General features: G+C 36.5%; 2 protein-coding genes across 2 annotated transcripts; one reads left to right on the plus strand and one right to left on the minus strand.

The window, feature by feature from the left end:
• The first annotated feature begins 46,507 nt into the window (after positions 1-46,507).
• LOC123533140 (ABC-type oligopeptide transporter ABCB9-like) lies at positions 46,508-73,660 on the plus strand. Its single transcript, XM_053520461.1, has 8 exons — positions 46,508-46,792; positions 48,178-48,375; positions 48,701-48,829; positions 58,328-58,492; positions 58,798-58,971; positions 72,442-72,637; positions 72,983-73,089; positions 73,427-73,660. Exons 1-8 carry the CDS (start codon positions 46,508-46,510, stop codon positions 73,658-73,660), a joined length of 1,488 nt encoding a protein of 495 aa, XP_053376436.1.
• Positions 73,661-76,384: 2,724 nt separating this feature from the next.
• On the minus strand, positions 76,385-99,064 carry LOC123534812 (uncharacterized). The gene is made up of 3 exons (XM_045317242.2): positions 98,664-99,064; positions 84,305-84,499; positions 76,385-78,162 (listed from the first exon to the last, which is right to left on the minus strand). The coding sequence occupies exons 1-3, from the start codon at positions 99,043-99,045 to the stop codon at positions 77,588-77,590; spliced, it is 1,152 nt and encodes a 383-aa protein (XP_045173177.2). The 5' UTR covers positions 99,046-99,064; the 3' UTR covers positions 76,385-77,587.
• Between the last annotated feature and the right edge of the window lie 11,997 nt (positions 99,065-111,061).

Consider the following 111,061-nt stretch of genomic DNA (forward strand, 5'->3'; position numbering starts at 1 on the left):
CATAAGTGGACACTGAACATCAAGAAACATAACTCTATCCTGCTTTTTGCAAGAATGATGGCCCTTTTTAGACTTAGAAAATCATGGGTAGGACAATATTTCTATTACACAAAAAAAAAATCAGATGAGCGTCAGCACCCGCAAGGCGGTGCTCTTGTTAAAACGTGCAGTTTTCTCTCCAAAAATGAAACAGTTACACTCTTATTCTATCGTAACATGACAATGTTTACTTTATAATTTGTTCTAAAGAATATTTATGAATTGACAGATTAAATTGTGTGTTACACTGTACATATTCCGCAACATTCCTTGGAGGTATAGAATTGTAAAATAAAGAATATACTTTTTTTCAGCTGCTGATGCCAGCGAGGAGTGTTTGAAAAGCAACCGCAACAATTACTAGAAGTAGTCAAACACATAACTGCATGGTAATGACGTACGTTGGGACTGGACACAACAGTGATACACGGCGAAGGTAAGTGTCATTTGAGAAATATATTAATTATGCAGTTTCCACTCAGAAATGAAAACAATAAATATTGTGTTATTTAACATTATATCTTTCATAATAAGGCGGTATCATTCTAAATGACATTATAGCATATTCAAATCGCTCTTCCTCTCAAAGGGTAGCTCATTTTAAAATTCATAAAAAGTTGCTGTTGTTTTGTAGTTAATATAAGTCTCTATAGTTGTTTATGCTAAGGTTATAAGCCTAACAACATTTATCATTCTAGGAGTTAGCAATTTCTTGAACATTTTCATAAGATAACATAAGGAATTTCTAATAGTAATCACTTCATCCTATTTTTGATAGTTTTGACGTCACACCGACACAACTATAGATCATATGGCGATTTTCTGCTTTTCATGGTGTACAAGACCCCAGGTGCCCCTCTGGGCATTATTTAATCACGGACGGGCTCCTGGGTAGTAAAATTGACGTTTCGTAAGCCAGCTCCATGGCTTCCTTACATATGGAATTCTATGCCCAAAATGTGGTTGAAACCCATATCGATGAGGAGCGAGTGATTTGAAGACAACGACCTTAACAACTCTGCCACAGAGGCCCTCCAACTATTTCTTTATCCACCTTTCTGAAACAAATTCTTTCCTTGATTCTTTTTTTAAAACGTGATCTTTCTTTGATGTGAAAGAACTCTGAGGATGACGCAGTTCACGAGAAAAAATCCTTGATACGGAGTAGGTGAATCAAACAGTACCTGTTTACTTGTTGTGTATTGAATAATTAACGCAATATCGTAATGCTATTAAGTTTTAAAAGAAAGCAAAAAGTATCATTCCTACATGACTTACATACTTTCACTTTGTTTATTCTAGGGGTCAAGATGACTAAAACGCATATATAGATTGGTCTACGTTTGTTCTACAACCAGAAGTAGTTCATAGAAGATCGGACGTGCCATGTTTGATATGAATGGTCCATCCTTTTTGCCGAATTCCAAAAGCCAGTGGACAGTAAGATGAAAGAACTTACATAAGAAGGTAATAGATTAATGTTTTTTTGTTGTTTTTTTTAGCTCGACTATACGAAGTATGGAGAGCTATCCTACTCGACCCGTCGTCGGCGTCCTTCCGCGTTCGCAACTTGGCTAAAGTTTTGATGCACTTTCTCTTTATCTTTGTTATTACTTGATGGTTTGTTTCTTCCAACTTAGAATAGTTATTCCTCATCATCACCCACATCCTATGACACAAGGGTCAAAACTCTGGCACCAATATTTCATGAATTATCTCCCCTTTATACTTAGAATTTCAGGTTAATGTTTTGGTGCACTTTCACTTTATCACAGTTAACTTTATCTCAGTTATTAGCAAATGGATTTGATTCAGACTTAAGATAGTTGTTCCACATCATCACCCACATCATATGACACAAGATCCATAACACTGGCACCAATTATTCATAAATTATGCCCCCTTTTAACTTAGTATTTTATGTTAATTTTGATGCATTGTCACTGTATCTCTGTTATTTCAGAAGAGATTTGATTCAAACTTAAAATAATTGTTTATCATCATTACCTACATCATTTGACACATGTGCCATAACGGTGACACATGTATATTATGAGTTATCCCCCTTTTTACTTAAAATTTCAGGTTAAAGTTTTATTCACTTTCACTTTAGCTCTGTTATTACCAGAAAGATTTAATCCAAACTTTAAACAGTTATACCACATCATTTGACACAAGGGCAATAACCTAATTTTTTTAGCTCGACTATTCAAAGAATAGTAGAGCTATTGGACTCACCCATGCGTCGGCGTCGGCGTCGGCGTCCCGATTTGGTTAAGGTTTTGTATGTAAGCTGGTATCTCAGTAACCACTTGTGGGATTGGATTGAAACTTCACACACTTATTCACTGTGATAAACTGACCTACATTGCACAGGTTTCATAACTCTATTTTGCTTTTTTACAAAATTATGCCCCTTTTTCGACTTAGAAATTCTTGGTTAAGGTTTTGTATGTAAGCTGGTATCTCAGTAACCACTTGTGGGAATGGATTGAAACTTCACACACTTGTTCAGTGTGATAAACTGACCTATATTGCACAGGTTTCATAACTCTGTTTTGCTTTTTGACAAAATTATGCCCCCTTTTCGACTTAGAAATTCTTGGTTAAGGTTTTGTATGTAAGCTGGTATCTCAGTAACCACTTGTGGGAATGGATTGAAACGTCACACACTTGTTCACTTTGATAAACTGACCTACATTGCACAAGTTCCATAACTCTATTTTGCTTTTTTACAAAATTATGCCCCTTTTTCGACTTAGAAATTCTTGGTTAAGGTTTTGTATGTAAGCTGGTATCTCAGTATGGGAATGGATTGAAACTTCACACACTTGTTTACTGTCATGATCTGACATGCACTGTGTAGGTCCCATAACTACTTTGCATTTTTTTTTTCAACATTATGCCCCTTTTTCGACTTAGCAGTTTTTGGTTAAGTTTTTGTATGTAAGCTGGTATTTCAGTATCCACTTATGGGAAAGGATTGAAACTTCACACACTTGTTCACTTTATGGGCTGATAAGCTCTATGAAGGTTCCATAACCCTTTCTCCCATTTTTACAAAATTATGCCCCTTTTTTGACTTTTGTATTCATTCAATTGACAAGGCTGTTGGATAGTCGAGCGTTGCTGTCCTCCGACAGCTCTTGTTTTAATTATCCCCACTTTTGCTTACAATTTCAGGTTAAAGTTTTGATGCACTTTCACTTTATCTCTGTTATAACCAAATGGATTTCATTCAAACTTAGAACAGATGTACCACTTCATCACCCACATCATATGATACCAGGTCCATAAGCCTTGCTCCAATTTTTCATGAATTATGCCCCTTCTTACTTAGAATTTCTATTTAATTGTGGTGCACTTTCACTATATCTTTGTCATTACTTAATGAATTTGATTAAAATTTAAATTAGTTTTTCCAGATCATCATCATCAAATGACACAAGATCAGTAACCCTGGTGCAAATATTTTATGAGCTAAATCCCCTTTTTACTTAGAACTTCAGTTTAATTTTGAAGCCTTTTATATCTCTGTTGTTACTAAATGGATTTAATCATCACTCACATCAAACTAGTATAATACATGTTCGATAATGCTGGCACCAGTTTATTCTGAGTTATGCCCTCTTTTTAGTCTCCTACTGGCTGAAAACCAGTTTCTGGGACTATAGGAATGCACTTTTTCGTACGTCATTCCGTCCGTCCGCAATTTCGTGTCCGGTCCATAGGTCTGTTATCCATGAAGGGATTTTAATATTGTTTGGCACAAATGTTTCCCATGATGAGACGACGTGTCATGCGCAAGACCCTGACCCCTAGCTTCAAGGTCAATGTCACAATTGGAGGTCAAAGGTCAACAGGGCTTTTATCCCTTCGGTCCACAACTCTGCCATCCATGAAGGGATTTTAATATTACTTGCCACAAATGTACCTCATAATAAGACGATGTGTCATGCACAATTTTCAGACGCCTAGCTTAAAGGTCAAGGTCACAATTGGCAGTCAAGTGTTAACATGGCACGAGCAGGGTCTGTTTCGTGTCCGGTTCATAACTCTGTCATTCATAAAGGGATTTTAATATCACTTGGCACAAATGTTCCCCATGATGAGACGACGTGTCAAAGGTCAATGGGACATTTTTCCTGTCTGGTGTATAACTTTGTCATACAAAACAGGCTTTGAATATTACTTGGCACAAATATTCACCACTATGAGACAGAGTGTCATGCGCAAGAACCTGGTCCCTAAGTCGAAGGTCAAGGTCACACATAGAAGCCAAAGGACAGATACAAGAATGACTTTGTCTGGAATATTTCTTCTTCAGGCATGGAGGGATTTTGATGTAACTTGACATAAATGTTCACTACCATGAGACGGATTGTTGTGCGCAAGAACCAGGTCCCTAGGTCAAAGGTCAAGGTCACACTTAGAGGTAAAATGCCAAATTCAAGAATGACTTTTTTCCGGAGCAGATCGCATTGTGTCCAGCAATTTGTCTTCAGTCGTCGTACAACATAATTATGCACTTTTAGTTTTCAGTTGCTTTGTGGTTTTATAAAAATTAGACGGTTCATCTCTTGTTTTGCCAAATCCCTTACATACCCCAAAAGCCATGGCCATTTATTGTCAGATGTGATTACCGTATAGCTGCGGCTTCAATGTCAGTAAAAGTCACAATGAAACTATATCTATAAATCATCTATTTAAGGTAATGGTCTCGTAACGACAATCAACAGTTCCCTCGCGATTGTGTATCCTCAGTATTCGATTTTGGAATCCGTCTGCTACCAATAGAAAATCACAACCAGAAAATACTCAAATCGCATTCGGAGAATTCCGAAATCGCATACAGAGTATACCGAAATCGCATACAGAGTATACCGAAATCGCATTCGGAGTCTACCGAAATCGCATTCGGAGAATACCGAATTCGCATTCGGAGAATACCGAAATCGCATACGGAGTATACTGACATGGCATTCGGAGAATACTGTACCGAAATCGCATACGGAGTATAATGAAATTGCATTCGGAGAATACCGCAATCGCATATGGAGTTTACTGACATGGCATTCGGAGAATACCGAAATTGCATACGGAGTATACCGAAATCGCATACGGAGAATACCGAAATCGCATACGGAAAATGCCGAAATCGCATTCGGAGAATACCGAACTCGCATTCGGAAAATACCTAAATTGCATACGGAGAATACTGAACTCGCATACGGAGAATACCAAACTCGCATACGGAGAATACCAAACTTGCATACGGAGAATACCGAACTCGCATTCGGAGAATACCAAATTCGCATTCGGAAAATACCGAAATCGCATGCAGAGAATACTGAACTCGCATTCGGAGAATACCAAACTCGCATTCGAAAAATGCCGAAATCGCATGCGGAGAATACCGAACTCGCATTTGGAAAATACCAAACTTGCATATGGAGAATACCGAACTCGCATTCGGAAAATACCGGAATCGCATGCGGAGAATACCGAACTAGCATTCGGAAAATACCAAACTTGCATACGAAGAATACCGAACTCGCATTCGGAAAATACCGAACTCGCATATGGAGAATACGGAACTCGCATTCTGAGAATACCGAACTTGCATTCGGAGAATACCGAAATCGCATGAGGAGAATACCGAACTTGCATTCAGAAAATACCAAAATCACATTCGGAGAATACTGAACTCGCATTCGGAAAATACCGAACTTGCATACGGAGAATACCGAACTCGCATTCGGAAAATACCGGAATCGCATGCGGAGAATACCGAACTAGCATTAGGAAAATACCAAACTTGCATACGGAGAATACCGAAGTCGCATTTGGAAAATATCGAACTTGCATACGGAGAATACGGAACTCGTATTCAGAGAATGCCGAACTCGCATTCGGAAAATACCGAACTCGCATACGGAGAATACCTAACTCGCATTCGGAGAATACCGAACTCGCATTTGGAAAATACCGAACTTGCATTCGGAAAATACCGGAATCGCATGCGGAGAATACCAAACTATCATTCGGAAAATACCGAACTTGCATTCGGAAAATGCCGAACTCGCATACAGAGAATACTGAACTCGCATTCGGAGAATATCGAACTCGCATTCGGAGAATACCGAACTCGCATACGGAGAATACAGAAATCGCATGCGGAGAATACCGAATTCGCATTCGGAAAATACCAAACTCGCATATGGAGAATACCGAACTTGCATTTGGAGAATACCGAAATCGCATTAGGAGAATACTGAAATACCGAACTTGCATTTGGAGAATGCCGAACTCGCATTCCGAGAATACCAAAATTGTATAAGGAGAATACCGAACTCGCATACGAAGAATACTAAACTCTCATACGGAGAATACCAAACTCGCATTCGGAAAATACCGAAATCGCATGCGGAGAGTACCGAACTCGCATACAGAGAATACCGAACTCGCATACGGAGAATACCAAACTCACATTCGGAAAATACCGAAATCGCATGGGGAGAATACCGAACTCGCATACGGAGAATACCGAACTCGAATATGGAGAATACCAAACTCGCATTCGGAGAATACCAAACTCGCATTCGGAAAATACCGAAATCGCATGCGGAGAATACTGAACTCGCATTCGGAAAATACCAAACTCGCATACGAAGAATACCGAACTTGCATTTGGAGAATACCGAAATCGCATTCGGAGAATACCGAAATACCGAACTTGCATTTGGAGAATGCCGAACTCGCATTCCGAGAATACCAAAATCGTATAAGGAGAATATCGAAATACCGAACTCCCATATGGAGAATACTGAACAGGCATTTGGAGAATACCAAACTCGCATTCCGAGAATACCAAACTCGCATACAGAGAATACCGAACTTGCATTTGGAGAATACCGAAATCGCATTCGGAGAATACCGAAATACCGAACTTGCATTTGGAGAATGCCAAACTCGCATTTGTGAGAATACCAAAATGTATAAGGAGAATACCGAACTCGCATTCGGAGAATACCAAACTCGCATTCGGAAAATACCGAAATCGCATGCGGAGAATACCGAACTCACATTCGGAGAATACCGAACTCGCATACGGAGGATACTGAACTCGCATTCAGAGAATACCGAACTTGCATTTGGAGAATACCGAAATCGCATTCGGAGAATACCGAAATACCGAACTTGCATTTGGAGAATGCCGAACTCGCATTCCGAGAATACCAAAATCGTATAAGGAGAATATCAAAATCGCATACGGAGAATACCAAACTCGCATTCGGAGAATACGAATACGAACAGAATTTGCCGATTGTCATTACGGGTCAACTACCTAAAAGACATTGATTTCAAATTATATCTAACTGCGTTTAGAATAAGATCTCAAATCAAAATACCAATAAGCATGTTGATAATCTTTTTTAGCTCGACTATTCGAAGCTATCCTACTCACCACGGCGTCGGTGTCGACGTCACACCTTGGTTAAGTTTTTCGTACGAGTTCTCTTTTTGACAAAGTCTTTTGAGATAGAGCTTTGAAACTTTCAACATTTGTTTACCATCACCATGTCTAGTCGTAGGCAAGAGTACATAAGGATTTTGGTTGAATTATGGCCCCTTTTAACTAAGAAATCTTGGTTAAGTTTTTCGTACCAGTTCACCTTTTGTGTAAAGTGTTTGACATATGGCTTTGAAACTTTTATCTCTTGTTTATTAGTTTATTATAACAGTCTCTATCTGTAGGCAAGAGTACATAACTCTGTCAACTATTTTGACTGAATTATGGTCCTTTTTGGACTTGGAAATTGGTACAATTTGGTACATGTCCATGTTTTGTCAAAACTATTTGACATGTGACTTTGGAAGTTTGCACAATTGTTCATCATCATGATTTATATCAGTAGGCAAGAGTACATAACTCTGTCAACTATTTTGGCTGAATTATGGCCCTTTTTACTTGGAAATTGGTTCAGTTTTCGTACAAGTCCATGTTTGGTCAAAACTATTTGACTTGTGGCTTTGAAACTTTGAACACTTGTTTATCATCATGATTTCCATCTGTTGGCAAGAGTACATAACTCTGTCAATTATGTTATCTGAATTATGGCCCTTTTTGGACTTGGAATTGGTTTAGTTTTCAAAGTAGTCAACGTTTTGTCAAAGCTATTTGACATGTGGATTTGAAACTTTTAACACTTGTTTATCATCATGATTTCCATCTGTAGGCAAGAGTACATAACTCTGTCAACTATTTTGGCTAAATTGTTGCCCTTTTTGGACTTGGAAATCAGTGAAGTTTGTTGTACCAGTCTATATTATGCCTTACCTGTTTGTCATATGGCTTTGAAACTTTGACCACTTGTTTACCTTCATAGTCTATTTACCCAGGACAAGGACTTGAGCTCAGTTCTGGTCCTTTTCTGGACATAGAAATTAGTTAGGTTTCGCATTCCATTCGATATTTTGTCTATCAACTCTTTGATATATGGCTTTGACACTTTGAACACTTGCTTACCAACATGGTCACACATTGCATTTCAGTGCAAAACTTATCCAAATCCACAAATGCAGGTACATTGTTTGTCTTATCTGTTCCTTTTCTTTTGTCTGAAAATCTCAGGTAATATTTTGACCATATACTTCTATCAATGCTTCGAATAGTCGAGCGCGCTGTCAACAGACATCTCTTGTTTATAAGCCCGATTGGACGTATTATGCCATACCCCCCCCCCCCCCCCGGTGTCCGTCAGTCCGTTAGCATATGACATTATTTCGTGTGTATATTGCTCTGCATTGCGGTGCTCTTGTTTTTATTTGGCAGATCCCTTTTTTGTTCACTCACAATATTCTTTTTAATTACTTTCCTTTTTTGTTACTATACATAGCTTATTTTGTCACTTTATTATTGGCCGTAAGGAATAACCGAGACCACTTTTCTGTGGTTGGCCCTACATCCAATTTTTGGTGTATTTTGACATATCTGTACTTGGTAAGGTTTTTTTTGTGGACTTAGATTTTTTTTTAATTTCTTCCCTTTTGTTGTTCCTGTCCTTTGGGCTTCAACAGTCAAGTTCTTTAAATTTTGCTCCGATCCTCCTCTGATATAACCCTTTGGGCGTATATTGCTCCTCTTGGTGGAACTCTTGTTCTAAATAAAATAAGATGTGGAAAACTGTTTTTATCAGAGAATTTTCATTGAAAAAGAGTGGCACTAAGCTCACAAACAGATAATGTTTCTCTTTATTGTACTCCGTCTGACGTGCAGTAAGAAATCTTTTGAATTGCTAATATGATTTGTGTTTGAAAATGGCTTATGTTTATTCCATCGAGGTCAAAGACTCGGGAGGCATAAAGTGTTGGAACGGTCCGTCCGTCCGTCCGTCTGCCTATCGTAACACTTCCTTGTATACTCAACTCCACATACTGTGTTCATCCGATTGAAATGAAAGTTGGTATACATCATCAGCACAAAGCGGATAATAGGGTTATTATAACAGTATAGCTCGATCTGGGATGCTGTATTCGGCTGGTGTGGTTTTTTCCAGATCGGATCTCATGAGGCGCGCAAGCGCCGAATGTGATCCGACCTTGCAAAATCCACGAGGGCCGAATACAAAATCCAGATCTAGCTACAGTTTAATGACCCAATTATTTTAACCTCCACCTTTTTGTTTGTTGTTTTGTTATTGAACGAAATCTTCAATGTTTATCGGTATTAAAATGGAACTAATTGAAGTTGTTATGTGCGCTATTTATAGAACTGTGTCAGGTCATGCATATTAATGAAAGTAGTCAGTCAGTATAAGATACGGAAGGTACAATACGGAATTTAAAAGGTACAATACGAAATTTTCTTCTGCCTGTTCATATTTAATTGTGAAATACAAGCCGATGTTTTACAGAATTTACATAGATATATGAGCCGTGCCATGAGAAAACCAACACGGTGGCTTTGCGACCAGCATGGATCCAGAACAGCCTGCGCGGATGTTGGTTTTCTCATGGCACGGCTCATATAATAAAGGCACATATTGCCAGAACGTTAATGTCGGATAACTACTGTTGGAGTAATGACCTTTTCGACTTTTAAAATTCCACATACATCAGAACAGTGTGTACTGACCTCCTTCCACAGTTTCCTTCTAGTTGAAATAAAACTTTACATACAACATAAACATGAAGTGAACATGCGCACGTTATCGGAACTTTCTTTTCCACTCATTATATTTGGAGTTATGGCCCTTTTTGGACCTTAAACTATTACAGCTACACCAGAATATTGTGTACTCAACTCCTCCTGCAATTTCAATTCAATTGGAATGCAACATAGTATATCATTACATCAACATGCGCATATTGTCAGGACATCTATGTCCGTTTGTCGCTATTGGAGTTATTGCCCCTTATGCATAATCAACATCGAGAGGGCATGTTTCACTATTATGGAGACTTTCATGTCCGATTATTATACCCCCACAAAACGAAGTTGTGGTGGTGGTGGTGGTTGGAAGTTGGGGGGTGGGGGTGGGGATAATAACACATGAAAAGCTTGACAGATTTAAATAGTTTTGGTACACAGGTGTAACATTATAAAATACAGGTCAAGTTCGACTTTGAGGTCAGTAGGCCAAAGGTCAAGGCCACAGTGACCCAGAACAGTTAAACGGTTTCCGGATGATAACTTGAGGATGCTTGGGCCTAGGATCATAAATTTTGGTACACAAGTGTAACATTATAAAATACAGGTAATTTTAACTGAGGTCATCAGGTCAAAGGTCAAGGTCATAATGACCCGAATCAGTTAAACGGTTTCCGGATGATAACTTGAGAATGCTTGGGCCTAGGATCATAAAGTTTGGTACCCAGGTGTAACATCATAAAATAAAGGTCAAGTTTGACTTTGGGGTTAATAGGTCAAGGGTCAAGGTCACAATGACCCGGGACAGTTAAACGGTTTCCGGATGATAACTTAAGAACGCTTGGGCCTAGGATCATGACAGTTGATAGAGCGGTTGGTCATGACATGCAAATGATCCTTATTGATTTTCAGGTCAGTAAGTCAAAGGTCAACGTCACAGTGACTGACCTGGAACAGCGAAACCAATTCTGTACGATAACTAAGAACGCTTTGGCCTAGGATCATGAAAGTTGATAGGAAAGTTGGTCATGACCAGCAAATGACATCTACTGATTTTGAGTTTAGAAGGTCAAAGGTCAAGGTCAAAATGACCCGGAACAGTTAAATCGTTTCCTGACGATAAATTGAGAACGCTTGGGCCTAGGATCACGGAACTTGATAGGGAGGTTGATCATGACCAGCAGATGACCCCTATTGATTTTTAGATTCAGCTTTGACATTGGCTTACTTCTGTGACAAGGCCGTATTGTGGGGGTATAGTTCATCACTCCTGTGACAGGTCTACTTATTTCTGGAGTAACCGCACTGTTATAATTTATATCTTATTACTCTAGCATTTTTAGGGGATATATGTCATACAATGTTGACATCATTCCTGTTGAAAGTTAATATACACGCTATTACTGTCGTTTTACTCATTGTCTGTTGCGCATGTTAGAGCAAGCGACTATTCAAAGCCAGCAATGGCAAGATCTGATAGAGTCAATGCAAATGCTTTTACTTCGTTTAAGTCCATAATGCTTTAAATTTTTATCTTAAAAACAGAGTAAACAGCTTTCCAAATAGATGATATGCGTAATTACATGGTTAGAAAAAGCACTACTTTTACTGTCATAGTTAAAGCCGTAAAGGGAGGTAATAAAAACAAAAGAATCAATAAAACATTCTAGTATACTCTGCAATATTCTTATCTTTGACAAATGTGAAAGAAAACATCTATCAGACATAGGATTTAACAAGAAATTAATGTATCCGATGATCATAACGGAAAATTCGGCAGCCACATTTTATACAAAGGCATTATGTACGGTGTTCCGTTAGGGACAGCACTTGCTCCCTAGGAACGCGAGGCGCGAAGGTACGACGGTACGATGGCGAAGCGCGACAGTACGATCGCGAAGCGTGACAGTACGATGGTGACAACACGACAGTACGATGGCGAAGCGACAGTACGATGGTGACAGTCCGTTGTAATGTCGTGCTTCGCCATCGTTCTTTCGCGCTGAACCATCGTATTGTCGCGCTTCGCAATCGTGCTGTCGTGTTATCACCATCGTAGCCCGATTTAATTATATACGCGACGTATAGCCGATTCATTATATTAAGATATGTTGAAACATGGTTCTGCTGTATATTACCTCGATTCTAATACATGTATGTCTTTCGTGTAAGCAAGTGGGTGAAATAGGAAACACTATTTCATGGCGCATGCATGACGCATGATATAATAGTACGACGTGACGCCAACGTGTAATTGTGTTTAAAAAGTGTTAAAATAGGGCAAAGCTCACCGATTCGCCTTTTCACTGGGAAAGATTTCAAAATTGGAGAAACCAAATCACGTCTAAAATCCGCGAGGCAAAAATAACTCTGGCACCAATTTTTCATGAACTGTGCCCCCTTTTACTTAGAATTTAAGGTTAATTGTGATGCATTTTCACAATATCTCAGGTATTACGAAATGGGTTTGATTCAAACTTGAAGTAGTTGTTCCACATCACCACCCCATCATATGACACAAGGTGCATGACTTTTGACCAATATTTTATGAATTATGCCCCTTTTTGCTTAGAATTATACGTATATAGTGTTTTGATACACTTTATCTTTACTTCTCTTATTACTTAATATTTTTGACACATACTCAAGCTATTGTGCAATATCTTCATCCACCATTGGAGTAATTGGAGACACTCCAGTGACAGCTCCAGTTTCCTCAGATGTGCCCAGTTTCACTATCCAGCACCAAAATAGTCGAGCGCGCTGTCTCCTGTGACAGCTCTTGTTAATCGACTAAACGAAGTATGCGGAACGCTATCCTACTCGACTCGGTTGCGTCGGCGTCTTCGTCCAAATCTAAGTCATCATATGACAAAAGGGCCATAACTCTCGCACCAATATTTCATTAATTATGCCCCTTTTTACTTAGAATTTCAGATTAAAGTTTTGATACACTTTCATTCTATCTCTGTAAACACTGAATAGATTTGATTCAAACTTAAAACAGATGTTTCACATCAACACCTGCATCCTGTGACCCTATAGTTCTTGGTACTATTATATCAAGAATAGTCTCCCTTCGTTTTTAGCTCGACTCTTCGAAGAAAAAGTAGAGCTAATGCACTGGCCCCTGCGTCGGCGTTGGTTAAAGTTTTTAATAAACTTTAAAGTAAAGTATCTCTTTTACTATCAAAGCTATTGACTTGAAACTTAAAACAGGCATTTACTTTTCTAACATGGCTCGATTTGATTTACAGTTAAACAAAGAAGGAAATCAAGCTCTGAATATTCTGCGATAAACAACGGTTGACGCGCGGACCGGTAAAATGCATTATGACGTCAAATTGCCGCATGACGCCCGATACATTACTCCTCGGGTAAATGAAGTCCAGCATAATATTTATCAAAATATGTCAATGAGCATGTCAGAATGAAAACAATCAATGCTTTCTTGTGATTTATCGTTTAATCGTTCAGATGCTTCAGTAACGCCCTCGTGGTTCAATGATGCCTACTCATCTGAACTCTGAACCGTGGCAAATAAGAAGATAAACCTCTCGAAGTTAATTAAACTCTACACCAGGAGAAACAATCCCCATAACTCTGATTTGATTTCTCCTTTTTAACTTCCAGACCTTTTTTTGAAAGTTTTGGAAAAAGTCAAATATCCCTGTTACTATGAAAACTTTTGATTGGAATTTAATTAGTTATTTACTATCAAAGGTTTCACCAGGAGAAACGATCCCCATAACTTTGATTTGAATTTTGAGTTATGCTCCTTTTAACTTAGAATATTTTGGTTAAAGTTTTCGATAAAATCAAATATCTTTGTTCCTATAAAAGCTTTTAAGTTGAAATTTAAAATTGTTATTTACCATCAAAGTCTACACCATAAGAAACAATCCCCATAACTCTGATTTGAAATTTGACAGAGATATGCCCCTTTTCAACTTAGAATATTTTGGTTAAAGTTTTATAAAGATTTTACTGACAAAGCTCTAATTCAGAGTCAAGCACTGAGAAAAGTCGAGCGTGCTGTCTTACGGACAGCTCTTGTTCATTATATTTCAGGTTAAAATTTAGATGCAGTTTCATCCGTTTTCTGTTCTTACCTAATAGATTTAATCAAAACTTAAATTAGTTATTATATATTATTACACGACCCGATTTGTTTTCCTTAAGAAATAATTTATAGCAAAAGAGTGCTTTAACACTATTTATGCACGATGAGCGGTTATACGTCGGGCGTAATAATTGCACGAGGGCGCAGCCCAAGTGAAATTATTTGTACGACGTATTACCGCCCGAGTGCATAAATAGTGTTAAAACACTCTTTTACTATAAATTATTTCGATTCTAATATGCCCTTAATCTAAACAATAGATAAAATATAGAAGCTCTTTCTTGGTCGCAACGAAAACTTTGACGTCACCGCACGTTAACGTGACGTCATTCTAGTGTAAGAGTGTTTTAACAGAGACAGTCATATTAGAATATTAATTCTAACACGATCTGCAGCAATTGCTATATAAACTTATAGTTCAAACATCGTTTTTATCCAATGACAAGCGAGGGATTTTCAAAAAAGTAACCAACTTATTTTCATATTGTTTCATAACTGAAGAATCTGATCCACTTAATCATGAAGTAGTTCAAAATTAATGAGTATTCATTGTTCCGCCTATTATGGATTTCCCACATTCTAGGAGGCGGAGCAATTACCAAAGCAGGGACTGCATACAAGCAATGTGTCTATGTAGATCTAATAAACGGACCAAGTAGATAAATGAGCTGTGCCATGTGAAAACCAACATAGTGGGTTTGCGACCAGCATGGATCCAGATCAGCCTGCACATCCGCACAGCCTGGTCAGGATCCATGCTGTTCGCTTATTAACAGTTTCTCTAATTACAATAGGCTTTGAAAGCGAACAGCATCGATCCTGACCAGACGTCTGGCGCGGCTCAAATATTTTAATGCAAGCTGTACTTTCATAGATCAAGTTTCACCTTTCTGTATCTTTCACTACCTCTACTGGTCTAAAAATAAACCAGGGTGCACTTAAATTCTACTTTGTCTTGTTTTATTTATACATGTAGTTGCTTGACTTGTACTGTTACATCATTACGAGTTAAACCTGCATATTATATTTCCATTGAATAAGAATATAAGATCGTGTTCCACAAAGTACTCGATAAGACTGATGTATTTATGATATAAACTAAATTAAAATCAGCACTGGATCAACCGCTGTTTTGCTAAAGGTTGGCACTAAAATGACCTTGTATAAACTTGTAGTAAACATGTACTTCTCCACCATGAGTGAAGATAAGACTAGCCAATGAATTAACAGAAGGCGTGGTTAGTTTACTTCAGAGAGAGCTTTTTGCAGTTTTGACCTGAAATGGGGCGTTAAACTATAAGCCGGTTATAGATACACTTATTGAACTTCTAAATGCATTAAGTTTTGCCTTCACTACGCTACGCTCCGTTTCGGCAAACTTAATTGCATTAGAAGTTCAATAAATGATCTATAACCTATACATATAGCGAAATCGCCTATACATGAATCTACGATAAAATATGGTTGGCTGTTACATTTCACCCCCTATGAATGTGGCATAAGAGATTCTACTTCAGTTGAAACAGTTCCATTACATACGAATTGTTTCAGGGCCAAACGGTTGAAAACAGCATTTCAAAAACACAAATATGATAAAAAGTCATACTTACTTATGTGTAGGACCGTAAAACACGTTTTGATCTCTACAAGCGAATTCAATTAGCTTAATTAAGATTCAGCGGTGACGTCATAAATGTATGACATAAAGTATGCCGTCATAATGATGTGACGTCATATAAAGTTAAGCTCGTAACTTGTAACACAGGGTCAACTCGCCTAATCTGATGATTCTCTTCATAATTAGTTTGCGAGCTGTTAGATTACTAATTCATAAATACTTCTCAAAATTCTGATAAAAAGAAACAAATATCTATACGTTCAATTGGCTATGCAACTCTTTCTAACCATAGGGGGTAAATTGTAACAGCATATGTTCCGAATGACGTATTACGCTGAAAATGTAGTACTGTAAAATGCAAAGTATTTGCGTTGTTAGAATCGAAATAATAAATATGTTCCAATAATTTTATCAATTAATAAAACATGGGCAGTCGTTTGGATGCGAATAATTGAATCACTCGTGCTACTCACTCGTGATTTAATTATTACGCATCCAAACTCCTGCTTATATTTTATTAACTGATAAAATATAGGAACAGATTTATTATTTCTTAAATAAAGAAGGCTTAAAACTGTGTGTTATTTAACAAATAATCAAGGCCTTCGAGTGGTTTATCGTCTGATTTACCACGGTTCAGAGTTCAGATGCGTAGGAATTGAACCACGAGGGCGTTAGCCCGAGTGGTTAAATACTGAAGCATCTGAACGATGAACCGTGGTAAATTAGACGATAAATCACAAGAAGGCCTTGATTGTTTTCATTCTGACATGCTAATTGATATATTTTAATAAATATTATGCTGGGCTTCATTTACGCGAGGAGTAATGTATCGGACGTCATGCGGCAATTTCACGTCATAATTGACGTCATAATCTCTCGCGCGTCAACCGTTGTTTGTCGCAGAATATACAGAGCTTGATTTTCTTCTTTGTTTAACTGGAAATCAAATCGAGCCATGTTAGAATATCCAATAATTCATTCAAAATATTTCTGACGTCACAACTTTTACGTCATAGCATTAGACGGCATAGCGGCGCTTTGGAAAAGAAATCAATAGAAATCAGGCAAGTATTTGATGGATATCGTCAAGGACGTAGATAATAATCCCTGAAACGTGTTAGAATCGAAATAATATATCTCAAACAGTGATTTGCTTGTGAATAAAATCATTGTTTTGTCGTTTAGATGCGTATTATTAAGAATCTATATCACTCAGGCTGCCACCTCGTGATATAATTCCTTCGCATCTAAACTCTAAACAGTGATTTTATTCAACGACAAATCACTGCCTGGGATATATTATTTCTTAATCATTACAGACATCATATGACACAAGGTCTATAACTATGCCTCAGGTATAGCATGAATTATGCCACCGATTTTTGAGGGTACCCTTCTAGACCGTTTCAGTACTGAATTTTTAAAGTAGGCCACTGCTTGGTCATCTAGGACAGTCCTAGAATCAATTGCCAGGAAAATATCAGGGTTGAAAATATCACTTAAAATCCGGAATTTCACAATGGTGAGAAATGACCATTTCTAGGTCACACGTGTTTGACCGTTTCAGTACTTATTTTGTACGTAATTGCTTTGTCATCAAGGGCCACCCTAGCATGAATTGCAAACGAAATATCCAGGTTGCAAAAAATCAACCAAGTTTGGAATCACGCACAGGTCCTGACCTGAAGAGAAATGACGATTTTTAACTCGACTTTTCGAAGAAATAGTAGAGCTATTGCACTCGTCCCAGCGTCGGGGTCGGCGCCGGTGTAATGAAGTATTTCGACCCCCATAGAATAATGACCCCCCGGTCATTATTCTACAGAAAAAGTGACCCCCCGGTCATAATATTATGACCTCCAGATCATAGTACTATGACTCCCCCACGTGAAGTAAACTGAACCTCACGAAGAATATTGACTCCCATAAAAAAAAGACCCCCGGTCATTTGGTCAAATTTAGTGATAACTCATGTATCTAAGGCCTAATTGCTGCATTTTATGCCCCCACTCGGGGGAGGGGGGCATATAGATTTGCCCTTGTCCGTCCGTCCGTCCTTCCGTTTGACCATTAGCCCCAGATACCATCACTTGACACAGAAATCGGAGCACTCGCAACGGGAAAAGGGATTCTATTTCTAGACGCTGTATCTTGGTGTATACATTTTTTTTTCAGGAAAATAACAATTCACAATACGTTCACAAAACACACCAGTGTCCATAATCCATGCAAACTTCGGTACGAAGTAATTCTTCAGAAGAAAACTGCACAGGAAACTGCTAGCATAGAACTTAGTATTAATAGAAGTTGCAATACTTAGCAGTGGCAGTAAAGTACGGTAGCGGCAACAATAGAAAGTAGTAGTAGTAGTAGTAGTAGTGGCAGTGGTAGTGGCAGTTGCAGTAGTAGCAGCAGCAGCAGCAGCAGCAGCAGCAGCAGCAGAGGAATAAGTGACAGCAACAACAGCAGCAGAAGAAGAAGAGTTAGCTGTACAAGACGTATTAGTGGAAGCAGGTATAGTAGTATCAGTAGTAGCAGTTGTAGTAGTAGTAGTAGTAGAAGTAGTAGTAGAAGTAGTAGAAGAAGAAGAAGAAATACATGTAGTAATAGCAATAGAAGTAGCGGCACCAGTAGTAGTAGTACAATCAAAATGTTAACTATTGGCAATGGAGGGTATTAGAGTTGTAGATCTAGTAAAATTGTCCGTTAGGTTTGGTGGGGATCACTTTTTAATAGATATTATCGTCGAAAGTCTTTTTAGGAGCCGGTGTTTTACACGGAAAGAGTAACTTTTTTAAATAGAATAATGTCCGGGAATCGATATTGTATGAGAGTTCGAATGTAGTAATTTCGGCAGGGAGTAATTTACATGGAAGGAGTCACTTTTTCTATAGAATAATAACCGGGGTCGTTATTCTATGAGATTTGAAGGGAGTCATCTTTAGGGAGTCAGTATTTTACTTGGAGGGGTCAGTTTTTCTATAGAATAATGACCGGGGGTCGTTATTCTATAGAGTTTTCAAAGGGAGTCAGGTTTTTATAAGGGGAGTCAATATTTTACAGGAAAGGAGTCACATTTTCTATAGAATAATGACCGGGGGGTCGTTATTCTATGGGGGTCGAAATACTTCATTACACCGGCGTTGATTAAAGTTTTTGATAAAGTCAAATATCTCTGTTACTATCAAAGCTATTAATTTGAAACTTCAAGTAGTTATTTACTATCAAAGTTTACACCAGGAGAAACAATCCCCTGTTTGAATTTTGACAGAGTTATGCCCCCTTTTAACCTAGAATTGTATGGTTAAAGTTTTTGATGGTCAAATATCTCTGTTACTATCAAAGCTTTTGATTTGAGACTTAAAATATAGTTATTTACTATCAAAGTCTACAGCATGGGAAACAATCCCCATAACTTTGGTCCGACTTTTGACAGAGTTATGCCCCTTTTTAACATAGATTTTTTTTGTGTGTGAAAGTTTTTGATAAAGGCAAATATCTCTATTACTATGAAAGCTTTTGACTTGAAACTTAAAATTATTATTTACTATCAAAGTCTACACCATCAGAAACAGTCCCCGCATAACTCTGATTTGAATTATGTCAGAGTTATGCCCCTTTTTGACATAGATTCTTTTGGTTAAAGTTTTATAAAAGTTTTTACTGGCGAAGCTCTTAATTCAGAGTCAAGCACTGAGAAATGTCGAGCGCCCTGTCCTCCGAACAGCTCTTCTTTAAAGTAGGATAAGTCGATGCTTGGTCATCTACGACCATTTAAGCATCAGTTCCAAGTGAAATATCCATGTCGTCAAAATTAATCTTAATCCGGAATTTAGAAATTTCGCATAGATCCTGACCTACAGAAATGATGAGTACCATTCATGGCCGTTTCGGTACCAGTTGTTAGCTCACCATGAGCCACAGGCTCATAGTGAGCTTTAGTGACCGCTCGATATCCGTCGTCCGTCGTCAGTCGTGGACCGTGCGTCCGTCAGCAATTTCTAAAAATTCTTCTTCAAAACCACTGGGCAGATTTACATCAAACTTCACAGGAATTATTTTTTAAGTATCCCCGTTTCAAAATTGTTAAAAAATTGAATTTCAAACTGAACTCTGGTTGTCATGGCAAGCGAAAGGAAAAACTTAAAAAAAATCTTGTCTAAAACCGCAAGGCAGCCTAGATATTTGGCATGTGACAATTGTCTAATTGTCCTTTATGGATATTGTTATGCCCTTTGGGTGAAAAGAGGCCCCGCCCCGGGGTTCCAAAGTTTTACATAGACTGATCTAGGAAAAAACTTTAAAAATCTTCTAGTCTGAAGACACAAGACCTAGGCTTTGATATTTGGTATGTAGCATTGCCTAGTGGTCCTCTAACAAGATTGTTCAAATTATTACTCTGGGGTGAAAAGAGGCCACGCCCGGGGGTCCCAACTTTTACATATACTAATATAGAAAAAAACACTTTAAAAATCTTCTTGCCTGAAACTGCAAGGCATGGGCTTTTGATACTTGGTATTTTACATTGCCTAGAGGTCCTCTACCAAAATTATTGAAATTATGCCCCTTGGCCTGCTCTGGGGGTCCAAAGTTTTACATAGACTTATATAAACTTCAAAAATCTTCTCGTTTGAAAGTTCAAGGCCTATGCCTTTCATATTTGGTGTGCAGCATTGCCTAGTGGTTCTCTAACAACATTGTTCAAATTATGCCCCTGGGGTGAAAAGAGGCTCAGCCCCGGGGGTCACTTGCTATATGAGTTATATAGGAAAATACCTAAAACATTATCTGATCATATCCCCTACACTATTTGATTATAACTACCAGATGACCCAAAGTAGCGGTAACTTGACTTTGACCTTGACCTACTGACCTACTTTTTTTTTTTAAGATACAGTCTTGACATTTGGATGACATGTACAGGCACACCGATCTTAAAACATTCAGTGACCATGAATGTCACTTACTGAACTATTTACTTAATATTTTAACATTAGTTTGACATTTGAAACATGTAGGTCATATAACTCAGGTGAGAGATCCAGAATCGTCATGACCCTCTTGTTTAAATTAGGTCACTGCTTTGTCATCTAGGACAATCCTAGCATCAATTGTAAGCAAAATATCCGTTTCGCGAAAATTACCCAAAATTCGGAACTTAGCATAGGGTCTGGAAGGTAGAGAAATGATGACATTTGAGGGTACCGTTTCTGGCCGTTTCAGTACTAATTTTAAGCTCGACTGTTCGAAAAGTCGTCACATCTCTGTTAAAGTTTTGCATGCAAGTACACATGGATATCATTTAAAGGCATATAGCTTTAAAACTTTTTTTCGAGCGTTATTACTAACCCCACTAGGTTAAGTCCCATAACATTGACATGTGTTTTGGCCAAAGTATGCCCCTTTCTAGAAAATATAAAATCCTGGTTTTACATGCAAGTTACTTTCCCAAAAACAAATGTAGATATTGAATTGAAACCACTTGTGTCTTCGAGGCTTTAAAACTAGGTGATAGCATCAAGTCCCATAAGTCTGACATGCATTTTGGCAAAATTTTGTCCCCTCGATTTGACTTTAAAAATTCTGATTAAAGTATTGCGTGCATGTACATACAGCTATTACTTAAAGCATATAGCTCTTCTCTAGGTCAATTACCAACCTCACTAGATCAAGTCCCATAACTCTGACATGTATTTAGGGTAAATTTTTCCCCCTTTTGGACTTAGAAAATCCTGGTTAAGGTTTTGCATGCAAGTCACTTTCTCCAAAACTAATGCAGATATTTTATTGAAATATATGCCTCCGGGTTTATAAAACTAGGTGATGGCATCTAGTCCCAGAAGTCTGACGTGTATTTTGGCAAAATTGTGTCCCCTTTTGGACATAGAAAATCCTGATTAATGTTTTGCATGCAACTTACTATCTCCAAAACTAATACAGATATTAGTTTGAAACTTTATGTTTTAACATTTAGGATAATATTACTGCTTCTGGGACAACCATCGAATAGTCGAGCATTGAATATCTTAAGGACAGCTCTTGTTTAATAGGCCACTGCTTAGTCATCTAGGACCATCCTAACATGAATTGCAAGCAAAGTATCTGGGTCGCCAAATTCATCCAAATTCGGAACGTTCACGTAAGCCCGACCTAGAGATAAATGATGGTTTTAATTATGGTACCGTTCCTGGCCGTTTCAATTCTAATTTTTCAAAAGGCCGCTGCTTTGTCATCCAGGACAATCCTAGCATGAATTGCAAGCAAAGTTGTCAAAATACAATCGGAGGTTTGGGTAGCCAAAATCTGATCACCTAGTCTATTATCTTTTGAATCTTTTTCTTGTTTTGTTTTGTTTTGTTTTGTTTTCATTCTTCTTTCTCTTCCACATCCCTCTTGTATCCGGGTCGCAAAATCACCCAAAATCGGAATTTCGCAAAAGTTCCTTCCTGAAGAGAAACGATAATTTTTGAGATTACCGTTCCTGTCCATTTCGGTACTACCGTTTTAAAACAGGTCATTGCTCAATTGCAATCACAATATGCGGGTCGGCAACATGACCCTAAAACAGGCTTTTCACACAGGCCCGATCATGTGGAATATGAGGGTAATGTTCCAGGCCATTTCGATACTAATTTCGAGTTAGCTAGCGGAAGCGAAGACATAGTTGTCCAAATTGCTGTACGGTGTATGTGCTTGCGTGCGTGCGTGTTTTCATGCGACAGTGCGTGCGTGCATCCGTCCGTATTTGTTCGTCCGGGCCATTATTTAGACATGCATGGAACAATTTTGTTTATATTTGGCACGAAGCTTAACCTCATTGAGACGGAGTGTCATGCGCAAACCCCAGGTTCCTACCTGAAACTCAAAGATCAAGGTCAAGGTCACAATTGGAGGTCAAATGTCATGTCAGGTCTTGTGCGGACCATAACTTTAACTTACATTGAGGAATCATGAATGTTAACCACATTGAGATGGAGTGTCATGCGCCATCCCCTGGTCCCTATTTTAAAGGTCAAGGTCACAGTTTGAGGTCAAATGTCATGTCAGATCTTGTGTGGCCCTTAACTTTGACATGCATTGCGGAATCTTGTTTACATTTTGCTTGAATGTTTAACTCAATGACACTGACTTTGTCTCATAGGTCAAGGTCACAGTTAGGTGTCAAAGGCGGGCTCGACATGTTGCCCGTGGGCATCTAGTTTAAAGTAGGTCACTGCTTGGTGATCTAGGACCATCCTAGCATCAATTGCATGAACATTATGCGGGTCGCTAAAATCACTTAACATCCAGAAATTTGAAAATTGTGAAATAGTGAGATATGACTGATTTTGAGGGCTCCATTTCTGCCGTTTCGGTACTAATTTTTAGCTCCACTATTCGGAGAATAGGGGGGCTATTCTACTCGCCCCGGCGTCGGCGTGACCTTTCTTGGATAAAGTTTTTCGGCAAACTTTGTTTTTCTGTCATATCTTTGTTACTGTTGCTTATATCTTACTGTAACTTCACATAAATATTGTCCAGTATACAAACAAAGTATGTGTAGGGGCTGAGCCCATTATACCCAAGGTCAAGGTCACCAAGTTGTTCTAATTAGGTTATTTTAAGGTTAAAGTTTTTCGGCAACCTTTGTTTTTCTATCATATCTTAGAGATGGTACCTAAAAATTCAAATTGCATCTGATATTATTTTCTGTTGAACACTTTATATCGGAGTACCTCAATTATATAATGGTTTAACTTTCATACTTCATTTTTCATGCTGAAAGGCAATATTTAATCCGAAAAATTTGGTCCTACTTGGAAAAGTGAAGCCAGTGACAGATAACTCTTCTAGGACTATTTAGTTATGTGACCAAAGTACGCATAGATTCGGACGTGTTTCCCAAAAATATTTTTTACTTCAAGATCTATGAATAATCATTCAAACAAAAAAGTTGAGCATTATCTTTCAGTTTCGAAAGAAATGATTCAAAGACAATTATTTTTATTCATTACTGTCGAAAATTTACAGGTATGGTATGATCATAGGAAAGAAAACATTATTCGTGAGAAAAAATATAAATAGACTATAAGAATGTTACGACATCGAATCCCTCAACATTTTACAAAATTCGTTTGCCAAGAATAATCAAGGCCTCAAAATATACGAGATAAAAACAGAGCGATATAAAATTGTATATTCTATCTGATGGTCACACCAAAACCATACCAAAAACTGTGCCGAAAGAAGTTATTTCACTTTTTATGACACGCACCTTGTGTTTACAAATGTACCTAATTTGAATATTGACCGAGGCGTGCGGAATCGCATTTACCTCGCTGAATTTGCCGTTACAGAAACTTTTGTTAATATAATGTAGACGGTCATTAGTATAAATAAAATGGTTGTGTTAGTTAAAAAGAAATGACAGTCACCTTTCTTTTGCTAATCCATCAAAATAACGAAGCCGGCTTCGCTGTCAAAAGTTCCCGTAATTACTGAACGGTGCTATGTTAAAATCTTGCTAGCGTGGGATAAGCGATATGCGCTTCAGTTTTGCACTTGATTTGTTGTTGCTGTCGTTAAATACGTGGCCTTAGGTACCATCTCTACATGTCTTTGTTACTATTGCTTATATCTTACTGTAAGTTCACATAAACATTGTTCAGTATACAAAACAAGGTATGTGCAGGGGCTGGCCCATTATACCCAAGGTCAAGGTCACAAAGTTGTTATACTTAGAATTATTTACATGTTAAAATTTTTCGAAAGCTTTGTTTACAGACATATCGTTGGTACTTTAAAAGATAATGACTTGAAATTAAAAGTATTTCTTTATAATCATCATCTGCATGTGCGGTTACAAACTCAATAAGTCTAATTGTATTTTTGACAGAACCATGTCCCTTTTGTACTTAAAGTCCTTTTGCAATCTTCGCTTTCTGGATATTTAACTTTAATGCAATATAAGATAAAGACTTGAAACTTAAAATGTATGCATGTTTGGTAACAATCCCCATAACTCTTATTTGTATTTTTGATCAAATTATGCCCCTTTCGTACTTAATTTGTTTTAACAAACTTCGTTTTCTGGACATAACTTTGGTACTATATAAGATAATTACTTGAAACTCAAAATATATCTTTACCATCATCATCTGCATGTGTGGTAACAATCCCAATAACTCTAATTTGTGTTCTTGACAGAGTTATGCCCCTTGGTGAATCTTCCTTTTAAAGTAGAGGTCTCTTATTGAGACATATATTCATTTTACTGTCAAATCTCCGAATAGTGGAACGTGCTGTCTTATGGACAGCTCTTGTTTCACCTATGGTCACCACAGAAATCACTTGGGATCAAAATATCAGGGTCACCAAAATCACACAATATCCGGAATTTCAAGCAGGTTCCGACATGGTGAGAAACGACAATATTTGAGGGTACCGTTACTGGTCGTTTCGGTACTAACTTTTAGCTCGACTATTCGAAGAATAAGTACAGCTATCCTACTCACAAAGGCGTCGGCGTCACACCTTGGTTAAGTTTTTCGTACCAGTTCATATTTTGACAAAGTCTTTTGAGATTAAGCCTTGAAACTTTCAACACTTGTTTACCATCACCATGTCCAGTTATAGGCAAGAGTACATAACTCTATCAAGGATTTTGGCTGAATTATTGCCCCTTTCGACTTAGAAATCTAAGTTAAGTTTTTCGTACCAGTCCACATTTTGACAAAGTCTTTTGAGATAACTTCATCAAGGATTTTGGCTGAATTATGCCCCCTTTTGACTTAGAAATCTTGGTTAAGTTTTTCGTACCAGTTCATATTTTGTGTAAAGTGTTTGACATATGGCTTTGAAACTTTTATCACTTGTTCAGTATTATAGTGTCTATCTGTAGCCAAGAGTACATAACTCTATTTTGGCTGAATTATGGCCCTTTCTGGACTTGGAAATTGGTTCTGTTTTCGTACAAGTCCACGTTTTGTCAAAATTATTTGACATTTGGCTTTTAAACTTTGAACACTTGTTTATCATTATGATTTCCATCTGTAGGCAAGAGTACATAATTCTGACAACTATTTTGGCTGAATTATGGCCCTTTTTGGACTTGGAATTCAGTTAAATTTTTCATACCATTCCATATCTTGTTTAAACTGTTTGACTTTGAAACTTTGAACACTTCATTATCATCATGGTCACACATGCCATTTAATGCAAGACTTATCGAAATGGTTTGCCTAATTTATTTTTTTCTTTTGTCTGAAAATCTGTGGTAATATTTTGACCCCATTCTTCAATCAATTCTTCGAATAGTCGAGGGCGCTGTCATCCGACAGCTCTTGTTACCAACCCTCCCCCCACCCCCCCCGCCCCACCCTTACCACGGGTGATGGGGGTTATAGGAACGGTCTCCGTCCGTCCTTCCGTCCTTCCGTCTTCCTTAACATCCTGTGTCCGCTCCTAAACCATTTGAAGGATTCTTATGAAACTTGCGTCAAATGATCACCTCATCAAGACGATGTGTAGAACTTATGTGTCAGCCGTTTCGACTCAATGTCAAAACTCAAGGTCAAAGGTTGAGCTCTGTATCTCATAAACCCCAGAAGGATTTTCATGAAAATTAGGTCAAGTAATCACCTTATCAAGACAATGTGTAGAACCCATCTGTCGGCTATGTTGGTTTAAGGTCAAGGTCACAACTCAAGGCCAAATATTTGAGCCTTCCATTTTGTGTCTGCTCTGTATCTCCTAAACCCCTTGAGGGATTTACTAATTCATCGATTTCCTCATACATGGACTGTAAAATATACTTAACAAATTAAATGCTTCAAATTAATACCATCAACCCTTTTCATTATCCATAACAGCGGAGAGGGATATAACTGTCTTTCAGACTGCCTTTGTTCAAGTAGGTGACTGCTTGGTCATCATGGACCTTTCTAGCATCAATTGCAAGCAAAATATGCGGGTCGCCAAAATCACCTAAAATCCGGAATTTGACACTGTTCCCGACCTGGTGAGAAATAACAATTTTTGAGGGAATCGTTCTTGACCGATTCAGTACAAATTTTGTAAGTTCGTCACTGCTTAGTATTAATTGCAAGCGAAATATCCGTGTTGCAAAACTCAGCCAAAGTCAGAATTTCGACCTGAAGAGAAATGACTATTTTTGAGTGTACCGTTCCTGCCGTTTCGGTACTAAATTTTATTGTAGGTTACTGCAAGGTCAATTACGACCATCCTAGCATCAGTTGCAACCAAAATATCTGGGTCGCCAAAATTACCAAAAATCTGGAATTTCGCACTCTGTTTGACAGATAAATTACGGATTTTAATGGTACCGTTCCTGGCCGTTTCGGTACTTTTTTCAAAGAAGGTCACTGCTTGGTCATCTAGAACCAACCTAGCATCAAGTCAATAAAAAAGGGTTGACAAAATCACACAAAACCAGAATTTCGCACAAGTCCCGAAATGAACGGAAATGACGATTTTTTGCTGGTACATATTATGGCTGATTTGGTACTTCTTTTTTTAAAGTGGGTCACTGATTGGTCATCTAGGACCATCTTATTATCAGTTGCAAGCAAAGAATCCGAGCCACCAAAATCAACCGAAATCTAAAATTTCGCACAGGTACAGAATTTGCGAGAAATGACGATTTTTGAGAAAACCATTACTGGCTGTTTCAGTACTAAGTTTGAAAGTAGGTAATCTCTTCGCCATGTTGGACCATCCTAGTATCTATTGCAAGCAAAATATCAGGGTCCCAAAAATCTCACTAAAACCGGATTTTCAAACAGTGTCCAATTTGGAAAAAGTGACGACTTTTAAGGGTCCTGTTCCTGGTATAAATTTTGTAAAGTAGGATAGATCACTGCTTCCTCATGTAGGACCATCCAAGCATCAATTCCAAGCAAACTATCAGGATCGTCAAAATTACTCTAAATCCGTAATTTGGCACAGATCCTGACCTGGAGAGAAATAATGACTTTTGGGAGTACCATTCATGGCCGTTTCGGTACCAGATTTTAGCTCGACTATACGAAGAACGGAGAGCTATCTTATTCGACCCGGCGTCGGCGTCGGAGTCCTTCCACGTTCGCACTTTGGTTTAAGTTTGATGCACTTTCTATTTATCTTTGTTATTACTTGGTGGATTTGCTTCAAACTTAAAATAGTTGTTCCCCAATCATCACCCCTATCATATTGCACAAGGGTCATAACTCAGGCACCGATATTTCATGAATTATCCCACTTTTTACTTAGAATTTCAGGTTTCAAGTTTTGATGCACTTGCAGGCTATCTCAGTTGTTACTGAATGGATTTGATTCAGACTGAAAATAGTTGTTCCATATCATCACCCACATCATATGACACAAGGTCCACAATACTGGCACCAATATTTTTATGCCCCCTTTGGGGGAGTTGGGGGGGGGCGGGATATAGATTTGCCCTTGTCCGTCCGTCCGTTCGTTCGTCCGTCCGTCCGTCCGTCCTTCCGAGAATGTTGTGTCGCGCCTAGCTCCAAAAGTATTTGACGTAGAATCACAAAACTTTACAGGAATGTTGGTCAGCATGTGTAGTTGTGCACCTGGGGTTTTGCTTCCGGATTCATTCAGTCGTGTAGGAGTTAAGGCCCCTGACTTAGTAAAAGATTGGTCATTTTAATGTTGTGTCGCGCCTAGCTCCAAAAGTATTTGACGTAGAGTCACAAATCTTCACAGGAATGTTGGTCAGCATGTGTAGTTATGCACCTGGGGTTTTGCGTCCGGATTCATCCAGTCGTGTAGGAGTTATGGCCCCTGACTTAGTAAAAGATTGGTCATTTTAATGTTGTGTCGCACATAGCTCCAAAAGTATTTGACCTAGAATCACCAAAGTTTACAGGAATGTTGGTCAGTATGTGCAGTTGTGCACCTGGAGTTTCGCATCCGGGTTCATTCAGTCGTGTAGGAGTTATGACCCCTGACTTAGTTAAAAATTGGTCATTTTAATGTTGTGTCGTGCGTAGCTCCAAAAGTATTTGACCTAGAGTCACCAAAGTTTACAGGAATGTTGGTCAGCATGTGCAGTTGTGCACCTAGGGTTTCGTGTCCGGATTCATTCAGTCGTGTAGGAGGTATTGCTCCTGACTTAGTTAAAAATTGGTCATTTTAATGTTGTGTCGCGCGTAGCTCCAAAAGTATTTGACCTAGAGTCACCAAAGTTTACAGGAATGTTGGTCAGAATGTGCAATTGTGCACCTGGGGTTTTGCGTCCGGATTCATTCAGTATTGTAGGAGTTATGGCCCCTGATCTAGAAAAAAATTGTCATTTTAATGTTATGTAGTGGGGGCATCTGTGTCCCATGGACACATTTCTAGTTTTAATTATGTCCCCTTTTTGCTTAGAAGTTTATGTTCATTTTGATGCATGTTCACTATATCTTTTATGCTTGTAGGTCAAAGATCAAGGTCATTATTGAAAGTCAAATTAAAGCTTTCTGCTCCAGAAATTTTATTTGCATTGATGGATTATCTTAGTGCTACGTTCTCTTTGATGAGACAATGTGTCGACGCATGATCTATGCATGTCGGTCATAGTCGGTGTTCAAGGTCAAGTAAAAGTTTCTGCTCCGTTACTTTTAATTGCATGGAAGGATTTTAAGTATGACATAGAAATTCCCCCCCCCCCCCCCATGATTAGACTATGTGTCGCATAAATGACCCATGTTTGTCGGGTTGTCGGCCAAAGGTCAAGTTTAGTATGGAAGGTCAAGTGTTTTTTTTTTGTTTTCACCGGTAGGAGACTTCTGTATTGCAACTTCAAAACACGGTCACTGGTTTAAATTAGGTCACCGCTTTCTTATCAAGGACAATCCTAGCATGATTTGCAAGCAAAATATCCGTTTCGCGAAAATCACCCCAAATCCGGAATTTAGCATATGGTCTGACAGGTAGAGAAATGATGACATCTGAGGGTACCGTTCCTGGCCGTTCCAGTACTTATTTTCAATAGGCCACTGCTTGGTCATCTATGACCATCCAAGCATGAATTGCAAGCAAAGTACAAACATGTGTCCGTGTCGCCAAATTCACCCAAAATTCGAAATTTCACACAAGGCCCGACCTGGAGAGAAATGACTGGTTTTATGATACCGTTCCTGGCCGTTTCGCCACGAAATTTTTAAGGTAGCCAAGGCTTGGTCATCTAGGACCATCCTGTCATCAGTTGCAATCAAAATAATAGGAGCATCAAAAATCACCCAAAATCTAGAATTTCGCACAGTATCCGACATGGAGAGAAATAACGATTTTGACCTTTTGACGTGCCTTAACGCTAAAAGTATTTGATATAGATTATGAAACATTGCATGAGTCTGAATCATGATATGAACTTGCGCACCTCTTATTTTTCATTCGGCTCAGCCTCTGTTTTCAGAGTTATGGCCCAGAGATAGTCAAAAATGCACATTTTTACCTTGTGACACACCTAGCTCAAAACTTATTTCATATAAATTGATGAAAACTTGCGTGAGCTTTAATCATGATATACACTTGCACACTTCTTTCCTAAAAAAAACTGTAAGAGCTACAGCTTTGAAACTTTGCACACTTGTTAACCATCATAAGTAAAATATTTGGGTTGCCATATCACCCCTAATCCAGAATTTCGCGGAGTTTCCGACATAGATAGAATTTACGATTTTTAGGGTACCGTTTCTGGCCGTTTTGTACAACTTTTTTCAAGAAGATAACTTATTCATCTAGGACCATCCTAGCATCAGTTGCAAGCGAAATATTTGAGTCGCCAGAATCACATACATTCCGGAATATCACGGAGAGAAATTACAATTTTTGAGGGAAAGTTCCTGACCGTTTCGGTCCTATTTTTTAAAGTAGGCCACTGTTTGGTCATTTAGGACTATTACAGTATCAATTGCAAGGAAATCATCTGGATCGTCGAAATCACCCAAATTCGGATTTTTCCGCAAGTCCCTATCTGGAGAAAAATGACGATTTTTGAGGATATAATTTATGGCCGCTTCGGCACTATTTTTGTCCCCCCCCCCCACCCCTTGAGTGGTGGGGGCATATAGATTTGCTCTTGTCCGTGCGTCTGTGCGTCCGTCATGACGCGCCTAGCTCAAAAAGTATTTGATATAAATTGATGAAACCTTGCTTGAGTCTTTATCATGACATGAACTTGCGCACTCCTATTTTTCGTCTGTCTCCGCCCCCTATTTTCAGAGTTATGGCCCCTGAAATAGTCAAAAATGCACGTTTTCACCTGGTGACACGCCTAGCTCAAAAAGTATTTGATATAAATTTGATAAACCTTGCATGAGTCTTTATCATGATATGAACTTGCGCACCTCCTAATTTTTTTATCTTGGTCCGCCCCCTATTTCCAGAGTTATGACCCCTTAAATAGTCAAAAATGCACATTTTTACCTGTTGACGCGCCTAGCTCAAAAAGTATTTAATATAAATTTAATAAACCTTGCATGAGTCTTTATCATGATATGAACTTGCGCACCTCCTATTTTTCATCTGGGTTTGCCCCCTATATCCAGAGTGATGGCCCCCGAAATAGTCAAAAATGCACATTTTCACCTTGTGACGTGCCTAACTCAGAAAGTATTACATATAAATTTATTAAACTTTGCATGAGTCTTTATCATGATATGAACTTGCTCCCCTTCTATTTTATATCTGCCTCCACCCCCTATTTTCAGAGTAATGGCCCCTGAAATAGTCAAAAATGCACAATTTCACCTTGTGACGCACCTAGCTCAAAATGTATATAATATAAATGGATGAAAACTTACATGAGTCTTTATCATGATATGAACTTACACACCTATTGTTTTGCTGGCTCCTCCCCCTATTTTTAAAGTTACGACCCCTGAAATAGTAAAAAAATGCACATTTTCACCTAATTATGTGCCTAGCTCAAAAAGTATTTAATGTAAATTTATGAAACCTTGCCTGAGTCTTTATCATAATGTGACCTTGCATACTTGGCATTCTTCTTGAGAATCTTAGCGTTTATTACAGAGGTATGGCCCTTCAAATAACCAAAATAGTGGATTTTTTTGTTTGTGATGCTCATAGCTTTGCAAAACTGCAGACTGCAAACATTTGAATTATTTCCCCTTATTTGTGACAAATTTACCAGTAGGGGCACACCCTGTGTCCTACAGACACATTCTATTTTTTTTTAAGTAGGTCCCTACTTTGTCATCTAGGAACATTCTAGCAACAATTACAAGCAAAATATCCGGGTCGCGGAAATCACCCAAAATCTGGAATTTCGCACAGGGTCCGACATGCAAACAACAAGTTTGGGGCAAAATTTCGGACCCAGACTTTTTGGCATGCAATTGATGCTACGATGGTATTACATGTCCAAGCACCTGTTAACTTTTCGATATAGGCAGTGAAACTCGCGGGAATGTGTCCCAACCAAATCGGCAAATTTACCAAAGAGGGTGATCAGTAAAAATAATAAAAGTTTCGGAGTATAAATATATTTGACTGTGATTTCTGGTATGCAAATTATACTAGGATGGTCCTAGATGCCTAAGCATCAAGCATGCAATTGATGCTTTGGTGATCCTAGATGCTCAAACACCCATTAACTTTTCGAGATAATTAGTGAAACTGGCGGAAAATAGACCCTCCCAAATCGTCGAGTTTCCCTTTGAGGAGGGGTAGGGGAAAACGCAGGAATAAAAGCAGTGTTGGGGAAAAATTTCGGGCCCCAAGTTTTGGTATGCAATAGATGGTAGGATGGCTCTAGATGCCAAAGCACCAATCAACTTTTCGACACAGGCAGTGAAAGTTGGAATAGGACCCTTTTAAATCGGCGAATAGCTCTACAAGGGGGGTGGGGGCGGAGTTCACTAAAAATAGCAGTTTTGGGGCATAATTTGGGACCCCGATTTGTGGCATGCAACTGATGCTAGAATGGTCCTAGATGCCCAAGAACCAAATTAAGTTTTCGACATAGGCACTCAAACAGGCGAGAATAGGACCCTCCCAAATGAGCGAATTTCCCTACGAGGGTGTGCATGTGTGTGTGTGTGTGGAGTGGGGGGGGGGGGGGGGGGTCAGTAGCAGTTTTGGGTTAATAATTGTCGGAATGTTTTGCATGCTATTGATTTTAGGACGTTACCTTTATGCCAAAGCAACTATTAAGTTTTCCATACAGGCCTTGCAACTGGCGGGACCCCCGCCTGTAGAAAAGTGACGATTTGAAGGGTACAGTTCCTGGCCATTTAAGTACTTAAATTTAATTTTAAAGCCGGTCACTGCCTGGTATTCTAAGATGAATTCCAACAAAAAAAAAAAGCCGGGCCGCCATAATCATCCCAAAACTTAAATTTCGCACAGGTCCCGACCTGTAGAAAAAATACGAGTTTTAAGGGTACAATTTCGGATCGTTTTCGTACTTAAATTTTAAAGTAGCTTACTGCTTTGGTGTTCTAGGACCATCCTGGCATGAATTCCAACAAAATAAATCCAGGTCGCAAAACTCACCCCAAAACTTAAACTTCGCACAGGTCCCGATCTGTAGAAAAAAACCTGGCCTTTTCAGTACTTACATTTTAAAGTAGGTCACAACTTGGTTTTCTAGAACCATCCTAGCATGAATTCAAACAAAAAAAAATCCGGGTCGCCAACATCACCCCAAAAGTTGAACTTCGCAAAGTTCTCAACGAAATAACTATTGAGTACAGTTCCTGACCGTTTCGTTACTGAAATTTTAATGTAGGTCACTGCTTGGTGTTTTAGGATCAACCTAGCATGAATACCAACGAAAAAATCTGGTCCGCCAAAACCATTCCCAAACCTCGAATTTCGCACAATTTCCTACCTACAATTTTTAAGGGTACCATTCAGGGCCGCTCTGATACCTGGGTTTTAAAGTAGGTCACTGCGTGTTGTTCTAGGACCATACTAGCATGAATTAGAACTAAAAAAAATCCGGGTCGCCAAAATCTCCCCCAAAATCAAATTTTGCTCAGGGCCAGACCTGCAGAAAAAATGATAATTTTTAAGGGTACAGTTCCTGGCCGTTTCCGTACTAAGATTTTATGGGTAGGTCATAAGTTGATGTTCTAAAACAATCGTAGCATGAATACAAACTATATGTTTGTGTGATTTGGTTTTTTACTGGTATTTTATAATGATCTTGACAACATTGTGATCTAATTGTTTGTTTAACGTCAAGAAAGTACTTTCAGTAATGTGTAAGATATTGGCAAATACCTAATGACGGGTTATATATTTCGTTTGCTAGCAACTCGGGCTACGCACTTTCTTCCCGCGTTGCTAGGCCCGGCCCTCAGATATAATGTACCATGGTAAAGCAGACACCTAAGGCTATCGTCCTGCTTCAGTCCTTTTTCGTTCGTTTACAATGTACTTATTTTTTTAACAGAAGCTATCTTTATTACTCTTTTCCATAACATGTTGATTTAGTAATCGATAAGTGAATTTTCTTTTAAACTTTATTGGTAACTATAGATCTGATACATCTAAGGTGATTGTAACATCATACTTCAAGTATCAATGAACATCCCCTGTTAATCCAGCTTTCCTCTCTTATTTCCCCTTCTTGCGTCTCAGAAGTTTTTCATGTTTTCATTTTCGAAGAATTTTCATAAAAGTTCTATCAACTGTTTAAAACTTCTTAAAATTACCTTTACGAGTAAATTATAATGAACATTTGAAATGATGTTTCCGACATTAGAATAAGTTTACAAAATTTAGTTGATTTTATTGGATAAAACGTAGAAAATATATAACAGACAGTGGCGGACAGGTGACGGAATCGGAAAAATTTCGGCCGACATATTGTATTTATTTATGTTTTTAATATTTAGATAACTATTAAGGTAAACGCCATCAAATGTGACCGTATTGTTTTTTCAATAGGTACTCGCATTATATTTATTTTTTCTCATTTCTATCGACTTATTTTTAACTAAATGCATATTTTATTTTCTGTATTTTTCCAAAAAAATTGCGAAATTCCGACATGGTCGGAAATTTTCCAGATGAAATGACAAAACTAAGATTTTTTTTTCTAACATCTTAAAATTGCCGAAAACAAATAAAAAATATATAAAAATCCCAAAAGAAAATATGTGCATTTTTATGTAAGCCAAAATCCGATTTTGTCGACCACGATTTAACTGTTAACACTCTAGAGGTAAGAGTTTTGGCCAAATCTTAATGAAACTTGGTCAGAATGTTATCCTTATAAAAAAAACTCGGCGGAGTTTGCTACAGGGTCATCTGGGGTCAAAAACCAGGTCACTAGGTAAATTAATAGGAAAACACATTAACAAATTTTATGCTTCATCCTCATAAAGCTTTGTCAGAATGTTTGTCTTTATGAAATCTAGGTAAAATTTGAAACTGGATTATCTGAGGTCTTTAACTAGGCCACTAGGTCATATCATAAAGAAAAAAAACCCGTTAATACTCTAGAGGCCACATTTTCTGTTTGAGTATCATAAATCTTTGTCAGAATGTTCCTTTCTATACAACATAGAGAAAATTTGAAACCGAAAACGGTTCAGAGTTTTCATGTAATTTTTCCATAATTGACTTTGTAAATAAGTCTTTATCAATTTCCTGAAAAAGAGATTCTTGAGCTGGCTTGCTGGGAATAACATTTCGGGTTTACTTGGGTAAGCTGTCAAATAGTTTTAGAATTTAGCATTTTGATAAAAGAAATTAATAAATCCTCTTATTTTGGCGGAATAATTTGTTCCTTACAGAAGTTGTTGTGTTTGTGGTTTAAAGGCGGTTTAAGGTTATGGTTATTTTTTTCAAAATGGCTATGTGTGATAGCTTAGTTTATATATAAACGATGTACAACGTTCTGCATCTTAAAAAACCACCAAGGCGTGACTTGTATGATCATATAATGTTACATATTTTAGATATATGATGCGCCAAAAGAATACAAAGGAAGTTACATCTATCCACTTGCAATCAGTTAATTATATAAATCAGCTTGCTATACATATGCTTTTTATAAGAAATTTTGTTTCTCTACGTTTTTAACAAACGCTGGATATATAAGGAGTGAAGTCACAGACCTGTTTTATGCGTACACTGTCAAGAAAGAAGATGGCAAAAAGGGAAGCAAATGGAAAATTGTCTAAAACAAAACATAAGACAAATAATAACTGTGGTATGTAATAATTACTTTTTATTTTTACATCTGGGATATTATTATACAATATCTTAAATAAATTGTAAATCAATTTTTAAGCAGAAAACCTTTCGGTATGTCCTTTTAATTGAGATAGGTTAAAAGGTCAACTACAATTTTATTTGCAAATAATACATATCAGATGTGTGCAAGTGCTACATTGAGATTTACTAGGACGTTTCTATTCTTTTGTAACATAAAAAAACATTTATTTACGAATATAAAATATGATTCTACATCAATATATCTAACATACCCTGAACAAAAACAGCTTACCCGCCAATTATAACTTCGCAAATATCTTAAAAGTTACTTAAAAAAAGTTTATGAAATTAAAGAAAGTTTATGAAATCTAGAGTACACGAGAATAATATAATCTTGCTGATGCAATTCCAAACATTCAACAAAATCAAAGGATTCCGTCAGATGAATTTCATTTTACGACTTAACACATTATTAAGAGGTCACAAAGCCTTGCCGTATCTAAAAGGAGCATTTGATTTTTGTGTGATATTTAATCTATTTTTTTTTGGCGAATGCTTCTGATTTCTTATAAATGACATTCGCCCGTTTTCTAAAAATATAACGTTCCTTAGATTTTTTAAAAACTTTTATTTTACAAATGAGGTGAGATAGAGAAATGAATAAAGAATAAAGAATATGTCACAGGTTACCAGTTAGCGTTAACGAACACCCATCGGAATCTAAATGCTTGCAATAACTAGTTTAACTATTATCACACAACTGGTTTTAAGAGAATTCAGCGTTGTACAGTAGGTACCTTCTTGCTAATCTTTCATTCAAAACGGTGATTACCAAAAATATCTTATATGTCTATCAATGAACAAATAATCTAAACTTTAAATCATACAACATTCTGCGATTGCCTTCACTACAGTAACAAAAATATGCATAAAACCACGCCTAATTGAAAGTTAATCATGCAAAAGTTCCTAAAACGGCTCTAAATTTCCAAATAATTAGAAAAAAAGACACAAAACCGCTATTAAGCTATCACTGTCGCAGGGAAAAAAACAATGTTCATCAAATGACACGGTCTGCATTTAAATACCCTCTGCTAAGATTACTGAGATGGCAAATTTCGTAACTCTTAAGGTTTAGATAATTTGTATTCAAAGTCGAGTGACTTGCAATATTTTATGATCGAAATTTTGTTTGTTGACATATAGCAAATCGATAAGATGCGTGATTCGCCTGATAGGAAATTGCTCACGCTTGAAGCTATAAAATATTTTAAATAAGGAGAAAAGAATTTAATAATTTAAAACACACGCGTGAATAAATCATAAAGTTTGAAATTGTCTGTCTTATAAATCCTAAAATAGCCTTTACATAATATTTAAACATGATTTAATGCACGGGAATTTGTTTTAAACCTTTAAAATGCATTTACCTTGTACAATAAGATATAAAGAAGTCAGTATTAAAGAAAAACATCCTTACCTAAAATTTGTCTGAATATGAAAACCTTGATATTGTGTTCACCTGTCTGTAGTGGCCACTTTTATTCAGTCTCTTAGACTTATGCATACAGTGTCAAGATCGAAGATGGCAAAAAGGGAAGCAAACGGAAAATTGTCCAAAACGAAACATTTATCAAATAATAACTGTGGTATGTAATAATTACTTCCTATCTATGTTATCATACATATATCTGAAGTACATTATAAATCAATTTTAAGCAGAAAAAAAAACACTTTTCGGCATGTTCCTTTCATTGGGATAGGGTAAAATGTCAATTACGATTTTATTTGTAAATAATACACATACATGTATTTGTAAGTGTTACATTGGGATTTACTGGGACAATACTATGTAACATAAAATCAGTTATTTACGAATATAAAATATGATATTACTAGTCGTTTAAATGGGTCAACAGTGTTGTTGTACTTATAAAACAGACTAGCCCGGTTAATATGTTTGTCTGGGCTACGGATGTGCGATATGTATTAATTATTTTTGAGCATTGATCCCGTTCAGTTTGGAACCGCCCATGTTTACAAACACGTTTGTTTATTTTATGAGGAGTACATCAATATAGACTACATATACTGTACAAAACAGCTAACCCACCATTTGATACCTGCAAATAGCTTAAAAGCTACTTAAAGTAAGTTTTTAAAATTTAGAGTTCACTCAAAAGGTATATGTTGTTGATGCAATGTCAAAGATTAAAAAAATCAAAGTATGCCGTTTGATGCATTCTTTCATTTTACGACCTCAACTCATTATTGAGAAGTCACAAAGCCTTGCCATATCTAAATGGAGAATTTACTGTTTGTGTGATATTTAATCATTTCTTTTTTTTTGCGAACATCTCTAATTTCTTATAAATGGCATTCGACCGTTGTCTGAAAATATAACTTTTCTGTGTATTTATTTACTTTTTTACAAGTAGGGTGAGATAGATAAGCTGAATAATGTATCTGCAATAGCTTACCAATACCCTAATTTTTCCGATTAATACATAGCCTATATAAAACATTTATGAAAGCTCAGAGGGGACATGTGAGTTTTAGTTTCATATTATCTCGTGGCCACGAGATATATATATATATATATATATATATATATATATATATATATATATATATATAAAAGTTATCTCGGGGCCACGAAATATTAAATAGAAACAAAAGTTATCTCGTGGTCATGTCTATGTGTAACAGGTTTAGCTAATTAACATTCAAAGCCGAGTGACTTGCAATATCTTTTAACATCAACTGACGGGATCGAAATTTTGTTTGATGACGTATCTCGAATTGATAAAATGCGTGACTCGCCTGATAGGAAAGTGCTCAAGCTTGAACCTATGAAATGTTTTGAAAAAGAAGAAAGGATTTTAATAGTTTTAAACAATCATAAATCTAACAAAGTCAGTATAATCAAAATTTATCTTTACCTAAAATCATGTCTGGATATGAAAGCCTTGATATAGTGGTCACCTGTCTGTAGTGGTAAATTTTATTCGGTCTCTAAGACGACTAGATGATCGCTATAGACAGGTTTGACCAAAGTTGATATGAGTGTCTGCGTTCTTTGAATGCGTGCTTTTTCCTTTGAACTTTTGTCCTTGTTTTCAGCTCATCTGATTTTTCGAAAAAAAAATGATGAGTTATTGTCATCACTTGATCGGCGTCGGCGTCGGCGTTGCCTGGTTAAGTTTTATGTTTAGGTCACCTTTTCTCCTAAACTATCAATGCTATTGCTTTGAAACTTGCAACACTTGTTTACCATCAAGAGCTGACCCTGTACAGCAAGAAACTTAGCTCCATCCTTCTTTTTGCAAGATTTATGACCCCTTTTGTACTTTGAAAATATCAGATTTCTTGGTTAAGTTTTATGTTTAGGTCAACTTTTCTCCTAAACTATCAAAGCTATTGCTTTGAAACTTGCATCACTTGTTCATCATCAGAAGCTGACCCTGTACATCAAGAAACATAACTCCATCCTGCTTTTTGCAAGAATTGTTGCCCCTTTTGGACTTAGAAAATCAGTTTTCTTGGTTAAGTTTTATGTTTAGGTCAGCTTTTATCCTAAACTATCAAAGCTATTGCTTTAAAACTTGCAACACTTGTTCACTATCATAAGCTGACCCTGTACAGCAAGAAACATAACTCCGGCCTGCTTTTTGCAAGATTTATGGCCCCTTTTGGACGTAGAAAATATTAGATTTCTTGGTTAAGTTTTATGTTTAGGTCAACTTTTTCTCTTAAACTATCAAAGCTATTGCTTTGAAACTTGCAACACTTGTTCACCATCATAAGCTGACCCTGTATATCAAGAAACGTAACTCCATCCTGCTTTTTGCAAGAATTATTGCCCCTTTTGGACTTAGAAAATCAGTTGTCTTGGTTGAGTATTATGTTTGTCAGCTTTTCTCATAAACTATCAAAGCTATTGCTTTAAAACTTGCAACAGTTTTTCACCATTATAAGCGAACGCTGTACGTCAGGAAACATAACTCTATCTATTTTTTGCAAGACTGATGGCCCTTTTTAGACTTAGAAAATCATGGGTAGGACAATATTTCTATACTACAAATAAATCAGATGACCGTCAGCACCCGCAAGGCGATGCTCTTGTTTTTTGTTTTACACAACGCACCTTTTTTATACCACTATATGTTTTAAAGATTTCATCTAGAAGGGATTACTAACATTTGGGGAGAGCGCAGATCTACGGATCACGGGGTCGTGAGTTCGATCCTCGGGCAAGGCGTATGTTTTCCACGACAATTTGATAAGGGACATTGTGCCTGAAGTCATTCGTTTCCACCTCTGGTTCATGTAGGGAAGAGTTGGCAGTTACTTGTGGAGAACAGGTACAGAATCCAGGGACACTGGTTAGATTACCTGCCCACTGTTCTGTTGAAAAACGGCATTTAACCCAAAACAAAACAAAACTTACTTCCGAACGGCGAATGGTGATGCACAATTAACCAATTGTAATTCCCCCATTGTGTTTTTGCAACTGACCGTTCTATAGTGCAAATATTTCGTACTTGTTTTGCAAGTTTGTGAAAGTTGTGTTCATCCAGTTGGATCTTTTTCGTTGTTTTATGTACTTAAGTGCCAATGGAATTATATCATTATTCCAAATATCTTCCTTGGCCGCCAAATTACAGATTTTTACATCTTCTGATCGGGAATATTTGAAAGGTTACTAAATATGTTATGAATCTAAAACCGAGTATTATTATCTACTATGACGTTTATGTAGCATTTTCTACTTCTCAACAATTTGGTATGTCAATTCTACAGTGCTGCATTAAATACACGATAGAGAATGAGAGCTGACTTAATGTTAATTAATTAATTTTTTTGTTGGGTTTAACGTCGCACCGACACAGTTATAGGTCATGCGGCGCCTTTCCAGCTTTGATGGTAGAGGAAGACTCCAGGTTCCCCTCCATGCATTATTGCATCACGAGCGGGCACCTGGGTAGAACCACCGAGCTTCTTAGTGTTTATATCATTAACATAACATCACGGACTGAATTTTTAATTTTGATAAAATTAACAGAAGTGAAACCGTTTACAAATAAGACCTACTTAAATGACAGAACAGGTAAATTACTGAATAGACATATTTTGCAGTATAACGATACGGTTGCTTGAAATTGAAACCAAGCGATTGCATTTATTTGCAAAAAAAAACCCAACAAGTTTTTAGATTAATAGTTATAATATGTCGTGTCGTAAATAATGATATGTCGATCTCCGCGTTGATTAATATTTGCAAAGTTACCTACGGAATCCTGTTCGTGCCACATTAAATCTCGCATTCCTAACATGCAATTATCGAATTGTCGCCTTTGTCTAAAATATGTTATATTTTGTAAGGTTTAACTTGCATCGGTGAATTGAAATTCCGCTTTAACAATGATACATTTGTAAAACCTTCATTGTTGCATTATTGCCCGATGTTAGGGACAGTCATTTATGCGCTTATCAGGGATATCTATGGAAAAATTTTGACTATTCCAGCAAAAATATATCCATTCTAAAGAATACATATTTCCTGGTTTATGACAAAACTAGTAAACTTTGTGAACCGTTGAAAAGTCATATCTTATTTTTTGTTTGTACCCGAGCCGTCGTCTATAAAAGCCCGAACGCTTGTACAGTAAATGCGTAGTGATTTCCCTTTATCAAGAATCCTAAGTTTAATGATTAGGAAAAAAATGTTTTGATGAAAAACGCATTTGTTCAGATCAAACAGTGCTTCTCAAATACTCTAAACCTGCTGTCCAGTCTTCAAAACAAAAAACTCCCCTTACAAACAAACTCTTACCTTTCTTTGATATAAAATGAGTCTTTTTTGCCCGGTTTGTTTACTGAGACAGTAAATAGATTAACGTTATGAGAAACTGCCTGGTTTTCTCTGACGCAACCAATCCAGAAAGATCCAGTAATTGTTTCCTCCACAAATGCAGTATATCCTTAGGCTGACATTATTATTATTAGAAAAGGAGGGTTCAGGAATTCGAAAGTCCGGTATTTTGTAACCGTGTTTGAGAGAATCAAGATTTTTTGAAACTGCCCCTTTCTGCTTCCGACTTACGAAATATGTTGCTTAAAGCGACTCCCAACATTTGTGGAAGGTCTTGAGAAATCGGGTATTATCAGAATAAAGTGTATAAAGTACTTTTCATTTAATGTCTTTCCTGTCTGAGATATTGGCATCTGCGGCGACGTACTTGATGACAGGCTCGCCCCACAGCCCCTAGGACGGACTGGTGAGGAACCTATCTCTGGCAATACATTCATGACGATAGCGGCTTCTAAACCCGCAGGGAAAGTAGGTCGGCGTTTCGTGAGGGACGAAAATAAGAGACAGATGGCTTGAAAAACCGGTCCGGAAAGGGATTTACCCTGCCCTTGAACGCTAGTAGATCTCCACCATTAAGTCGTACAAATGGTTGTTAGAGCTGTAGGCAGCAGAACTACGATGAGCAGGAATGGTTTTGTTTGATTTAATTTTCTTCGGACAGTCTAATGCGTTTTTCATCATCACTGTCCGAGTCAGGCTAACCAGCCTCCGGGTGATGTTTATTGTTTATTCTATTATTCCTGTGATTTAGATAAGAAACGATACCGTTTAACACTTGGCAACAGATACTTATGTTTACCGACCACCTGCAGACCTTACAGTTCATTATTACATTCAAACTTAAACCTATTGGCACCCTTCCTAAACTGCACAGTTGGCTTCTTTTATTCTGGCTAAGCTAAAGTCTGCATGAAATCTTTAAGCTGTGCGTCTAGATATGTTTTGAGTAGTGAGAATGCTTCAACAGCTGCTGATTACCCTGCAGATTCAACGGATTTTCTTGAACCTCCTTCCTTGTTAGAAGATGAAATGCGGTTGTTAAAATCCTCTAATTGTTGATCTTCTTCCATTGATAATTGGAACAACGCAACGCGGCGTGTTATAAGCAGAAACCTAAAGCCCGTTTAACCTTACAAAAATACATGTATAATACTGGTGCATGTGTAAAATCGTGTACCAGTCACAAAAAATATATAAATACAATTTAAAGATTACTTAAATGATAAAACCAAATGTAACAAGCAGACATAAACATACAAGAAACTAAGACATAGCTGGGTATCGACTTTGAACTATCAGTGGCAATAAGTTTACTCCTTCCACTCGTACGTTTCTGTAAACTGTTAATAAAGTGTTTATCCAGTTTTTTTCAGAAACAGTTTCGAAGAAAGCAACAGTTCTCAAATTACTCGGGTATTTGAAGCAGGACTGGAAACTCATTAGTTTTGGGTTATTTTTTTCTCGTCGCTATCTCGGTTGGTAAGTCAGGTTGTATAGTAGTGCATCAACAACAAACGGTCTTTTATGCTTATATACACACTTTTAACATTACACACTTCATGAAAAAATACACTGTTCCTCTCTGACACATACATATGCGTTAACTTATTATTCCTCCCCTGTATTATTTCGAAATAAGTTATTTCTTTGTTAAAATATACGAAATCTAACACCTGGAAGAGACCTGTGTATGTTTTTAAACTTTAAAATTTACACCTGATATAATATATAACATTAACCTTACACGTTATGGTTTTATTTCTTTTAGAAAAGAGAAATGGTTTGCGAACTATTACTGTTATTATATAATTATTATATTTATTTCGAAATATTATAGGGGTATATTAACGAGTTTACTGTTTGAGCCGCCTTTTTCAACGCTTCCGATCCATAACTGGAGAATGTTTTAGTTACAGTTATCAAACTTCATGGTATGATTGCCTGTGGTCAGTAGATGGTCCCGATCTGTTTCGAGATCAGACGGTTAAAGGTCAAGGTCACAGCATCCGATCACTTGGTATCATGGCTGTCAAACTTGATACAATGTATTTTACGGACAAGCCTTACAAGATTGTCCGAAAATTGATAGAATGTCTGTAGGCAACATTATAAGTAGATGTTTTACATACAATGAACCAACACTGATCGACAGTTTGACATTTCAGATGGCTATAAAAGCATCCTACTTCTTATTTCAGGCCAGGCATGTGTTCCTTTTTATATGGGAGAAGTTCTTGATAGCATTTTATTTAAAGCGTCGGAAGATGGATTTAGACAATTCATAATAATTTTGTTAGGCGTATCACTTGCAAGGTCTGTATTATTTGATATTACGGTCAATTATTTTATTCCATTTATAGCGATCAGACGTTTTCTCGTATGCACAACCTGGCTATGGAACAAGGTAATCCACTCAGGGTGTTCAGGATATCAAATTAGATATCTTTGAGACTCAAACTTCTACAGCTTACATGAAAGCTGCAAAGAAAAAAAAACTCAGCATCGTATGCGTTTAAATATCAAATAAAATTCTTTAAAATACAGCAATTTAGAAAATTGTTGATATATGACATCAAACAACAAAAACATGTTACAAACCTCTTTCCTCTTTAAGAAAACTCTCAAAACGTATTTAACTGTTTCCTCCCCAAAACGTTAAATGTGTAACAACGTAACCAAATCCGTACTAGCTGCATTCGACCTAATAAATGGTAAAAAAAAACTGTTACGGATCTTGCCACGCCGACTCTTCGTCGTACATTTCACCTTGAGGTATGGCTTCAGCATTCATGAATCCTTTATAGGTAGCAGTATGCCAAGAAGCACATACTCGAACTAGGCTTTTCCACAACGAGACTCTGCAGATTGAAAGGTTTTCAGAAAATGGATGTTAAATGATCTTTATTCCATTGCAACTAATGTTTGATCTGAGATCCTTTATAGCAAGCTATCATTCCGAAATGTAATCTGTAGACTAAATACTAACGTTTGTTGGACATGTTTCTTCCATCTGTCCGTAACATCTATCTTAATTTTGGGTCTTAAAGTGCTCTTTAGCAGTCGTCTCTACAGGATTCCCCATAAACCAAAGTTCAATGAAATTAAAATTCGTGGTTTTAAGATAGTACAAGGTATGTTCAGATGTAAGGCTAGCTGCTTTGCTTTGATGGAACATTAAATATATTGCGAAATCCTCTAGACACAGACTAGGCAAATGTTTGGCCTCATATTGTCCTAAAATGTTTAGATTATGTTAAAACTATGCTATATAGAATTAAGAGTTTGCTGTAGATTAATGTTGACAGATTATCTCAATATTAGCTTGACAGGATACACCAAACTAGACAGTGATCCCTAAGGCAAGCTCAAAGAACTTACGTTTTCCAGTCTGATTAAAATCATCTCCTAAACTTAGTAAGGTAGTTTATATTAGTCAGATTAACGTTTTTCACTATCATTTGAATAATTTCTTTATTAGCGCAACGGCTTATGACCATAGGTTTCACCTTAGTGGAATCGGAAAAGAAAAAGAAACACAACAGTATTTTATTATATCTAGTCGAGCAACATTCTATACAATCTCCAGGAACATGCCCTTCGTTTGTTAATGCGTGCAGTGTTGAACTGATGAAGCTTGCATTTGCCGTAAATTTGCCCCCTAATTTAGAACTAAACTTTGTTGAATGTTCCAAGAGAAATTCATTACTTGTCAGTTTTCAGTCTTTATGTCGGTATATCATACGAGCGTTAGAATGAACAACTGTTGGTTTTGCTACTGTTGGTCGTTTTTTAACTCCACAAATACTATTACTATATCTTATGCAAATATTTTAATCAGCTTTAAAATGTTACATCCGAGCTCATTTACCTCTTTCATGCTCCTATATGAATGATCAAATCCCTGTAATTCAGTCTCTAATTTGTCACCTATGTTCGCGGAAACAAATTTCGAATCAAGGTACATCTATCTGCAAGTATAAGACTGTGCAATGCACAACTTCCGAATTCTCATTCACGCCTCTCAGCGTTGCATTTCACAGTGTTTAATTATAAGTTCTTAATTATCTCTAGTGCAAAGTTGTAAATTCACGTAGTACATTACAAAAATATCGCTCTTTTCTTTTTAATAAAGCGCAATATGCACAGGACTTTCAAGATATACACTTTTCGTTGCTAACAGACGACTCAATATTAGAGTAAGAAACGCATTGTTTGCCTCTTTGATGAAACAAGAACTGGCGTTCTTCGATACAGGTAGAATAGGTAAATATATATTATCTTTCTCGCATAGACTGTATAGCCTAGCATGCAATTTCTCTGCAAATGAAAGTTGAATTCAGAAATCCCTACCTGTTACATTAAGAAACACATTTGTAACAGCTGTATCCTTGTATATATTTTATATTTAATACTTGCAAAAATAGCAAAAATGAAAAAAATTGAGATGATAAACTAAACTCAAAATTTTATATTATATGTTAAAGATAAGTAAACGTAAAATAGAAGTGTGTAATGAGATGTAAAGGTGTTAAAACAGTATATGATTGTGTAAATGGAATTCAACTGTTCATTAAATTTGATTCTTTAACAGGTGTAATTACTTCAAGACTCACTACAGACACTGCAACCATGAGCACAGCTTTACAGAGCAACGTCATTAACTTCCTTCGTCACTTAGTTAAACTGGTTACCGTTGTTTTCTTCATGGTTCGGTTATCATGGCGATTATCGGTTGTGATATTTGCTTGTCTCCCAATTACAGTCATCGTCTCTACAATTTATGGAAAGTTTTACATGGTATCTTTTCATGAATGTTTTACATTTCTTCATATACTCGTTTTCAATAAAAAATGTACATTAAAGATGGTCAGTCAGATTTACGCACACTTATGACATTTTTCAGTCATCGTATCTTCTGGTAGAGATTAAGACGCATTACATAGATTTATTTCCCTTTAAAAAAGATGTTTTATCATTTTATGACATTTTGTGTGTAGCATTCGAATACATTTATTTCAAATCTATGTTGATTGCGTAACCAATAAAATCTGTAAAAAGATCCTTTGGAAGCAAAGAATGCAACCAAAAAGAATAATAGCAGACTCGGTTTGACGAGTCCGTTCATGAAAGGTAATGAAATATGCAACACCTCTCATGCCCCCTAGCACCGGCAAAGTAGATAAATGGTGGCAATAATAATCTTGCACACATGCATTTCATTTTTAATGAATTTCAGCAAAATATTATGTATTTTTATTGTAAATCTTTAACAGATATATGCTGTGGTTCTTATATTCATATCATTCCTTTGGTAATGTATGTTTATTAAATTTATACTTACATTGTATGCTAAAACCACACTACCTTTGTTCGGGAACTATAATAGGAAAATCAAATTTAAGAAATTCTGACATATATAAAGAGCTCATTTAATGAAATTTGTATAAAGATCTCTTGGAACCAGTCAAAATAATAGTAGACTCGAGTCTGTACACGCGAGATAATTGAAAGTGCGACACCCCGCACGCCTCCAAGCACCGCTTAAGCGGAATTCAATTACATAGATATTGAATGGACTCATGATTCCTAAAGGACCAGAAAATATAACAACACTGGCTCTGAGTACAAATGTAATTGATTAGCTGACCGCAATCTGATTACCAACCTTAAATATTGCATTGATATTCCACAAGGTAGGAAAGGCTTATCCGCATAAATTGTTTTGGCAGCATCATAGGTCAGAAAGAATGTTGACATGTTTGTGGACTTTAGGAATTATTGCTATAAATTTGTGACTTTTGTGTATTAATGATATGTAATAGTCTCCCGTTTTAGAAACTCTGATACAGATGTATCATTTGTACAGATTATTTTTTCAGCCTTTAAAGATATCGATTGACCATCGTTCACTTAAATATTTTATCTTTAGTGTGTTTACTTCGAATACTGAAAATGTTGATCAATGTTTTAATGATTAGTGTTATATTTGGATCGAATATACCTTTAATGTAAAATTACATCACCACTGTATAACGTCTCAACAAAACTACATGAGATAAACCACAATACTTACTTTAAAAAAAGTCACCCCCGACGGTACAAGACGGATGCTCATATACATACGTTGTTGTACAATCTTAACCGTCATACATATATCTCTTGTTTGTAATGATTATTTACAGCATATTTCATACCAAGTACAAACTAGTCTGGCTGATGCTAACAACGTCGCGGCAGAAGTTTTTTCAACTATGCGAACAGTCCGAAGTTTTGCAAATGAGGACGGCGAAATAGAGAGATATGCAAAGCAGCTAGGTACATCTTACAAAATGTACAAGAAACAAGCATTCGCTTACGCATCATATAATGCATTTAATATAGTAAGTATTCGTCTGTTTCAGTTACTAAATTATGATGATAGCAACCACACATTAATGCTCTTTTGAGGCCAAGAAAGAACTTTCTGTTCAGTCGATGTAAAAGCTATTGTAATACTTTTGAAAGTAATTCCGTAGTTAATATCAAAATGGAGGTACACTCAGTCTGAAAAATTATCTCTTCGTAGAAGGAGACATGAGCAGAACCTTACCGTACATTTCTCTTCTGTAATGCTTCTTAGACTCATTCATATGCATGAAGACTCATAAATATGCATGAATGCGGCATCGAGACCGACTTGACATGAATGTGCTTTTTCCCTTTTAGCTCATTGATCTTGTGATGAGAGTAGCAACTCTGGTTTATGGGCGTTACAATATGGAGGAAGACGAACTAACGGGAGGAATTTTTCTAGCATTTGTTCTGTACCAACTTCAGTTGGGAAAGTCCTTAAACGTAAGTTTGTCAATATCAAAAGGTAAGAAGACAGTACGGAAAAAACTTCTAAGAAGTAGCTTATCGGTTAGTCTTTTAACTGCATTTGAAGATGAATTATAAATCTGCCAGAAACTTTAAAAGCATATCATACTACCAGTATTACAAAGTTATTGTGTATGACAAATACTAGTATTTTATAAATAAATGTTCAGTATGACCGATTGTGACAGTGGTATAAGGAAAAAGCAAAATAAATATTGTAAATGCATTTGCCTATCGAAAGATTTGGAGAAGATCGAAAGATTAGATAGAGCAGAAAGACACAATTGTAGTGTTTGGGTATAAATTAATACACCATGACTTCTAGATATTATTTATTGCTTTGTCCCGTCCGTTACTGTCCAGTATCATCCCGTTCCATATATGGAATATGCAAATGTTATTAGATCTTTTGGCTAGGACAAGTTCACATTTAAAGTCCAATAACTTAGCCGTCAGTTTCCACATTATTATTTCACTTTTTCACTTTGAAAATGTCCACAAATTGACATTTCTTTCCATATTTCTGCAACCCATTCAGGGTTCTCCCCAGAAAAAAAGGGATAGCTGGAAGCGCGCGGTAGCCAAACTGGTGTGTGAGGGGCTTAAGAGGGTTGACTTTTTAGCAAGTTTAACCACATACTTTTAAGTGTAACATTTGTGTCTTTATCACGTTTAATTATAAGCAGTTATACAATCTACAAATGTGTTATATCAAACTTTGTTTTTGTTAACTTATACGTGTACTTCTGCGGTTCATATAATTTTTATTATACACAAATTTGTCATTATGCTGATCATATTACTACTGTGTATAGTAATCACATACAGTATATAATAAATAACTTTCATCACATCACTTTCATCTCACTGTCACAGTTCACAGTTATTTGTAAAGCAATAAAGTTTATATCACATATCTTCTTGGCTTCTCCTTATGCCACAACTCTTGCCGAATGTTCAAATTGAAAGTCTTCCAACTTAGGTCCTTGAATGGCAATTAATAAGAGACAGTTCAATGTTGTGTTGATCAGTCTTGACCTATGTGTTGTTTTTATTCTCTTCAGTGAAGAAAACCCTCTGTCACAGTCTGAAAGTAGAAAAGGAAAATGGCATTACTAGTAATAGAATGAAACAAACAACAGCAAATCAAGAAACATTTTGTTGTAGAGCTAAAACAAGAATTAATGTTATCTCTGACTGAATGATACCATTCATTTATTTTTTATACTGTAGTTTAAAAAAAATAGTGTTGTGTAGTACCTGCAGTGGATGCAGGAACCAGAAGCCCAACTGTAGCAATGGTTACAAGCTGTGGATATGACTCTAACAAATCTTTACATATGAACTCCATGATTTCATGGGCTTTCTTCTGCTGCAGGGACTCACAGTTGGCTATCATATGTTTAAGGTGTCTCCACTCTTCCGGTGCTTTTGTCTTCTCAAGGCTGAGATGATCACTCAGTCTGAAATATTAAAACATTAACAAATGACTTTAACTATATGAGTATGTATGTTACAGACGTTTTAGAGAACAGTTACAGGACAGGATTGAAGGAGTCTTTAATGAAATGCTCATGAAATAAAATGTAAAGACATTTCTACTTTTTGTTCAGTTTGACTATGTAAAATATTCATTTACCTCAATGTCACAATTTCCATGTGGTTCAAGGTCGGCACTGTCCTCTGGGAAGTTAGTGGCATCAAAAGCAACAAAACTGCTCAGAAGTGGTAGATCAGGGAATCTGTCTCTCGGGTTCATTATTGCCAAGGAACTTGTCATGGACCTGAAAAAAAATATAAGATATAAATATACCCAGGTTAAATAGTATCTTCTGTTATTTTATGACCATAATTACTTTGGCATTTGACTGAAACTAAACACGAGCCTTTAAGATCATAATGTTAGTTTTCCTGTAAAGTTACTTTATACTGCCTTTCATTTTGACAGTTTTCCCACCTTTTACTTGCAAAATGTGGTAACATTTACTGACTTTGTTTAAAAAAGTTAAAGCATTGGATGTATTGAATTAAACTTCATAACAGGTTGTAAGTTTCATAAGACCTGTACATATGTAAGCTTCTAAATTTTCGCCCTTTTTGCACTTTGAAATGGTGCTAAAAGGGCGATTTCCTTCCGTAATAAAATCTGTACAAAGATTCTTTGGAAGCATAGAATACATCCAAACAAAATAATAACAGGCTCGGTTTGATTGAGTCTATTCGTGAGGGGTAATAGAACGTGCAGAACCTCTCACGTCCCCTATGAAACATAATACATGCATTTGATTCAAACTTCACACAAACCTGAGATCCCGATGCAATTCTGTACACGTCTGGTTCCATATAAATTTTGTGTTTTAATTTGACATTAATCCTATTTTCGACTAGAAAGGGACATGACGTATTGGCAAAATCATTGTGTAGGTATTTCATTAAAACGTTTACAAAAAAAGTCCCATAACTTTGTCTGCTGTTTATACGAAATTCTCTCCCGTTCTGATTGAAAATAATGTTTCACATTTTTAATAATTAGTGGAATGACATTCCATAACTTCGCCCTGGATAATGACAGTTACGCCCCCCCCCCGCACCTCCTTTTTGTGCCCCCCATGAGTGGTGGGGGCATATAGATTTGGTCTTGTCCGTGAAACCGTGCGTCCGTCCATCCGAAGTTCGTGACGCGCCTAGCTCGAAAAGTATTTGATATAAATAAATGAAACCTTGCATGAGTCTTTATCATGATACGAATTGCGCACCTCTTATTTTTCGTCTGGCTCCGCCCCCTATTTTCAGAGTTATGGCCCCTGAAATAGTCAAAAATGCACACTTTCACCTTGTGACATGCCTAGCTCAAAAAGTATTTCATATAGATTCATGAAACCTTGCATGAGTCTTAATCATGATATGAACTTGCGCACCTCCTATTTTTTTATCTGGCTTCGCCCCCTATTTTCAGAGTTATGGCCCCTGAAATAGTCAAAAATGCACATTTTCACCTTGTGACATGCCTAACTCAAGAAGTATTTGATATAGATTCATGAAACCTTGCATGAGTCTTAATCATGATATGAACTTGCGCACCTCCTATTTTTAGCTCGATTATTTGAAGAATAAATAGAGCTATCCTACACACCACAGTGTCGGCGTCAGCAACGGGTTCGGCGTCACATCTTGGCTAAGTTTTTCGTACCAGTCCACATTTTGACAAAGTCTTTTGAGATAAAGCTTTGAAACTTTCAACACTTGTTTACCATCACCATGGCCAGTTGTAGGCAAGAGACATAACTTAGTCAAGAATTTTGGCTGAATTATGGCCCCTTTCGACTTAGAAATCTTGATTAAGTTTTTCGTACCAGTTCAAATTTTGACAAAGTCTTTTGAGATGAAGCTTTTAAACTTTCAATACTTGTTTACCATCACCATGTCCAGTTATAGGCAAGAGCACATAACTCCATCAAGGGTTTTGGCTGAATTATGGCCCTTTTTGTCTTAGAAATCTGGGTTAAGTTTTTCATAACAGTTCATATTTTGACAAAGTCTTTGAAGATAAAGCTTTGAAACTTTCAACACCTGTTTACCATCAGCATGTCTAGTTAAAGGCAAGAGTACATAACTTCATCAAGGATTTTGGCTGAATTATGGCCCCTTTTGACTTAGAAATCTTGGTTAAGTTTTTCGTACCAGTTCATATTTTGTGTAAAGTGTTCGACATATGGCTTTGAAACTTTTATCACTTGTTCAGTATAATAGTCTCTATCTGTAGGAAAGAGTACATAACTCTGTCTTATATTTTGGCTGAATTATTGCCCTTATTGGACTTGGGAATTTGTTCTGATTTCATACAAGTCCATGTTTTGTCAAAACTATTTGACATATGGCTTTTAAACTTTGAACACTTGTTTATCATCATGATTTCCATCTGTAGGCAAGAGTACATAACACTGACAACTACTTTGGCTGAATAATGGCCCTTTTTGTTCTTTGAAATTGGTTCACACATTGCCATTTAGTGCAAGACTTATCGAAATCCACAAATACAGGAATATTGTTTGTCTAATGTATTTTTTTCTTTTGTCTGAATATCTGTAAAAATATTTTGACCCCATTCTTCAATCAGTTCGTCGAATAGTCGAGCGCGCTGTCATCTGACAGCTCTTGTTCATTTGGGTCCGCCCCCTATTTTCAGAGTTATGGCCATTGAAATAGTAAAACAATGCACATTTTCACCTTGCGACACGCCTAGCTCAAAAAGTACTTGATATAGATTCATGAAACCTTGCATGAGTCTTAATCATGATATAAACTTGCGCATCTCCTATTTTTCATTTGGGTCTGCCCCCTATTTTTAGAGTTATGGCCCCTGAAATAGTCAAAAATGTACATTTGCACCTTGTGACGCACCTAGCTCAAGACGTATTTAATATAAATGTTTGAAAACTTGCATAAGTCTTTATAATGATATAAATTAGCATACCTCTAATTTTTTGGCTGTCTCCATCCCCCTTTTTTTTAAAGTTATGGCCCCTGAAATGGTATAAATATGTACTTTTTGACCTAATTATGTGCCTAGCTCAAAAAGTATTAGATGGAAATTCAGGAAACCTTGCTGGAGTCTTTAACGTGATGTGAACTTGCACACTTGGCATTCGTCTTGAGAATCTTAGCTCTTATTGTAGAGTTATGACCCTTGAAATAGCCAAAATAGTGGGTTTATTTGTTTGTGATGCTCATAGCTCAAAAAGTATAGGGCCTAGAATAATGAATCCTTTTCATAAAATGTTTATTGAGGCTATACCCCATTAAGACTGCAAACATTTTAATTATTGCCCATTATTTGTGACAAATGTACCAGCACACCCTTTGTCCTACAGAAATATTCTAGTATGTATTTTGTTTTAATTTTAAACAGTCAAGGAACAAGTTTGACTCCAGCTGAAGGGGATTTAATGCGAATTTACACAGTAAATAGTAAATGGTGGAAATAAAAAGTCCCTTATATCTGACTGACTGTATAATTTTTTCCCCTTTCTTATTGTACATACTTTTCACATTCACAAAGAACGAAACGTAACAACAGTAGAACCATAACTCTGCATGCATATTAATTATTATTGTTTTATCAAACAAACGTTTCGGGCTTACCTTTTCACATTTTGTGATTTAAGACAATAACTTTTGAGTCAGTGAAGGAACTTTCATATAGTTTGATGCAATGATATATAAATATAAACTGAAAAATTATAAGAGACATAACTCATTCTTGCATTAACATAAAATCATCTCCCAGACTGAACATAGAAAGTAAAGTGAGTAGTATTCAAAACATACTGTGAGTATTTATTATAATCATTACAACCTTTACAAGGAAGGTTTTAAGTGAAGGTATGAATTACATTTATTTATAGATCTAATCTGTGCTTGTTAACGTATTTTATGCAAGATCTACTTGCACACGATTTGTGTTGAAGCCTGTGCTGCCGAGCAAACCTGTGCTGCCGAGCAAACCTGTGCTAGGAGGCACAAAGAGTGTTATGTATTTCTCCCGATTAAGGTAGTTCTGCACGACAGATTAACCGGAAGTGGCGGGGTAATGTCGTTTATCTGGAAAACATAGAATAATGACTGGCACCCGGTATGCAGGTAGCATAAATGTTGCCAGAGATCTGTCATATCCAGTATATTGAGTGTTGAACAGTCATAGCTACTGTTACTTTTCAGGTCAGTTTTGACAATAGATATGTTTTGATGTAAAAAGTAAAAATAATAACATAAATAAAGCTGCAAATTTATCACTGAAGTTCATATTTGGCGAATCGTGATAGAGCACATGGACCTTTACATTTTATTTTGTCATATAATTAAAAACAGGTAAATAAAAGACTAGATTTCATTAAAGTTTACATTTAGCAAAATTTCTTATACACGAAAATGTAATCAGTTTCAGTAAAAGCTCATTGTGAAAATTGATCAGAGGATCAATATTTACAAATAGGTCCATGACCCTGTTGTTAAATGTTATATATGAGCACCCAGCCTTAGCTTATAACTATTTTTTTAGATACTGTCTCTATAATTGTTTTGTAACAAATTTGTATGAAGAAGTTGTCTTTTTTCCTTCGGTGCAGGTAACTGATGTTAGCATTTAAATACTGATTAATGACTGAGTTAGTTTTATGAGAGATGCCACTTTCTTATCAAAGAACAATGTAACTTTTGAAATAAAAATTCCGATTTCAAACTTATATGTTTTCGTTACATTCTCATTATATAGAATAAAACTGCTGGAATAAGAATATTGACCTAAGACGTGTATGTTTTTGTCACATTTTCTCTATCGAGGATAAAACTGCTGAAATAATAAGTCTGATCTCAGACTTGTATTTTTATGTCACATTCTCATTATCAAAAATGAAACTCTGAATTAAGAAGGCTGATATCAGACTTGTATTTAATGTCATATTTCCATTATCGGGAATAAAACTGCTGAAATACGAAGGCTGATATCAGACTTGTATTTTTATATCACATTCTCATTATCAAGAATGAAACTCTGAAATAAGAAGGCTGATATCAGACTTGTATTTTTAGCTCGACTATTCGAAGAATAGTCTAGCTATTCTACTCACCCTGGCGTAGGCGTCGGCGTCGGCGTCACACCTTGGTTAAGTTTTTGCATGCAAGTACATACAGCCATCAATTAAAGGCATATAGCTTTGAAACTTGTTTTTTTATTTTTCTAGGTCAATTACCAACTTCACTGGGTCAAGTCCCATAACTCTGACATGTATTTTGAGCAAATTATGCCCCCTTTTGGACTTAGAAAATTCTGGTTAAAGTTTAACATGCAAGTTACTATCTCCAAAACTAATGCAGATATTGAATTGAAACTTCACATGTGTCTTCGGGGTTATAAAACTAGTTGATAGCACCAAGTCCCATAACTCTGACCTTCATTTTGGCCAAATTATGTCCCCTTTTGGACTTAGAAAATTCTGGTTAAAGTTTACATGCAAGTTACTATCTCCAAAACTAATGCAGATCTGGAATTGAAACTTCACATATGTCTTCGGATTTATAAAACTAGTTGATAGCACCAAGTCCCATAACTCTGACCTTCAGTTTGGCCAAATTATGCCCCCTTTTGGATTAGATAATTCTGGTTTAAGTTTTGCATGCAAGTACATCCACCTATTACTAAAAGGCATATATACTTGAAACTTATCTTTTCTATTTCTAGATCAATTACCAACCTCACTAGATCAAGTCCCATAACTCTGACATGTAATTTGAGCAAATTATTCCCCTTTTTGCACTTAGAAAATACTGGTTAAAGTTTTGCGTGCAAGTACATACAGCTATTACTAAAAGGCATATAGATTTGAAACTTATTTTTTCTTTTTCTAGATCAATTACCAACCTCACTGGGTCAAGTCCCATAAATCTGATATGCATTTTGTTCAAATTATGTCCCCTTTTGAACTTAACTCTTGATATTTAACCTTTTTGGGTAACATTTTCCTGCTTCTGGGACAATATTTTGAATAGTCGAGCTTGGCTGTCTTATGGACAGCTCTTGTTATGTCACATTCTCATTATCGGGAATAAAACTCTGAAATAATAAGGCTAATATCAGACTTGTATTTTTATTTCACATTCTCATTATCAAGAATGAAACTCTGAAATAAGAAGGCTGATATCAGACTTCTAGTTTTATGTCACATTCTCATTATCGGGAATAAAACTCTGAAATAAGAAGGCTGATATCAGGCTTGTATTTTTATGCCACACTCTCATTATCGGGAATAAAACTCTGAAATAAGAAGGCTGATATTTTTATGTCACATTCTCATTATCAGTAATGAAACTCTGAAATAAGAAGGCTGATATCAGACTTGTAGGTTTATGTCACATTCTCATTATCGAGAATAAAACTCTGAAATAAGAAGGCTGATATCAGACTTGTATTTTTATGTCACATTCTCATTATCGGGAATAAACTGCTGAAATAAGAAGGCTGATATCAGACTTGTATTTTTATGTCACATTCTCATTATCAAGAATGAAACTCTGAAATAAGAAAGCTGATATCAGACTTGTAGGTTTATGTCACATTCTCATTATCGAGAATAAAACTCTGAAATAAGAAGGCTGATATCAGACTTGTATGTTTATGTCACATTCTCATAATCGAGAATAAAACTCTGAAAAATTAATAAAAAGGCTCGTATCAGACTTGTATTTTTTATGTCACATTCTCATTATCAAGAATGAAACTCTGAAATAAGAAGGCTGATATCAGACTTGTATTTTTATGTCACATTCTCATTATCGGGAATAAAACTCTGAAATAAGAAGGCTGATATCAGACTTGTATTTTTATGTCACATTCTCATTATCGGGAATAAAACTCTGAAATAAGAAGGCTGATATTTTTATGTCACATTCTCATTATCAAGAATGAAACTCTGAAATAAGAAGGCTGATATCAGACTTGTAGGTTTATGTCACATTCTCATTATCGAGAATAAAACTCTGAAATAAGAAGGCTGATATCAGACTTGTATTTTTATGTCACATTCTCATTATCGGGAATAAACTGCTGAAATAAGAAGGCTGATATCAGACTTGTATTTTTATGTCACATTCTCATTATCAAGAATGAAACTCTGAAATAAGAAGGCTGATATCAGACTTGTAGGTTTATGTCACATTCTCATTATCGAGAATAAAACTCTGAAATAAGAAGGCTGATATCAGACTTGTATTTTTATGTCACATTCTCATTATCAAGAATGAAACTCTGAAATAAGAAGGCTGATATCAGACTTGTAGGTTTATGTCACATTCTCATTATCGAGAATAAAACTCTGAAAAAATAATAAGAAGGCTGATATCAGACTTGTATTTTTATGTCACATTCTCATTATCAAGAATGAAACTCTGAAATAAGAAGGCTGATATCAGACTTGTAGGTTTATGTCACATTCACATTATCGAGAATAAAACTGTTCGCATCAGAAGACTGATATAAGACTTACTGCCACATTCTTAATAATGGATAATTAAACTCTTGAAATAAGAATACTGATCTTAGAGCCCTTGTATAGTTATATCACAATCTTATTAATCGAAATAAAATGCTGAAATAGAAACCGGGCCTCGTTTCACAAATGCTTATAAGCTTCATCCAAAGTTATCTCCTAAGTATGAACTTATAAAATACACTTATTTCATAGAATATAACTTGTATCCTTTTAACATTACTTCATACTAGGACAAATCTATCTTATTGTTGTTTGGTTCAGATTCTAAGAAAAGTCGATATACTTAAAATGATTTGTGTGAAGCATCTTAATCTTAAGTTCTGACTTTGTCTATAACAGGCCCTGATCTCTGAGACTCCTATTTCATTATATTTCTCATTATTCATTAATAGTAACATTTTATTCAACAGAGTATGAGTAATGTGTACAGCGGCTTACTGAAGGCTACAGGTGCTTGCATTCAAATAGTTACATCGAGCGCAAACCCAAGATGAAGCAAAACGAAAGTCTACAGAGAGAACATCTGGCTGGCACAATAGAATTTGACAATGTGTCATTTTCATATCCATCTAGGCCTAATGAACACGTTCTTAATGTACGTGCCGTGTAATTTGGTATTTCTAACCTGTACTAGAATTTAGAGGAAATAGTAATATGCTTTTTGGTAGCCAGTCAGTCAAAATTATATATACAGGCATGTGCTTTGCTAATAGGTTGCACAAGCGCAGTCAGAAAATTATTCGTTAAAGATCATCACATATTTGGTAAAAAATAAATGGCAATGATTTATGAAAACATCATTACAATTCGCCTGTCCATGCATTTTTGAAAATTGTTCTTACGGGAACTAGTAAAGTTATAGTATGTATGCATTTTCGACCGTTTATCTGTAATTTTCAGGGAATCAGTTTTAAAGTGGAATCTGGAGAGATTGTGGCTTTAGTGGGTCCAAATGGTTGCGGAAAGACATCATGTGTAAATTTGCTGGAATGTTTTTATAAACCTTCAGGCGGGCGTGTTCTTCTGGACGGGTCACCTGTACATTTGTATGAACATCATTTTCTACACAAACAGGTAAATCAAGTTTTACATGTTAGGACACACGCAAACCTGTTTTAGTTCAGTATGAATGCGTATTGAAACTTTTGTGGTTAAACAAAACCCAACAAAAACGATCTGGTGCGGAAAAGGTAGTGTGTCATCAGATTCACCTCTGAAATTTCATCGCACACTTTTGGAATTTAGAATTTCAAAGTTTCTAGTATGTCTAAGGACCACCATCATGCACCATATTCTGTATATTATATTTAGAATGTAGTATAATATTAGCTGTAACTTAATTGATAAGCCCAAGCAGTCTGCCTCAGACGGCTAGATGGTAGTTAATTTAGAGCTTAAGAGTATACGCATGTACTCTTATTGATACTTCATTTCCAGTACTGTTGAAACTATTGTTTTATGTCAATTTACAAAGTGCAAAAACATTTAAATTCATTTCTCTATCAATATTACCGATGGCAAGAAACACAATTAGGTTTGGCTGCGATTGCAGTAGGCAGCATCACATTGTCTTATGATCAATTATTGTATATAATCAAGTCCATTTGTATAATTTATTATTTGTACTTTGTATGCGCATACCCCGATGTGGTGTCATTTTCTTATAAATAAGGGTGAAACTTTAAACCATTTATGTTTCAAGCGTACTTTGTTTTAGTTATTACGGGAAAAAGGTTATTTAAAAAAATGTCACAAAGCGTGACAGTTGCAGGCACTGCCAGGGTCATTGAGTAGTTTCCACCTGTCAATCAAACTAATCTTTGTTTAAGTCGAACACCTACTATTAAAACACACGTTTTTATCTCTGCCTTTGTCTTACGGCAAGCTGATTGTCGAGATTAGACCTATCATCAAGATCTTGTAAAAACACAGCTTTTTAATGACCATATTTTTAAGTTAACATAAATCAAAGGTGGAGGACGAATGATTCCAAACACGATGTTTTTTATCAAATCGTCACGGACACGCCTCGTCCGAGGATCGAACACACGCCCATTAGATCTGTAGATTTGCGTTCTCTCCATTGAGCTAAGCGGGCTGGTTAAGTTAAAGTGACGCATACGTATATTAGCACGATTTATGAAATTCATTTGAAAGAAATGTTAACTTGTTTAGTTTTACATGTCTTCTGGAATAAACGTAAGACTTTTGGGGCCTTCCATTACATTTGAAAGTTATTTGTATATGAACTGTCTCATGTATTTGTATAGTTTTGCAAACTGAGAATATTCGTCATAAACTTGAAACTTTAAATTATTTAACATTTAACACCATAGTAAATATATAGAGGATATTTGTTTGTTTTGGTGAAAGATCGAAATATATTTCACCGAGTGAACACTATAAATGCAATATTTTGAAAATGTAAATTATAGTGTTCACGAGTGAAATATATATCGATCTTACACTGAAACAAACAAATTTTCTATTTATTTTATGTATTTTTAATGATTTTAACCAAATTATATCCAGTTTGTCCGCGCAACGTCACGTGCATCGCATCATGACGTCATAATGTCGTGACGTCAGGATATCTTTATAGAACAACTGTAAATAGTTCTATTACGTTTCCTGATTTCTGCTACACCTCGTTATGATAGATTGTATATATTTATGATCCTGTTAGTATTCCTATACATCTAGATCTTTACTGAAGTATATTTTGCATGGAATTTTCTATTATTTATAATTCATATTCTTTCGCCTTCAAGTGTAGTTCCGTACCAGTGAAAAATAATCAAAGCACTAGGAGGACTGAAGTGGGAAGCGGTTGACAGCTTAAGGTTGGTGATCCTAGTTAAACTTCTTTTGATTTATGAGCATTTTCAACCCTTCTTTCCCTAATCAAGGTGTAAAACTTTGCTTTTTACTCTGTCAAAGGGGATAAAATAATATATGAGCAAAGCTCATGTGCTTATTGAAAATTTTGTGAGGTTTAGTTAATTTTGCTCAAAATCTTTTTTGAATTATAAGCATTTTTTAACAAATCATTGGGAAACACTCAGTTTTTACTGGAACAGGGGGAATAACAATAAATGTGAGCAAAGGTCATGGACTAATTATACCCCCACAAAACGAAGTTTGGGGAGGGGGGGGGGGGGGTTATAGGAGTGAGCTTGGTGGTCGGATGGTCGGTTGGTTTTTGTGGTTTCCGGATGATAACTCATGAAAGGCTTGACTGATTTGAATAAGTTTTGGTATACAGGTGTAACATCAGAAAATACTGGCCAAGTTAGAATTTGGTGTCAATATGCCGAAGGTCAAGGTCACAGTGACCCTGAACAGTTAAACAGTTTCCGGATGATAACTTGAGAACGCTTGGGCCTATGATCATATATTTTGGTACACAGGCGTAACATCATGAAATACAGGTCAAGTTTGACTTTGGGGTCTGTAGGTCAAAGGTCAAGGTCACAATAACAAAAGACAGTTAAACGGTTTCAGGGTGATAACTTGGGAACATTTGGGCCTAGGATCATGAAAATTGATGGCGAGGTTGGTTATGACCAGCAGATGAGCCCTAATGATTTTGAGGTCAGCAGGTCACAAGTCAAGGTCACAGTGACCCGGAACACTTAAACGGTTTTCAGACAATAACTTCACAACGCTTGGGACTAGGATCACGAAATTTAATAGGGAGGTTGTTCATGACCAGCAGATGACCCGTAATTATTTGGGTTCCAAAGGTCAAAGGTCATTTAAACCTTTTCCTGACAGTAACTTGAGAACGCTTGGGCCGAGGATCATGAAACTTCATAGGGAGGTTGATCATGACCAGCAGATGACCTCTATTGATTTTGAGGTCAGTAGGTCAAAGGTCAAGCAAGTTCAGCTTTGACATTGGCTTAGTTCTGTGACAAGGCCATATTGTGGGGGTATAATTCGTCACTCCTGTGACAACTCTAGTTGATAATTATAAAATATTAATTATGATGTTTGGGGATTCTAGTTATAACAAAAATCTTGTAGAACACTTGCATGAAGCAACCGACAAGGAACAGAAAATATCTGGCCACTGCCCAATGGACATTTAACGTATTGACCTTAAATCAACAATCATAGGTCATTTACCAGACTGAGACTGAAATGACCTCCGTTTCAAATGTGATCTTAGACCAAAGCATAATCTAGTTTTCCGGCTAAAAAGTTCTATTGTCAATGTGATATTGACCTTTGACCTATGGAACTCAAAATCAATAGGGGCCATTTGCTGGGCATGACGAATTTCCCGGTATCATAATACTAGGCCCTGGCTTTCTCCAGCTATCATCTGGCAACTGATTTGTCTACAGACCGACCAATATCCATCATCAGACATTATTTTTTACAATATACCCCTCCTCCTTTTAAGGAGGGCAATTAATTTTCAAATTAGAAGATGCCCATGTCTCCCTAGTCCCCCAATGCATAGTCGTTATAGGCAGGAAATCAACCGAGGATAGAAGCGAAAGATACTAGGCTGCAATAGAGATCATCAACTTGGCATATCTAATCACCCTATGAAGTTACAAAGTTCTGGGTCAAGTGGTTCTCAAGTAAAGCGTTTTCCATATTCAGGTCCCTGTGACCTTGATCTTTGATCGAGTGAGTCCAAAATCAACAGTGGTCATCTACTCTGCATGTCTAATCATCCTATGAAGTTTCAACAGTCTGGATCAAGTGCTTCTCAAGTTATTGAACCAGAAAGAGTTGTTCCATCTTCATGCCTCTGTGACCTTTCCCTTAAGTCAAGTGACCCCAGAAGCATTAAGGGTCATCGACTTTGTAATTCCCATCATCGTGATGGAAGGTTCTTGGTCAAATTATTCTAAAATTATTGGTTGGAAACTGTTTTCGAAGTTCTGGTTCCTGTAACTTTTGATCAAGTGATTAAAAAATCAATAGGGGTCATCTACTCTACATGTCCAATTATCCTATGAAGTTTCAACATTCTGGGTCAAGCAGTTCTCAAGTTACTGATCAGAAACGAATTTCCATGTCAGGCCCGTGTGACATTGACAGGTGATTTATATATATATATATATATATATATATATATATATATATTTTCAAATGATATCTCATCTTGGTAAAAGCAAGCTATGAATACGTGTATATTAAACATAAATTACATAGATAAGACACTTCAGAATAGTTCTTAATCTAAAAGCAACCATAAGAGAATATTTACAATGAAATTAAATGTTTCATTCAATTTCAAAACAACCAAAACGACTACTATATACTGTCTCCAATATCAGCACACATCATGATCTTCGGGTTGCATTTAGTCATTTTTCAGCTGTAGATTAATATAATATGCCTCATAATCATGAAAACATGCATGTTTTAGTGTTGTTATATTTTCTGGTCCTTTGTGATCATGCAGTCCATTCAACATATGTGTAATAGAGTTCCGCTTAAGCCGGTGCTAGGGGGCGTAAGAGGTGTTGCACATTTCATTACCTCTCATGAAATGCAGACTCGATCAAACCGAATTCTTCTTGGTTGCATTCTAAGGATCTTTTTACGAATTTTATTGTTAAAAATGCAAAAATTGAAAATTGAATTTTTTCTAACTTAATTTGAATTGTCTCTTATGATTTCATTGCAGTCTTCCGAATGCCGCTATTGTATAACTATCCGAGAGGAAATCGTACGCCAGAACGTGAATATTTGGGGACGAAACCCCCGCAAATCTACTGGCGATTAAAAGGCGAACTTGTTAAAACTAAAGTTTCTTTCGGATTATTATACCCTTTAATGATATGTCAATCGCAAACACCAGCCGGAATGTAATACGAAATCAAACTGAAGTGTATACGTTCGTATTTTCGGGAAACAGGTACGAATTTTTCGCCCCCTCCGTTGCGGATGCAATTATTTTCCTAAGTCGTGCAAATAAAAATCATTTACGTAAATATAATGAAAAAGACCGTATCTTTCTTTATGAACAGGAGGGCCAAGATGGCCCTAGGTCGCTCACCTGAGAAACACACCATAACAGTGTAAACATGTTTGACCTAATGATATCATGGAAAAAAATATTCTGACCAATTATTAAAATTGGAGCAAAAAATCTTGAGTATAAATAAGTATTTTCTTTGATTTGACCTAGTTTTTGACCCCAGACTACCCATATTCGAACTTGACCTAGATTTCATCAAGCCAACCATTCTGACCAAATTTTATGAAATCCAGTGTAAAATGCAGTCCCTACTGCATACACACGGTTTTTCCTTGATTTGACTTAGTGACCTAGTTTGTAAACCCAGATGACCCATATTCGAACTTGACCTAGATTTCATCAAGGCTATCATTCTGACAGAATTTCATGAAGATCAGTTGAAAAATACAGCCTCTATCGCATACACAAGATTTTTCTTTGTTTTAACCTAGTGACCTACTTTTTGACCCAGATGATCCATAATTGAACTTGACCTAGATTACATCAAGACAATCATTCTGACCAAATTTCATGAAGATTAATTGAACAAGAGGGCCAAGATGGCCCTATGTCGCTCACCTAAGAAACACACCATAACAGTGTAAAACATGTTTGACCTAGTGATTTCATGGAAACAAATATTCTGACCAATTTTCATTAAGATTGGTCCAAAAAATTGGTCTCTTGCGATAAAACAAGCATTTTCTTAGATATGACCTAGTTTTTAACCCTAGATGACCCATGTTCAAACTCGACCTAGATTTTATCAATGCAATCATTCTGACCAAAATTCATGAAGATCAATTGAAAAATACAGCCTCTATCACATACACAAGTTTTTTCTTTGATTTGACCAAGTGACCTAGTTTTTGACCTCAGATGGCCCATATTCAAATTCGACCTAGATTTTATTAAGGCAATCATCCTGACCAAATTTCATAAAAATCAATTGTAAAAACAGTCTCTATCGCATACACAAGATTTTTCTTTAATTTGACCTAGTGACCTAGTTTTTGACCTCAGATAACCCATATTCAAACTCGACCTGGATTTCATCAAGGCAATCACTCTGACCAAATTTCATGAAAATCAATTGAAAAATACATCCTCTATTGCATACACAAGGTTTTTCTTCGATTTGACCTAGTGACCTAGTTTTTGACCCCAGATGACCCATTTTCGAACTCTGCCTAGATTTTATCAAGGTAATCATTCTGGCTAAATTTCATGAAGATCAGTGGAAAAATACAGCCTCTATTGCATACAAAAGGTTTTCTTTGATTTGACCTAGTGACCTAGTTTTTGACCCCTGATGACCCATTTTCGAACTTGGTCTAAATTTCATCAAGGTAATCATTCTGACCAAAATTCATGAAGATCAATTGAAAAATACAGCCTCTATCGCATACACCAGGTTTTTCCTTGATTTGACCTAGTGACCTAGTTTTTGACCCCAGATGACCCATTTTCGAACTCGGCCTAGATTTCATCAAGGTAATCATTCTGACCAAAATTCATGAAGATCAATTGAAAAATACCGCCTCTATCGTATACACAATGTTTTTCTTTGATTTGACCTAGTGACCTAGTTTTTGACCCGAGATCACCCATTTTCAAACTCGGACTAGATTTCATCAAGGTTATCATTCTGACCAATATTCATGAAAATTAATTGAAAAATACAGCCTCTATCGCATACACAAGGTTTTTCTTTGATTTGACCTAGTGACCTAGTTTTTGACCCGAGATGACCCATTTTCGAACTCGGCCTAGATTTCATCAAGGTAATCATTCTGACCAAATATCATGAAGATCAGTTAAAAAATACAGCCTCTATCGCATACACAAGCTAAATGTTGACGGACAGACGACAGACGCCGGACATCGAGTGATCAGAAAAACTCACCTGAGCATTGCTCAGGTGAGCTAAAAATACAGCTATCTATCGCATACAAAAGGGTTTTCTTTGATCTGACCTAGTGACCTACTTTTAGAGTCCAATGACCCATAATCAAACTAAACGTAGATTTTATCAAGGCAATCATTTTGAGGAAATTTCATGAATATCAATTGAAAAATACAGCCTCTATCGCATACATAAGATTTTTCTTTAATTTGACCTAGTGACCTAGTTTTTGACCTCAGATGACCCATAATCAAACTAGACCTAGATTTCATCAATGCAATCATTCTGACCAAAATTCGTGAAGATCAATTGAAAAATACTGCCTGTATCGTATACACAAGGTTTTTCTTTGATTTGACCTAGTGACCTAGTTTTTAACCCGAGATCACCCATTTTCGAACTCGGCCTAGATTTCATCAAGGTTATCATTGTGACCAATATTCATGAAAATTAATTGAAAAATACAGCCTCTATCGCATACACAAGGTTTTTCTTCGATTTGACCTAGTGACCTAGTTTTTGACCCGAGATGACCCATTTTCGAACTCGGCCTAGATTTCATCAAGGTAATCATTCTGACCAAATTTCATGAAGATCAGTTGAAAAATACAGCCTCTATCGCATACACAAGCTAAATGTTGACGGGCAGACGACAGACAGACGCCGGACATCGAGTGATCAGAAAAACTCACCTGAGCAGTGCTCAGGTGAGCTAAAAATACAGCTATCTATCGCATACAGAAGGGTTTTCTTTGATTTAACCTAGTGACCTGCTTTTTTATCAAGGCAATCATTTTGAGGAAATTTCATGAATATCAATTGAAAAATACAGCCTCTATCGCATACATAAGATTTTTCTTTAATTTGACCTAGTGACCTAGTTTTTGACCTCAGATGACCCATAATCAAACTCGACCTAGATTTCATCCATGCAATCATTCTGACCAAATGTCATGAAGATCAATTGAAAAATACAGCCTCTATCGCATACACAAGGTTTTTCTTTGATTTGACCTAGTGACCTAGTTTTTGACCTGAGATGACCCATTTTCGAACTCGGCCTAGACTTCATCAAGTTTATCATTCTGACCAATATTCACGAAGATCAATTGAAAAATACAGCCTCTATCGCATACACAAGGTTTTTCTTTGATTTGACCTAGTTTTTGACCCGAGATGACCCATTTTCGAACTCGGCCTAGATTTCATCAAGGTTATCATTCTGACCAATATTCATGAAGATTAATTGAAAAAAAAAACAGCCTCTATCGAGGCATACACAAGGTTTTTCTTCGATTTCACCTAGTGACCTAGTTTTTGACCCGAGATGACCCATTTTCGAACTCGGCCTAGATTTCATCAAGGTTATCATTCTGACCAATATTCATGAAGATTAATTGAAAAATACAGCCTCAAATGCATACACAAGGTTTTTCTTTGATTTGACCTTGTGACCTAGTTTTTGACCAGAGATGACCCATTTTCGACCTCGGCCTAGATTTCATCAAGGCAATCATTCTGACCAATATTCATGAAGATTAATTGAAAGAAACAGCCTCTATCGCATACAGAAGGTTTTTCTTTGATTTGACCTAGTGACCTAGTTTTTGACCCGAGATGACCCATTTTCGAACTCGGCCTAGATTTCATCAAGGTAACCATTCTGACCAAATTTCATGAAGATCAGTTGGAAAATACAGCCTCTATCGCATACACAAGCTAAATGTTGACAGACGACAGACGACAGAGGACGGACATCAAGCGATCAGAAAAACTCACCTGAGCTAAAAATAAATAAGATAACACCTCTTCTGTTGATTTCATGCAATATATCTTTCCATAAACCCATTTCTATGCTATGAAGTTCGACGAATACACGAGTGCAAATTTTTACGCCGTGCTAGTTAGATGTTTTCTGATCATGTGACCAAAACAAGCTCTTTGGTGTTGATGTAATAATAAAATTTCGATTAACTTTTCTAGAGTTTTAATTTAAAACGTTTACAAAAGACGCAACTTGGTAAAATACTGATTTTAGATCTACGCGGATGGTACTGAAGTACTGTGCTAATTGTGTAGGTTATTTATAGTTTATTTTGGTCACGTGATGAAGAATTGTTTTGGTCATGTGATCAAAGCAAGCATGCTCATTTTCATATGCGTTGTTTTTGTTATAAAATATAAATTACGACAAATATGTTTTTAAGCAATGCATTTTTTGATAAAGTTGAATCTCAGAAGCTTTATGAAAGTTACACAGAATTGAATTACGTAAAATTTATGGAGGACATGGAACTACTTGTTCTTCGGTTTCGGATAAGCTTTTTGACCGTAAATTTGTGGTATGGTAAATCTGTGGTCACACTTCGCTGCCCACAAAAATGATATTTTCACTGTTTGAAACAGTTAAAATATCAATTTTATTTCACTGATAAATTTCAGTATTTCACTGAAGAGCATGAAATAAATGATAGTTTATGCTTGATGAATAACCACTACAATGATAAAGAAAATATTTAACGCGAAAATTTAAACAAGAGGGCCATGATGGCCCTATATCGCTCACCTGTTATCATTGCACTTGAGGACAAGAAGGTCCTCAGAAAAAATATCTAAGTCCAAAGGACAGACACAACAAAGAGAAGAAATTTAACCAAAAAGAAAATAAAATTCTTACAAGGTACACATATGTCAAAATACACCTAAACATTGGAGGTACCATCCATGTTGTAACACAGAAAAGTGGTCTCGGTTTTTTCCTACGGCCAGTAATAAAAAAGTTAGTAAAAATAAGCTATTTATAGTAACGTAAAAGGGAAGTAATTAAAAAAAAATTATTGTAAGTGAACAAAAAAAGGATCTGCCAAATAAATCTGTTGATATAAATGAAATTTCAGATCAGTATCTTCATTAGTTACGGAGATACCCATTTTAATTTGAAACAAGGCAGTCTGAAAGACAGCTAAATCCCCCGCCACTGCTATGGATAGTGAAAGGGTAAAACCTTTGATTTTAGCTGTGACCTTGACCTTGAACTGACACGGCTGACTCATGAATTCTGCACAACGTCTTGATGAGGTGATCATTTGACCAAAGTTTCATGAAAATCCTTCAAGGGGTTTAGGAGATACAGAGCTGAAACCTTTGACCTCCAGTTGTGACCTTGACCTTGAGTTGACATGGCTGACTCATGAGTTCTTGATGAGGTGATCATTTGACCAAAGTTTGATGAAAATCCTTCAAGGGGTTAAGGAGATACAGAGTGGACACCAAATGGAAGGCTCAAACCTTCGACCCTTAGTTGTGATCTTGACCTTGAGCTGGCATTGTTGACTCATAATTTCTGCACATCGTCTTGATGAGGTAATCATTTGACCCAGGTTTTATAGGTTTAGGAGATATAGAGTGGACACGAAATGGAAGGCTCAAACCTTTGACCTTCAGTTGTGACCTTGACCTTGAGCTGACATGGCTGACTCATAAGTTCTGCACATCGCCTTGATGAGGTGATCGTTTGACCCAAGTTTGATGAAAATCCTTCAAGGGGTTTGGGAGATATAGAGCGGACACAAAATGGAAGGTTCAAACCTTTGACCCTAAGTTGTGACCTTGACCTTGAGCCGGCATGACTGACTCGTGGGTTCTGCACATCGTCTTGATGAGGTGATCATTTGACCCAAGTTTTATAAAATTCCTTCAAGGGGTTTAAGAGATATAGAGCGGACACAAAATGGAAGGCTCAAACCTTTGACCTTGAGTTGTGACCTTGACCTTGAGCCGGCATGGCTGACTCATGGGTTCTGCACATCGCCTTGATGAGGTGATCATTTGACCCAAGTTTTATAAAATTCCTTCAAGGGGTTTAGGAGATATAGAGCGGACACAAAATGGCAGGCTCAAACCTTTGACCTCGAGTTGTGACCTTGACCTTGAACCGACAAGGCTGACTCATGGGTTCTGCACATCGTCTTGATGAGGTGATCATTTGACCCAAGTTTCATGAAAATCCTTCAAGGGGTTTAGGAGATATGGACCGGACACGAATTTGTTACGGACGGAAGGACGGACGGAAGAACGGACGGACCGAAGGACGGACGGACGCAGACCATTCCTATAATCTCTCCGCCACGGCGGGGGATTAATAAAGGGAGGTAATTTGACATAAAATCAGTCCATAGTTATCTACCCTGATTGGCTCAGTCCAACTAATGACAATAATGAAATTTCAAATAAGTCCTATAAGTACTTACTGATATAAATTCATTTTGATTACAATCAGGGGAGGTAATCAGATATAAAATATCTCTGGAACCTACGATTGGATCTGATTTGTCATGGAATCCAAGATTTATTGTTGTGAAGATATTTTGGAAATTTGTATCAAATAAAACCATAAATGAAGTATCTATATGGCTGCAAAAGCCAAAATAGCCAATTTTAGACCTTTAAGGGACCATAACTCTGGAACCCATGATGGAATCTGGCAAGTTCAAGAAAGGAACCAAGATCTTGTGGTAATACAAGTTGTATGCAAGTTTGGTTAAAATCAAATCATAAATGAAGCTGCTATTGAGTAGACAAGGCTAAAATAGCTAATTTTGGCCCTTTCAGGGGCCATAACTCTGGAACCCAATAAGGGATCTGGCCGGTTTAAAAAAGGAACCGAGATCTTATGGTGACACAAGTTTTGTGCAAGCTTGATTAATTTCAAATCATAAATGAAGCTGCTATTGTGCAGACAAGGTCAAAATAGCTAATTCTGGCCCTTTCAGGGGCCATAACTCTGGAACCCATAATGGAATTTCGCCAGTTGAAGAAAGGTACCAAGATCTTATGGTGATACAAGTTGTGTGCAACTTTGGTTAAAATAAAATCATAAATGAAGCTACTATTGTGCAGACAAGGTCAAAATAGCTAATTCTGGCCCTTTCAGGGGCCATAACTCTGGAACCCATATTGGAATCTGGCCAGTTCAAGAAAGGAACCAAGATCGTATGGTGATACAAGTTGTGTGCCAGTTTGGTAAAAATCAAGTTATAAATAAAGCTGCTATTGTGCAGACAAGGTCAAAATAGCTAATTTCGGCCCTTTCAGGGGCCATAACTCTGGAACCCATAATGGGATCTGGCCAGTTCAAGAAAGGAACCGAGATCTTATGGTGATACAAGTTGTGTGCAAGTTTGGTTAAAATAAAATCATAAATGAAACCACTATCGTGCAGACAAGAAATTGTTGACGGACGCACGGACACACGGACGGACAGACTGACGACGGATGATCACAAAAGCTCACCTTGTCACTATGTGACAGGTGAGCTAAAAATACACGTAAAAAATAAGCATACTAAGCATACTACTTTCTTTGGAAGAACTTTAGTTTTTATACGTCCGTTTGAAAAATGGGACGTATTATGTGAACGCACCTTGCAGGCAGGCGGGCGGGGCGGTGCTGGCGAGCGGCGTCGACAGACTTTGTCCGCAGCATATCTTCTTCATGCATGAAGGGATTTTGATGAAACTTGGCACAATTGTTTACCATCATCAGTGTCATGCGCAAGAACCTGATCCTAGGTCTAAGGTCAAGGTCACACTTAGAGGTCAAGGTCAAATTCAAGAATGACTGTCCGCAGCATATCTTCTTCATGCACGGAGGGATTTTGATGCAAATTGGCACAATTGTTCACCATCATGAGTCGGAGTGTCATGGGCAAGAACCAGGTCCCTAGGTCTAAGTTCAAGCTCACACTTAGAGGTCAAATGATACAAGAATGAAAACTTTGTCCGGAGCATTTCTTCTTCCTGCATGGAGGGATTTTGATTTAACTTGGCATAAATGTTCATCACCATGAGACAGAGTGCCATGCACAAGAACCAGGTCCCTAGGTCTAAGGTCAAGGTCACACTTAGTGGCCAAATGACAATCAGATACAAGAATGACTTTGTCCGGAGCATTTCTTTTACATGCATGGAAGGATTTTGATGTAACTTGGCACAATTGTAAACCAACATGAAATGGAGTGTCATGCGCAGGTCCCTTTAGAATTACCTCCCTTTGTTGTTACTATAAATAGCTTATATTGTAACTTTTTCATTACTTGTCATAGGGAAAAATCGAGACCACTTTTCTGTAGTACAACATTCATGTTACATCCAATTTTGAGGTGTCTTTTGACCTATCTGTACCTGGTAAGGATTTTTGTGTGGACTTACAAAAACAAAAGAATTACAATAATTACTAAAAAAATCATTGTGTTTACAAAATTAAAATTCCATTTGCAAATACAGGTGCTAGTGTAAAGAAATTTGCTGTGAGGGGCATATATTGTGACAGTCTGGCACTCTTGTTTTATTTTTGCGACAATGAAATCGCGCGGAATTATTAGGGTACGGGACTCAGGCCAATTATGCTGAAACACACGTTTCAGGTCGAATACCCAAACATCCCTTAAAATAAAAGTTAGCAATGTCATTAAAAGTAAATACATAGGTATGCAGACTGAAGTGCTATAATTTAGTGATATTTTTCCTAAACAGTATACGTTCATTAAGACTTTAAAAAAGAAATAAAACTATATGTTGGAAATAGTAAAATTTCTAGTAATATAACTGACCTATTAGTCTGCCAGCTGAAGGAAAAGTTTCTTCTCTAAAAGGTATCATTGGTTGAACAAGAACCCATACTATATGCCAGATCAATCGGAGAGAATATACGGTATGGCCTAACAGACAACGAATGTTCAACCGACAAAATAAGAGAAATCTCGAAATTGACCAACTGTGACAGTTTCATATCACGTTTACACGACGGGTATGAAACTTTGACTGGAGAGAAAGGATTACAGTTATCTGGTTTGTTAAAAACTATCTAAATGTTCTTTTTCGTTAAGATCGATACAATAAAGGACTCATTGCTACATTGCTAATCTTTATGCACTGAAAAATTGGCCACATTTTGAAACTAAGTAATTACAAAACCATTGAATGTAAACTGACATACCGAGTGCTATTTTCTGGCAACCAAGCCAGTAAGTATGCATTAGACCCAACGGCATTGGATATCTCTATAAATATAAATTAAGATGCAGTTGTATTTTCAAACTACTATTTTACTCTATGGTGATACCAATAACATTAAATATTTTTGTTTACTTATCATCATACACATCTAACCCGAACTTTTCTACAAAATTGCAGGGGGTCAGAAACAACGAGTGGCGATTGCTAGATCACTTGTACGGAATCCAAAAGTGCTGATTTTAGACGAAGCCACAAGTGCTCTGGATGCTGAATCTGAACAAGCCGTATGTGTTTGAGATTTTTATACATTGTTTCCAATTACCGAAAGTAGATTGCAAATTCCTAAATAATATGTAGCGGATGATGTCTTATATGATATTAACTAATTTACAATATTGATACAAGTTTTCTGACCCATGCCTACAACACACAATTAGCTGTATAGAAGTTACATTGGTTTCGTCTGGATAATATTTTTCAAAGATGACAAATCTCATTTATTAATTTTGGACACGTTACACGAACAAACAGATCGGCAATGTACGGAATTATGTGCATAAGTTGCCTCAAAGACTATCTGCTAATTTTATAAAAATCTACACAATTTTCTGTTTATTTCAGATTCAAGAGTTAATATACAACAAGAACGTTTTTCGAACAGTTGTTATTATAGCACATAAACTAGGCACTGTTGAGAAAGCGGACAGAATTCTAGTTATAGATAAATGCCGTGTGGTTGAAGAAGGGACGCACAAAGACTTAATGATACGGGCTGACGGAGTTAATGCCGGACTTGTAAACTGTCAGTTTAACAAAAAGACAGATGAAAATGAAATTGATATTACAATATTTTGAAGATATTACCCTTGATAAAACACACACCAAATTCTTCGACCCTTTTCTTTGTAATTGCAACAAAGACAAATTACACGAGAAGATAAAATTAATAGCAATATTAGTAACAACGATTTAGCTAAATTATATTTATACTTATCAGTGTTTTCATTACCATGGCAACAATGCACTATTTTGTTTCTGTTCCGTATATTTACACCAAAACAGCCTACTATTACAATCTGTCATATAATGAGGCATTGTTTGAGATACACAGAATTGCTTGCTATACCTGTCTGGATCACATCTTTGCAATTTAAAAACAATGACTACATGCAAAAGATATATTAACTTTAAAAGTGTTCACAAGCTTTTCCTTTGATTTGACCAGGTGACCTAGTTTTTGACCCTATATGACCCAGATTTAAACTTGACCTAGAGGTCATCATGACAAATATTCTGACAAATTCTCATGAGTTTCAAACTTAAATTGTGGTCTCTAGAGTGTTAAAATGACCAAATTTGGAACTTGACCTAGAGATCATTAAGACAATCATTCTGACCAACATCCATAAAGATTGAATCACAAATGTGGCCTTTATAGTGTTCAAAATCTTTTTCTTTGATTTAATCGGGTGACCTAGTTTTTGACCCCACATGACCAAGATTAAAACTTGAACTAGAGATTGTAAAGACAAACATTCTGACTAAGTTTCATAAAGACTGAGTCACAACTGTGGCCTCTAGAGTGTTCACAAGCCTTTCCTTTGATATGACCGAGTGACCTAGTTTTTGACACCACATGACCCAGATTCGAACCTGACCTAGAGATCATCAAGACAAACATTCTGACCAAGCTTCATATAAAGATTGAGTAACAACTGTGACCTCTAGAGAGTTCGCAAGCTTTCCCTTTGATCTGGCCTAGTTTTTGTCCCATATGACCCAGTTTCGAACTTGACCTAGAAATTATCAAGACAAACATTCTGACCAATTTTCATAAAGATTGGGTCAAAACGGTGGCCTCAAGAGTGTTCACAAGGCAATGTTAATGGATGACGCATCCCGACGGATGCCGGACAATGACCTGTCACAATGCCTCACCTTGAGCACTTTGTGCTCAGGTGTGCTATTAAAACGAATGAAAATTTTTATTAATGTTTATTTAATATTAGGGATAGCAACAAATAGTATTTTTGGTATTCGTATATTCGGTCGACCTTCCAAACGAATATTCGGTCATTAAATGATCAACAAATCAATGATAATAAGCAGAGACCATATGCTAGGCATATAACTGACAGGATAAGCCATAGCAAATGTGTCAAATCTTCCGATGAAGTATTATTTTACAATCAAATTTTATGATAAAGTTTTCAAAATGAATTAAGTAATATCTTAACACTTGATTGAACCATTCCAGCACTTAATAAAAGACGTACTAGTATTTACTTTCAATTTTGATAACATTTCATATTGAAATTAATGGAAAAACATGAGAAACAGAAGCTTTTGGAGATCCTAAGATTTTTTAGCACTGGCGGTCATTTGTTTGAGGAATCAGAATAGTCTGAACATTCTAAGTAAAAGGTCACTAAAAACTGGGCTAGCAGTTTCTAACAGATTTTTAAAGTTACCACAGTAGACATACAATACGGAAAAGTGACCACATCCTAAAGCAGCCACGTTTTTTGACATATCAAAATACTTTCAACAATAATGATACAGGGTCAACCAAGCATCATTTGGGTGAAAATTTTCTAAAACTGGACCAACAGTTTCTGAAAACAACATCTTTAACATTTAAACTATGTACCTACAGGAAATGAGCATGCCTCCTGGTAGAAAGGCCATGTTTTTGACAAAACAAGAGGGCCATGATGGCCCTATATCGCTCACCAGGGTTGATCTGGCCTACTGACCTAGTTTTTGACCCAACATGAGCCAGTTTCGAATTTGACCTAGAGATCATAAAGACAAACATTGAGTAAGTTTCATAAAGATTGAGTCACAACTGTAGCCTTTATAGTGTTCATGAACTTTGATCTGACCGGGTGATCTAGTTTTTGACCCCACATGACCCAGATTCAAACTTGACCTAGAGATCATAAAGACAAACATTCTGATCAAATTTAATAAAGATTGAGAAACAACTGTGGCCTCTAACGTGTTCACAAGCTTTTCCTTTGATTTGACCGAGTGACCTAGTTTTTGACCCCACATGACCCAGATTCGAACTTGACCTAGAGCTCATCAAGATAAAGAAGATAAAGATTGAGTCACAACTGTGGCCTCTAGAGTGTTCACAAGCTAATCCTTTGATCTAGCCTAGTGACCTAGTTTTTGACCCAAAATGACCCAGTTTCAAACTTGACCTAGAAATCATTTGGAAAAACATTCTGACCCAGTTTCATAAAGATTGAGTCACAAATGTGGCCTCTAAAGTGTACACAAGCTTTTCCAATGATTTGACCAGGTGACCTAGTTTTTGACCCAATGACCCAAATTCAAAATTGACCTAGAAATCATCAAGACAAACATTCTGATCGAATTTCATAAAGATTGAGTCACAAATGTGGCCTCTAGTGTTCACAAGCTTTTCCTTTGATTTGACCAGGTGACCTAGTTTTTGACTCCACATGACCCAGATTCGAAAACTGACCTAGAAATCTTCAAGACAAACATTCTTATCAATTTACTATAAGATTGAGTCACATACAATTGACCATTGGCCTCTAGCAAGTAATCCTTATGATCTAGCCTAGAGACCTAGTTTTTGAACCAACATGACCCAGTTTCAAATTTGACCTAGAAATAATTAAGACAAATATTCTGACCCAGTTTCATAAAGATTGGGTCACAAATGTGGCCTCTGAAGTGTTCGAAAGCTTTTCCTTTGATATGACAGTGTGACCTAGTTTTTGACCCCACATGACCCAGATTCGAACTTGACCTAGAAATCATCAAGACAAACATTCTGACCAAGTTCCATAAAGATTGGGCCACAAATGTGGCCTCTAGTGTTCACAAGCTTTTCCTTTGATCTGGCCTACTAACCTAGTTTTTGACCCAACATAACCCAGTTTCGAGCTTGACCTAGAAATCATCAAGTCTAACATTCTGACCAAGTTTCATAAAGATTGGGTAACAAATGTGGCCTCTAGTGTTCATAAGCTTTTCCTTTGATCTGGCCTACTGACCTAGTTTTTAACTCCACATGACCCAGTTTTGAACTTGACCTAGAAATCATCAAGACTAACAATCTGACCAAGTTTCATAAAGATTGGGTCACAAATGTGGCCTCAAGAGTGTTCACAAGGCAATTGTTGACGGACGTCGCACGCCCCCTGACATTGACCGGTCACAATAGCTCACCTTGAGAACTTTGTGCTCTGGTGAGCTAAAAATCTAACAATCTTGGGAGTGTGTTACTTAAGGATCATTAGTGTGTTATAACTTTAAAACTAGGCCAACAGTTTCTTATTTATGATTTTTAAAATTTCCACCGTGTTCATATAGGGTAAAGTGACAATGCACCCTAGTGGCCATGTTTTTTGACAAATTGTAAAAATCTGAACAATCGTGGTAGAGGGTAACGTGAGAAACATGTTCATGAAATTATTTTAAAATTGGACTAGTAGTTTGGGAGGTGTTGTTTAAATACTTTTCAATTTTAGGTCTTGCAGCCAGCCCATATGTGCAACCAAGAGGAAATGTTTGAACACTTAACTCACAAGGAACATCTAGGCCAAGCTTCATCAGTTTCCTACATATGGTACCAGGGATGTCCTCTGGAGAAAATGTTGATGGATGGACGGACAGACATGCAACAGACGATGAGTGATAACAACAGCTCACCTTGAACACAGTGTGCTCTACTGAGCTAAAAACAACACAATTTTTATTTGACTTGTATTACATTCACCATACTTTTGAACTTTTTGACAGTTACTCTGCATCAAAAACATCCAGACTGAAAAGGTTGTCATGGTTATGTATATTGTACAAGGCTGTATATTTCCAAACAGTGCTATTAACATGCTTTAATCCACTCCGATGTAAATCCTTTTCATACACTGGAAGAACTGGGTTTTCCTCTTGAACTAATGACTTAAAATCTGATGTATAACCTAGTTTTTCGTGAGAATCCTTAACACCTGTGCAAAACACTGCATGGTTAATAACAAGCCAAAGAACTATTATTGCTGTCAGACTGATGTGTCCAAATTCGTCAAATATGTCTAATTCTAAACTTTCATACAGCATATCAGACTTTGGGTCAAACAAAAATATTTTTAAGGAATGTTCCGACAAACTAACAAGTGGAATAAGTCCAGCATTCTGGAGATATGAGAATGTAATGCACTGTGAGATTAGCTGATTCCTACATTCCTCCAATTCTCCAGTTTCTAATTCAAATGCTGAGTTGCTTTTTTCACTTGATTCATCATCAGATGGGGCTACTTTAACTGCAACTGGTCCCAAAAGAATGTCCAAACTGCCATGCCACACATCCTTATGACCTGCAAATATAACAAGCAAAGTCACTTAACTGAAATCTCCATACTGGAAATCCCATCTACATACATCTCTCTTAATGTAAAGGTCAATGTCTTCGAGATCATTTTTGTCTGCTTTAGGTTTAACTCCGTTTTTTTTCAACAGTCTATTTCAGTTATGTAGCACAGCAAACTTGGATTCTGTGCAAACCTGTTCTCCGCAAGTAACTGCCAACTTCCTCACATGGATCAGAGGTGGAGGACTAATAACTAGAGACACAATGTCTTACCAAATCATCTAGGAGAACATATCCGTGGATCAAACTCACAACCCCACGATCCATTGATCAGCGCTTTCCCTATTGATCTAAGCGGGCAGTTTCGTCTTCAAGATCAGCTTAAATATATCAAACTCAAACATCCAGATATAAACTCACTATAATTATGTCCATTCCAAAATGATGTGATTGGCTGGTACATGTAACTGTTGTTCTGATTTTAGTACTGGTACAGTCAACACTGTACTAAGCAGCCAGTCAAGGCAGTAACACAGTCTTGCTGCCTAAGTCAGGTGCTTACCTAAGACAAGTTGAAATTAGTGCAACAAGAGGGCCATGAAGGCCCTGTATCGCTCACCTGACCTACAGACCTAAAGATCATTAAGATTAACATTCTGACCAAGTTTCATTAAGATATGGTCATAAATGTGGTCTCTAAAGTGTTAACTAGCCATTCCTTTGATTTGACCCCGTGACCTAGTTTTTGACCCTATATGACCCAAATTCGAACTTGACCTAAAGATCATCAAGTTTAACATTCTGACTAAGTTTCATGAATATACAGTCATAAATGTGGCCTCTAGAGTGTTAACAAGGTTTTCCTTTGATATGACCTGGTGACCTAGTTTTTGACCCGAAATGACCCAGATTCAAACTTGCCCTAAAGATCATCAAGTTTAACATTCTGACTAAGTTTCATGAAGATACAGTCATAAATATGGCCTCTACAGTGTTAACAAGCTTTTCCTTTGATCTGACCTAGTGACCTAGTTTTTGACCCCATCTGACCCAGATTTACACTTGACCTTAAGATCATCAAGATTAACATTCTGACCAAGTTTCATTATGATATGGTCATAAATGTGGCCTCTACAGTGTAAACTAGCTTTTCCTTTGATTTGACCTGGTGACCTAGTTTTTGATCCTACATGACCCAGATTCAAACTGGACCTTAAGATCATCAAGATTAACATTCTGGTCAAGTTTCATTAAGATTGGGCCAAAATTGTGACCTCTAGAGTGTTAACAAGCTTTTCCTTCGATTTGACCTGGTGACCTAGTTTTTTACCCCAGATGACCCAATATCAAACTCGTCCAAGATTTTATTGGGGGTAACATTCTGACCAAGTTTCATTAAGATTGGGCCAAAAATGTGACCTCTAGAGTGTTAACAAGCTTTTCCTTTGATTTTACCTGATAACCTAGTTTTTGATCCCAGATGACCCAATATCGAGCTCATCCAAGATTTTCTTAAGGGTAACATTCTGACCAAGTTTCATTAAGATTGGGCCAAAAATGTGACCTCTAGAGTGTTAACAGTCAAATTGTTGACGACGGACGGACGGACGACGGACACAGGGCAATCACTAAAGCTCACCTTTGAGCACTTCGTGCTCAGGTGAGCTAAAAAGTCCATTTGGTATGTTAGCTGACTGGCTACTTAAGGTATTAGGACCATTATAGTAGGGCTGGGACAATTTCAAAATATGGAAACCGGTTAATCATTTGTATGAAATCGAATCGAACCGGTTAATCGGCCGCCATATTTGAAATGCTGTTTTCTTTCCTGTCGAGGTACTTTCAGTAGCTGTCTTCATTAGGAACTTACGGACTTTATCGTTTGGAAGCAGTGTGATAATAATAAGTCATATTTTGGTGTATTTTATTTTAAATATATCACGACAAGCAAATCCGAGACTATTTAGTATTTTCAAGTTGATGAGTTTTACCGAAGGTCTATGTGCTGGTCAAAGAAATAAAAAGTACAATTAGTGAAGTTTATTGTTTGAGAGCGATTAACGGTTTTGCAAAACTGAAACCGGTTTCACTTAGTAATCGAATCGGATCCGATTAACCGAGTAATCATCCCAGTCCTACATAATAGAGTACCTCCTTTTTGAAGAGTATTCAACTGCTACCATAAACCTACTCTGACTGCAATTTTCAGGGGGGCGTAGGTTCAAGCCTCACTGGGACCACATTTTTTTCACCCCTTATTTTCCTTTTTTCTAGTAAGTTTTTACTTCTTTCAAGACTTATTATTGATATATTGTATAAAAGTGGGAAAAAAATCATTTAATAAGCGATTTCTTGCTGTTCAAAGTGAATTTACCTCTGAAACAGAAGGGCTAGAGTTAGACATCTTTATAAAATACGTAGTTACATGCGATAAAAGTTCTCTATTTTGCCTTCATTGTTTAGATTACATATTGTGGAAGAAATGTAGGTAGGTTTTTCTTCTGCCCTAAGGTTATTGTTGAATGAAGGGAGCAAAATTCAAAACAGACCTATAGGATTCAACCTTAATTTTTCAATGTTGGGAGTTAGAATTTTGTCTCATTAAATCTGTTTACTTGAGGCACCCTAGAGAAAATGATATTGACAGTTTTATTTTAAGTTTTATAATTGTTTACCAATAGTTTGATGTTTCTTTTATAAAAATAATGGTATTAGGAATTCTCTGCAAACGTTTTGGATAAAGGCCAGCACTTTGGAATTCGTCTCTACTTGAACTTGAGGGAATACCATGAATTACAAAAAATTTATAAAAAACGGCACGGTAAAAGTTTTAAAATTTGCAACACAGTACGAAGCATGGTCAACTAAGATTATACCAAGCAAATGCCATTTTTTAAACATTACTGTTAGGGGTCTAATACCTTAAGGCAAGTTGCTGCTTAGTGCTAAGACAGGTTTATCTTTAAATCTATCTTTGTAATACTGACCTTGGCAGCAAATGCAATATATCAAGTCCATCAAAATATCTCATTCCTATTGGGAGTTATTGGGCTGAAATTCTTTACTTCTATTTTCAATAATAGCTGCCCTGACCCAAGAGGCTATGTCTCTATATGATTGTTATACATCATGCTTGGTCAAAATATGACATTCAAGTAATTTGGCAGAAACTATTTTTTTTGTATTTTTAGTAACTGTGATTCTATTTTTAGTAGAACTAGTAGTAAAACTGATCTTAACTGCAACATACCAAATCTAATTGAAATATCTCACTTCTTGCTGGAGTTACGGAGCGTCCGAACCATTTTTTGTAGTTTTAGAAATTATGACATAGATCTCCATGCTTGCTATACCAAATTTGATCAGAATATATATGTAATTCAAAATATATAACAACAAAGTAAAATAATTTTAACATGCGGGGATCCAGATATGTGTGTGTGTGTTGGGGGGGGGGGGGGGGGGGGGGGGGGGGGGGGAGGGCCTATGAAGTTTCAACATTCTTGGTCAAGTGGTTCTCAAGTTATTGATCGGAAACTGTTTTCCATGTTCAGACTCCTGTGACCTTGACCTTTGATAAAGTGACCCTAAAATCAAACAAGAGGACCATGATGGTCCTGAATCGCTCACCTATCCCCACATGACCCAGTGTTGAACTGAGTATGACGTCGTTATTTCTATTATTTGACAAAGTGACCTAGTTTTTCAGATCATGTGACATAGATATCATCAAGATAAAAAATTCTGACCAATTTTCATGAAGATCCATTGAAAAATATGGCCTCTAGAGAGGTCACACGGACGGACGACGGACGCCGCGCGATCACAAAAAAAATCAATATGGATCATCTACTCTGCACGTTCAATCATCCTATGAAGTTTCAACATTCTGAGTCAAGTGGTTCACAAGTTGTTGATCGGAAAGGGTGTTCCATGTTCAGGCCCATGACCCTGACCTTACATCAAGTGACCAAAAAAACGATAAGGCTCATCTACTCTGATAGTCCTATCGTCGTATAAAGTTTGAAGGTTCTGGGTCAAATGGTTCTCAAGTTATTGATTGGAAACTTGTTTTCCATATTCTGGTCCCTGTGACCTTGACCTTTGATCAAGTGACCCAAAAATCATTAAGGGTCATCTACTCTACTTGTCCAATCATCCTATGAAGTTTAACGTTCTGGGTCGAGTGGTTCTCGAGTTACTCACTTACTGATCAGAAACGGTTCTCCATGTTCAGGCACTTGTGACCTTGACCTTTGATCTAGTAACCCCAAAACTAATAGCGATCACCTATTCTGTAAGCCCTATCACCTATCAGCCAATGAAGTTTGAAGGTTCTAGGTCAAATGGTTTAGTTATTGACCAAAAATGAAGTGTGACTGACAGATGGCCCCTGTCACTGTGACCTTGACCTTTGATGGAGTGACCCTAAATTAATGTCCAAAAATCCTATAATGTTTCAACATTCTGTGTCAAGTGGTTATTAATTAGAAATGGTTTTCCATGTTCAGGCCCCTGTGACCTTGACCTTTAACACAGTGACCCCAAAATCAATAGGAGTCATATACCCTGCATATCCAATCATCCTATTAAGTTATAACATTCTGGGTCAAGTGGTTCTCGAGTTATTGATCAGAAATGGTTTTCCATGTTCAGGCCCCTGTGACCTTGACCTTTGATGGAGTGGCCCCAAAAACATAAGGGGTCATCTACTCTATAAGCCCTGCCAACCTATGAAGTTTGAAGGTTCTAAGTCAAATGGTTCACCAATTATTGATTGGAAATGAAGTGTGACAGACGGACAGAAGGACACCGGGGTTATAACATAATACGTCCCTCTGGGCGTATAATAAGTTTCAAAGCTATATGCCTTTAAATCAGGGGTGTGGAATTCCCATGTCCGACTTGCCCGACTCGGGACTTTTTGACTGAGGACAAGTGAGTTTTCGCATTCCGTTTGTCCGCGGAGAAGCACAAATTTTCTGGTTTGAAATGAAAAAAGGAAAGAATAATTTAGGAACGCTGAACAGTACTTCAACTTTATGGAGTTTATAAAAGAATTTGATGTACGAAATGGATGTTTCACCCGCCAAGGGCCTCTCGATTTCTCCAGTTTTTGGAAAACCATACTGTGTCTAAATTTAGCAGCTCTTCCTCTGCGTTCTGATTGGTCATGATATCATGATCTTGCGTGATTTTTGCACAAGGTAACTTGTGGAATAGAAACCGGAAACGTAAACAATTGTCACAATGTTTTGGACAAATTTGTTCAACGGTTACAACTTCGTCTGCCAACAAAAATTAATGTAAATTTATTTACTTAGATAGTCAAAACACAAAGAGCTCGCTAGTAGGAGTCAGGAAGTTTCATGTTTGTTTTTCTAACAGTCAGAAAGTGCCATGCTTTCTCACAGGTGCTCACATGGCATGATGAGCAGTCTTTAGGTATTTCTGTTGAATGTTCAACGGCCTCGTGGACGAACACAAGCTAAACTGTTGAAAGCTTATTTTTTGAAACAGCTACAGTACAGTATTACTCTTTGTTATGTTCGCTTTTGTTACTACTTGTAGATTATTGTCCAAAATAAAGAATTATTTGCATGCTAAAATGTTGAAAATCCGGACAAGTAAGTTTTGACTGCGGACAAGTAGATTTTTAAGTTTCATTTGTCCGTGGACAATTGAAAAATATTGGGATTTCCACACCCGTTTAAATGATAGCTGTAAATACTTGCATGCAAAACTTTAACAAAGATGTGACACCACTGCCAATGCCTGGGTGGGTAGAATAGCTCGTACTATTCTCTGAATAGTTGAGCTGTGTGTATAGTAATGTCTGTAATAGCTGTCCCTGCAGGAGAAAAACTACTGTTTGTATTTCAAAATTTTACAGCACTGAACTTGTTTCGCATGTTTGTATTTCAACAAAAACAGCTTTAGACATGTATAGGTAAAATTCTAACAACTACTGATTTTTACATAACCATAAATGACAGCTCACAAATACCTAAGAAATTCATTTTGGCCACTGAGACATTCAGTGACTTATTACTTTATTCTTACATAACTTTGAATTTAATAAATGAAGTAAATGATTTAGTATTAAACTTAAAAGTAAATTTATCATATTTAATATCAAAGAGACCTACCAATGCTGTTGTCTCCAAAGTTGATGTGTGTTCCACAGGAACAGGGACATTCCTTCTGTTTGTAACCATAATCAGAATCTATTGTCATCTCATTAAAAACTGCTAGCTTTCTTAACACATGGACTGCTAGTACTGTTGCCCATACACTTTCTTTTTTGGCTGAATGCATCCATGCTTTTAAAACTCTCTCAGTTTCTGCAAAATTAGGGAAAGTCACAAGTTTATTTATCTATGTAATCCTGTGGTTACAACCACAGCAATAGATTTTGTTAGTCTGGCTACGGACTAGATGAAAACGTAAAACTCCCCAATTAAGAAATCCGCCATTTTCAATCAATATTTATCAATTATTATAATATAAGTATAATCTCAACATTTACTCAAATGTAATAATCATAATAAATGACAGTGTATAGTGTATTATAAAACATATAATATTAATAACAAACGCGAAATGTATTTTCTGAACGACAGTGGCTAGGGGTCCAGGTAGTCTGTAAATAACATGAATACTAAGAATAGTACAAGTTTACAAAGAGGAGACTATATTTTTATCTTTTTTAAAAATGGGAAGATTATTTCAAAAGTTTTCTTTCATACTTCTCTAGTTGTTTTTGTAAGTGACAGGATGTCACAGGAAACAAAAGTTTAAGTATTTACAATTCTTTAATCCTGGGAGAAATACAATCACAAATTTGATATTAAAATAATCAACAGCAAAGCGTACATTGCAAATTTGATAAATGATAAACAGCAATGTGTATGCTGTAATCGGAAGATTTTATCAAATTTTCGTTTTTCTTGAGAATGATGTACCGTAGATACCAGTGTATAATGTGCACCCATGGTCCGTGTATAATATGCAACCCTAATTTTCGCCAAAAATAACTGGGTTTGGGAAAAAACATTTTTGGTCAATTTTGAGGTAGATTGAAAATGGAAGTAGGATTTACATCAACACCAGGAATAAATTACCTCCACAGCGGAGAGTAGAATCGGTCTCACTGTACTATCGGTTTTTGTTTTCTCGAAAACAAACCTGGCAAGAAGATAATATTATATTTGTTGTTTCTTTTTTTAATACTTATTATAAACGTTTTTAATCATGAATAAATAGAAAGCTTCAAAGCAGTTGTTTTCAATATCTCGGAATGGCATTTTTCAAAATGACATCAACTTCTCAATTCAAACCGATAACAATTTTTTAATGTGTGATCATCCTTTGTTATGATCTGTTAAACTTCATAGATCAAACTGGCCAGTTATTATTGGCAATTAGCGTGACATCTCATATCAGTTTTGTTTTCCACAATTTGATCTCGGTTGAAGAAAAAAGTCTATTCTTTTATTAGTATTATAATAAATGACTTTTGATATTTCTTTCTTCAAAATACAATTTAATTTATATACTTATACTAGAAGTGACCCTGCGTTATACAAATGCAGATAATAAGGAACACAATGGTATAATAATCATAGTTTTTGGCCTAGACAATTACTACTTAAAATAGCGCAGAGAGTAGTTTCCCTTAAATACCAGAATGGCAAAAATCGTAAACAAACTTGTTTTGATGCTGGAAAATAATGATAACTTTTACAAGTAATTACCTTATACACTGGTAATAAAGTCATAATTGTACATGTATATCAGCTTTTTTTTTCCACTTTGGGAAAAGGTCCGGTACTGGTTGAATTGGGAAAAATAGCAGCGTTTTTTCACTCAGATTGGGAAAAAATAGTGGGATTTTAAGTAAAATTTGGAATTTTTGAGAACTTCATTAAAAACACTTCTTGCCATAAACATTAATTAATTTAGTTCATAATGCAAAGTCCTGGGTTTTCATATGCTTAAAAATGTGAATTATGTCGGCTGTCTTGAGCCTCTGTAAGGGCGCTCTGACCAACTCTACAGAGTAGCAAGAGTGAGTTTTGGCCGAGTCTGCAGGAAAGCAGATTTCTATTTGTGGTGCATTGAAATATATTGCACACGCATTTTTTATTTTCACCAAAGCAGGTATGATACCGAACCTATTACAGGGTTCTAGCCAGGATTTTTTTAAGGCATGTTGCAGGAGGATATTTTTTGTTGAACAAAGAGGTGGGTGCGGGAGGGGTGTCCCCTCCCCATCATGGGGGGTATGGGGGTTACCCCAGAAAATTTTGTGTTACTACAACTCATTTTGGTGCATTCTGGTGCATTTCAGAGTGAAAAACATAGTGGTATTTTCAGTGATTAATAAGCATAATTTACATGCACCACAAGAACAAATAAAGATATTGGGTCATAAAAGATCCTATGGTATGGAGTTTATTTGCTGAATGACAATTAAAAGTTTATCAATTTTAAGTTGCTAAAAATGTTCATTTACTATTTATTGAAAATAAAACAACACAATTTTAGCACTGCACACAGATCTATTTGTTTAAAGTTTATGTCTTCTGTTCCTGTGGAGTTTATTTGCTGAAAACTTATCCATTTTAAGTTTTTGAAAATGTCCACTGTTTGTTGTACATACATGTAAAACAACACAATCTGAGACTGTCATCCAGGGAAACGCTGGTTTCCATTTTGGATCAATGCCCGATTTCCTTTGGCCATTCGGCGTGGCTGGGAGGGATTCTGAAATTGTGATCGTGGCCGAGTGGTTAAGGTCGCTGACTTCAAATCACTTGCCCCTCATCGATGTGGGTTCGAGCCTCACTCAGGGCGTTGAATTCTTCATGTGAGGGCTTACGGAAGGTCGGTGGTTCTACCAAAGTGTCCGTTCGTGATGAAATAATGCACGGAGGGTATTTCAAACTTTTCTCTAAAAGTTCTATTTTGAAAGTGACGACAGAAAACATTAATTCTTGCATTGTCTTTTCGATATTCCACGCGAGAAAACACATTTCATACATGTGAAAAACATTAATATTACGGCGATAATTGTTCAAAGCATTTTACCGTGTTGCACAATTTTTGACTTAATTCCTTACATTGTCTTTCCTTGATTGCGAAAAATATTCGGACGATAATTGTTGAATCATCTGTGATTATATCTAATGACATGTATATTCTTAAAACTTGCGAAAACAGTCACTTTCATGTACACATCACAAGATACCGCCTGTCAAAGGATTTAAAGGCGGAGCTACGATGAAATTTACGTCACACGTTCCACATAGGAAGCTGTCATTGGTTTATGGGTTATCTTAAATGGCATCGCTTTACCTAAACTATCGGGTAAGCACATGGAAGCTTTTCGAATACACTAACGGATTAATCGGGGTGTTTATTGGATTTTATGACATGTCGCTTCGGCAATTAAGGGATGACGGGGGAAATAAGGGATGTCGAATATACAACTCAAAGTCTGAAGGCATGTCGCACACGACAGGCGATAATAGCCTGGCGAGAACCCTGTATTAAATATTGATCTTTTAAATGTCCAGGGTTTCCGCTGCTATTCGCCAATTCCTTTTTTGGCGGAAAAAAAAAAAATAAATTTTAAATTTGCGTAAAATAAACATCTGTTTTACTACCGGAAACAACGTTATAGTACAATAGAAAGTTATAGTACAATAGAAACGTGCCAACTATCACCGATCAATAATTACACACAGCGTGTCACAGATAATCCGATATTTAGCAATTCACAAAGACAATACACCGTGTTGATACCGAATTACACATCTGGGCATAATTTAAAACTTCGCGGAGTCACAAGAGTGTTCCTCCTCGCAAGAACGATTATCAGTCAATCTGATTTGCCAAATTAAGCCCCGCCTACTATTACGAAAGCAAATGAAACGAAATATTTGCCGAGCACTTCATCTAAAGCCCCACCCATTTTCTTGAGCCTAAAATGCAAGTTATTTTTAATATCAAGCCTATTCGCCGAAGAAATCGATAATAATGACAATTCGAAGATATTATAGATAAATCTGCGCGATCGATATTTAGATAAATTTGCATGATCATAAAATGTTACTTTTAATTAAATCTACGCACTCGTAAATTTCAGTCGCGTATTTCAGCGTGTTCGTAAAATTTCAGTCGAAGAATCTTTGAGATACAAATGAACTAAAGCAGCCACTTCCTTTCTAAAAATAAGACTACAGCTTCAGTACTTTTCCATCATTCTTCATACAAAACAGATTGTTCCAAAATAGGTATGTAGGTAGTCCAAATAATTTGATGTCAGAACTGAATCTGAGATATTTTCGTGATAGGGCAGAATCCCTCTCTTTAAGTCAAAACTAGCAAAGACCTTATCTATGGTGAATATAGATTTAGGTAAAACTGTTTAACATGATCAGACAATATACTTGAACAATGAAATCATACAACAAAATAAAACTGAATCATTATATGGTTTAAACATACAAGCTAATAAAGCGTAAACACTAAAATGTTTTATTTTGGCCACCTTGCCATATTTACATGTCCACCATTACACTCGTAGTGCGGTTGGTCGTTATCAATCACGTGACATGAATCGGAGCCATGTAAAATTTGTGTAAACTTCATGGTGCGTTGTTTAAAACTGTGACAAACTTGTGTTTTGCCGTTTATTTACATACCATAGATACCCATGTATAATGTGCACCCCCGATTTTAGCCCAAAATCCTGGAAAAAAACATTTTTGGTCAATTTTGCGGTGGATGGAAAACGAAAGTAGACTTTACATTGACACCGGTAGTAAATTTTATCTCTGCGGCGGAGAGCAGCATCGGTCTCGCGGTACTATCAATTTTTGTTTTCTCGAAAACAAAACCAGTAAAATATTGTTATATTTGTTGTTTTACATTTTTTAATTACCGTAATAATTCTATTTATAGCCCATGCTCTAATAAACGCCCAGTCCCGACTTTTTGTAAAAAAACGGCCTTTTTTAAGAAAAAAATCAAAAATACGATGTTATCTAATAAGCGCCCATCCTATGAATCTTAGAAAATAATCCTACCTTTTATCAGTTAAACAGCGAGTTTTCTTATTTCCCTTCTGATGTAAGAATGTACATCACTTTTCTTGTCTTTAATTCCGTATATTTTATATGAACACAGTATTTCAATGCCCGCTCCTTGCACGAACAATAGCACTATCACTGTGTTCATTTTCCGGTTCTAATATGCATGTCAGTATAGTTCCGAAAGGATGATTAATTTTATGAACTTGATAACCTTTTATGGCTGCTTTAACTGAAACTAGCACACATGCCGCCATATCATATATACATGTAATGTGTATTGACCCAGGTAAACATGTGCTAATGCAAAGGCGCGCGCTTTTCGTAATTACGTCACGTCACTAGTCTAACATTTCGAGACAGGGGTCCTGCAAAGGAAATTTAATCAATACTGGATTCAAGGCGCTTTGATCTAAAACAATAGGGTGTTTTTTAAATTTGCTTGAAAATGACAGAATCACGAACAAAAATACTTAATACTATATTCACGACAGAATAAATTAAATTTAATCATGTATCTTGTGAGTTTTAGCTTGGCCGGTTATAGTACCGATATAGTACGGCCGTTATCGATTTTTGTACGACTATCACATCATTACTTTCTTATAGTCACCGGTACATTCGAAAATAAATATTACATCAAGATTTTGAATGTTTGCTGGTCATTTGTCTCTATTATTCGCCCATCCCTAACTTTTGAGCCGACCGTGTTTCTAATAAACGCCCGGGCTATAAATAGAATTATTACGGTAACTACTTTGAATAAATAAATACAGAAAAGAAAACTGACAAGATATTGGCTATGATTTGTAGCTTTTTATTTTATTATTATTATATGCACCTTGTAAAGTGTTACAATTATAAATAAGATTCAACTATGGAACAACCACTTGTAAAAAATCTCGTATATAAAATGTTCTGTTCTGTTAATTTGATGCTCAGTGAATTAAACAGATGTGTAGATATTGTGCCCATTGTATATAATGTACCTTATTAAATTTCATAAGATCTGTTAGGTTTTATCATAGCTGCCTACATTTAAAATCATAGTTAACTATTTTATACGGCTTTTTACTTATAGCTAGCTAATCCTATACAATTCTATATCTTTGTAATCATTTATCATTGAATGCACGCAGACGATCAAGTGGCTTCAGTCATATCTCAGAGACTGCCAACAAAAAGTATGTGTGTCTGGAAAGTACTCTGATTCAATGGAGATAACCTCAGGAGTTCCACAAGGCTCAGTTTTAGGTCCCCTCTTGTTCATTATGTATATTAATGACCTTCCTTTATATATACAACACTCAGAAACAGATATGTTTGCTGATGACACAACCATCAGCACAACAGACTCTGATGTAAAAGTAATATACAAAAACCTTCAGTCTGACTTAGACATAATTCACAGTTGGTGCTCACAAAATGCCATGCTTCTCAACATTCAAAAAACAAAATTGATGTTCATAACTGCAAATAATTACAAACAAAATACAATTCAACAATCATCCCAAAAGCTTAAATTAAATAATGAAGTTATTGCTTACTCCAAATGTGAAAAACTGCTGGGTGTTAATGTAGACAGTAACCTAAACTGGAAAGCACATGTTCATAGCACACTTAAGAAATGTAATTCAAAACTCTACCTCCTCATGCGTATAAAACATTATCTCAGTATCAGTGTTCGCAAAATGTTCTACAATGCATATATATTGCCGCATATAGACTACTGCTGTACAATTTGGGGAAATTGCAGTCTTGAGCTTCAAAATCTGTTCATCAAGTTTCAAAAGCGAGCAGCCAGAATAATTCTAGACAAAGATTTTGACACACCATCCAAATTGCTGTTCAAAGAACTTAAGTGGATGACATTCCCAGAAAGACTGGAATTTAAAAAAGCCATAATTGTCTATAAATCTCAACATGAACAGTCACCAAGCTACATCCAACATCTTTTCACAAAATCCAGCTGCTCTCATGCATTCACTCTCAGATCACACTCAGACGACCTTTTACACATTCCAAAGCCAAATAAAGAATTCTTTAGAAAATCGCTGTCATACTCTGGACCACATATATGGAACTCCATTCCACTACAAATACGCCAGTCCTCTTCCATACAGTCATTTAAACATGCTTACTTACAGTGGAGGTTCTCTGGTGAACACTGATAGCTGTTATCATTCATGTACATAATATTATACTTCTTGTCATGTTTAATTTATGTCTTTGTTTTAATGCTGAACTTAAAATGTTAATTAGTTTTATGCCATTACTATCATGTTGTAAATACCATGTACATATTTCAAGAGGCTCACAGGGAAGACTGGGCTTGCCCAACTGTGTCGCCTCTATAAATAAAGTCGTTACAATCAAGCATGTAAGAGATTATGTCTTGTGACTTGATCACTGTTTGAGATAAGAGTTATCAAAGCGCTATCGCTTTTTGCTTAAGTGGATTAAAGTCATTTTAAAAATAAAATTGCTCTTTTATAAAGAAAGATTCGCTATCAGCCTCTGATGTATAATAAAATTAATTTCGTTTTGTGTTTCAGATTATGGTAGACGGAGTTTATAAGGTTCAGTGGGGAAGGAAGGACGAGGTTGACACAGCGGTGGTGATCGCAGCGGGCAGTGAGAAGGAGATGAAGGCAGAATGCAAGAAGTTACAACGCGAGCCTGTCGCACATACCGCAACATCCGTTGCAACATCCGTTGCTACGACGAAAACAAAGGTAATTACGTAGTGACAAGTCTACATATATTTTCACAGTAGTTAAGTGTAAAAGTCATTTCTTTCTTGCATAAAGCAGTCTTGTCACATAATAATTTTAGTTAAAAATTAGAGACAGCAGCAAAGTTGCTGGTGTAAGTGACAAATGTAAACACGCGAGAATTTCGAATTTGCATAAGGGGACAACAAGTGTTCTCTTAATTAATTCGAACAAATGTGACGCGCCAGTTGAAACGGGTAGTTTGGCTGAATGACGTTAATTGGTACCATTGCTTAAGCGTAGTGTACGTTTATACGTTTGAACAGAAATTTATTTACATGTAAAATAAAATATAAATTTTCTGAAACTGTAAAACGCATTTTAATCAAGACTGACATGCAGCTTATCTTCCTTTCTTTCAGACTCCAAAGCCGAGACAGCCCGCCAGTGTGATACGGGTTGTATCTCCACCTGGGTTTTACCCAGAGACAACTGTAACTGTGAGCGGTGGGTCAATCACAGTGTCGACATCATCTCCGGTCAGCGCAGCAACGACAGGGGTACAGGCCGTTACTACATCCGCCGTGACAACAGCCATGTCTTCATCAGCACTGACGGTTGTACCAGCCATCACGTCATCCGTCGTGAGCACAGAAATATCGACGCAAGCAGCATCGCCGACGTCAGTCGACGTTGCCGTGGATGCTGTGCCTTCAGGCGACACTCCAACAACATCACGTCCTGGATTCATAAGCAGAACAGGCCGTCCAACGGGATTTGGACCACTCCAGAGCAACTTGTTGGCATTGGAGGCATCCGTTAGGTCTATGGCAGCGGAACAGATTAACTTACGAAAGCTTTTCGAAGCCGAGAGACGCGAACGAAGGGAGATGGAGGGGGAAGTAAAAGTAATGAGGGCTCTGCTAGAGAGCATCGCGTGTAAGCTGGAAGATATGAATATCAACAACAACACCGTTAGGCCTACAAGCACCGACGATCAGGAAGTGCCAGCTCAACACCATATTCCAATTGAGGACCTTCGAGACCTTCACAAGGCGTCATCTGGACCTGGGAACATGGCGGCACATCTAGTGCAGCGTCTCTATCCAGAACTTTTTGGAGTGACGAACTTACGATATATGTACAGTTGGAATGGCGGGGGAAATCTAAATAAGAAAGAGCTGTGCGAGGAAAGGAAGGTTGTTGTGCAGCAGTATGTGTGTACGTTCTATCCGGAGGTGAAAGACCAAAGACTGTGGAAGGATGTTGTAGTTCCTAAGGTTAACGAACTTTTACGCCGTGTGAGCAGACAAGAACGTAAACAGAAAAAGCAGTCAACGACGTGCAATCAAGAACAAAGTCCAGCACTCAGCATGCCAGATATAAACTTTTCGTACGTGTCCGACGACTTTGTGTCATATATGAACCTGTGAGAAATATGAGACTTTCGAAAGAAACAGCATTGTACAAAGTTGCGTTTAAATGAATCTGTGTTCTTCTTAATGTATATACATGTCGTTTTTTATCCAAAAAAATAACTAAAATAGAGTACTCCGATTTTTGCTTTACTTACAAAGACCCACTAGCTCCATGTTTTGTATATATGTTTTGCTACTGCAGTTTTAGTTTGATCTTTGTTGTATTAAAACCGCCAAACACAGTTGTTAGGTATTGAATAAATTCTGTAGTTTTCATGTATACATTACATATGTCTGTCTATAAATACAATAAAGCATTTCTACTTCTTTTTTTGTGTGTTTAATATAATTATGCTTACTACTGTTATCATTCTCCAAAACCCCAATACTGCATTCTCTCCCTATCTCAAGACGTAATTCTCAGTGGACTACTTTCGCCGATACCATGGACTTCTATACCTTTACATTTGTATATCAGGTATGCATTTAAATATCCTTCCAAGGGGATTATAGAATTGTGTGAAAATGTTGAAGCTCCATGTATAATATAAATGTTCGGCAAAATGCCTTCTTTTGAGTAATTTAAGGCAACATTTTTTCCGTTCAATGGGCGTGGCTTAAATAAATTTCTTGCTTGAAATTCCTCTAAAGAATACATCTTGCCGAAATTTTAGAACTAGTGGTGGAGGGGGGTCATGCCTGGACCCCTGGATTACCGAACATAAATCAGTAAAAAAGCAATTAGTCTAAAACAGGTGTAAATGAACAGAACACTACAGTTTTCAAGACAACAGATGCACTGTAAATATTGTTTGATCAAAAAGCATATAATTATAATACGCAGGGGTTCCACTAGACCCGAAAATCCAAGAGTCCCAGGACCCTTGGGCCCAAATTTTGAAGGGTCCTTTTCCAAAATACAGGAGTCCCAACATGTCCGTATAATTGACTATTTTTTTTATACAGTAATATGTTGATCTTTACCTAAGAAAACAATAAACCCAAGATCATGTTACAGCGTGATAAAAATGTCAGTTTCAGGTCATAATTATAGTCTCATATTGTAAACTACTATTTATCAAAATTCATTTTATTTTGATTAGGGTTTTCTTCAATATTTCATTTCATTTTTAATAACAGAAAAGTGCTAGAACACTCTATAAAAAAATTAAAAATGTATCCAAAATGTACTATCCAGATACTGGTACACTTTCAGAATGTCATCGGAAAGTACTTTTTGCTCTGTTTACTTGTCAAACTAAGCTAAATCAGCGATAGTTCCTCGAATAATGATGCTACTTGTCATTAAAAACTGCATTGAAAGTCAGTTTTTATTAAGGAATTTTGGAAATATGCATATGACATCGGGCGTAATTAGACCCGTGAACGGACATTCTAAACTTATTTTTGCTTTCAAAATTCATCAAAATTTGTGATGTTTCTTGTTGAAATTATGATATGATCACTAAACAATGGTCTGATTTAAAGTTGGCATGAAAAAACCTTGCAGGGCACTTTTCACATGCTCGGTAATCAGCTGCTTACGATAATTTAATAATTGGCGCCTTTTTGACAGTACACGTGATTCGCTTTATCAATTAATTTCAACACTTCATTGATTGTTACCTATGCACTCGCCGTGACGTAACTTGCTGATAAAAAAATCAGCGAAGCATGTCTACAGGAGAAAGGGCGGGATTTAGCAGAGATCAAAGGCAGAAAGGCAGGAGGGCATGACCGCGAGTGTTTATTTTGTATACACGTGTCTATCGTGGAAATAGTTTTACTGCTGGAAATTAATGATAAGAGAAAGGATTATCAAAGGAAAATGCCCCCGGGTCCCGAAGGACGCACAGGCAAGTATTCTGCCGGGTCCTTTGAACGTCTTTTGAAAATCTCCCGGGTCCGGACCCGGGGTCCCGGGTCAAATGGAACCCCTGAATACGCAGGTATTTACGTGTTGCATTATCAAAAGCAATAATTAAATTTAATATAGTTCGATTAAATCAAATTCGTAAATATTTACAGCTGTTAATTTAGGGAATAAATTGTGTATATTATATTTTCCGGTTAAGAACGACAAACTTTTAATGCATTTAAGTAGGATTTAAATTGAGGTCTAATTTTATGTAATTAACCTGAATTTTAGTATCATAACGAAGCACTGGATTTGAGTATCATGATGAAACAACCTTTAAATAATTAACGTGCGTAAACGAACTGAAATTGAATGAAAACTCAGACATGCAAACAATGATAAAGGAATTATAAATTCAAACATGCGAAAACAGTTGAATGAAACAAACTTAAAAATATATGAAAACTCAAACATGATAACGAAACTGTCAAATAGCAGCAGCCGTGAAAGATTTTACAATTAGAACGAAATTGTACTAAATGTACATAATTCAAATATATATAGATCTATTAAAAAGTATGCAAATGAAGACACATTAATTGAATGCACGTTAAACTGTGAATGTTTACATTTCACGGCGGCTGCTTAACTCCAATACGCACGCTTGTAATATACCGTACCTGAATAAAAAAGAAATTATTAATATTTTTTTTAAAGGCAATTAAATACATTTGTAGAATGCACTTAATTTATCTTGAACTATTCTTTTTTTTATTTTATAAAATATTCATTTCCTATAAATTTTAACCCCGTGACCACCGCAATTCCACCGCAACGGACACCGGAAAACCACCGCGATCACTTATTCGACGGTACTGTAACGATCGTGTTTAATTGACCGTGGTGGTCAAACGGGTGTCCGACCACCGCAATTTGACACCCAAATTAAAAAACGAACACCGAGGTCGGGTGATTTATGTAGACTACGCGCTGCCTGTAGTGTAGCAGCTGATTCAATATTTTGGAATGGTATCTTTCAAAATGACATGAGCTTCTCAATTCAAACCAATAACAGAAGGTGTGATAGTCTTTTTGTCACGATCAAAAAGCCAATAATTACCGGCAATTAACATGTCACCTTGTGTCAGTTATGTTGTTCACAGTTTGATCTCGGTTAAAGATAATTTCGATCTTTAATTAGTATCATAATTTTTGTGCTTTATTAATTAACATTTCTTTCATCAAAATACTTTTAAATTTATAATAAATTGAAACTAATTTTGTTTGAAAGAAAAATAAACCGTTCGATCTTTTACGGAACGTAACGGCAATCTTAGATTTTAGCGGTGACAGTAAGCGCGGGGAGTAGTTTCCCTTCACCAAAATGGCAAACGTCGGTAAAAAACTTGTTTTGAAGTTGGAAAATTGTCTATACCTGTGTATTATGCGCACCCACGATTCGAGGGTGGTCCCTGGGGTCAAAAAACTGCGCATTATACATGGGTATCTATGGTAAATATCAGTTGAATGGAAGCATGAAAAGGGCTAAAATGTGATCAAAAAATGTACAAATCAACGTTTACCGTGTTTACACGCCATATAAAACCAATAACTGTACATGACTGTGTACTGTGATTTATCTTCCATTATTTTGGTGCTTCAAAGTTTTGATGTTTAGATTGCCCATCACAAATATGAAACAATCTGAATGTTGAATTATTTTGACTAGTACGAGGAGAAGAGATATTGACCAGTCTTCGCCTTAATTTTTTTTCAGTACTTGTCCTTTTGGGCAAGTAAGTTAAGAAAACCACTTGCCCGAAAACATTTTTACTTGCCCGAAATCATTTTGTTTATATGATGTATTTTGGTTTATGCTTAATTCAACACTCAGTTATTTAAATGGTAGTCAATTAACCTACTCACATTATCGGTTATCCATGTGCAGGCTAAGCCAATGTAAGTGGATAACCAATATTCAAGTAATTACCTAGCAGACAGAAATTATGGGAAAAGACTATAGAAAAAAAGTATGACCTATACCAGTAACCAGTTATATGCCAGTTGTTGGGTTCAGATTTGCACTACCCTTCTAAAACTTACTTTTTTAGCCAGGGCTTTTGTATATAGTGTAGTTGTTCAAACAGCAATATTGGATCAGACTTGCTATATTCCACAACACCAGTGCCTACCCAAGTTTTGAACTAAATTTTACAGTCAGTTTTCATATTTATATGAATTTTATAGCTAGTACAATTTATATGAAAACCTTTCATGTTTGAGGCACCATATTTTAATAGAATCTAAAAAGAAATAGAATAAAATATCTATTTTGGCTTCATTACAAATTAGGTGTCTTTGTTACAAGTCTTTCAGTTTTCCATTTATAAAAAAGAAATCAAACTAATACAATTCTTCAGCTACATAATAAAAATGTACAAAAAAACTATTAATCTAAGGTACATTTTTATACACTTCGAAATATCTTCAGCAGACTTAGGTCAAATTACATCAGTCATCTCGCAATGTCAAACAGGATGGATGACTTCCACCCCACATCAAAGAGTAATGCTGAAAATCAATAAAGAGAAAGTTGCCGACAGTTGCTCTTTGAAGTGCTGACAGTTGCTCTTTGAAGTGCCAACAGTTGCTCTTTGAAGTTTTAATCTGCCATATGCCGAGTTTATTTCAAGCTATTCATCAAAATTATCTTTTAAAAGGGAGAGATACCAGTTATATAACCAAATACGAGACAATGTTGTTGTTTTTTTAAATATTGTTAAGGTAGGATTTACGAAAATTGAAAGTAAGTAGTACCTTTATCTCCTTGATTTTTGATCGGAAAAATGTTTTGATTTTTAATCGGAAAAATGTTTTAATTACTATTGAAATCTTCTTTTCTGCAAGAATAAAGTTATTTGCTGATATAAGTTACAAGATATTGATTTCCCGGATAATTATTTAAATCGTCATCACGCCCAGTTTTTGTGTCATTGGTCAATTCCATTACGTGGTGTCTCAAACACTGTGGGCATTTTCGGAAATTTTTAATGCAATTATTTTTATATTTTGCAAATCTGAAGCCATCAATTCATGCATAAATATACGAAAGCTAGTATTTCGGACGTTCAATTTAGATTCGTGAAATTCTTTTTGTAATTATTGTAAAAATTAAGGGACTTAAATTTCGGAAAAATGCACTTGTTTGTTCGGGCAACCACCTGAAAACTTTGGCTTGCCCGAAACAGGATCTACTTGTCCCGGACTTCTGGCAACCCAGTTACGACAAAGACTGTTGACCACTGCAGTGCAAAAATTATCACAATATCGCCACTAGCATACAATTAGTTGGACTAATATGTGCGAGATTAAGTACAACTGGAATTTTGGCCTTCATCACAAGGAACAAACAACAATACCATCAATTGTGTCTAGAAAGTCTGCCAATCGTTTGAAAGCTGTCAGTTGGCTGTCTGTTATTCTACTTTCGATATCATCGGTGTCATTCATGAATTGCTTGACCAGGTTCACATCAAATAAACTTGGAAACCTAACTATTGCTCGTTTACTTTCATCTGTTTCATCAAGATTTCTTTTTGTTACACACCAAGCTTTAGAAAAACAACAAGAGTATGCCGCGTTACATCTTATTAATTTCACAAAGCAAAATGTAATCCATTCATCTGAATAAAGATTTTCTACTGTTCTTGAGACTAAATCTTGGTGCTTATTCACGCGATTGCGAATTTGATAAAAAGAATGTCCTTTCTTGATCTTTTTTCGTGGTCGGCTGTCTGCCATTTTTCGCTGCAATCGGAATACTTACTTCGATCAACAACAACAACAACTTCTTGGCCAGGCACTGCTATTGATTTTAAGGTTACACTATACCAATTCAATTCCTTCTTTATTTTACATAAGGTTATAACGCACCAAATAGTTGTTTCTTTATTCTATATAAAATTGACCTATTTCCAATGGCTGCAGCACACCTCAGGACCCATTTTAAATCTCTGTAACCTACATTTTCGTGAAGAATATTGTCAGTGCTAAATAAAAATCAAAAGAAAAGTGGGGGTCATGTTTGATGCAAGAAAAATAATTTCAGTCAAAAACACAAACTGCAAAATCAGCTAAAAATGAGACCCCAAATTATACTGGTGGTGTATGATCTAGGTTTCCATGAAAATTTTTGTCTTGTTGTTATTTCATTATGAAAATGCTACCTACATGTCAAGCATAGATCTGTCATGTGATTTTAGCAAAAAAAAAAATTGCAAAGCAAATAAGGAAAATAGCTCTACAGAGCAAAAAAACTGAGGACTATTTGTTTCGCGCCATTTTCTGTTAAGTGTCTGTATGCCTATAAGAAAAACATTTTTCTCTGACACTGTGCCAGTTTCATTTGAAATGTACAAGAAACCTAAAGGCATGAAACATGTCAAGCATAGATCTGTCATGTGATTTTAGCAAAAAATTGCAAAGAAAATAAGGAAATTAGCTCTACAGAGCAGAAAAACTGAGGACTATTTGTATCCACCATTTTTTCGCGCCATTTTTTCTATTTAGTGTCTGTATGCCTTTTATATAAAAATGAAATCTTCAGACCTCCTTTTTAGTGCTCAGAGCATTTCAATGATATGAAAACCATATGCACATCGTAGTAGTTGAAGTTGTAATAGGAGGAAAAAAATTCAGAAAACTCTTCAGGCCCGACATTTCGAACTTTTTGTATTAAGCGGGACAGCTTAAGCCTAGTCTTTTTTTTTCTAGACGAACCATAGGTTATTTCTCCTTATTTTAGCGTGGCTGGTCAGACATCTTGGATTTAGCATTGTGGGTTGTCTGATGCCCAAAAGTAAAGATGAGATCGCTTCTGGCTTTCGTACCTACGGTGCTACTGCTTGCTGTTGCTGCGGTGCTTAGCTATTCATCTTCCTTACCTCATACAAACCATACTCGTGATTATAAGTGTGTCTTCCTCAAATGTCCTATTAGCAAATTTAATTAAATTACCAACACTTGCAATTAAATCTGAAAAGGATTGTGTTACCAAAGGTGTAAGCTTTCGTAAGTATTTAGTTGTACTGCTTCTTAGTTTAGCAGGTGACTGTGAACTGAACCCAGGGCCAGCACAATACCCTTGTGGGGTATGTGATAGGAACGTGGGATGGGAGGATCGTGGATTAGTTTGTGATTCCTGTGAAACATGGTTTCACATTGACTGCCAGGGAATGAACACTACTATGTACAGCTAATATAATAAGTCTATAAACCAAAATGTCTCTTGGACGTGCTACAGATGTGGCCTGCCCAACTTCTCCTCATCAATATTTGACTCCGTGAATTGTACTTCTGTAAGTAATAGGCTTGAATCTCTGTCAAGTTGTGATAGTACATAAAGTCCTTTACCGGATGATATTGGCACCGGTCCCCCAAAAGCAACGTCCTCTCCACTAGTTGCACAGTTAAAGCAGGTATAAGCATAAAGGGAAAGCTATGCTACATCATCCATTACGGGTACTTATTATGAATTGTCAATGGATTAAGAATAAGAAAGCTGTATTATATACCGTGATCGATTCTACTAAGGCTGACATTATCCTTTGAACGGAATCCTGGCTAAAGCCTAGCTAGTATAAGAAATTCAGAAATATTTCCAGATGATTATGATGCAGTAAGGAAAGACCGGTCTGATGGTCATGGTGGGGTATTTGTAGCCTTCAAAAGGGATCTTCTCTGTATTGAGATAACAGAACTAGACTCTAATTGTGAACATATATGGTGCCGACTTGTGATGGCTGGAGCCAGATCGTTATACCTTTGTCCATTTTATAGACCCCCGGATAAGGTTGAACTGAATTATTTTGAACAATTGAATTTTTCCCTAAGGCGCATTATTTTAAAAAAATGCAAACATTTTACTTGGTGGCGATTTTAACTGTGGTAGTATTGACTTGGAGAACTTGTCAGTTCACCCCGGTGCTCCACAGAGCCTTATTCAGAACCAGCTTATTGACATTGTTAAGGAACACTGTCTAAGCCAGGTCGTTAATTTACCTACTCGTAACGATAGGACCTTAGATTTGCTTTTAACGAATAATCCTGGTCCTGTCATTAGAGTAAAATCCCTTCCACCTATTGGTAAGGCGAATCACGATATTGTCTTTCTTGAATATGACATTAAGTCCAAAAGATCTTTGCAATCTCCTAGGAAAATCCATTAATATAAACGTGCAGATATGCCTGGTTTAAAGGATTATCTGGATAAATTCAGAGACCAAGTACTGTCCCGTTCATCTTTGAACTCAGTAGAGGAGTTATGGAGTGAATTCAAGACTGAGGTCTTGACAGCAATTGATAAGTTTGTACCATCAAAAATGTCCAGGACCCGGGTAGGATACCCGTGGGTTGATAATGATATAAAAAGTCTGATCAGGAAACGTGATCGTCTCTTTCAGAAAGCTCGTAAGAGCAAGGACCCCCACATATGACAAATTTAAGGAAATGAGATCCTACGTACAAAAGGTAATAAGGGATGCCATTATAGATATGTTAATAACATTTTTGAGGAAGGGGCACCCTCCCTAGAAGGTGATAAATGTAACAATAAAAATTCTGGTCATATGTTAATTACTTAAAAAGTGGCTCTAAAGGTAATACATCTCTTAGAGACAATGGTATCCTTAAAATAGACAATAAAGATAAGGCTGATATTTTGAATAAGCAATTTTATTCTGCCTTTACTGTCGAAGATATCTTAAAAATGCCCGATATGGGGCCTAGCATGTACCCATCAATGTTAGACATACATGTTGAGAGTAATAGGATCTTTAAATTACTGAATGAACTTAACCCACATAAAGCGTCATGTCCAGATAATACTTATCAATGCCCGTATACTTAAGGAGTGTTCTAGTGAGCTTGCAGACATATTGTCTATCATCTGTAACCTTTCCCTGCGCTCAGGACAAACCCCTAATGACTGCCGTAATGCCTCAGTAGCTCCTATTTTTAAGAAGGGCGATAAGTATAAACCGATCAATTACAGACTGGTTTCCCTTACATGTATTTCATGTCAAGTCCTTGAACACATAATTGTTAGTGATTTAATGAAACACGTTTCATTGTCTAACATTATGTCAAACTTTCAACACGGTTTCCGAGAGAAAAGGTCGTGTAAGACGCAAATAGTACAATTTGTCCATGACTTGGCCCGCAACCTGGATAATAGTAAAACCAAGAAACATGTCCAAACCGATATATCAATCATGGATTTTGCCAAGGCCTTTGATAAGGTGCCCCATAAGAGACTCTTGCACAAGTTAAATTTTTATGGTGTACGGGGTTCCACCCTTAAATGGATTGAATCTTGGTTAAATAACAGGTCTCAGGCGGTAGTCCTTGATGGTGCAGAGTCTGACCCAGTCTCAATAGTATCTGGTGTTCCCGAAGGCTCAGTTCTTGGACCGGTGCTATTCCTCTTGTTAATGACTTACCTGAAGGTATCATATCAACAGTGCGTCTTTTTGCTGATGACTGCGTGTTGTATCGCGATACCCATTCCTACTCAGATTGCCTGACCCTACAAGATGATTTGAATAAATTGCAACATTGGGAGCAAACTTGGTTAATGAAATTTAATGTGGCCAAATGCGAAGTTATGAGAATTTCTAGACATAAACAGGCCAGCCTTAATAAACATAATTATTTGCTCCATGGTCAAGTCCTAGAGGCGGTTGACTCTAGTTGTAACTATCACCAATACTCTGGATTTGTCCAAACACATAAACAATGTGGCTAGCAAGGCCACTAGAACACTGGGTTTCATACGTCGTAACCTCTCCTTTGCCCCACAGGGGACAAGAATTTTGGCATACAAAACCTTGGTTAGACCCAAAATTGAGTATGCGTCCGCAGTATGGAATCCTTACACCCAACAGAATGTACAGAGGATTGAAAGGTGCAACGCACTGCGGCAAGATGGATATGTAGGAGGTGGCGTAGGACTAGTCATGTGAGTGACATGTTGACAGAATTAGATTTGGATAGTTTACAGCATAGAAGAGAGGTCTCAAGTTCAACCTTTTTTCTACAAAATACATAACAATCTAGTCTGTATCGATACCCAAAGGATAGGTATCTGACCCCTATTACAACTAGATCACTCAGAACCAGACACAGTCATCCCTTCCAATGCCATAGACCTTCTCCACATACAGACTGTTTTAAGTTCTCCTTCTTTCCTAGGTTAATACCAGTCTGGAATGGCCTGTCTGAGTCAATTATCTCCATTAGTACAGCGGACGCCTTTAAGAAGGCCATTATGTCAATGTAAGGTAATACAGCCTTGTACATAGTTTTAACAGGTTGTGTCAAAACATATAATTTGGCTGTCAGAGCGATTTTGGCTTCGAAATTGCTAATTTTGTTCACTGTATCATATATGGGTAGTTGTTTTTATCAACTTTTCTGACTGTACAAATTGCCACCCGAATGACGTGATGATCAATATTGATCGAAGTCATTAAAGGAAGAAAGAAAGAAAGAAAGGAAAAAATCGATAATGCAACAGGCATGATCGTTATCGTCCGTAAATTTTACGTAATCTTCCGAGATTAAGAGGGGGTCATAAATCATCTTACCTACAAAATCAATTTTTTTTGCCTTCAGGTAATAAGTCTTTACTCTACATATATAGCATTTATGTTATAAGCGTATTAAAGACACTTGATGTGACATAAGCGAAGGAAGAGTGAACTTTGAGATATAAGTAAAATTCAAAGTAAAATGATAAAGAAAACAATCAGTTAAAAGGCATATCATATCTTTTCCTTGCGTCTTTGTTTACATATTTAACTGGCAGTACCCGGAAGGCCTGTAGTCGTTCCAGGTAGTACTTAAAGTTATTTTTACCTGTGAAAACATTTTATCACGTAAGTGTGTAAGACAACATTGCAATATTTCAAAATTTATTTAGCAATACACATTTTTACATCAACACAAACTATAACAATGTACGTATATAATAACCATAAAAATAACTCCATTTTCATTTGTCATCATAGCATACTGAAAATATAGTATGTTAATATGTAATAAACTTATAAAGAAAATATAACTTTGTACGCATGTTTACAACTTTTCTCTTTTCTATATGTTGGTAGCAATATATAATGGCTTAATTGACAGTCTATGCGAATGCGCAGTAAAAGTCAAATGTTTGTTTTAATTTATAACTTAACTATAAGTATAATAAACTTTCAGTTTAACTTTCGGGAACTAACTGATGATATTCAACTAAAAAGGAAATACAACACTATTAATTAGTTCTTTCTTCTTATTTCTTTCTGGACCTAGTAAAAGGGAAAAGGACTATCTGTTTGAAATAATTCAAATTATCATTGCTAAGTATCAGAAATAAATACCGTTTTATTTTAAAAATAGAGATGAAATACCCACGTCAAGATGCAATACGTTTTGTTTATTGGATATACACATCAATAGCTTATAAACGTGTAATATTTTCTCAGGGTAGAAAGTATGACAGATATAAACACATTGTATAGTATATAAAGAAATGACAACCATTTCCACTTCAGAGTAGAACACGGCAACATTTGCATTAACATGGTAACCGTAAACCAGGCGAATAAAATTTATACGTATACATATTACATGTATAATGTGGTGCGTTATTGTACTTTAAATTGAGGAATAACCAGTAATATGCATCCTAAAACACTTAGCATATTTTATTTAATGTTAATTCTTCCTTTCTCATTTTTGTTTATTATACGCTATCGTCACGAAGCAGTTGCAACAGTTTTTTCTCTCTTTCTAAGTTTTGTCCAAACACCCAGTTGGGCAAGTTTATCTGTAATTTCTAATACTGACAAAGTGTCTTGAACAGTTTCGTTTCGTTTCCCGTGATAAGCGTCGTTTACTTGTTTCATTTCCTCGAAAAATGTTCTTCTCTTAGCGTCGCGCCTTGATTTGATGTCTGAACACCAATAACTATCATTTTGTTTTGCGTACTGTCGAGATTCTCGTGTGACGGCTGAACTCGCTTCGATCCTTTTTCGAACAAGAAGGGCGTCTGTAGTTGGAACGGATTTACTAGATCTCATTTGGTGGACCTATTTGATGACATCGTTTGTTTTTTTCTACACCTTTGCCGGAGAATTTACTTTGACCGCCGCAACGTTTCACAAAGAATGGTAGGCAAGGGCACGTGCATATATGGTGTATCATTTGACGGGTGATACCCATACCTTTTTAATTGTTCAGTTTCAATAAAGTTTTAGATAAACTGACGCGTTGTTTCAAACAGAATTTCCGCTCCCTCACCGGAACACAGGGCACTTTATATGGCAGAGAATTTCCTCCACAGAGATACGCCACGATCCCTTGTATCCTCGTGGAGGCAAAACAAATGTTTATCTGGAAGTTCTCTAAGTAACGTTTTCTTATCATTTCAAGATAGTGATGTCCAGTCAAGATCACCATTTTTTGAAGTCCAGGTTTTGAACGTGAGACCACACGACTGGACAGCCTTTACAAGAATATTTAGGTTATTACATGACTGCAGGTCAGACTGCCATACTCGTCTTTTGATCGAGCGTCGTCTAATAAGGTACGAAGTAACACATCTGTTATCCTCAGCAGAAGGTGAAATTCGTCGGGGACGTATTTAATAAGTTCAATATTAAGTAGATGCTTCCCGGTCTCAACGAATGATTGTTTACCACTCTTACCAACACTTGCCAGGTTTGAAATCTCGTGAATTGTACGCAGCGTATCCAGCGTGCGATAATAACCTTCTGGGAATGTCATATCACCTCTGTTGTCCTTGGCAACCTAAAATAAAATTTAAAAATGTGAAAGTTCTGTATTCATGTCACTTTAATAAGGTAAATTTTACACGATTTTGTTGTTTACTTTATTAAAAAGCATGAAACTATGCAGCTTTTTCAATCAACCTCCTGGGATAATCAAGCGGTGTAATAAGAGTAGTTATAAGCAGCTAATGATTTATCCTCGTTATAATCACTCGCATATACTATTTTATGTACTACAAGGATCTAAAATCTATGTAAAAAGATAAAATTTGTCTACATTTAATTACCTTGCACCACGGGACCAATGCTTCCGTTGAGACCCAGGAATAGCTGGATAAATTTCATGTCTCTACCAGCCATAATCTCAATATTGTAACTTTCGTCTTCGACAGTAATTACTCCTGCTGAACTCAATTCATTAATTACGTCAAACAATGGCCCAAAACATTTCTTCACACTATCGTAATTTTCGTCACAATTTACGATAGCAAGCACTTTCTGGTCTGTTTATGTCTTTGTGAAACCGAGTCGGTCAAAATGGTGGAAGAAACGGTTACAAAAGTTGAGAGTGAGACTTTGCGCAATCACCTGATATTTTGATTCTTATTGTTTCGTTTGTAGAGAAACATCCACTTAAGAAAATTAATTCATGTACAAGTTCGTCTTAAAAATTCAGATTTGAGACTGGCAGCATCCCGGGTGTTCGCTTAACATCGTAACCAGAGTTAAATTCATTTCTGCATGAAACTATGTGGGATTTTCTGGGCATGCCAGGGACTTAAGGGCTATTTCATGATAGGAAGCATCGGATATCATGTTTGTCACAGAGATTCATCATTTCCGTCACTTCTTTCTTTTCAACCGGAGTCATATTTTCAAAGCACATTTTGCTACGGCATACACCATCAAAATTTGAGACACACTGTTCACCGTTGGAAGTCTCACACACAACTTTTTTCGGTATAGCACCATATTGTTTCCACAAAATCAAGTGCTTTAGACGTGTCTTCTAATAACTGTTTTTATATTATTTTTTCTGTGACTTCTGGAACTTGCATTGTCTATTCTAATTCCGCTATTTGGAGTACCGACAGCTGCTGCTGGGGACTTAGAAATAGTGGGTTCATTGACACGTGCCGCTTGTTCTACCTGTGTAACATTTCCCAGGGGTAGACACAGTATTGAGGGAAGTTTCTTAAGTTCATCTACATTAATTGCAGTATTTCTTACTTTGTTATCAAACTTCATTCTATTTCTACCACTAACTACCCTTTTCAAGTTTGCCTTAACACTTCTACTTAAGGAACATAGCCTGTTTTCTAGTCCTTCTGTTGCTCTGATTTTGACATGTTTCAAGTGTGCATTGATTTCTGGTATAATAGGGAGTAGACAAGTGCGTAGGAACTTTCGAGTCAAGTTTAGTGTTACATTTCTACTTGTTGAAGAAGAACAAATTGATAGGTTGACATCTTTCAATGGAGTACTTTCCATGTCGATAGCAGGGTGATATCTCGATATCGGAGAGAGTAATCTCCAACATGCATTACTTCATTTTTACTCGGCAAATAAAACAAAAACAGGAATTTATATAATAAATTGGAAAGTACAGCTGCAGTGGATGTAGAGCCAGTCTACACCATTTAGTTTTTAGCATATTTATATATCAAGAAAGTGTGAAATCCATTGTAGGCGGAACAATGAATACTCATTAATTTTGTACTTCTTTATGAGTGGACCATTTTTTTTCAGTTATGAAATAATATGAAAATAAGTTGGTTACTTTTTTGAAAATCCCTTGTCATTGGATAAAAAAAGATATTAAACTATAAGTTCTTTAACGACGATATTTTCAGTTTTACTTAGGATAAAGAACAAATATCTGTCATCTAGAAACTTAAAAAAGTCTACTTCAAGAGAGTGAAATGGTTTCAAACTTTAAAAAAGGCGGATATTTGCTCAAATGATCGCATATACGATTTTTTTGTCATCAGGTAAGTGGCTTTTTATGGTATTTTGAACTTGGATATGTGCATGCATCAGTTCGATGTTTATACCACGCACAGTTTTGCATTTCAGCGTCGTAGATTTCAAATTTTTGATATTATTGAAGGTATGAAATGGTCATTTGCATGTTTTGATATTTGAACGTGCTTGCTTCTTGCCAATTTATTTTTAATTACTACGATCAAGCTAAAACTTTAACCCTTAAATAAGGCAAAACAACTATAATTATGCAGACTTTCATAAAAGTTTTGTTTGCATGTTTCATTATAAATATCAAAATAGAACTAAATCGTGCTCTTTTTTGCTGCAAACTTGTGCTTCAAGCAATTTCGAACGTATATTTTGGAAATGGTGTACACATATGGACTTTGCCCATCAGGGGCTTGTTCAAGGAAGAAAAGCGACTGTATATTACTACAATTCACCTTCATCTGACATCAATCTTCCTGTTCCGTCAGACAGAATATTAAACAATTTCAGCCCAGAGTTGGTAGTGATAAACTGGAACTATGTAGGAATTCTTAAAGAAAACATATAAATGTTGCCTGAGTTTGGTGATACTTTTTCACATCAAACATATTTGTGAACGACGTATCTTTCGTTGCTTTCCCATCGAATTCATCGTTTTCTATTAGAATCCCTGATTCAAAATCAGCACTATCAAGTACATTCATTTGTGGGCAAAGCCAGGCTTGAATCTGGAAAAATTGTCCTCCCAATAATCTCTGGCATGAAAGAATTCTTTAGTTTATTTTGGTTAGTTTAGTTTATACTAATTCTAGAAAACCAGCACAAATGAACTGGTTTCATATGAGATTCATGGTCGTGACCCCAGTGGGGCTCGAACCCACGATCCCCGAATTGAGCGGCTGACACCTTATCCACTAGACCACCGCTTCATTTCAGCAATCGTTTTGCAACTGTACCATTGTAAGACATCTTTGAACAACCTATTCGAAATATTTGATTTGAAATCTCTCCTAAAGTCGCACAATATTTCTGCTGCATAACTGATGCATATTTCTCAATACAAATCTAATATCCTACAATTACTTGCACACTTGATGTTACTTATTTGCTTCCCGTGCTTCAAATGGATCTTTTACAGACCATATTATAATCAAGATTTCCTTTCATTTTGACTAAGATATTTTGGGAAAACTGTTTAATATGGAAAAACGAAATCAAAATAAACTACTAAACACATAACAAAATCTAAATTTTCAATCATATTTAGACCTGCTGGTATGTTTAACTCAAATATAAGTAATGTGTTTAGCCGCAATACTTCGACGGGTGTCAGTAACGCTTGCCTGTGTCTTCGTTTAGAGTTTGTAACATCATCGGTTAGAGTGAGGAACATGATATTTGATATTGAGTGTATCTGATAAAGCAGTTGCAGCAATATATTTCTGAGACATTGCATTTAACTTATCAGTGACTGTCTATAACTATTGTTTTTGAAAACGTATAATATAATGATTTTTGCTCTGGAAAATAGCAAAATATTTATATTTACTCAAAAACAGACGACCCTTTTTAAAATCTAAATGTTTTAATCAATTTATGCGATTACATTTAGAATTTGAATACATGTTAATGCAAAAAAAAAAGAAGTAAATGTAATCAAAGTGATTATCAAATATAACAAGAGCTGTCGGAGGACAGCAACGCTCGACTATTCAACAGCCTTGTCAATTGAATGAATACAAAAGTTGAAAAAGGGGCATAATTTTGTAAAATGCAAAGTAGAGGTATTGAACCTCGGTACTGCATGTCATATCATGACAGTGAACAAGTGTGTGAAGTTTCAATCCTTTCCGATTTGTGGAGACTGAGATACCAGCTTACACACAAAAACTTAACAAAAAACTGCTAAGTCAAAGGGGCATAATTTTGTAAAAATGCCAAGTAGAGTTATGGGACCTTCACAGTGCATGTTAGATCATGACAGTGAACAAGTGTGTGAAGTTTCAATCCATTCCAATTAGTGGATACTGAGATATCAGATTACATACAAAAATTTAACCAAAAACTGCTAAGTCGAAAAAGGGGCATAATTTTGAAAAAAAAAGAGTAGAGTTATGGGACTTGCTTAGTGCATGTCAGATCATGATAGTGAACAAGTATGTGAAGTTTCAATCCATTCCCATTAGTAAGTACTGAGATACCAGCTTACATACAAAACCTTAACCAAAAATTTCTAAGTCGAAAAAGGGGCATAATTTTGTAAAAAAGCAAAATAGAGTTATGGAACCTGTGCAATGTAGATCAGTTCATCACAGTGAATAAGTGTGTGAAGTTTCAATCCATTCCCACAAGTGGTTACTGAGTTACCAGCTTACATACAAAACCTTAACCAAAAATTTCTAAGTCGAAAAAGGGGCATACTTTTGTAAAAAAGCAAAATAGAGTTATGGAACCTGTGCAATGTAAGTCAGTTTGTCACAGTGAATAAGTGTGTGAAGTTTCAATCCATTCCCACAAGTGGTTACTGAGATACCAGCTTACATACAAAACCTTAACCAAAATCGGGACGCGGACGCGGACGCCGACGCCGACGCCGACGCATGGGCGAGTGCAATAGCTCACTATTCTATGAATAGTCGAGCTAAAAATTATATCGACCGTGTCATACTGAGTTATACCATAACCAACCATCGTTGAGACATGGCTTACGTTGGAACGTTCCTCTCCCGGTTTGGCTATGCACTTGTGTTACATATATTTCTATTTATCCTCTAAACTGGTTTAAATGTTAAGTCGGAATGCCTTTAAGTTTAAAATTAATATGATTGATACAAGTAATCAAGAATAATAATTCAATGCTTTTTAACGTGACATTGTTTCTTATGGTCTGTCTATATACCTGGAAAAGTGATATCTGATGGCAAAGAGAGTCATTGTTTGACAGCTATGCTAATCTTTCGATACCTTTCATCAGGAATGTCCATTTTTATATATAGTTGAAC

This window comes from Mercenaria mercenaria, chromosome 12, assembly GCF_021730395.1.
Source record: "Mercenaria mercenaria strain notata chromosome 12, MADL_Memer_1, whole genome shotgun sequence".
NCBI classification, from domain to species: domain Eukaryota; kingdom Metazoa; phylum Mollusca; class Bivalvia; order Venerida; family Veneridae; genus Mercenaria; species Mercenaria mercenaria.

Coding starts and splice junctions, on each gene's coding strand:
- LOC123533140 (XM_053520461.1), top strand. CDS start 46,508: ATGAGATGTAAAGGTGTTAAAACAGTATATGATTGTGTAAATGGAATT. Junction 58,972..72,441: donor ATCATTTTCTACACAAACAG/GTAAATCAAGTT, acceptor CTTCTCTAAAAG/GTATCATTGGTTGAACAAGA. Junction 73,090..73,426: donor ATGCTGAATCTGAACAAGCC/GTATGTGTTTGA, acceptor TGTTTATTTCAG/ATTCAAGAGTTAATATACAA.
- LOC123534812 (XM_045317242.2), bottom strand. CDS start 99,045: ATGGCAGACAGCCGACCACGAAAAAAGATCAAGAAAGGACATTCTTTT. Junction 84,500..98,663: donor CTTTCTAGACACAATTGATG/GTATTGTTGTTT, acceptor CTAATTTTGCAG/AAACTGAGAGAGTTTTAAAA. Junction 78,163..84,304: donor CTTTGGAGACAACAGCATTG/GTAGGTCTCTTT, acceptor TTATATTTGCAG/GTCATAAGGATGTGTGGCAT.